This window comes from Lissotriton helveticus, chromosome 3_1, assembly GCF_964261635.1.
Source record: "Lissotriton helveticus chromosome 3_1, aLisHel1.1, whole genome shotgun sequence".
NCBI lineage: Eukaryota > Metazoa > Chordata > Amphibia > Caudata > Salamandridae > Lissotriton > Lissotriton helveticus.
The window spans coordinates 1,828,076,507-1,828,220,685 of NC_136061.1; the positions used below are offsets into that span (position 1 = coordinate 1,828,076,507).

General features: G+C 45.1%; 1 protein-coding gene across 2 annotated transcripts; it reads left to right on the plus strand.

Annotated features, from left to right (window-relative positions):
* Positions 1–8,899: 8,899 nt before the first annotated feature.
* DUSP8 (dual specificity phosphatase 8) lies at positions 8,900–101,454 on the plus strand. Of its 2 annotated transcripts, XM_078682756.1 has the most exons (7): positions 8,900–9,113; positions 26,811–27,201; positions 48,820–48,958; positions 93,654–93,820; positions 96,231–96,390; positions 97,158–97,281; positions 99,160–101,454. In XM_078682756.1, exons 2-7 carry the CDS (start codon positions 26,971–26,973, stop codon positions 100,196–100,198), a joined length of 1,860 nt encoding a protein of 619 aa, XP_078538882.1. In that variant the 5' UTR covers positions 8,900–9,113; positions 26,811–26,970; the 3' UTR covers positions 100,199–101,454. The 2 variants fall into 2 exon arrangements, with proteins under 2 accessions (XP_078538882.1, XP_078538883.1); XM_078682757.1 differs by lacking the exons at positions 8,900–9,113; positions 26,811–27,201; positions 48,820–48,958 and adding an exon at positions 84,978–85,580.
* Positions 101,455–144,179: the final 42,725 nt, after the last annotated feature.

Below are 144,179 nucleotides of genomic sequence, written 5' to 3' on the forward strand. Positions count from 1 at the left end.
TTTTTTTTAAAAAATGGGATTTAATCAATCCTGTCTGTTCAATTTCATGAGCAGATAGATAAATGAAGCAGCATTTTCATGTTCTATTATTTCCAAATTCTTCTAAAAACTCCTGATAGATAAGCGTGTTCTTATTAGAGTAGAAGTTTTCAGCTGCAAAACAGAGGGGTACAAAAAGGTGCAGGCAAACTGTTAATTAGTTTCCCTTGTATCGGTGTTTATAAGCATTTTGAGAGGGAATGGACGCTAGAGCTCTTCCTGTTCCTAAAGTCTTACCGGTTAGGATGATGACAGACTTCTGTCTCACGACGCCTCGCCTGGTGCAGAAGAAAGGGGTTTGTAAACCGCTCTCTCATTGGTATTTATACCAAACAGGATCGGTGTCATCTCTATATGTACACGCCCACATTTAAAGCTAGAGTGTATCTAAAAACAGTATGTTTTGATGGTCCTTTTTTATGTAGCTATTTTTAGAGACATAAACGTTAATAATAGTCATTCTATCCCTAAGAAAGTTCCAAGGGTTTACTGGCGATATATTATGGTGAACTTTATTTTCAATGAACAACACTATTCATTTCCTTTTTTTTTTTAAATCTCATAATTTTGTATATTCTTTCCACTTTTATATAATTGCATTCTCCCAGGGTAATTCATGGTTAAGGCCATGTTTGAATGTTCCAAGGGTAAAAATCCAATAAACCTCTTTCTTTTTTCTTATCCTGTCTCCGCCTTTACTGTTAGGTATGTGGACTTTTTCTAGTATTCGCCATTTCAGTTCCTCATGTGAGTGTTTAAACTCTGTGAAGTGGTTAACTAGAGGTGCTGTCAGTTTTCTGGTTCTTATTGCTGACCTGTGTTCAGTTAATCTTGTTTTTATTGCTCGAGAGGTCTCACCCACATAGCCAAGATGGCAGGGACATGTGATTAGGTATATTACATTTTGGGTGTTGCACGTCCATAGCTCCTTAGCTTGAATGTTGATGTTATTAAACATCAAGTTCTCTCCTGTGATGATGCTATTACATGACTTACATGAACCGCAACGAGATGTTCCTTTTGCTGTACCATTATTAGTAATTGATCTCTGTATGAAAGGAGGATTATCCGTTCTTTGAATATATCTCGAGTGTACAATTTGATCCTTGAGATTTTTATTCCGCTTGTGAGCATAGAGTGGTTTAGCTATTTTTTGTTGGTTTTCATTTAAATTCAACAGGTGCCAGTTAGAATTTATTATTTGTCTCACAGAGTCTAGGGTGGAATGTTTTGTTACACAGACTAACGTCGAGTTTGCACTTTGTTTTTGTGAATGTAAAAGTGCATCTCGATCGTAAAATCTGGCCCTTTTGTAGGCCTCTCTAACTAAACGGCGAGGTGGTCTTCCCCAGAATCATCTGATCCTCACAGCCTCAGAGTAAAGGTCCTCATCAACTCTCCTGCAACTCCCGACTGGGGTGGGCATTCATCTTCCAGATCTTCTGGTCACTCCTGAGTGACATAGACTCTGTCCCATCTGCTTGCAGGTACCTTTCAATAAGAATCCACCTTTGGATTCCAATGGACACTTTCTCCTCCTTCAGCAGCAGCACTTTCCTGAAGTCCTCCATTGGGTTTGACGGCTGTTTCTGACACCACTTCACACCTATGCACTCAGCTTCCCTGGTGTAAGTAACATGGGTACTAGGGTATCCATGGGTGGGGTGGCTCTCCAACCTCCTGCCTTCCATGGGGTTTCTTCAGGGACCACTGGGAAGGATCCTTAATCTTTAAACATCCAACCTCAACTGGCATGTAGACTTGTACGGAGCACACGGTTGTGTTCCCACACTGCACACGCTCTCCCTGGGGTTCCTAGTCAGTCCCCTTGGGTGGTTCCTTGGTTCCCAGCACTCCTACGTCCTCTCAACAGTGTCTTGACCTGAGTCGTGATTCTTATACCACTTTCTTAGTATATGGTATGGTCCCCCACTGGGGGTCCACTTCGTATTACGTGCTATTTACTGTGTTTCTTTACAAAGTATTGTGTACATTGTGCATATCTCCGGGTAGGAGATATTTGTATTTGTTAGAGAGTATCATATAATAAATACATATTTTACTAACTACTTTGTGTGGTTCTTTTTCACTCAATCTATACTATAAGATTGCATTCTAGTAAAACAAGGTGCTTTAAACTCCTTCTGGACTACGCCTGAAGGCTGCTCTCCACAGCTACCACTTAGAGAGCTTTCTAAGGTTGTCTGAGACCTCTTAATTCACCAAAAGGGTTGTCTGGGCTGGTGCAGGGTGCCCACTTACTTAAGTAGACATCATATACCTGGCCTGCTTCTCACATCCTCTTTGGGCATTTCCCGCCTAATCCAGTACTCAACTTACTCAGCTACATGTTTTGCTGCTACCACTGAGGAGAAAGAGGGTGTTGAATTTGTAGTAAGCTGTCATCTCTATCACTTTAGTTCATATTTCATGTTGCTTTAAGAATGTGTTACTGGTGCTTGGTTACCTTAGAATGTCTTATGTTCCCTCTTGAGATGATGTCTGTTGGAGCCAGCTGATCTTAGCACTGGCTCCTTTTCCATGTAATCTTAATAAATTAATCTCAAGACATTCAGCTGTTTCCAGCCCATTTACTACAGAATTGTATGAGGGTCAAACATGTAATCCCCAAGCAGATCTTTACCCTGATCCAACTCCCTTTTTTCACCTTTCTCTTTTTTAATCCCTTTCCTTCCTCTCTCTTACTTTTCTGAATCAGTAAAATCAAAAGAGCTTGAAATTACAATATCTCCAATACTGGAGGACTCTCCACAGACAATCGATCTGTGTCCATTTGCAGCCTTTAATATAGTTGTACTTTTTTCGCCTTTCTGGTTAAAGGCCCCTTTTTTCTTATTTATCTTTTCACTACGCATATGCTTGCATTTTTGGGTCACTTTCTTACCACTTCCACTAGTCATACCATTGCCTGCGACCTTCTCCACAGACCAAAATTCCTCATCTTCATTCCTATTTGCAAATCTTCCTTCCAATTTTCCCATACAGTCATCTATCTTCCTCCCTAATTATGTAGCCAACACAGATACAGCCTTACTCACACAGTTCTGTACCCTGTCCGCCACACTTCTTTCCACTGTCCTATCTGTCTCCATTTCTAGAATATCTGAATAAGCCTAAAAACTTTCTTGTAACTAATTAAAATCTCAACAAAATATCTATTCCCAATCAAAAGGAGTGAACTACAACTACCACTGTCCTCCTCTGTCACCTTCTGTCGAACTGACAGAAAAGAAACGTTTTTTTGTACTGAAAAATGTGCCCAAAATGTAATCATTTAATTTTCAGGTTTTTTCCAAATCCAAAATGGCTGCCACGTCATCTGATACTTTCTCAGCGGCTCAAACCAACTATTCCCCACTCGCTTGCACACCTCAGCATCGTCAGTAAAGGAAAGCTTCTCAATCTTTATATTTTAAGTTTCGCTGGCTCGCTAAGCTGCTTTTTATTTAAATATATGGGCTCGCACAGGTCCTATTTTATTAAAATATGTCCTTGCGGGCTAACTTATCAAAGATTTACTCTCCGTAATTGTTTATTTAAAGGCTTATAAATACAAAAAGGGGAGACCCAAGGAGCTATATGAAGGTCCAGTGTCCGTGCTCCCAAACCAATATCTCAACAACAAAGAGGACACTGTACCTAGACGTGAGATGCAAAAAGTCATCTGAAACGTCAGGGTGCAAAAAGTCACCCGTTCAGTCTAAAGTAAGAGGAAAAAGAGGGGAAGAAAAGACTAGGTGTGAAAAGAGACAATATTGTCCATAGTAGCCCTCACACACCCATAGGATGTCATGCGTCATCATCGGGCCATTTTGCTCCACGTAGGGCCGGCGCTGCAATTCCCTACGGGCCCCATACAGGGACACTTTGGCGGAGATCTTTTAGGACAGCCGGATGGTGCATGCGGGTGTGCGGGGTATAGTTGATAGAGGGAAAGTGCGTGCCAAGTGAAGGTAAGAATAGTAAAAAGGTACATATGCAACAGTTTGTCATATAGGTGTACCTATAGCTGTGATGGCTTGTTTTTGTAGGCATGTTAACCCCAAAGTATCATAGGTCGACATGTTTCACGCCTTTATCGCCAGGGTGGTCGTTGGCGTTTCATCAGGACCAAAAAGCTTAAAGCAACATGTGCACGTGAAATGTGTTAAAACCCTCTGGATTTAACATGGCGGGCAAAAAGATTATATACCTTGAAACAGGCTATATCTTCAATAAGTGTCCCGCTTCTGTAACACCTAGAAAAGAAGAAAGACACAGATATATATGTATATATGTATATGTGCACCAGTAACTACTTGATGCCATACAGTGTGCCACCTTAGCGTGCACATTATCAACACAGAAAAGATAAAACAGGAACTAAGCACGCAAGATACCACAAACACAGTTCGTATAGAGTAAAGTAAGGGCGCCCTATACTAAGGACAAAGTCTAAACGACTTGTTAGTAGAATGGCCTGTTGGGGTCCTAAATGTCAAATGCAAGTAAAATTGTCCCCTAGAGCACATAGTAGTAACAATATTCAGGGACCAGAAAAAATGCTTGTTATTCGTGGGACCAAATTGAATGCTCGCCATACTAATTGATGGTATGCTCACCTCGTTCTTGAGGGGTGTCCCTACTGGCAAGGACAATACGCGCCCACACCGTACCGAAGTTACGATCACTGAGCAAAAAAAGGGGGGGGAGAGGCAAAAGTAAGTAGCTGAGTGGAACCTGTAGCTCGCGCCGGAATAGTCCTAGAGTTACAGGACACAAAAATCCTCCATGGGGCTTAATAAACACTTACGTTTTTGAGGGTGCTTCCAAGGGAGCACCTGCACGTCCCGAGGCCAGTGAAGAATAAGCCAGGAACTCGGTGTTTGTTAAATAGGGCAGGAATGCACCCAGAATGCGGCATATTGCCAGAAAGCTTCCGGTGACTGTAAGACCAGCGTCTGCGCGAGATACATGAGTTTGGTGCGCTGGCGCACAAAGCGTATAACTAATCCTCCGCACATGCGCAGAGTGTTAGTTTCACAGGAGCAAAAATCCGGGAGACACTATGTAGGTCCCTGGGCTAGGTGGATAGCTTCCTGTTCCATACGTGCTCTCAACTAAATGGAAAATCATATGATAAACGCAGACCACGTCTTGCAGTCCAGATGAGAGCCTACAGAATACGCAGGCCCCCTAAAAATCAAAAACATGTGTAGTGTAATAAGCTGCTAGTAGACCACTCAAAATACGAAAATATTAATGTATTATAAGGAAAGGAACCATGATGGGGCAGTATTTCAAAATACCTAAAGGGTTCCTTAACGAACAGTGGTGGTATTAGAATTATAGGTACCATTCACAATGTTGGCCAAAGGCAGGTCCAATTGTGTAAAATTAAGGGGTATCTCGCGTGCCTGCTCCAGAGGAAGAAAAAAGAAAGAAGAAAGATACATAAGGGTCTACGGCTGATCCGCCGTGCAAATATGAAGGCAAAAATAAAGGCTGCCACCTGCTCAGCGAGGTTCTTTTAATTAGTCTGCCTCTCGTGTTCAATGCTAACTCGCTCGAGCGCAGAAGCGGACAACAGAAGCAGCACAGGCTTAATGCGAGGCAATCACTTGTGCCAGCCCAAAATGGACACTCAAGGTAAGTTTTCTTTTTGAAACGCGTTGAAAGCTTGACAGCGCGGTACTCGCTCGCTTGTGCTCGCAGTGAAATCTGACGGTAAAGCCTCAAGGGATTTTACTATGAATCCCATCATGAATTACACCAATTCATGACTTCTACGCGGAACTCCTCTCCGCCAAAACCACTCAAATGTATCTTACGTTTTCACACCAACACATAAGCATGGCTATTAAAGAGTCATTACTAGCTACCGCTGCAGCTTATTGTCATGTTAATATCTTATGACATTATAATCTCCCATGCCCATCCGTCAAATACGCATTAAAACAACACCTGTCATACTTATAAGACAAATTCAATATACTTATCTGGGCTGTGAGCTGCAACAAAGAAGGAAGGTGGCTTCCTGACAAGGAGTTATATACAGAATGGAATGTTAATAGATTCTTATTCTAAGTTCTTTTTAATTGTTGATGTTGCTGCTGTGAGTTTGCATTTAAAGAGGTATGCATAATATTGTGCTTTGTGCTTTGCCATAAGATTAGCACTCAAAAAACCTTAACAATTCATTGAATAAAACAAAGGTTACAGGGCAGTTATAGTTAGGAATTAGCATTTTAAAAAACGTAGAAATTCACTGAAAAAAACAAAGGTTACAGGGACATTATAGTTAGGCTCAAGTGTGACTCGTACAAACCCAGAAAAAAACAGACGTTATAGTTAATGAGCTAACTATAACTCCTGCCCCCGCAATGCACTGCTTATGACCTCACATATTTCATCACTCATGACATGGTCAGTGGCATCACTGATGACATCTCAAATTACATCACTGAAGACATCACTGATGGCATCATCCACAAAATCTCTGATGCTCCCACTCACTTCCCATATAACCTTTCAAGCACCCACACCAACTACCACAATACAATTCTGAAACCCATTTTCACACACACATACAGTACTAAAAACAGCCTCTCACTGATTCATAGATCAACACACGCAGCAGCAGCAAATGCAGGAACTTAGTTTCAGCACGCTTGGGAGCTACCGGGTGGGGGAGGCGCGAGCAGGCATGACTGACAATTTTTCAAGAACCAAGTCAGGCTAGAAGTACAGAGTAATATTATACAGAATTGATGTGTAGAGAAATATAACTTGGTTTCAAATTTAGAGATACGTTTTGACAGATTACCAGAATTCTCAGTATCTGGTAGGTACTTGCCTCCTTACGTTTCCTTTCATTGAACTTCGTCTTATAATAATTAAGATTTTAAAATATGAGTCTTCTTGTGTACTGTTTCTCATAGTTTTCAGATTGAGGTGCCTTTTAAGATTGTACCCGATAACAGTACACATAAAGGTCTAATACCCCTGCACAGTCCACTCGTGATACCTTTGGATAGTGCTACTCACATAGTGCATCATATTGACTCATTTGCTTTTGAAGGTGCAAAGCGAAAACACCACTTTCCTTGACATCACTTCCTGTCGTGACGTCACTTCCGGTGACAGCATCCCCCCACTTCTTTTTTACGACTTGTGCCCTGTGTATGTGGTTTGCAAAATTAGTAAAGTCCCAACCCACTACAGGGGCAAAAATATATATATATCCTGGTCAAATGCCCATATTATATCACAACAAAAATTCCGGGGCAAGTGCCAATATAATACCACAGCAAAGAAAACACCTTGTCTAGGCAAAATATGAATTCAGAGGCGTTTCACATATTCAAATAGCCACATGCATCCAAAAAACAATCAATTATTGCAAGCAACGAATGCAAATCTATAGATAATACATTAAATACTATATAAAGTCATGGTCACAAGGTCGGATGCAAAAAAAAGCCTAGCTACAAGCCCAACAGGAATCTAAAATTGTCAGCACCCAGTGTACAAACATAGCTGCCAAGGTGTCAGATTGCTATGTGTGACATTTTTCTAATTTCAGTGTGATTATGAGTGACATTTCAACCACAGTGAGTGACACTTGCTCAGGAGCAAAATCAAGCAATGAAGACAAGGGTAACATACAAATATCAGAAATTACACCCATTTTAGCAACAAGACACTAGGAAATCTTAAAACATCATGATCATGAGAGGGAGGAGATACATGTTCAAGGCAATATATAAACACGTGATCTAACATGTCTGATGCATAGAAAATACATCAGAAATGTGCAGGACTGTGGTTATATATATATAACAACTTTCTGCAGATCCAGCTCATCTCATACACACAAATGGCGGGTCTGGGTCTAGGAGCATGACATATGCTGGGTACAATAACGGTCTCGATCAAAATATATCAATCAGCACGTCAGTGGATCAAGTAAATAAACGATAAGATGCAGCCCAGCAGAGCACCACAAAACACCTCTTTGTACTATCCTTGGAGATTTGCCTTACCGGTGTATTATTTACACAAACAAGCTATTTCTTTTTCGTTACAATTGAGTTGTTTTCACGTTGATGTGCGTTTTTCTTCTCTTATGTGTACATTAAGATTTTTACTATATCAATGAAAAGGTTGCCTTTTTCTGAGTTGTTTTATATTGTACATTTTGCTTGACGCTCCTAATCGTTTTTAATTGTGTGCAATTTTGCTTCACACTCCTAATCGTTTATAATTGTGTGCAATCACGGTATTTGTTTCCTTTCGCTCGCTTCTTCTGTCCGAATGCCTCTTATACGCCCGATACGCACTTTCCCTACATTATCATAATTAAGATTTTCCATTTAACATATTCTTTTGACATCCTTCTTCCACACCCCATTCCCCCTTCACTTTCCTCCGCAAATCGTTTTTTTTTTACATCTCTATAATTTTCCTGTCTACTGTGGTGAAAGACACCCCCTTGTGCAGCTCACTGTCCCCCACGCAAAGCAACCCTTCTCCTAGTCACTGGTGCTTTGTGCGTTCAGCACATTTTGCTGACACGCCCCCCTATGCATCGCCCCTTTAAATGGTCTGTGGGCCCGCGCAGCGCTGGCCCTTTTAAGAGGCTTTGCTTTAATCCGCAGCTGACAGCCTTGTGCTCTGACATCCCAGCTCCCGGAGCTCGGCCTTCTGATTGGCTGGCGTTGACGTCAGTGGCTCTACTTTCCTCTGGCATTAATATTATTCCTGGGGATGACCTCACTCCTCACCCTCCCTCCCTGGGGCAGTTTTATTTTTAACAATCCCGAGCCTGGCTTCCTGGATCCCCTCCGGACTCGCAGGCCTGCGTGTCGCGAGCGCGCCTTGTCGTGTGCGCGTGCCCCCTCGGAACGGGCACCCCACGTCAGCCATTAATAGCAGAGGAGGGCACAGGCGCGTCACGGCCGGGGCAACGGACCACCCCCGCCTTCCTGCATCACGCACCTGCCCAGGCAGCCGACGCTGGGGGGGCCCGAGCAGCAGTACCCCCTAGCGACAGGGGCACGCACCGATGCCAGGTAAGCCCAAGGGCTGCTGCTGGGACCCCCGCTCCCCCCCATCTCACCCCGAGCCCGCCAGAGGCCCACCACCTACAGCCCTGGCCTTCAGCCTCACCAAGAGGCCACTCCATCAACACCAGGGCATCCGTCCGTGGGAGGTAAATTCAGTGGCACTGCTGGGACCCCACCAGACCCTGCCCTTTGTCACCTACAGCTGCTAGCCATCATCCATACTACAGACGCGCCAGGGCACGCCTGTGTGTTATGTAAGGCCGCTGTCGTCAGTGGAACACTGCCACCCACAGCTCAGAGCTTCCAACCACTAAGAGTGGCAGGGCCATGTACAGCCGACAGATAACAACCAGTCCCCCACCACCAACCCTGCTGCCCTGTGCACAAGGTAAGGAGCCCCTAACTAGTAGGGCATACCTGCCGCGTTTTTTCGCCAGGTTTGGCTTTGTCATCCCACCTGCCAAGAGTGCAAAGAAGAACGCTGCTAGATAGTGGTAAATCTATTTTTTTTTTAAAAAGGTACGGCGAAGAGCAGGCATGATGAGACTGGAGGGTCTTTCATCGCATTTTGTGAGTGGTTCGTACAACCTCGTTGTGTTGCGGTTCTAAGGGGAGACGGTCGTGACTTGTGAGAGTCACCCAGAGGCGTACACTTCTACCCAATCCATGTGAGCCCACCCAAATATAGCTGGACACATCTAGGATCTCACACACCACTGGATGGATATCAATGGGGTTCAGTGCTGTAGTAGTAATTTGAACATACAATTGAAACCCAGCCTATTGTCCAGCTGGGTGGGAGGAGGTGCTAACGTTTTCTCCGTAAACCCCCTCCCTCTTTTTAACGTCCTTCTCATCTCAACCTACAGTTATTATCAATCAGTATATTTAACATTCGTTTAGCCTCTTACTCGAATACATCGAGGAACGTTGTCCTTTAATTCACTATGTACACACAACTCAAGTGTATATCCCAGTAGTCCAAAACAATTCAGTTAAGCATAAGCCTAAACACAAAGCTTGCCCCCGTTCTGGGCCAGAGTTATCCCGAATGGGATCTTAGAGAGGTCGGATCAGGTCATGGGAGAGGAGCTGCGTGAGGTTTTTCCGGTGTGGCCACCTCTTACATACCACAAGGACCTGTAATTAACCAGTTTAGCTATTTTTTGCATTAGTTCTGCTCAGGCCAACAGTTCTTAAAACTCATATATGCCCAGGGCTCTCACGGCCTTGAAAACCCCAGGGTTGAGGATTGTGGCTATTCCATTCCAATATTCTCTCACAATGTGTCACTCATTAAGATATCAAAACACCAGGCCAAAACTTAAAGAACATTTGGTTTATTTAAAATAGGTCGTGAAACCAAAGAAAAGGCGTTGTGTTAGCACATACAGGGATAACGTTACAGCACTGGAATTTCCAGACTATCGTGATCTGTCATCCTGCTCTCCCTCCCTCACAACTGAATGTCAGAGAAAGAGAGAAAGGGCTAGGACTACCAGAATCATCATGGAGACACTTTACTTCACAGCTGGCAGATATCATAAAAGATTCATCTTATTGCATCACACATGGCCAGGGTCGGATTGGGATCAAAAGTTGATCTGGACTCTGCCAAAAAAAGTGGCCCACATTCGAGGTGAAGATGGTGTGAGTACACATCACATGGCCCCCACAGCGAGACCCATTCTTCCTCACCCACTATGCCCTGAATGAGAAGGGCTGTGGGCGAGGTGTCAAATGCTAACACTGTTTCTGGGCCGCGTGGGCCCCAGGGGGGGGAGGCAGAGGTGAAAATGGTTCAATGGCCTGAGCAAAACCTGGCCCCCAGGGAGTCTGATTGTGGCACACAATCACCCACTCCTCAGCCCACCATCAGCGTGATTGCTTGGGAAGGCAGGGCGTCAAGGGGAGGCATCAGCTGATAATCGCTGAACTGCCATATCACATGGCCGCCCAGCGAGGCTGCTTTACTCTCCCTGTCCAGTGCTCTCTTTGGACTTCGAAGGGGGAAAAAAACGGCCCACAGAGGGCACTGAGACACTGGCTCTTCGGCCAATGCACGAGTGCCCGCATTACCATTCCGTCCCTGCACATGGGTTTTTAACTGATTGCATTACACTATAAGAGTATGGTATGAGGGGACGTCACACACCAGTCTATTATGGTGAAAGTCGTGCTGCTGCACATGCGCATTGTGAACAGATGCAGATGTAAAGTTACCAATTGTGGAGTTACTGTGCACTCTAGCCGCATTGGAGGCCGGTCTCCATCTGTATGGCAAGCCTCTACCCAGGCCATCATTTCAGATAACTTGGAATATGCAATTGCCTTCATTGTGCTGATGCAATAGAATGTCCCAGACTACACACAATTGAGTCGCACTAACTGTCTAGGCTAGCAATGTGTTTTGCACTAGGAGTCACCTACTACATAGTTATGAAGTGTAGTACATAGTGTATAGTTAGCAAGTGCATATAGTCAGGTGAAGTTCATAGTGTGGTATCTTGTGTTCCCATTTCCTGTATTTCTGAGCTTCTGTCTGGAATGTTGATATTGAATGATGTAATAGAAACTTGGTGTGTTGTGGAAGCTCAGACGGCCCGTGCCCATGCCGTTGGCCGGTCCTATGTGCATTCTACATATTTTATGGCACGGAGTAACCAGAGGAGATGGCGCACCTCCGGCTGTCCTTGTGGTCAAGGCGTTGGACGGAGGTCTTGTGACAGTGTGCACCACCTGGTAAATTGGCACATTCCTCTCTGGCGTAAGTCTGCCAGCAGTGGATGAAGAGACTGTGGTGCTTGGGGGCATTGCCTCACATCTTGCTCATGAGAGAGACTTGCCAGTGGCTTATATCCATACCTGGGTGTTGGAGTGGAGCCGCTGATTATGTAGACTTTGGCATTCTGAATAAGGTTCAGCAAGCTGCTGTTTGATCTGGACAGGTCTGGAGATATTAAAGAAAGTCTACCCATTGCCTACTAAGTTAGAAAGAGGAGTAGGACTAGGCCTGGAGGCATTAAAGTATGATATCCACCAATATGGTGTTTTCAGATTACAATGTGAGCATTTTTTTTTACTCTATATATTTTCGAATCTGCAGTCTTGTTAGCTGTTTGTGGCCATCTGTGTGTTGTATAGATAGATACATGCTGATTATGCCTGTCAAAGTTTCATGGTTTCAGGGTAGAGTAGGGCCCTGTTGCGATAGATCCGGGTGTAGTAAACTGGGGAAAGAGCAGATACCCTGTCGTTAGAGCTTTTATCGGGGAGTACCTTGTGGTATGCAAAGATAGGCACATTTGCCCTGTTACGAGTAATTGAATGGGGGAGTACCCAATGATGTGTTAAGATGGGGATGATTGGTAACTAGTCATAAGAAGTTGCATGAGAGTACCCTACTGCTGTGATGTGGGAGAAGTATCATGTTGCAAGGGAAATCACCCCATGGATTAAAAATGTGGGGAAGTGTAGTGTAGATAGCCACAGGATTCACCTGAGTTGTAATTCTGTACAGATGGGAATATTTGACTGGTATTTTGAACATGAGACAAAGTAAGTTTGGGATTGTTTTACGGTGCGTTTTATTCAGTGTGTGTCTAATGGAGTCTGTCACTGTTGTGCTTGAATGGTAGTGGTCAGTGTGGATCTAGTGTGTTGTAGGCGAGTAATTCATTAGCTTCTGATGTGGTGTCAATAGTGGGATTGCTGGACAGCTCCAGGTTTGATTGTTGTGTGTGTTAATTTATTATTATTATTATTATTATTATTATAGGGGTTTGTAAAGCACCTGGTGACGCCTCCCGGCGTGTCCCCGCGCTGTGGAGAGAGAGTTTTAGGAGGGTGGAACCAAAAAGACAAGCAATTAGAGAGTGAATAGATAGGTTTTCAGCAATTTTCTAAAGGATGCCTCATTTTTATCTCGTCTGATGTTCATGGGGAGGGTATTCCAATTTTTAGCTGCAAGAGTGCGAAAGGATCTGCCTCCCATTCTAGCATTTTATCAATATGCATTTACTGGAGATTGTCATCCTTGTGTTTGGAAGACGTCTCAACTTTTCCTAGTGCAGTTTTGAGTCGGGCACCTGTTGTGCCGTCCTCAAGTGTAGTTTATAAAGCATACAATAATTGGAGTAGTGTTTGTTTGTTTGTTTTAAAATATTTATTGAGCGCAACGTACACCTGGGCGGTTTCTTGGCGCTAAAGTAGAAGGCGACTTACTGAGCGAGGACAGCAACTAAAAACAACAGCTGGGGAATAGGCAGTTTGCTAAAGAAGAGCCTGAAGAAATAAAAAGGTCTTCAGAGCTTTACGGAAGGCGGAATAGTCAGTAAGAGACCTGAGATCAAAAGGAAGGGAAGGGAGTGCATTGTGTGTACTTCTCAAGAGTAGTACACATTGCAAATGTTCATAAGGAATAGCATACAGTGTAAACAATCACCAGATGTAGTGCACTTCGAAGGTGTAGTGCATAATGTGTACTCATCATGTGTAGTTGCCACACATGGGTAAGTGCTGCAAACGAAAGGTTATGTGGTGGATACCTGTTACTTACTCGAACTTGTACAGTGTGTGTCTGATGCCAATACGGATGCCAATAAAAACCTATAATGGGAGAGACACTTTCAATATCTGTAATCAACGGACCTTAGACATCCTTGTATAAAAAGAGTTTTTGATGCATAGCATTGTTTTTTGCTTCAGAATTGAAGACGTCTATTCAGTTTCTTCGAATACATGTCGTTTAAAAACGTATTTTATTCAATTTTCCCAGGGATTTTTTTAATTAAAAAAACAGCCAACCCATTTCGCTCCTCCTCACAGAACGTCTTGAGGGCTGTTGACCACAATAATGCATAATTACAACCATTAAAAACAATCGGGCTAAACATCTCCATTAAAAAAACAAAAAACGAAGTTCATATAATAAAGAAATAAAACTTGCCATAAACAATGGCAACTGAAGAAAAGTAAACTAATACATAAAAACTGTGCAACTTTATCGTTTTGAACAAGCTGTGCGAGTTCCACCCACTAACTGAAGAAAAGTGTCAGCACCATATGGTATTGGCACTGGGCAGTTTTTACAAGTAGCTTTGAGGGAAGTGCTCCATAGCAGCCTTATGATCTTTGACATTTAAAGTTATTCTTATATAGTTAGTACATCAGTCGTTCCATCCAATTAACTATTGCTGCCCTTTCAAGAAAGGAGAAGAAACAAAAAGGAAAAGTACCAAATAAAAAAAATAACACAAAGGAAAAAGAGTGAAGAAAAGCAAAAGGGGACCTACCTAATTACAGCTGCATCTCTTCCTTGACCACCATTAGTTTGAACATCGTAAAAGTGATGAAGGATTCATTTCTATCCTGGGTAGCATAATATCTATAGTATCTATGTCTCAATGTGTATGTGTGTAAATATATATATATTACCTACTGGCGGTCGCCAGTAGGTATATATAGTTAGGATTTTATCTCTATGGGATTTTTGAAAATTCTATGTCTAATAACTTTGGCGTTTGTGGACGGAATTGGCTGAAATTTTCAGGAAAATGGAACATTTTGTTTCTGAGCAGCCTCTGAAAATTTGGGGGGGTTTTGTCAAGTGGGGGCCGAGAAAAAAGGGGGGTCCCAAAACGCGTTTTTCCCATTCATTTTTCCATAGGGCGGTTGGCCTCACTTTTAGCTCGAACGGCTGAATGGATTTCCACGAAACTTGGCAAAATTGTAGATATTGTTTGCCCGATGTGCCTTTGCTAGGTCTCAAGATATGTGCTCCTGTGAATTTTGAGTAAATTAGGTTTAAAAAAGATATATATCTAGAGCCGCGCCCAGGTGCGCGTACCGGGGAGCGCTCAGGGCGCGCCACGCGACTTGCGCACAGCAAGCTGATTGGTTCTCAGGTGTCTGTAAACATTCGAAACAGTCCGCAGCGGCCGCCATCTTGTGTCTCGGTAGGATTGAGACACAAGAGGTGGCAAAAATCAAAGGGGGAAATGAGCAAAAGGGGGCAGGGTACACCCCCCTGACCCCCTAGTTTTGATGTGGGGGCCATAAAAGGGTCCCGCGGGTAAAAAAAAAAAAAATTTTAAATTCGATTTTCGCGGGGGGAGCGCCCGGTACGTGCACCGGGGAGCGTTCGGGGGAGCGTACCATGGAGATAAAAAATGACACTTTTTTAAAAAAAAAAAAAAAAGCATTTTTTTATAAATTGGAGGTAGTTCTGAAAAGAACTTTTTTTTGTTTTTGTTGTTTTATATTTTTTTAGACTTTTTAAAACGATTTTATATTTTTTTGGGATTTTTGTCAGGGGAAAAACAAAAACAGGGATTCCAAAACTGCTCAACAGGAGCAAAAAAATGTGAAAATTTAGGGACTGGCAGGGCAGCTGTGTTGCTGTTTCTTTATGGCAATGAGTTCAACACTCTGCTCCCCATAGCAGAGCAGTTCGTCACACTCCGTGCACAGAAATTTGATGCCTGCAAACACCGGCTGAATGTTAGGGACCATTCTTCCATGGGGTGGTCCCGAAGGTGTTGCTCCACCAGTGGAGGTGCTGCCGCCATCTGTGGGTAAATTCCGTGCCAGCTCTCTGACACTCTCCCTGGCAAAGTTGTTAGGGTGTCTTCTTTTGACATGCCTGATTAAATTGGCATTCCCAAAACTATATTTTTTCAGAGGATTGCCTCTGGATAAACTACTACCACATATTTTGCAGGTTACTTTTGGAGCGTTGACTTTTTTTTGTCCTTCAGGGATGTCATAAAATTTCCAGATGAAATGTTTTTTTTTCTTCTGCTGAGGAGGGTCCTCATCTAAAAATCCATCGGAATCACTGCTGGATGACTCTCTTGCAGCCATTGCTGTAGATCAGAAAAGTAGGAGATGAACACAGTACACAGAACAGCTCTTGCTCTCTCCAAGTACAAAGCAATAGTGAGAGAAATGGGTGGGTTTCACACAATTTGGAAAAAAAAAAGTTCTGAACCAATGAAAAGTGTTATTTTAAAGTCACATGGTTTGACGCGCTTACGCTACGCGCCCCGGGGCGCGTCCCCGGGCGTGTTTCGTAAGCGCATCAGGGCGTTTACGTTGCGCGATCGTATGCGCTTCCGGGTGCGCTTACGCGGTGCGTCGTAAGACGCATCTCGCGGCTACGCGATACGTGTCTTATGACGCCAGGCGTGGCGGCTACGCAATACGTCACGATGTTGTTTTCGTTCGCGGCAATAGCGCTATCGGGACGCTCATCAGTACGCGCCCCGGGGCGCGCCGCAAGATTGCGCTTACCCGTGCGTTCACCGGTCCGCGCCCCGGGAGCACACCAAAAAGAATTAAAAAAAAATGACATAATTATACAATATAAAATTCGATTTAAAATTTATTATTTTTTAAAACTATAAAGATTTGCTATTAAAAAACCTATGAAATTCACTGAAAAAACCATAGGTTATAGACCATATATAGTTAGGAATTAGCATTTACAAAACCTTGAAAATTCACTGAAAAAACCATAGGTTATAGACCATATATAGTTAGGAATTAGCATTTACAAAACCTTATTTTACTCACACAAAACCATTGAAATTCCATATATAGTTAGTTGCACTAACTATATATCGCGCACCCGCAATCCACTGCTGATGATGTCACATATTACATCATTCATGACATGGTCAGTGACATCACTGATGACATCACTGATGACATCTCAAATGACATCACTGATGACATCACTGATGACATCTCATTTGACATTACTGATCACATCACTGATGACATCAATCATGTGATGATACGATGAACCTCTTCAGACTCTAATATAACCTTAGATACACTCATTGTAAACAGACACTCACAGACTGTCACTCATCCATGGAGTTACTCACACACCTAGTCAGTCTTGCAAAGAATCAATCACACCTCCATTTCCTCAACTATATAGTTATACACACCTTACTTATTGAAACATATAATAACACATATTTACTCTGTTATACAATCCCTGATACAAGTTCACAATACTCCATACAGCCACTCACACATTCACTGGCTCTTATGTACAGTTATTTATATATGTCAACTCTCACATGTACTGTGTTTTACATATGTACTTACTTTGACATGTAGCACTGAGATATCCATTCACTCACCAATATACTCATGCACACAGTCAACCGCCCATACAGCTGTTTCCACATGCACTTTTGAACCCATACATCTAGTGAATCAACTGCTCACACATCTATGCACAGAGTCATACACCTCCCAGACACCCACACACACACTCAGTCTCCCATACAAATACTTGGGCAACTAATCAATAACCCATATAGTTAGTCATATAGCTAATGATCAACACATGCATCAGATTACAGAACAACAGACACAATGATGCACAATTTAAAACAGTTTAGTCACTAACCCATGCACTCAGTGAGACACATCTAGGGCCAGATGTAGGTAATTTTTATTTTCCGACCTCTTAAATACCGAGTCATACCGACTCGGTATTTAAGAGGTCGGAAAATAAAAATACCGAGATGTAGGTAATTGCAGATGTACAATTACCGAATCGGAAACAGTCGGTAATTTCCGATGTGGTAAATACCGACCAGTTAATGCCCATGCATTCCTATGGGCTTTGAAGCCCATAGGATTGATTGGGCATATACCGGTCGGTATTTACCACATCGGAAAATACCGACTGTCACAAGGGTGCAGGGGGTGTCACTTTGACACCCTCTGGCACCCCCAAAAGAGGCTCGGGTGCCATGTGGCAGGCATATCTGCCCTAAGGGCAGGTCTGCCTGTCATATGGCATAGGTGTGCATGCACACATGTGCATGCACACCAGAAACGGTATTTTACCATCAAGTAGTATTTGATGGTAAAATACCGATGTGGTACTGCTTGTGGGACTCAGAAGAGTCCCACCTACATACCAATTGTCCGGAATCAGAAATGATACCGACTCGGTATTTTACATACTCGGTAAATTTACCGAGTCTGTAAATTACAGGGACCTACATGTCAAATTGCTTTTACCGGGTGGTAACGGCCGAATTCGGCCGTTACCACCCGGTAAAAGCCTACCTACATCTGGCCCCTAATCACTCACTTATACAGTCAGTCATGCACCTACTAAATCCTTCATCCAGACACTTATACATCCACTCATTCTTCAATATGTAAGACATATTTTTTTTTTATAAAATATTTGTTTATTCAGATTTTTGAGAAAGAAGAGATGAAAAAACAAGGAAGTAAAGAGATAGGGAGGAAAGAAACAGAGAGAGGCAACAATCCGCCATATTACCCCACACAGGGGGTGCTGAAAAGCATCGTATTTTAACTTTACAGAAACATACAGTCACTGGATGTTGTCATCAGTGGTCATCAGTGATGTCATTTGAGATGTCATCAGTGATGTCATCAGTGATGTCACTGACCATGTCATGAATGATGTAATATGTGACATCATCAGCAGTGGATGGCGGGTGCGCGATATATAGTTAGTGCAACTAACTATATATGGAATTTCAATGGTTTTGTGTGAGTAAAATAAGGTTTTGTAAATGCTAATTCCTAACTATATATGGTCTATAACCTATGGTTTTTTCAGTGATACATATATATATATATATATATATATATATATATATATATATATATATATATATATATATATATATATATCTCTGTGTATTTTTACCAGATTTGTAGTTGAAGAAATTGTGCTGATAGTCAAAATTTGAATGCGTCTTGTTGGTATATTGGCAAGTAAACGTCAATGGACATCCAAATACTATTTGGCACTATGTCTGAAACTGGGTAGAGACAATAAGCACAGTTGTCACTTACTCCAAGTAAAACAAAAAAAACAACCAAAGTTGTCCAATCTGTTCCCATGCACCTAATTTCACTCCAGAGTAAAATAAAAGTACCATTACACAGAGCTAGGTGTCTCCAAGAGTGAGGTCGAGGTATGTCTGAAACTGTTTGAAGCGACACACACACACACACACACACATATATATACTTATTTATGTATCTGTTACCTACTGGCATTAGGTAGGTATAGTTAGGACCATCTTTCTATAACTGCCTATAACTTTGACACCGGTTGACGAATCTTCACGCAGTGTCCCCAAAAAAGAGTGCCAGTGAATCATCTTGTTGCGCATGGAAAGTTTTGGGATGATCCGTTGAGCGGTGGCCAAGAAAAAGGGGGTTAAAGTGCGTCTTCCCATGTTAATTCTCCTAGGACTTGTCAACATGCCTACAGCCCGAACCGCTGAACGGAATTACACCAAATTTAGCAGAAAGGTAGATTTGGTTACACCGATGCTGCTTTGTCTTAATTGGTGTGAATCCGTTCAGTAGTTGAGAAATTAAAAAAAATGCAGTTAGTGGTATCTCTGGCCACGGGGACTTCACAAATAATAACGAGCTCGTGCAGGAAAATCCAGAGCTCTGATTGGCTAATTGGCTGCTAACACTCAACTAGCATATGGTGGCAGACATCTTGGAACTCTGCTCCAACTGAGTCCCCCCCAAAAAACGTAAGGGTAGGAATACCCTGACCCCTAAGCCCTGGATTTGGGGTGACCCTTGGAACCCCTCCACGGCAAAAAAACACAAAAACATTTTTTGCTGCCAAGTCACATCCACATTGTGAAAATCGTCAAAAATGAAAAAGAAAAAAAAAAGCACAGGAGCCCGCACTTCTTTGTAATTGAGCATCCTTGGTGGGCCAAATCCTAAGGGTGTGTGAGTTTTTTATAGTAGAAAAAAAGGAGAGGGGTGCACGGGGCCCCGCTCCAAGGACATATTTTAGCCCAGAGGACCCCTATCTCCCTGGGCAGGGGCAAACAAGAAGAAAATTCATGGGGGCCCACACAACCCCACCCTCTGCATCTTCGGAGACCACCACCTCCTTGGGGCAAACAATGTAAAATAAAAGCAGGGGGTTCTGCACTAGGGGATCGCCACCTCCCAGGGGCACTGTATAATATGTATGCTGGCGGGCCCACTGGGTCCGCCCACTCCCTTGGAAACCAACACCTCCTAGGCAAACAATGTAAAATTAATGCGGGGGAGCCGACACATCCCCCCTGCAGCACTGGAGACTGCACCCCCCCGGTGTACTGTATAATATGTATGCGGGTGGTCCCACCGGGCCCGCAACTTACCCGGGACAAACAATGTAAAATAAATACAGGGGCGCCCACACCCCCCACCGCCCTGGGACCGCCACCTCCCAAAGGCTCAAAGAAACTGATGAAGGGCATCCATCGCGGCCCTCCGACGCTGAGGACGACCACCTCCCCGGGGCTTGAATAAACATTGGAAGGGGGCTGAGTGGCCCCCCTCATGGAGCCATGGATGGCCCTGGGGATCACCTTCCCCCCGGGCTGGCTCCTGCTACCTCCTGAGGTGCCCACGCTTGGGAGGTAGCTGTTCGCTTGTGCTTGGTGGGAGGTGACTGCTCCCACCAAGCAAAAGCAAACATAACTCTGCCTTCTGCAAGCCTGAGCTGTCAAAAAGCTCTAGGTCGCAAAAAGCAGAGTTTTCATCTGTTTCTCTGCATGCAAATATGTGTGCAGGGAAACATATGAAAACATTACTCCCGCAAGCAGGGAGCTGCTATTTCAAGTATCTCCCTGCTTGTGGGACCAATGCTGACTCTCGCAGGAGTCTGGAGCAGGCTAGGGCCGTGGGGGTCTTGAGAGAAGAGAAGAAAAAGGCAGAATAAGGGTCATAAATGAGAAGAAAAAAGCAGATTAAAGGTCAGCAACAACCAGAAAGAGACAAGATAAAAGATGAGAAGCAGGCAGAATAAAGGTCAGAAACGAGCAGAAAGAGGCAGAATAAAGGTCAGAGACGAGCAGAAAGAGGCAGAATAAAGGTCAGCAACAAGCAGAAAGATGCAAAATAGAGATCAGAAATGAGCAGGAGGAAACACAAGGAGAATTATGAATGGAGCGCTGAAACTTTCCAGTCTTTCATCCTCAGTCACAGATCTGGATTGAGTCCATCATTATTCTGTAGCTCACTTCGCCAACCCCATTCAGACTCAGCAATATGCAATTCAGTCTTGACCCTGTTCCTCATGGCAACATTCCAGCCCGAACTGCCAAGCCATGTCTTTCCTGGACTGGAATAAAGCATCCTGGGACAGGTTTCAAATTAAAGGCCAGCAACAAGCAGAAAGAGGTGAACTAGAAGTCAGCAATGAGCAGAAAGAGGCAAAATAAACGCCAGCAATGAGCAGAAAACGGCAAAATAAAGGTCAGAAGCGAGCAGAAAGAGGCAAAATAAAGGTAAAAACGAGCAGAAAGAGGCAAAAAAGTCAGAAACGAGCAGAAAGAGCAATGAGCAGGAAGAGGCAAAATAGAGATCCGAAATGAGCAGAAGGAGGCAAAATAAAGGTCAGAAACTAGCAGAAAGAAACAAAATAAAGGCCCGCAACAAGTAGAAAGAGGCAAAGTAAAGGCGGGCAACGAGCAGAAAGAGGCCAAATAGAGATCAGTATCTGGCAGAAAAAGGTGAACTAAAGGCCGGCAGAAAGAGGCAAAACAGAGATCAGGAACGAGCAGAAAGAGGTAAAATAGAGGTCAGAAGCAAGTAGAAAGAGGCAAAATAAAAGGTAAAAGATTAGCAAAAAGGGGCAATTTAAAGGTAAGAAACGAGGAGAAAGAGACATAATGAAGGTCAGCAACGAGCAGAAAGAAGCAGAATAAAAGTCAGAAGTGAGCAGAAAAAGACAGAAAATAAGCAGAACCCACTCAGGCACTCATGCACCCACCCACAGAACAACTCAGACACTCTAACACCCACTCACAAACCCAGTTGGACATCCATGTACCCACTTACACAATCACTCATACTCTCTCTCACCCACTCCCAAATCTACTCAGACACTCATGTCCAGCTCACACACCCACTCACAGACCCATTCAAAGACTCATGCATCCACTCGCAGACCCACTCATGCACTCCCAGACTGGCTGACACATTCTAATAGGCATTCGCAAACCCACACCAATTTAGACACTGATGAATTCGCTTGCAGACTGACACACACACATGGAGGCATTCACAAACCCACTCTGACACTCTCTCACAGACCCACTCAGACACTCATGCACCAACTCAAACACCCAGTGAGACACTTACGCAGCCACTCCCAGGCCCACTCAGACACTCACACACCCACTCATATACATTGAGGCACTCACTCATACCCACTGAGATGCTCATGCACTCAGTCACAAACTCACTCTAAAAGGTTACAGTTCGAAAATAAAATTTAAAAAACCTCAGAAATTCACTTAAAAAAACTAAGATTACAGGGACTTTATAGTTAGGAAATAGAATTTTAAAAACCTTAGATACTTCGCGTAAGAAAACAAAGATTACAGGGACGTTATAGTTAGGCTAAGATTTCACTCGTACAAAATAATCAGTAAAACTCCTCAGGCATAGTTATCTGAGCTATCTATAACTTATGCCCTGCAAAGCACTGCTTATGACCTCACATATTACATCGCTCATGACATGGTCAGTGATGTAATTTGATGACATTTCAAATGACATCACTGATGACATCATCCACAGAACCCCTTACACCCCATAGAACTTTGTATACACCACTCCCAAACAACTCATCACATATTCATTCACAGACCCATAGCAGTACTCTCACAACCCATTACTCATCCATAAAGCCACTCACTCATTCAGCCACACACACCCATACAGCAACTCATGCACCAACTCACCAATATAGCCACTCACACATCCAGACATACAGACACACTCCACTCATACACCCTTACAGCTACTCACACATCCTCTCAATCACCCATACAGAAACTCACTCAGCCACTCACTTCCCCATTCAGGTACTCACACACTCACACAGCCGCTCACACCACCACTTACTCACCAATACAGCTACTCACACACCCACTCACTTATCCAAACAGCCACTGACAAAGCAACTCACTCACCTATGCAACCACTCACACACCCACAGAACCATTTACATACCCATTCACACATCCATACAACCACTTACACACCCACTCACGAACCATATACATTCCCATTCACACATCCATACAGCCACTTACACACTCACTCACCCTTACATCCACTCACACAGACATTCGCTCTCCAATACAGCCATTCACACCCACTCATTTACCTATACATGCACTCCAACAGCTACTCACCCACCCATACAGCCACCTGCACCCCATTCCTTTACCCATACAGCCACTCACAAAGCCCCTCAGTCACCCATACAGCCACTTACACACCTATGCAGCCACTCACATAGCCACTAACTCACCCATACAGCAACTCACACACTCACCAATAGTCTCTAACCCATACAGCTACTTACGTATCCACTCACTCACCCATACTGTCACTCAGACCCCACTCACACATTGATACAGACAGTCACACAGCCCCTCAGATTAGATATGTTAGAAATGGTGTAACTAATTACTAGTATAGAAAGAATAGTAATTTAGCTTATGATGTAGCTTAGTGTATATCTTTAAGTTTCAGATATGTTTACGAAGCACACACACAGGATGATGTTATCACTGATGACATCTCAAATGACATCAGTGATGTCACTGACCATGTCATGAGTGATGTAATAAGTGAGATCATAAGCAGTGCATTGCGGGGTGTAAGTTAAAGTTAGCTCATGTTACTATGCCTGCTGAATTTCTGTGGTTTTGTTTGAGTGAAATCCAAGCCTAACTATAACGTCCCTGTAACCTTTATTTTTTTCAGGGAATATATATTATATACATACACAAAAATTACAAGGTTTAGCATACCCTCATTATATTTTATTTTGAAATATATAGATACAGCAAAAAAAATCATAGGTTAGGGTAAAATGGGTAAGCTGTTCATTAATGTCTTTTTCAATCCTTAAGACACATATTTAAGCAGAGGACACATTACGGCTAGATAAGCATGTTTTATCCAATTTGCATGTGATTTGTCACCTGAGACTGAGTATGTGAAATTCCAGGGAGATACAGACTTTGCGACTGTTCGTTGTGTGTGACCAGTATTGTCTGGTGCAACCCATATCAACGCACACCGGACATTGTGCCTCATTTCCAGGGAGGTACGGAATTTGCAACTCTTTGTGTGTGTGACCAGAAAGAACAGTCTGGTGAGACCCATATCATCACGTATCAGGCGCAGTGCCTCTTGTTCAGGGAGATACTGAGAGAGTGACTCTTCATTGTGAGGAGCCAGAAGTGTCTGGTGCGACTTGTATAACCGCACACCTGACGTTGTGCCGGATGGCCTGGGCGTGACTCTGCTTTACATGTACCTGACGGGATGCATCTGTCTTCCGAGAAGCTCCATTGCTTCATTCCCCATTCATTGATTGTTGCCTTTTTGGCCCTCAGTGCAGGGAACCAATTGCCCTCTCCTTACCCGGCCCTTGACGACATCATGTTGCCAGGTTGTATTGTCCGGTTTGGGCAGTGGAAGTGATTAACTGGGCTGAACAATTGCTTATGGGAGCAATTTGAAGTGGGTCAAGAGACTGTGTGACCCGCCCCTCCCTCGCCCCCCTGCTTTGCAGAACTGGCTTGGTGTTGGCAGGCCCTTGTGGAACCTTTTTTTGAGCAACCCCTTGGGGGTGGGGGGGACTTCTGCTTTGCATCTTGCCCCCCCCGCCTTTCCTCGTTTTGTGCTTTCTCGAGTTTGTGTTGTACCTATAAGGAACATGCTAGTTCTTCTAACCAAGCATTGGCAAAGCCAATCTGTCTCGCCTACAAGACCTATCAGCTTTGCCAATGTTTTGTACCAATATTAGACAGCAGCACGTCTGCTGTGCAACATGGCTAAGAGCTATTTCAAAAAAGCAATGTGCCTCGACCACTGCTGGCTGTGACATAACACTTTATTTCATTGCTCCTGCAAGGCAACACAGAGGGAGAGAGGGTGAGAGACACGGAGGCAGATGGGGGGGAGGAACAAAAAAGAAAGTGCTATGGCTCTTCCACTGCTGGCTACACAATAGCACTTTTTTTTATTGCTACCAGAGGCAACACTGATGGAGGGAGTGAGGAAGGCAACACAGTAGGATAAAGGGAGAGACACAACATGGAGGGAAGGAAGCAAGGACATGGGCAAGGGAGCATTCTGACAACAGAAGGTGTGTGGGAGGGCTGGAGGCAAGCAGAAAGACAATGGAGGGAAGGTGGTAGGGAGGGGCTAGGGCATGCAGGCGGGCAACAAAGGGTCGCCGGGTAAGAGGGGCTGGATGAGGACCACAGAGGGGTGGAGTGGTACACTAAGGAGACAGTTGAACAACATGCATTCTTCTAGAGTGCTTAAACAAAATAAAAAATGAGTACCTGAAAAATGCACAATGGAAGGACACAAGTAATCCATGATCCAGGGAAAGGACACACATGAAGAGGAAGGAAGCTATGAGAGCTGACCAATTAGAAGCAAGCAAATCGGAATGAGAGTGAAGCCAACCAATGGAAAGCAATGGGAGGCATCTAAGCCCCTTGTAACAACAGAAGTTGGCACAAGAGACAGGGGATGTGGTGTCTTAGGTGAGATGTAAAAAGGAGCAGGATCCACAGGATTGATCATGCCTGGAACATGTTCCTCGGTTCGGAAAAGCTCAGAACTGCTACTTCCACTGACTTCTTAGTTCATAGCATTTTTTTGGAGGCATTCAGGAAATGACAATATTTAAATAGTCTCTGACATCCATTTTAATTTTTCTGACTTTTCTCATCTTAAATCGCACACCATACAATATGTTTTTGATCCCTGTCTTCAGTTGCAATCGTTAATGGCAAGTTGTATTTCTTTACGAAATGCTTTGTGTTTTTTCTTAAAAAAATTCATATGTTAAGCCTGTTTGCCTTTAAAGTTGTAAACATGTATCGTTTTGGTCAACAGCCCTGAAGAAATTCCATGAAGAGGGAAAAAATAGGTCTTTTGAAAAAATGTAATAAAATACGTTTTTAAGAAAGTCACATTTATTTGAAAAAAATGCATAAACATCTGAAAATTTAAAGGGACAACTAAGGCTATAAACAACATAAAGAATGTCTGAGCTATGTTGATTACTCTTGTTGACTCTGCCTCTCCCATTATATGTTTATTTATTATTCACGAGTTTTTGTGGTGGCTGGCTTGTTGAGGTGGGCACCAGTTGATGTACATATGGTAGAAATATGAAATGTGGTAACACAACCATAGCCATCTTTGTAAATTGTTACTATTAAACTTTAAAGTTATCATGTTTGCTGAATGGATAGAGCATTGAGGACAAATGCTAGTACGGCATCTACCATGTAACCCTGAGGGTTTCTTCAAAACGCGTTCCATGGCTTAATTATGATTATACAAGAAAAGTTTCTTAAGGGAAGATTGTGGTCAAAAAGTTGCAAGTGCCCTTGGTATTAGGACATATACTTGTAATGTGCTCTCACACGTAACTGTGCTTGCTTTGGACATACTGTTAAGCACACTAACCTTTGTCCTTACCAGCAATACTAAGGGTAGCTTGACCTTAATGTTGCCGGTAAGACTCGATCTGCACACTTGTTTAGGGTACTTGTGTGAGCAAAGAACTGTCTTCTCATCCTAAATGCACAGTATTTTTCCTTTGACTTGCAGGGCTGACATGATGACAGGTTCCGGACATTAGAAGGTGGTAGTAGATTGGACTCACAGCTGTGCGTCAGTGTAGTGCTACATCAGACTCAGTGGTGTACCTTGGTGGCGCCAGATTGGACCTGCCACGGTGTCACCCGGCGGCCCTCCGGAGGGCTCTGCCATGGCCGGGGGGCTGCTGCCACCCAAGGAAATGGAGGCCCATGCCTTGGCATGTCTCCTGCGGAGGAGCCCAGCAGCGGCCCTGGTCATCGACTGTCGTTCCTTCTCAGAGTACAACTCATGGCACGTTTCGGGCGCCATCAACATTGGCTGCTCAAAGCTGATGAAGAGGAGGCTGCAGCACGACAAGGTGGCAGTGGCAGATCTCCTGCAGGCTGGAATGCAGTGCAAGGTAAGGATGCCACCCTCTAGCTTGTGGTCAGTAATGTTATGCCTGTTCATGGTTGCCTCTTTGTGAAATAGTCCAGTATGCTTGAATCTTATCGGTTCAGTGCCTTTTCCAGGATCATACAGATTTTGTAACCAGTCTAGGGACCCCATGTCTGTCTTTGTTTAATTCTCCTGAGATCACTGACTTTATACCTGAGCTATATTTGCATCTGATTGGTATTCGTATCCCTTATCAGTTTCTTTGCCTACATTAGGTGGCCGCTGGCCCCGCATCTGTTCTTATTCGATTAATTAAAGTCTAGGATGTGCCTGTGTTGACCTGTTTAAGTAATAGTGCTGTGGTCATGGACTCTGTCATAGATGAATATTTACATGTATTGTGTATCTGAAGGTTTCTCTTTACTGCTTTCCTTTTCAACTCTATGTTCTAAAAGCATGTGTGTTTACTACATGCCTGCATTTGTGATTCTTCACTCTGAACACCTTTTCAGCTGAGGTGTCCTGGCTACTGCATTCACAAACAGCTTTGTCTCAGCAATAGGCCGTGTGGAAGGTCCAGTGGCCTATCACTTTTCTGAGAAGAGGCAAAATAGAGGCCCTTTTGTGCAATAACTCTCCATAGTCACAGACTTGTTGGTCAAATCATAAGGGTTACAAGGGTTTCCGAGAGGTTGACTGTAACTCAGTAATAAACAAACATGACAAAGCTAATAAGTGTAGAAAGCTTTTGAGCCAGTTAAGTTGCTTTGGAAAATGTTTGGGAAATGAGCGGAAAGTAGCACCTTAAAGCTGCAGCGCACTCTTTCAAAAATACATGGAACATAAAAAAGCTTGGCAGATAAAGCAAGCATTTACACTGCAATGGTCTCGGCATTGTTAAAGTTAGCGCTATTGGCATTGCTCATGACGTTATTTTTATTTATGTTTTTGTTTTTAAAACATAAATAAATGGCATTGTCATTTACAATGCCAATAGCTTAATCGCTCGCAAATGCGAGACCTATTGTATTTGCACCCACACACAGAGCCACACACAAAAAGCCACCCACACACACATACAGAGCCACCCACACAGAGCCGCACACACAGAGCCAACCACACAGAGCCACCCACACACACACAGAGCCACCTACACACACACAGAGCTACCCTCACACAGACAGAGCCAGCCACACACAGACAGAGCCACCCACACATAGATACACCTACAATAAAAGCTACCCACTCAGAGCCACACACACTGAGACAGAGCCACCACACAGACAGACAGAGCCACACACACAGACAGACAGAGCCACACACACAGACAGACAGAGCCACACACACAGACATACAGAGCCACAGACATACAGAGCCACACACACAGACACAGAGCCCAACACACACACAGAGCCCAACACACACACAGAGCCCAACACACACACAGAGCCACACACAGGGAACAGAGGGCAGAAAAACAATCACAACGAGGGAAGAGAGGGCAGAAAAACAATGACAACGAGGGAACAGAGGGCAGAAATCACAACGAGGGAACAGAGGGCAGAATCACAACGAGGGAACAGGGGGCAGAATCACAACGAGGGAACAGAGGGCAGAATCACAACGAGGGAACAGAGGGCGGAATCACAATCACAACGAGGGAACAGAGGGCAGAAAAACAATCACGAGGGAACAGAGGACAGAAAAACAATCACGAGGGAACAGAGGCAAGAAAAGCGAGCATTCAACAAAGGGGCACGGGGTGGAGGGAGAGCATACCTGCGTTATCCAAGCTGCGGGCCGGGGGTCACATAAGTTTCTCCTCCCTGGGATCTTGCGTGCGGGGCAATCACAGCGCTTGCAATCCAGGAAATGAAAAGGGAAAGCTCGGCCGAGCCAGCACCCGGGCCAGCATGTCTTTCCATTCCAGCCAATGGGAAGAGGAGAGAAAGAAAACAGAAAGAAACGAAAAAACACACCCCTCAATCCCAAAAAGACGGGGCTTAAACAGACAGACGCCCCTCTCCTCCAATTGCTGGCCTCCGTTTAGGTTCAAGCCCCACTACTCAAAAACAAAAAATCTCGCCAGCGAGACTGCGCAAGCGCAACCTTCGCTAGGCCGAGACCTAAAAAAAGGAAAACTAAAGGCCTGATCCTCCGGCCAAAGCTCATCAGCTGATGAAGTGCTCTACATTTCAAGAGGATGTGAAACAGTTGATCAGAAAACATGCCTTCACTCCCAGTGCAAACGAGACAGTGGTCGTAGAGAGCTGACCCATTGCCTCATACTATATGATGTGGTGGGTGGAAGAAAATGTGGCTAACAGGTGAACAGACCAATGGTTCAAGAAGGCTGGCCAATGACTCTTCTGTGTTTGTCTGTATGTATATTGATTACTCAAGGCTGGTGAGGCTCTAAACCAAACATCGGTAACCCTTGAAAGCACAGAATAATGCTTACCTTCCTTCTTTAGAAGGGTTAGTACAAATCCAGTAAAGCGATCACACAGCTTTACAATTGAAGAAACAAACAATATTTCAATGCAGAGCTGCAGAAATGTTGTTGCAGAATTCCACACTGAAGACACCCCATGTCACTAGGTTACATTATTGTTTCCCAGAGTATAGTCACAGTACAGGGTGTTTTTTGCATCCTTACTGAGGCTGTTTTCTAGCTTCCAGAATAGGTAGTTAGTGGTGTATGCGAAGAGAATAACTCCTCATTGGCTATTGCCCTCATTCTCATAAGGTTTCCCTCAAAATTGCTCCTTCCTTTTTTGTCACTCCATTGTTGCCACGAGAAATACCTGTTACAGCTGAGATAGCTTCATCTAGCTTGTTCTTCACTGGGCCACAAGACAGAGCTTAAAAAAATGAGTGACATTTTTAAATATTGGGCCAAATTAACAGACATAAACTATATTCAAAGGTTTAAAGGCAAGACATAGGCTGAAATCTCTCTTTTCAGCTCTGTGGGACTCTACACCCCAATTACTAATTGCTATCTTAAGACAACCACATTAGTAACAAGTACCATACAGCTTTTTTTACGAGCTCTCAATTCCGATTTTGGTGTCTGTTTCTGATGTACAGACAAAATTTTGTGAACCATTCTCGCTGACGGCAGTTAGAACATCTGTGGGCCAATCTCGAGGCTGCTATCACCATTTGAGCAGTTTCGAGATTGAGCGGAGCACGCTACTTTTGCGCTCCATAGGGGGCTGGGAGCCTGTGCGAGATGTCAGTGTGGTTGATGGTTTGGCTGTCCTAAGACGGCCGGTCAAATCGTCATGCGCACTGCCAGCAGTGCCCATCACACCTCCTCTCCGTGCTTCAGTACTGTGGCCCCGCTGACCCCCAAGACTCAGCCACCGGACTCAAAAATAAATGTATCTGCATCAAGATCATTTTAGTTTTTGTTTACCTCTGTGGCAGTGGGGCAACGCTCCTACGCCATAGCTGAGGAGCCGCCCCTGATTTACAGTGGGATGCTTTAAGTGTTTCAGGCTGTCCGTTCACCGGAGCCTGTTGTCAGCTTAACTTGAGCAAGCTAAATATCAGGTGTTTTCCTTGGAGAATGGAGGAATTAGAACACCACAACTGTCCTCCGATAAAGAAGGTGCATTGTTAGCTCCATGGGTTCATAGGTTCGGGCAATGTGAACTGCGAGGAAGAGAGTAGGGGTGCGTATGGCCAGAAATAGAATTTGTTTGCCTGCTTGTAGGACTGGTGTTGCTGAACAGGTGGATGAGGGTCCTAGAAGGGCAGAGTGGGTAACCTTTTTTCTTGTCAGCCAGTCCCCTAACCCTTCTGGAACAGTGTTATGTGACGTAACCAGGCTCTGGTCACACGAGGAAAGGAAACTGAGAGACTTTGTGGAACATGGATGTCCTTCAGTCTTATTTTCAAAATGTCCACAAGAACAAAGAAATCAGACAGTTCAAGGAGTAATGTTGCTGCAAAAATAAAAAAAAAGCCAGCCTGCAAAACCAAGCAAGAGGCGTCCAATAGTCAAGTGGAGGTTCTAGAAAACCTATGACAAACAACATAATTTCGGTACATCAGTGACGGATCTAGGCCCTACAGTCAAGGATTTCAATACCAATGGTTATTTTCTGGCCGCAGATTGTGAAACAAAGTCATCAACTAAAGGACAAGCTAAGAAAAAAAGCTATTCTGCTATAAAGTATCGCATTGGAGTATCCATGGTGGGAAGGCAGATGCCCTCTGCTTTGGGTGTTATAGATGGGCTGTCACACTGACTACATGGTTGCAAGCTGGGAAATATAGTCCACGACGCATACTAGTTCACCTCCAACTGTGCCTCTGAAGGAGGGCGGTTTCTGTGCTGTGCTTTTTTTCTAAAGCCGGATTGGGAGGAGTCGAGGATGTTGTGCTCTTCAATGAATGTTGCGAGTTGGCTGTTGATGGCTTTCTCTATGACTTTCGCTGGGATGGGGAGCAGGAAGATGGGTCTATAATTTTTGAGGTCGGTGGAGTCTGCCGAGGGTTTCTTGAGGAGGGGGTTGATCTCGGTGTGTTTACAATCGTTGGGGAATGATGCCGTTGCCAGGGAGCGGTTGATGGTGTGGCGGAGCATGGGTGCGATGGTGCCGCCGGCTCTGTTGAAAATGTAGTGGGGGCAGGTGTCCATGGGGGCCCGCAGTGGATTGAGTTCCTTGTCTTCACTGTGTCTTCGGTGGAGAGGGCTGTCCAGTTCTCGATCATTGGCTTCATGGTGTCGGGGGTGGTTGGTGAGGGTTCAGTGTGTTGGTGGTCTTCATCGAAGTTGCCGAAGATGCTCTTGATTTTGTGGTGAAAAAATTTGCTCAGTTTGTCGCAGAGGTCTTGTGAGGGTGGCATGTCGGTGGATTCGCTGACAGGTTGGGCGAACTCCTTGATGATGTTGAAGAGTTCTTTTCTGTTGTGTGCGTGGGTGGAGATTCTGTCTTCGATCGCTTTTTTCCTCGTTTTTCTGATGAGTTGGTGGTGGACTTTGGCAGCTGCTCTGAAGTTGTTGTGGGCTTCTGTGGATTTAGTGTTCCTCCAGTCCTTTTCGAGGTGGCGGCAGGTGCGTCTGGATTCTCGAAGTTCGGTGGTAAACCATCTAGCTTTCTTATATCTAATACCGACTCGCAAACCCTATTTTGCGAGTCGGTAATAGGTTACCGACTTGCAAAATAGGGTTAATACATGTCAAAAGACTAGGGGGCGTGGCTACCAGCCGAACATGGAGGACGTGAGCTGAGACTGCTCCGTTCTCACATCCTGCTAATTGGCAAAATATCCTGAAATCACCCGGTCTTATGTGGCCACCCCCGTGGAATTGATGCAACGGGAGAGTATAGCAGCTGCGGGATCGAAGCACCGAGCTGAACAAAGCTACCTACTGAGCTGCGGAGAGCGGCGCCTGCTGGGGCCTGGTCTGAAGTGGAGCCGCGGCCCACAGTGCGGATCGCATCCGGGAGGACGACTGGGGGAGAGACGGCGGCCGGGCGGTTCCCCGCTGCCTGCGCGCCACTGCCGGAGTCGCCCGCTGCGGAGAGAGGTGGGGCCCCATCCGATGCCACCCTTTGGCCTCATCGCTGGTAGACGTGGCGGACGGCGATACACCCGCTCGTGCTGAGGGACCGAGAACTGGCGTAATCGAAGGGGGTGAGCTGTGCGCCATAGCTTTGCGGCGGCCGGCGCTGGGCCCGGGGGTCTGCCTGGAGCGCCGCATTGAGGGGACACTGTGCGACGGAGCCGGGCCCGGGACGACAGATTGCTGGACACGGGTGAGCGACCCCCTTTCCCACCCCACGAACACAGAGGCAGCGAGGGCCGTAGTTACGGCCTATGAAAACGCGGGCGCAGAAGACAACATGGCGCCGTGAGGCAGGGGAGACCGACAGAACCGCGGACTGAGGGCGATAGTCCCCGGGGTAGCTTAGAACGCCGCCCCTGGACACCATCGAGGGAGGCCCTTGCTGCGGTATGTGAGAGGGAGCCACCGGTGCAGCAGGATACAGGCGAAAAGTCGTAATACAGTGCTTGTGTGGTACTGGCAGATCCTGTCCCAGAGATCAGTACCTGCAAACGAAACATACACGTGAAGCACGACGAGAGTTTTGCACTGATGCCCACGCCAGAAGCAGTGCCCGAAGCCCGCTACAAATATCCTTTGATTCCGCAGTAACGTACCAGCAGAAACGTAGGGGCAAGCAAGAGGAATAATCTGTCGGCGACGGCCTTGATCTACCTGGGAGCGCTCCGGACACGACAGCGAGAATCTATCATGGGGCGCAGATTAAAGCAGCCGGACCCGGGAGTGGGCACCCCGCTACAGTCCACGGGATCTGAGGACCCCCGTGGCGTCGTCCAATAATGAAGTGGTACCACCGACAGGCATGGGTTCGCAGGAGGCCAAACTGGACTTAATACTGACTGAAATAAGGGCGTCCAGAGAAGCGTTGGAATCAAGAATGGACGCGATGTCCACGGGTCTATCTCTGCTGAAAGCGGACCATAGTAAACTTGCGGGGAAAGTGCAGGAACATAAGCTGGCTCTTGATGACTTGATACCGCAGCAGACAGAACACTCCACGCGATTGGAGGAGATGGAACGTCAACTCAAGGAATTGCGGGACAGGGTGGACGATGTAGAAGGACGCTCGCGCCGCAATAATGTCTGCATCCTGGGAATTCCAGAAAGGCAGTGAGGGGACAAACCCTGCCCAGTTTGTGGAAGATTGGCTCAAGAACGTGGTGCGCCGACGGGCCTTACCCCCCTATATAGTGTGGAACGAGCGCATAGGGTGCCTCCAAGGCCGCCCAGACCGGGAGCACCCCCACGCCCCTTGATTGCACGACTGTTGCACTACAAGGACAGGGATACGATCCTTAAGGCCGCCCGAGAGAATGCCCCAGTGAAATTCGAAAATAGGACAATATCTCTATACCCGGATTTCACCCTCGCAGTCCAGAAAGCTAGATCGACCTTCTTGGGAGTGAAACGCACACTGCGGGATCGCAACGTAAAGTACTCCCTCCTTTTTCCAGCACGTCTAAGAATTATACACGGACACAAGGCTTATTTCTTCGATACCCCGGAGGAAGCAGCGGAATGGATGGAGGTAACACTCACACAGAGCGCCTCACAGGATCCACAGATGAAGGCAATGGAGGACCACCCACCCCAACAGGTGGTCCTGAATGATAACCAGGCGGCTCACGCCAATGGCACGACCATTGCAGACTCATCCCAGGCGCCGCCAGTGCAGAAGGCGGTCTTGGGAACATCACTCCTGACGACGTCATCTTTGGCGGCCCACGACGCTCTGGGGCGGCCAGAAACGGACAATCATTCTGGCACGCACACAGAAGTATCACACTCGGATGCTAGCTTGCAGTTGTTTCCGTGCATTTCAGCGCAAATGGCAAATGATTTTTGAATGCCCAAAATGCAACCACGGATTGGTAATGTATGTACATGTATACTCCATCAAGAGGGAATCGTCACATGCGATGCTGGGTTCCTGGAAATAGCAGGGTACAATGCAGGAACTTTAAGAGGACGATTGCCTAGTGAGTGACCCGGACTCACCCCCCCTAAGACGAAGGCACAGTTTCGATTGTTTTTCTTGTTTTTACCCACGTTGGGTAACAGATGTTTGGTCCTCATCTGGTTGTAGATGACGACCTTAAGGTTGGGAAGTTTCACACAATTAGTGCACTTAGACCACAATTCATTATGTATGATATCTTTACCGTGCTGTTTCTGACACCTACTACGTACACTACTCCCTATGATGACACCTAACACATACACCTTTTGCACCTGGAATGTGCGTGGCATGGGATTGTTACACAAGAGGAATAGAATATTGGCACAACTGAATAGGAGAAGGATAGCTATAGCCTGCTTACAAGAAACCCACTTAAATGGGTCAGAAGGCTCCAAATTGCACCAGAAATGGAAGGGCCAGTTATACGCCACCACCTATTCAGCCTTTTCTAGGGGGGCTGCCATATGGATAAGAAATTCAGTTCCCTTTAAATTGCTGGAACAGCGGTTGGATCGAGAGGGCAGATATGTCTTTGTACGTGGGACACTAAATGGCTCCTTAGTGGTGCTGGGTTGCATCTACGCCCCCAATACGGACCAGATAAAGTTCCTCAATACTCTTAGCAGGGTGCTGTCTGACTGGTCCGACTACGAATGGATAGTGGGAGGAGACTACAACGCGGTCCTGGATCTCTCCCTTGATAGGTCCCATCCACCACTGCACTCAGCTGAAAGCAGAAAGCAGGCAGAGGCGCTAGCACACTGGGCAGACAGCTGGGACATGTCGGATGCGTGTAGAGTCAAGCATGCGGGGCATAAAGAGTACACATTCTACTCTCCGCCACACAGATTACATACCAGGATAGACCTTTTTTCTGTTCCAACACATTACTGGGGTGCATTGAAACCGCTACACATATGGGAAAGACGCTGTCCGACCATAATCCAGTAGAATTAACAATGCACTGGGGGAGGATTTTGGCCCCAATACCGACCTGGCGCCTATCGCCTGGGGCACTTGAGGACCTGAAGAACTGAAATCTTCATTCTCAGGGGTCTCACTAATACAAAAGAACTTGGCACAGAAGCTGAAATATTAAAAGACATCTTTATTAAACTTAATAAGTGAGACTACGTCGCACAGGAGCCTTTAGCACCTGAATGAGGCAGTCTAAAGAATACAGAACACAGAGGTCTTTTATATGCTTAGGATTTACAAACTCAGCATAAAAGAAAGGGGCAGTCCTAGCTTCTGCAAGCATACAAAATACCTAATATGGACATATAAGATCTGCAAAATATTAGCCAATAGAAAAACATCATGTAACCAGAATGTCCCCCTTACGTCGTGTTTCTGCCCAACCCATAAGTCAATCAACTACAGCACTTATAGGTCAATCAGTAATGGCAGAACATGTCTGTATGCAGTTAGGCCAGCTAGTGTCTGAGATTGCTTTCAAAGCAAGGACAGAGGGGGGTTTTCTACACGTTGCAGTCCAAAGGGCAGAAACACTTCATGAATAGAGCAGTCTGTGTAAAGGCAACACAAATTGAAGACAAATGTAAGATGGAGTCAAAATTAAAGAACCTCAGACCCCCCTTTTGCCATTACACAGGCAAATCCTAAAATTATTTTGCAAACATTATGTATTTCAGTTACTATTGACAATGCCAATAAAACAATAGGAATCAGTCTCCAAACACTAATTCTATACAACCGCACGGGAAATACCCAGAGTCCGTCAAAGCCTCTTCTGGCAGGCTTCTATTGTCCATCAAATCCTGTTTCTGTTGTTTTCTTCCGCATGGGCCTCTACATTCAGGCCTTTTATGAAAATGATGTTACTCAGTATCCGTTGGAGTGCCTTCCTGGCAAACACTCACAGCTCACTTGAAAGTCTCAATGTCTCAATGCAGTGCACCAATATTTCCTGTGCTGCAGGCACTACAGATAGTGTGCTCTTCATTGATCAAGGGCACAGATCATCTCATGCAGACACAAGTACTATTAATCGGGGAAGAGCAACAGACTGTCACTCTCAGCAACACTTTCAGGCTCCAACACTTTCTTATTCAGTGTCAGAGGATGCTCGGGCTGCTCTTTCATGGGCACCATAATGTAGTGCCTTTTGCCAATCTCAAATCCTCCGGTGCACTGCACTTCCGTTGGAGCAAAGGAAAAGGGGTTGTGTGGCCAAAACTCAGGCCAAGGGGCTCAAGGGACTGCACACTGTCAGAGGTTAACCAGCACATGACAGGTGGGTGGAAAACTGAAGCCTCAAAAACAAGAATCCTTCTCTTTCGCTCTTTGCACTGAAATTCTGGTTCTGTGGCAAAACCAGATCCTCCTTCTTTTCTGATGTTCAACGCCTTCTGATGAAGCAAGCACAATACATTGGAGATACAGTTGATGAAACACTTTCTGGGTGTTGAGACTGTTCATCTGTTAGCTGTCACTGATGAGAATTAGAACTCATCTTTATCACCGTTCTGCAGGGTATCATTCTCCCTTTGACTCTGGAAGATCCCGCAGAACCTAGTGACGTAGAAAATGTGACACAGTTGTTTCCTTCAATTAAGTACAAAAACAGTTCATTGTACAGCAAGGGACTGCAAGCAAGTGGCCTGCAATCTTTAAAGGAGTGGCCATACGTCATGGGACATTTCTGGTCTAGAACACACTGTCATTCTCAAAGGCAATACAAAGACAAAGGCAGTAGGCAAAACAGTGCCTCTAGCCTCTTTAATTGGGTTTCCATGTGAGAGCATATCCTCTACCATCTAAGGGTAGATAGCGACATGGGAATTCTATCTGAATGGATGTTCTCACACATGGTGGCATTGTCTAATGGGGCAAACACATTTTTTTTCTAAATGATTACATATAGGTGTTCCTAAATTCCTTATCTAGAGCACCTCAAAAGAGAGATCACATAATACATTTTATCAGGGACATGTAGATACCTCCCTTTAAGAATTGTGCATCAGGTGGACTATGCAATGCAAAAGCTAATGATCAAAATGTGGAAACAAAAGACAAGAACTAGAGAGTCCTGGTATTTCCATTATTTAAAATACATCTGGTCCATCAAAAATTAAAGCAGCAGGAAAAAGGAACTAAAAACCAAATTAGAATAGGCATTGAATTTGTCATATTAAAAAAAACGTAAGGTGTCTCCTATTGAGGTAGAAAACCAGTCTGGTCATACAAAAGGGAATTATACATAATATGGGGTCTCTGGTACATTACTGCAGTCTGGAAGTGTGAACCTGAGCAATACACCAACTGGTAAAAGGAATTTGGAAAAGGGAAATGGGACTAGGTAAAAATGAAGCCTTGTTTCCTTTATGGTACAAAGCCATACACTACTTAGAAAGCAGAACAAAACTGACTAATGTGATATGGAAATTAGGTCACCATGTACAAGAGTCACAAATCTATAATTTATCCTTACGTCCAATCAGGATACATAAATTTAGGACTGCCTGTTCCTTAAAGGAAGAGGACAGTATCGTGACTAATTGCAGATGACACACTTTGATTATGTATATCTCTTTTTTATTTTCCTTCAAATACCATTAAAGCCAAATTTGACATACACTGATGAAGTGTTGTCTGTCTATCTGTGAAATTTAGTGTCAGAGCAAATCTACCCAACTGTTGTACAGGATACACATCGTCATATATATCCCTTCACAACACAGGTAAACTTGTAATATTATCAAAAAGCAGCAACATGAAACAAAAACATGCATTAAAAAAACACAAACAAAATGCACATATCAAGCCATCAGATATACTTGCGTATATCAAGCACAAAAAGCATAGACAAAACAATAGCATATGTAAATAAACGGAGACACACAACACTATTGCATGCACTTTTATGCACTGTGAACCTGCAGCTCAAAACAGAATATTCAGGCCTGCTTAATTTGTCAGGCTTAAAATCCTCACCAGGAACAATTCATAAAAGGATAAAATGCAAAAATATGTAAAACGCACGAACATTTCTGCACATAACACACAAAATATCAACTGTAACAACCATCTTTTGAAAACATGCCAAACCTTTTTAACTTTCCAAAAACTTTTTCACAGACACTCTGCGTGTCCCGTGCGCCAACACCCTTTGAGGCCCTGCTTTTCCAAGCAATAATTTCTCCATCTGTTTACACTTACTCCTAACTCCCACCTCACTCTAAGGCTGAAAAAGACAAAAAAAACTTCCCAACTCTTTATAACCTGCAATAACCAACCCTATTTAAAAACACATGATATATATATATTACTCCTGTTAGGGGCTACAATTTATTTCTATACTTAGATTATTAAAACAGTTACTGTGACTAATTCGCAGAGCATAATAACACACATACCAGTTTTTAGAACAAATGCTTGTTTGCAATGGTACTCATTTCATCTACCTTAAATGGATGAAGGCTCAGTTAGGTCCAGCAAAAGTTAAAACCTTCCACCCTGATATTAAACTCAAACATCTGCACCAGGCACATTGGCTCACTGACCTATTTAAAAGGAAACCCAAATGGGAACAACCTGCAAATTTGTAGTATACCTAAATGTATGTATTTACTGAAGCTTAAAGCACTTTAAAGCTATTGTAAATGGCAAAAATGCCCACATTTTACCCAAATTCGACTTTGATATTTGGGGCACTAAAAAATAAATAGCCTATAATAATGTTACATATTAATCATCCTCAGAATGTTCTTTACAAATTGCAGAGATTGGACATTGGACATATCTCCTGCAAATCCTGAGAAAATGAGTTTTTCACGCCTGGTCAAGTGAACTTCTATATGCTAATGTCCTTATTATGCAGTATACCATACCTTAAATTAAATTATAATGCTAGGAGGTCACAGTATAAGTATTAAGCTTCATGAATAGTAAAAAACGAATTTTGTAGCACTGATTTTATAACCCAATCAGTTTGTTAATTCCACATATTAAGGCTCTGTAATTCCTTGCATCTGACTTCATTTTCTTTTCTTTTTTTTTTTGTGCCACTTAGGCTGACGAACAAAGTGGCCTGGCCTCCCCAGGTCATGTACACATTAACCAGATTAAACTGTAAGAAACTAACTTTCGTCACCCGAAACTGACCTGCAAAGCTAATTTCCCTGATTGATCTTTATCTGAGATTGCCAATCAATGTTCAAGACATCGTTAACTTTTTAGTTTCCTTGGACTTGCCCTATCTTGTTTCACCATCTTTTACGGTTTCTTTCTTTTTAAATGTTTCTTCATTACATGGGTTAATTATTACTTAGGAACTGAGCCAAGAATATGCTTAGAGAAATGCTTAAAGAGAGGAAAACCCTTAATTAAAATGTCTTCCTATAATACAAAATAATGAACCTTAGTTTTGAAACCTTTTTAAAACAACATTCTGAAATGCAAAGTTTTCACCTGTGCAACTCAGGGGAAAATCCTGGCTAAATAAAAAATCCTGTTTATTTAGCTTGTCTCTAAGTGCTTGTAACAAGCTGGCAGTCTTTTTCAAACTAAAACATATCAATGCGTGTTCTATATTATTTTGAGTTCAGCAGGAATTTACTTCAGCTGATCTGTTTGCCTATTAATACCTAACACAATGTATCTAAGGAAAATGCTGTAAGTTTATTTATTTTTTGCAAAACACCCAATTTTGTTTTTGGGGCTTTTTATTCCTAGTGAATGTGAATTTACATTTTAGTTTTCAAACATTTAGACATCTTGCTTAATAGACTGAAAACATCAAAAAGAAACACAAACACACATTTGAGCTCATTTCAGACAAACAGAAAGGGGTCAAACACTCAGGACACACAATACGGCGCGCTTTTAGCCATGCATTTCGTGAATAGTGCCATCGCTATTCACTTACAGAAATTGCACTAATGGGAAAACCACATAGACATTTAAACACACATTTAACCCACATATCAATACTCAGGACAGAAATAAAGGACAGCCCACAGACTGAACTTAAACCAAACCATTTGTAAATACTAGTTGTAAGTCATATTTACAAGAAACGCTTCTCAATTGTGTTCCAAAAGACTGCAAAAACAGCCCAACAGACTGATGTATGTCCAAGAACCGAAAATACACTCAATTCACTAGCCTTGACTAGCAGAACACCAAAAATCGCTCTGCATATCTTCATTCATAAAATTGCACAGAACAAAGGATCCTTGTATGTATTATGTCCATATTTTAATTCCCTGGGGATACAAAATCACCAAGGAAGAAACATGTTTGTAAATCTAAACCTATTTAGATATTCCCTTTAGGGGAAGCCGGCTAATCCAAACGTATACAAAGTTGGCCAACACAAAGCTCCAAATTTGCTAAGATCAGGCATCTTATAGCTCACTAATCTAGTTTCAAACTTCAAGGGGCTATCTCTATCGATACACTTGTAAATATACAAGACCCTCGGTTTTTGAAAATTGCAATCTTCAATTAAAAACTAAGGACCAAACAAACTAAGAACCAAACTAAGGACCAAGCAAAACTAAGAACAAAGGACTGGGAGCGACCCACTTATACTTAACTCTTACTTTTACTAATCAAAAGGTTATCCAAATTCTAACTGTCAAGTTCTAAATGACCTAACGGTCTCTTTGTTTTTTTTAATACTCACGCCAAAAAGGGTTCTCAGTCAGGAGTGACATCATGTGGAGGATCAAAATCAGGAAGAGCAGAAATACAGTGGGCTGCAGAGACGAAGAATCTCCAGAATCCCTGTGCACAGAGTACCTTCTTAGTAGAATCCTGTCTTGTCCTCCTCAGTAGCTTTCTGTCTCCTGACAAGATCACTCCCACAGAAAGTCACTTCTCTGATGAAGCCCGCGTTGGCCGCGCCATCTGAAGAACTGAAATCTTCATTCTCAGGGGTCTCACTAATACAAAAGAACTTGGCACAGAAGCTGAAATATTAAAAGACATCTTTATTAAACTTAATAAGTGAGACTACGTCGCACGGGAGCCTTTAGCACCTGAATGAGGCAGTCTAAAGAATACAGAACACAGAGGTCTTTTATATGCTTAGGATTTACAAAGTCAGCATAAAAGAAAGGGGCAGTCCTAGCTTCTGCAAGCATACAAAATACCTAATATGGACATACAAGATCTGCAAAATATTAGCCAATAGAAAAATATCATGTAACCAGAATGTCCCCCTTACGTCGTGTTTCTGCCCAACCCATAAGTCAATCAACTACAGCACTTATAGGTCAATCAGTAATGGCAGAACATGTCTGTATGCAGTTAGGCCAGCTAGTGTCTGAGATTGCTTTCAAAGCAAGGACAGAGGGGGGTTTTCTACACGTTGCAGTCCAAAGGGCAGAAACACTTCATGAATAGAGCAGTCTGTGTAAAGGCAACACAAATTGAAGACAAATGTAATATGGAGTCAAAATTAAAGAACCTCAGACCCGGTTTTTAAGTCAGCGCTGTCGGACGCCATAACCCTGTTCTTTCACGAAAATGCGAATACGGCCAGTTTAAGGCAAATTGAGTGGGACGCCTTCAAGGCGTCAATACGAGGAGTGGCAATGGGCATAAAAGTAGGCATCAGGCAGACGGTGGTAGAGAAATTAACGGAGGTAGAGGGCAGCCTAGCGATGTTAGAAAGTGAGGCAGCGGGCACAAATGACCAACTTTCGCAATTACAGGAGGCCCATATTAAACACGCGGAATTACTTGAGGAATTAAGAGTAATTGACTACAGGGAATACACAACTAGACAGCATACTCAAGCAGACAGGGCAGGGCCCCTACTAGCGAGAATAATACGAAATGCTCCCCCGTGTGCCCCTATCATGGGGATAAATGATCAAGCTGGGGTAAAACAAGAGATGCAGTTAGACATCAATACCACCTTTCAGGACTATTACACACATTTATATGGCCCACACCCACCGATGGTGGACACGACTTTTGAGTCCTTCATGACAGACTTACGCATCCCCCAACTTTCTGGTGCGCAGAAGGATGATTTGGCACGACCCATCACCACTGCGGAAATCAGACAGGCGATTAAAGCGCTGCCACGGAATAAATCACCTGGTACGGACGGCCTACCAGCCGAGTTCTACGCAACTTACATTGATATACTAACCCCGCACATACACCAACTACACAAAGACTCGATGGAGTCTAACGCCCTACCCACCACAACCCTACAGGCATTGATAGTCTCCCTTTTAAAACCCGGCAGGGATGGTTTACAACTGGCTAATTATAGACCATTGTCACTCTTAAACACGGACTACAAAATCCTCAGTAAGGTTTTAGCGACGAGACTGAACCAATATATCCCAGAGCTCATACATGCGGATCAATGTGGCTTCGTACCTGGGCGGAGCACAGCGCTCAACCTGAGGAGACTGAGCCAGATAATGCTCCATGACAATACAACGACCGGGACGGAAGGGAGTATCTCTCTGGATTTAAGGCAGGTATTCGATTCCTTAAGGTGGGACTATATGTTTGCAGCCCTGACAAAATTTGGTATACCATCTACATACCTGGCATGGGTGAATCTCTTGTACCGACACCCGACGGCACGGGTGCGCACTAATAAATGTATATCGGGACAGTTTATGATAGCACGGGGCACACAGCAGGGCTGCCCATTATCACCTCTACTGTTCATACTAGCGTTGGAGCCTTTACTGTTTAAGCTCCGTGCCTTAGCCGCACCACGGGGGATACTGTGCAATTCAGTACCACATGTAGTTTCGGCCTATGCGGACGACATAATATTATATATCAGGGACATGACAGTCCGCCTAAACCCACTGCCTGAAATTTTTGAGTCCTTCCGCACGTTGTCAGGCCCAACTATAAACGAAAAAAAATCCTACGGATATTATTTTAATGATGTCTGCAGTGCTACCCAACTGCAGTTTCCCCCGCACACGTTCCAGATTGCACCCACGACTTTCAAGTACTTAGGGATACAAATGTACCGGGATATGCAAAACACCCTGGATGGTAACATGGGCAGGGCACTGTCGTCCCTAAAAACACAGATACAATTTTGGAATACGCTGCCACTATCAATAGCGGGTAGGGTAGCGATCACCAAGATGGTGGTACTGCCCAGAATGATATACTACTTCACGAACCTCCCGCTACTGGTGCCGAAAGACACCTTTAAATAACTGAACACATTATTGACCGAACTGATATGGGGATCGGGGAGGCAGCGCATAAGCCTAACCAAACTCCAATTACCAACGACTCAGGGTGGAATGGGAGTCCCGGATATGACCGCCTATGGCTACGCCTGCCAACTCCAATGGCTGGCCTATTGGCTAGCGGGACGTAATCTACATGAACTAGGTATGACCGCGACTGATAGGGGCCGCGGTATCATACATCGCCTCTTGCTACCACAGGAGAAGTTACCCAATTCGACTCCACATCTCTTGCGACTTGCACTCAAATGCTGGAGGAAAGCTGTTCTCTACACGAGTTCATCTTCCTCATATGCACCCACAATACCTTTATTAGGGCTTCCCCTCGGAACAGGGACACTGACGGACCGGGAACTTCGTACATGGCATGATGCTGGAGTTACGCAAATAGGTGATTTTTTTGCGGAGGGTGCCCTTATGCAACACGAGGCTTTCGCACGAATGCACCAGACCCCTACAGCAATGTTCCTACTACATGCAAGAGTAATACGTTACATCACTAAGAGCTGGACACGAGATGGCACGGAACCCACTGTAAACCCACTACGCACTATGCAATATTTGATGGGGAATGGTAGCCACTTAACAAAATGGCTTATGCATGGCATACGAACTGGGAGGGCAATCTCCCTACAACCCACCAAAGAGCGCTGGGTCCATGATATAGGCCGTGAGCTTAGAGATAAGGAATGGGAAACGGTTTTAAGGTTCCCCAAAAAGGTATCTCGAAACCCTAAATTTAAATTTATCCAACTTATGATTATGCATAGGGCGTACCTCACACCGCACCGACTGCACGTTATGTTCCCGGAAGCGTACGATATGTGCCCCCGATGCAGGGCAACGGATGCTAGACTCCTGCACATGTTATGGGAGTGCCCCAAATTGGGTTATTACTGGGCAACAATACACATGGCACTGGCATTTTTAGCACCCACAAGACCCTACTCCTCACCAGCGTACTGTCTGTTGGGCCTGGGACACACCAAAAAGAAGAGAAGTACCACTACACTTTTCATAGATCTGGCCCTCCTCGTAGCTAAAAGAATGATAACGATGAGATGAAGATCCATATGGCCACCTGACCCAGGGGATTGTCATGGGGAGGTGCTACGATGGGGGAGGGCAGAGGGACTTGAACTACAGAGAGAAGAACGTAGAGGTCTCCGTAAAACGCACATCTCAATGGAATGGCAGGCTATCCTAATAGAACTTGAAACATGTGATATTACTGTATTGACATAAACTGTGGCCGATAAAGTGATTGAGAAGTAATAAGAATGCAACTTTGAGCCCTTATCTACGTCCTCCTCTTTCCCCCCACCTTTCCCCCCATCCCTTCTCATTCCCCCCCTCTCCCCCTCCCCCCCCACCCCTCCACCCAACTCTTTCCCCCGCCCGGTTAAGGGGAAACGCAATGAAGGGTGCAGTAACTGAAAACACTGAAAAACTCGGAGGAGTTACTATTACAATTAGGAGTGTCAAATGTAGAGGGTATGAAGATTATTTTTGTAATGTGTAGAATTGATGCAGTATGAGGAGAATTACGCGGACAACCTGTCTAAGTGCACGGGGTTTGGGGTGGTGGGGGCCTGGGGGGGGGGGGGGGTCTTTCATTTTACGAGTTAGAGCATAAGTCATGAAAAAGAATAATGCAATGCAATGTATCCTCTGTTATATATGATTGGTACTGGAAATGTTTACTCGCTCAATATGCAGCTGACAACTGTTGTACCGTATAACGATTATATGCAAACAATAAAAACATTTTTTTTTTTAAATACATGTCAAAAGACTATTTAGCAGTCACAAACGGCTGACTCTCCTTTTGCTCTCTCTAAAACCTTCAGTTCATGTGGCCCTAAATGCAGATTAGCTTCTTAAGTTATTTAATGAGTACAATTGATCATAATATTTTGGTGAAGAAGTACAGTTATTGATCTCCAAACCTATTTCAAAATGATTATAACTATCCTTTATTAAAACGATGATACATTATTCCTCGTCTCTAAAATAATACGCTAAAGAGAAGAGAATGATAACCTTCCCTATAACTTATATATATATATATATAAACATATATATATATATATATATATATAAATATATATATATATACACATACTCATTTAAAACATGGCTGCTGTCTTCCCTCTAATCCAAATCCTATTCAGCATCCTGTCACACATGATGTTGTGCTCCCTCGTCATTTTCATCCTGGAGGTCATGCCTTCCACATTTAGTACATACCTGGTGCCATGTCCCCTCCGCCAAAACGTTCCAGGAGGACAATACCACATCGCTTCACCAAAGGAGGCCAATTAAATATCAAGAACAATCACAGCTCTGTTATTTAGCCATACCCAGCAAACTTTTCACAATGATTCCACAGTGCAAAAATGTAACATTTTAAAGGGCAAAATGTTAAGAGCAATAAAGAATAAAGTGCAGAATTTGTGAAGTCAGACAACCACAAACACACCAGTGTTATTCCTACATGAATATACTTTGTCAAGGTCAAGTGACAACCATTGTCCAATAACATTACCCATTTACCACATGAGACTGTCCACCAATCATCAATTTAAATAAAATAAACACCTGCCTTATATAAGGCCCAATGACCCGCTTGGTAAGTGGACTTCATTTCCTACTGCAACTACAGCAGACAATTCACAGTTTCCAATGTTGTTACAACATCATAGGGTAATTCCATACAATACATTTCACAGATGGAATAACATAATTTACGTTCAAAGACGGGAGAATGACTTATCTACAGACACACACATATGAGGCTTCAAATAGCAGAAATCCGTAAGAGTCAAACACACTGGACCACAATTATAAATACATACACACGATAATCAGGGACGTATGGTTAATTTGTGGTAAAAGAAATAGTAGAGATTCAGTCTTATACATGCATTTACAGCTATAAATCAACTCTCTATTTGTTTATTGAGAAAGTAAAGTAAGACAATCCCTCATCCAAGATTACAGTATTAGCTCCTATTGGTAGTGATAATGAGATTACATCTCTGCATACCATGGAGTGTCTTTTCAGCTAGCAAGTTTGAAGTTGGAGCAGTCCCTGTTGTGGTACTGTTTTATAATGTATCACTATAGAATAGTTTTGGTCTTCCCGTGTAATGGTGCTAATCTATTCCACAATACATATTCTGAGTTGAGGTAGTGTACTGCCTATGTTCAGCAGGCTACAAGGACACTAAAATGTGTAGATAATTAGGTTATATTACAATTAAAGAAATATCTAATATTGAATACGTCTCCATTATTATCATTGATTTCACTACGTTTACTCAAAAAAACAAAGTATTAATCATGCACTGCTGTTTTGCTTCAATGCAGTGCATACTTTGTGTTTTGTTGTTCTCATACACAACATATCTGTGAACTACCTCTGTTCCAAAAACTACTCGCCCCGTATCCAAAACATACTAAATATCCTAATCTAACATCATTAAAACATACGCTATGGCCAACCTATAATCCAAAACTCAGCCAGTGTCCTGCCTCCTCATCCAAAGCCTTCTAAGTAAACTCCCCCTTCATCCAAAACATACCCACTGTCCTAATCCAAGCCCATGAGTGAAATCTAAAACACAAACCGACCTACCCTTCTTCCATACTCGGAGACCGGTCCCTTTATTTAAAACATAACAAGTAACTTAGCCCTGCTCAGTAGACCTGTCACTCATTCAAAACTTGCTCAGTGACCCACCTCCTTTATCGTCTATATCCACCATCCAAGAACACACTCCCAGCCCAGCCTCTACCATCCAAAACATACCTGCTGGCCAGTACTGGATTCAAAGCATATTATGTGCCACCCCCTCATCCTTTGCATAGTCAGTGTTCCGAAACTCTCACTCAATATATTTTGCTGTGCTTCACTCTCCCACTTAATGTGACATCTGTTTTCTTACCCCTTCCCCCGCATTCCAAACCGTCTCGAGTGTGCCTGCTATTTCAATCTAAACAGATTTATTTTTGTGTTCAAGTTTCTTATATAGCAGCAAAATACAGTAGTGTACCAGCTCCATGTTGGTGCGAGTGCAATATCGTGGGTATCTGTAATCCTTGAAAAAGCGGATTGTGCAGTGCAAAGGATGCTCGATTCACTAATGATGCATGACTACTAGCCAAGTGCACAATGGAAAATTATATAGCAGACCCTTTCTCTAAAGAGCCAGAACTTGGGGCCTGATGTACAAAGATTGTTTTAACTCGTAAACAATCCGATTTGCAGAATCGGACAGTTTGCGAATGAAAAAATGCCTTTTTCACTTTACAAATGTCCAATTTGCGATTTGGTAACCTATTACAGAATCGCAAATTGGGTTTGCGATTTAGTATTTGGGGAGTTTTTATGGTGCCCCTTGCTAATACTGAATCGCAGTAGTATGTGTGAATGTTTTGCGGCCAAAATTCACCACCTACTGTAAGTAGGTGGTACTGTAAAAATATTTTTTAAGAGTACGCACCACTGCCTGCTCTAAAAAAACATGAAAGGAATCCTTTTCATTTTTCTTTTCAAAACCCTTCCAGTTTCCCTTGAAGAAAAATGGTCTGTATTTACATGGTGGTTTGCTGAGTCCAGCAGGACTCTATCGCTTTGATTTTTGGGATTCCCATTGGGTCCCGAACCAAGACTTACATCATGAATATTAATGAGGTAGGTCTATTTGCGACCCAGTGGGAATCGCTTAATGTGTCAAAGACAGATCTGTACATTGGTGTTTGCGATTACCAAATAGCGAATCGCAAAAAATCGCTATTTGATAATCACAAAACATAAACTGTATATGTCTGGCACTAGATGTCTAAAATGTCTAAATTATTGTTTGCCTATAGCTGGATTTGCAGGAAGGCTGGGATATGGTGGTGTACGATCAGAATACCCGGGATGTGAGCTGCCTGTCCTCCAACACCTTCCTCTCCATCCTTGTGGGCAAGCTGGACAGCTGCTACCAACGTGTCTACGTCCTCACAGGTAGGAAGTGCTTCTGATCATGTCTGTTCACTTTGAAATAGCGTATTGTACCATGTGTATGCTTCATGTCTGTTCACTTTGAAATAGCGTATTGTACCATGTGTATGCTTCGACCTTCCATTGCTGATCAGGACAGAATGCAGTGCCATTTCATGGTGCACGGACGTGCGAGTGTAGTTTCAGGTAGGTTAAAGGCAAGTAGCTTGGCAAGAGCAGGCAAGAACAGTTGAGTTTCCGGTATGTACTTATGGACATGATTGCCTTGTGCAGTGGTAGCGGCTCTCTATAAGAGGGGTGTTACTACGAGGGTGGAGATGAATGGGCTGCTCTTATGGCCATCGCAAGATGGGACACAGATTTCTGCGATGACTTTTCCTGCAGGAAGCAGCGACATAAGCGGGAACGCAAAGCTTTCCTCTGGTCCTCAACAAAAACTAACACCCCATCATTATTGGTTTATTTATTCACATTATTATTATGTATTTACATTATTATTCGGATTTACATGATTTTCGGATCACCTTTATTACAGGAAAATTAGTGAATAGGAGTATAATGTGTTTTCTCAACCCTGGGTGTTTTGTTTTGATTTCACATCCTAGGACAGATAATATGGTAACTTCTCTAGATCTAGGAATTGCTGCCAGATTTCGACATATAATTTTTGTATGTCTGTAAATCCCTGAGTGAACATTTGAGTTTCCTGTTCTGCCCCATTGTAGGAACTCTGAATTTCTAGATACTGGGGCACCAGCAAAAGTGTTGATATCCCACTACATGAAGCCTGTCCCATTGAATGGAAAGCACCAGCTGACATTTCTACCAGACACTATGCCAATCCAAGACTGAGGATGAAAGGAGTTAGAACGGAGATCTTCAATTTTGTAAATGGAAGCGGGAAGAAATACCAAACCATGTTGGCTGTGAAGCAAGCATCTATAATGTGCATGTTTATGTATGAAATCAGGTGCAACCTCCTGATTTACTGCACGTTTTAACATTGCCGAGGCCTTTTCACGCCAACCCATTGTCCCTCAACGCGTGTTCCAGAGGAAGAGCATGAGCTAGGCATTCATCCCTGTAATGGTGCAGAATCAACCCTCATTTCACCAATCCACGAGTCAATATTTTTAATGCTTATCAGATCATGCATATATGAATTGAATGCCTGGAAAGCCATTGATGAATCTTTGTAACAACAATGAGTAAGGAAGCATCCTGGAGATCCTTGTATGCCAGAATTTCCCTTGCGTGGGTCAGGGGGTGGATATGCGGAAATTAGCGCCACTCTAAGTGGCTAATCTCAAAGCATGTTTTCACAAGTAGAGGTCAAGTGCTAGTGTGAAGATTTCAAATACTTTCTCAACAGGTAGGTACCACAATAATATCTGTGCTCTTCTTGAGTAAAGGTGGGATTATCTCCCTTGTGCAGTGCTTTTGGAAAAAGTGTAACAAAATCTGGCTCTGGAAGAATGGAGGAGAATTTGATTATATAACCTCATACTATGTCCGATGCTCATTTGCCCAATATTGAATTCACTGTCGCCTGTAAAAAGAAATTATATTCCATATCATCAGTATGCCTGGGTTGCGTCTTATTCTGAGATGTTCTATTCTGAGATGTTCAGGACAGAGGCTGCTTCACAACAGGTGCGAAACACATTTCACTGACTAGGGCCTTCTTCAGAGCAACATTTCTGTCCTGGAACATCCCTCTTCTTGAAAAATGGGAAGAATAAGAAGGCACCTGCTGTTTTGCTGGAACATTTTATTCTTCCTCTAAACAGTAAGTTGTGCTTTTAGGCAATAAATGTCTTGGCATCAGACCTAGAAATGGAATCCTCTACTCTACTCTAGATCAGGTGCCCTCCACTAACTTATCCTTAGACGACGACAAGCCAGGACTCCTGAACCTACTTTGAGATTGGAAATGTCTATGTAGTGCTTACTTTCCACATTGGCTCAGCTGATGAACCCAAAGTCCTTAACAGGCACCTGACTGGTATAATTTTGGGGATGAATGTCCTCTCATGGTGTGCCATCCTATGCCTGTTTGTTGTTATCAGGTCTGACCTGCATTCATCTTTCAGTGTGCTCAGCAATCTATGAGCCCACTAAGGGAGCTCCATGTTTTTTTTATTTTTCACTGTCAAAGCACAACTCTCATTGCCAGCCTTACCCACAACCATACTACAGTGTGGCTAGTACCCCTTCAAAAGAAGCAATGGGGAGTTTTACTATGTGTGTGGTAGCTAACATTCTAGTGGTTGGCATATTATTTTCAACTGTGCCCAAGGCATGGATTCGGCATCCTTCATCAAAAAAATTACATCCGCTCATAACTGGTGCCTTTCATTTCCTCCTGCATAATTACGGTGGGTTGTGGCTAGGGTGTAGAGCATGTTGTATTTATTTTCAGTGATGTACATGGTGCATTTCATGGTAACAGTGAATAGACCTCAAGATGGAGGTTCCTTCCACATTGATACCTGGTCTCACATTCCCCATGTATGTTCCTCTTTGCAGTACACTGTAACCAGTGTTCCATGCTCCAGTGCCATAGGACGACTCAAGCTACATCGTATTGAAATGGCCCAAATAGGCCAAAACTGGTCTGCGGTTGTGTGTGTTCCCTTTCAGTGCGGACCTAGCCTGGCAGTTCAAGCTGGACTATTTCTGTTGAAACAGGATCGAGTCTCAGTTTCATGTGGCTAGTTTTTGTCTGTGGTGGCATGGTAGCAAAAAAGGGCTACACTGGGACGCAAGCTCAAATAATTACCAGTAGCTAAGATTAATTCAAACATTATGCCCACCACTTTTTGTGTTTTCTCCCTACCATATCTACATCATACTCCTTTTATACTTCTGGGTATGATGTTTTCTACCTTCCAGGTATAACAGAACCATGAAGACAAAGGGGCGGAGTGGTCATACCACTCTGGGTTTACATTGCCTGCAGCATGTGTTGGTGAGGGAAAGCCCTAATGGATGGGGGGATATCCTGAGGGTGCAGTTCTACCAATAAAATCTTAGATAGTCCTCTAATGTCTTGTGGCCTGCAAGTGCTGAATAGGGCACGACTTTCAAATCAATTTTTGTATCACTCTGATTATTTCAAGTGCATTGACTTTATGTGAGGAGTGCAAGTCACTGAAGAAGAGCACTCCGAGTATGACAATGCCATGCTTCACTCCTAACTGGGAGACATCCGTTACAACGTGGTCTTTACACCGCGATACGTTTACAACGTGGCCATTACAACTCAAGTTGTTACACCGACTTGCACTGGATGGCGCTATACACTAAGGAATAGTATGATTTACTTATGCAACACCTTCCCTACTGTTATTTAGGCTGGAGTTAGAATAGTAAATCATAATATTCCTAAGTCCAGCACCCTCCAGTGCAAATCGTTGTAATGACTTGCATTGTAATGGCTGCGTTGTAAATGTATCACGGTGTGAAGACTGTGATGTAACGTCGTACATTCCTCCTAGCTGTGTCTACACAATGTTGTTTTCTGCCTCTTCTTTGCTAAAACTCTTCAAGGAGTGACTATATTTTGCTCCCGGGTTGGACTTCTGCCTCCCTTGTAAAGTTAATTTTCCTCATATACTCGCGTCTAGGACTCCTCAACAGACACAGCATTTATTGTGATTAAATTGTTTTTGAGTCTATGTAGGTCGCTGCTAATCGCCTGTGAGGGTAGTAAGATGATGTGTTTGCAAAAGAAGATGTGATCCCCCATATATTACACTATGTTGTGTCCAATTAACTCAAGTGTTAATAGAAGCAAGAGCATTATGTACAGCACAGTTTTGCAGTTGAAAATCCTACGATTTGAAAAATCATTGGCTTTGCACCCACAAAACAGTAATTCGCAATGTACTAAAGGTAGTTTGAGTCTGAAATATTTCTCTAACTCACAAAATACCTATAGCTACACAAAAAGGAACGGTGTGAAAGGAACAAACCCCCTCCTTATTAAGATTCTCAATTTAAAAATATGATTTGTAACTGCTTTTGCAAAACATTGAAAATGATTGACTCCCAAGTTGGGGTAGTATCTGATTCACAAAGGGAAAGCTTCATTACTGGCTGCCCTCCCCCAGTGCCTTTCCAATTGGAACACATTTTATAGCAGCACTGGCCCTTTATTGGGTATAGGCTCTTTTAAAAAACAAAATACTGTTTGGAATGTAAATTAGCATCGGAAGTCTGCAGTCACTTGCAGGCTCCAATCCCTATGTTCTCAGGCAATCCCAGGGGATCACAAATCATGACTGCCAAATTAACATTAATTAGGTATGTGATTTTGTGATGCTCTAAACTAGTCAATTTTAGATGCAACCAAAGTACATCAGTTGCATTACAAATTTAGGGCCATATGTATGACCACATTTTCCCATAGGCACCGAATGGGTAAAACCCTTTGATACATCTGGCCCTTAATCCCTGTACGCAAACGAGTCAGTGTGCAATTTGCACATCTTGTTTTGATCGGGGATTCATAAATGAGGCCTCAATTCTCACCGGCAGCCAGACCTACAATCGAGCAGGTTTTACAAAAGGCACGAGTAAAAAAAATACGTGTAGCCTTGGACGGCAGTGGTGATTGGCTAAGTGAGTGGGTGTGGCCATGTGTGGTGAGGATCGTAAGTGGATGGTTGGGACTGCAGAGGTGAAGGCAGTGTTTGAGGATATGATTGCGGTACCTTTGTCTGGGAAGGCCTGACGGATATTGATGTGGTAATGTCATGTCATGTACCGTGCTACGTCATCTCTCCCTATCAGTTTTCCTTGATGCGAGAAAAGGTGTTTTCATGCTTTCTGTGAATCTGGTTGCCAACACCCACAAGCCTCAACGTCACTACTTCAGTCAAATTATTTGCTTCTTTACAGGCACGAAGTTCCCAGCCTTTCACTTTTCTAAATTTAGAGTCTTGGTTTGGGAAGGAATGTGTGATTGTCGTCAATGAGATTCCCTTCAGTAATACCCAACTCCCTCGGGGATTGTCATCACGCCCGACTCCCCAGTGCTGCTGAAGTTCCCAGGCTACGGAACCTCTCATTGGCTGTACCTTTGTTCTTCATATTTGTACCTTTATTTTGTATATCAGTACTTCTATTTTCCAAGTTTTATACTTTTATTTTGCATGTCTGTGCCTTTACAATCGGTTTGCCTTAATTTGCTTGTTTTTACCTATATTCTCCCTGTTTGTACCATTTTTCTACATACCGTTATGTTGTGTCTTCGTAGATTGCATTTACCTTGTTCCCAACGTGATTTAGCATCTTCATTATTTTCTCCCCTGTGATTGATAATTTATTTGACCATTTTCCTGCTTAATAGCAACTCTGTTTAACATGCGTTATTTCAGTGTTACAACCTGCATTCTCCATTCTTGCATCTGTATTATTTCTGTTCACACTGGTTTTCTGTTGTTGCATAGCATCCTTCTGCTTGTGTGTACTGACATTCACAGTGTACCTCCTTGAACTTCTGTTTTAGCTTTATTGTGTTAATTTGTATTTTTATTCAGCATTCTTACAGTTTTGTTTGTAGCTTTATTTTTCTTGTTTATGTCTGTGTTCTACTTATGCTCACCTTCATTTACATTATTTACACTATTTATTGTATATTTAAACTGCGTATCTGTTCCTCTTTGTGTGTGTGTTCATGCATCCTGGAAATCTGCCACTGGCACAATGTCCAAAATTGTCTGAGAGCCCTCTCCCTCCCCTGAATTAGCCTTAGCCCTATCTGCTTTCACAATACCCATGGAACAGAGAGAGAACCACTATTTCCTCAACCCATTTTTTCGTACCACTACTAACTTCCACCCAGGGACCACATGACCTAGCTTGAACCAATTATGAGGTTCAAAGAAAAAAACTACCCTCTCCCACCCCGTCCCTCTCCAAACCCCTACTACCATGCTGGTGATAAAGGGAGTCGGAGTTGAAAACACTTCCTGTTTCTTTTGTTTGATCTGTAGTACCACAGTAAGCCTTTGAAGCCTGTAAAGCCCCTTAGCTGGTAAGCCCAGGGAGTCCGGGCTTCTTGGGGAATGGGGTACCAGGTATCCCCTTATTTTACTCTTAATAATTGGATATTTTGCAAGGTACAGTATCAGGCATTTGAGTGGGTTGAGTTTATGCTTCCATTATTTCTGTTTTAAATATAAAGGCAGGGCCTTCAGCATTAATTAACTTGCAGGACTGCTTTTTAGGTCTCGCCTAGGCAGCGCATGCCCTGTCTCTTTCAAGACATGCTGTATCTAGAATACAGGCTTTAAGTACCGCCCATCTTTCTAATTGGCTCCTTTTACTGTCCTTCGTAAATGGTTGCTTTTATTTTGGTTAATATGCTCAGTAGTCCCTCCTTTTCTACTTTTGTAACCTCCCATGAAGACTGCCCCTGTTACATGTGCTCTTAGTCTTCGTGTTCTGTATTACTTTGTATGCACTCTTTTTAGTTTTGCTTCTTTAGGCTCAGGAACACACTTGCGCCCACGCTCACTCCCTCTCCCCGGGCTGCAGCTGCCTCCTCCCCCTCTTTCCTGCTTGTTTTTCATGTTCCCGAAGCATCTTGGGAAGCTGCCTGATGCCAGGTTACTATTACTGGTGTACTTTGTGAAATCTGAGAGCAACCAACAAAACAATTGAGTTATATTGGTAATTACTCCACTGCACCACTTGGCCAAATGATTCAATAAACTAAAGTAATTGAGTTGGACCCTTCATTTCTATGTTTAGTAAAAATAACTGCAGAGATATGACCATCCATATCATTATTTGGAAGAGGGGGAACATTCAGGCCCTTTTCCACAGGCAAATCGCGCCACTCCACAATGCAAGGACATAGACTAGCAGTTGCCCGAAGGAATTGAAATGTTGTACATGAGCCCCGGTTGCATTACAGACGGACATATTTTTCCTGGTGTTGGCCTTAGAACACCAATCCCAAAGCGATGATTTATTGCTTTTTAAAAGAGGAAGGATGCCGAAACCCTACTTTGCGTGCCGGGTATTCACCCCTCCCCCTCACCTGCCCCTCCCTTCTGCACTTTGTAATGTTACGGTGAAGTGCAGGCAGAACAGTGTCTCCAGTGCTATCACTAAATCAAGCCTATCGCCAACTGCCATCCCATGAATCTATCTGACAGCCTTTCCTCTCTCTCACAGAAGTTCAGCCTGTGTTCCTCCGAGTAGATCTTGTGCGAGGATTTAATTCTCTAGCTGCTAGCCAATGTGCACTGGCTTCAAGCAGAGCGATGTGCGTTTAGTGAAGTCTGTTATAACCCCTAACTCTCATTCAGGCCTGTTTTAAACTCTCATTCTACTCGCAGACAGCTACCTAAAATTTAGAGAAGTGCAGGGTAGGAAAGTACATGAAGGCTGGTCGATATGGAGGCCCATTGTGGTTGACTTTTCTGAAAGCGCCACTACTTTAGCAGTGTTCGTTGAAACAGTGCTGTGCCAAAGTACCACACACTTTCCGGATTTGACCATTACACTGAAAGTCAGAAGCACTGTTTTTGAGAGGCTGGGTGCACTGGATGACAGCTCGGACTTCTCTGGCTTCTGCTAACATAACGTTGATACATGCTATCTAAATGTCTCGTACGCTGCACGAATGTGTGGTCTTGTATTCGAAGTAGTCATTTCCTGACCCATTCAGAATGGTAAACGCCGCGCCAACCCTGTAAACCTGTCGATCTTAAAATATCTATTCAGAAACATTCTTAAGGTTGTTTACCCTGCTTCACAGGTCTCAGAAATGTTACTCAGGACTCTCCTGTCAGGCTGCATTTCTGAAATAATTCTGCATGCGTCTTTTTTTCATTATTATTTTTGTATGAACTGTGAATATGATATTATTGTCCCAGTTTCCCTATGATCTTGGTAGTAATCAAGTTATTACGATATTAACAATTAAACTTTGTTTTGGCTAAACCATATACGTTCAATACATATATTTTTAAAGCTGGATTATAAAAGAGAAAGCACTACAAGGACTGTTTTTTTCAGTGCAGCTCTTAAATGAGTGTTGTACACAACCTCATTAAAACAATAGCGTGTGAAACACACAAGGACTTTCTTTGTAATACTGCTTGACATTGTGAACTATTCCATGGACAAATTATTAACTAGGTGGATGGAAATTGTCAGATAATCTAGTTCCCAGACTTTGTTTTCATTATACACCACTATGAAAAGATGTCCTCTATTACTAGAAGATAGAGAACCAGGCATTTTTTGGTAATCCTTTTGCATGAGCTGCCCAGACTAACTTGCAGAATTAGTAGCAAAACAATGTCTCTGCTAGTTGCTCCCTACAGTGCAAGCCCAATTCTAAATAGGACTGAAGCATCCTTCGGTTAGGTCTCGGTTGTCAGTGAGGGTCGACTGCTAACTCTGGAGACTCATTTGTATATGCCACAAAGCAGTTCTAGTTAACAGCTCTTATTAGAAAGCTGTTTAAATAACATGTTTGATATTGGGTTTAAAAACTGACTTTTTATTTATTCCATAATGCCTCCTCTGTGTTTCTATATTGATGAGAGCTGTCAATCCCTGTCCCTTGTATGATGTCTAATTATTCCTTCTATTGTTTTGTGAAATGGCCTGCATTTTTGCTTTCAAAATCTGATCACCTTGCTGAGTGCTGGCTCTCAAGATGTTTTATGTGCTCATAACCACCAGGGCCGAGAGATATGTGGTAGGGTACCTTTTTTTTAACATTATACCATTCTTTAGAAAAGAATGCCTGTATTTTACTTTAAACAACAACGCATGGTCATTTAAATGAGAATTATATTTAACTGTTTGTGAACATCTATCCATTCATTCACTACTCATCTGTTGTCCATCATCCATCATTCTCTCATTCATCCAACTAGATTGCACTAAACCATCCCTGATACACAGCCACCCTCCCATACACACTATCCATCCACCGTGGTCTTTACCCTTCGACACTGCCTGTACTCATATCTCTTCATTATTAACAGTCACAAACGCAGAGGCCATCATACGCTAGAGTGCTGTGCAAAGGCATATATTATTGCTTAAACAACACCTCTTAAGTACTGGCAAGGACATCTCTTAAATAAACGCTTACAAGGTCCCAAAATCTAGACCTATTGGCTATGCTAATTATTTTTTGCTGGCTTTCACAAATGTATAGGCCTAAGCATGTTACTCTTGCGGGTTCCTTTCGCGCCATGAACTTTGTTCTCTGTGACCACCCGAGGGTTCGGCTTCTAGGCCGCCAGGCTGAATGTATGCATACCTTTACAACGCAGTTTTTACATCACAACATCCTTTACAACGCATACATTTACATTGCATGCCATTACAACAATTTTTTTGAAACTACATTTACAGCGCATTCCAGTACATTGCATTATACCTTTAAAACTTATACCATTACAACGCATACCATTACATTGCATTTAAGGTAAGTGTTGGATAGTGTAGGGGTAAAAATGACTATTCTAACTCCAGGGGGTGCAACAGTAGGGTAAGTGTTGGATAGTGTAGGGGTAAAAATTACTATTCTAACTCCAGGGGGTGCAACAGTAGGGTAAGTGTTGGATAGTGTATGGGTACTTTGCGTTGTAATGGTATACGTTGTAATGACATGCGATTTAATGCCTGCGTTGTAGTGACATGCGTTTTAGTTACATGCAATATAATGGCTGCGTTGTAGTGACATGCTTTGTAAGGGATGTTGTGATGTAATGACTGCATTGTAAATGTAGTGCGATGTAATGACTGCGTTGTAAAAGTTGTTTCCCCGCCAGTGTTGCTATTGCTATTTTGGTAGCACGTCTGCCCACTGCATACTGGGGGCCTGTTATCTCTGGGGTGCCCTGTTTCCTGAGCGGCTGGGTTCAGATGGTCTTGCGGTCTCTTGGTGGCCTGTGAGTGTGATCTTCTGTTTTAGGTGTCCTCTGGGAGATTGGCCTCGCTTCACAGCTTTGTTTCCTTCTTGCGGTAGAGACGTGTGCATCTCGTTTGACCATCAGGGTGGCTAGCTATCTGTTGCCTGTCTTCTTAGTCTAGTTGATTTCTATCTAGCTCCCTCTAGTGGCAATATTGGAAGCTAGATTACAGGGCAGTTAGCAAGTTTATAAAAAATATATATATATTTCCTTAAAAAAAAAATAATAGGTAAAGCGTTTATGGGGGATCTTTCTTTTTCTTTCCATACAGCAATTGGTTGGACGGACTGGGGTCCTAATGTTTCTCTCCATATAGAGTACCCTCTGTCTTTTCCCCAGATTACTCACTATGGAGCATAGAAAGCAGTGGGCCAAAAGGCATCATTGTTCCAGAGAGGAGCAGAAAGATGGAAAGAGGCACAGGCAGGAAGGGGATGCTTCTATTCGTGTGTCTGGGGGGTTTGGACTTTCTGAAGATCATTTGCAGCTCCGATTGCTTCTGTGTTAGAGGCTTTTCAAAAATCAAGGGCAAATGCCAGTTCTTGCTATTCTCTTTCTTCTCTCACTTCTTCTTTATCATCAGTAAATGTGTCACCTTCTTCAGCTTCTTCATGGGCTTCTCCTGGATATGAGGATGATGAGATTCAGGTTCCCGAGACTACTCCCAAGTCCAAGTTTATTCAGAAATCTGAACTTTTAACTATTTTTAGATACTTTAGGGATAATCTTAATATTTTGATGGAGGATAAGACACCCAACATTAGTTCTGGCCTGTTTCAATTGTGAAAAATTCGCCCCGACATGCTTGGCTATTAACAAGAAAATGTTGGATCTTCCAATTAGGAAATTAAGGAATCCAGAAAAGGTAGACCTCCCTAAATTTCTCTCCCATCGGTATCCTCTGGCAAAGGGTGATATGGAAATTCCAACGGCCATGTAAATGGACCCTGTGCTGGCTTATTTAGCTGGACGTTCAACTGTCATAGCTGAAGAAGTTCCTGTATTAGATTTTGTGGATCGTTAGATAGAGGCTTCTTTGAGGAAAGGGTTTTCAACTTTTGGCCTTGTCTGCTGTTGTGTATGCCTCTCATTCACTTGTCAAGGACTTCCAATCCTTAACTTCAGCCATTCAAGATCGACTGCAATGTTCAGAGTTGTTTTCAAATGTGCAAATGCCGGCTAAATTTCTTGTAGATGTCTTGTGCAATATTCTGAAAGATTCAGCTTCTTCTATTGCTTCTTCCGTTGCTGCCCGGCATTATATATACTTTTGAGACTGGGAGGCTTACTTCACATGCCATTCACTGCATGTAAGTTGTTTGGCGACCAATTGGAGGACATGCTTCATAAAGCTTTTAAAAATCAGAAGCATGTCCAGCTCTTTAAGTTGCAGCAAAAGGCAGAAACACTCATTGCAAGACACCTAAAACAAGACGTCAGTGAGAATTTAAGTTCCAGTTTCAGAGGAGAAACATGCCTTCTCAAACATTTCCAAATAGGCAGAATTCGAAGCCTCTGCCTCCCCCCTCCTGCAAAGCCTAAGAAGCTTTCCTGACCATGCCGAGCTTCCTGTGCGAGGACACCTTTCTGTTTTTTATTCAGAAATGTATCAGATGCTTAGGCCTTATGAATCATAGAAAGAGGCTATGCGTTGGACTTCGCAAATGTTCCTCACTCAGGTCCAGTTCATTCTTCATTTCTAGGAGATACATCCAAGAGTTCGGCCCTTGCTCAAGAGGCTGCAAAGCTGTTGCAGCAAAATACAATCACACTAATTCCAGAGGACCAAAAGGGGAAAGGCACAGTTTTTCTGGTCCAAAAGGTCTCAGGAAAATTCAGTTTGATAACCAATTTAAAGAGAATGAATGTGTTCCTCAAAAATACCTATTTCAAGATGGATATCCTTTAGAGGATAATTAGAGGATAGTTCCTCTTATATTCCCAGGAGAGTGTATGGCGGCCATGGATTTAAGGGGTGCTCATCTTCATATTCAGATGTATCCTCTGCATCAACAATATCACAGCTTCTGTATGGTAGGTCATCATTGGCAATTCAAGGTGATCCTTTCGGCTTCTCAACCTCTCTGAGAGTTTTCACCAAAGTTCTGGCCCCAGAAGTAGTCTATCTCCACAGGCTGGGTATTCTGATCCACCCTTATATGGACGGCTGGCTCCTTTATTCCCATCACAAACTGCTCTTCGAGCTCAGATAAAACTTGTCTGCCAGGTTTCAGAGAACTTTAGGATTCTCATAAATTGGGAAAAATCTAATCTCAAGCCCACTCAGGACCTGAAGTTCATTGATGCCCATTTCCAGAAAGATTTTGGAATGGTCAGTCTATCTCAATCCCAAACACAGACTTTACGGAGTCTATTGCTTTCTTTGGTTCAGCTGTCAGAAGCTTCTGCAAGAGAGTTACTACGCCTTCAGGGTCACACGGTATGATATTCTTTTTTCTATGAGAAAACAGTTCATATTGCTTTCTCTCTTTTTTATATTATACCATTCTTATATTTCTTTGCTGGCATCCTGTGTGTTCTTACTACCCTGGGCTCAACTGCAGCAAGGCCTGCTGCTTCTGCATCTTTGGTCGCATTGGAATCAGGATTTTAGACCTTGGAGCAAATGTTCCCCGTAACAACCGAGATGTGACAAATGATGCAGTGGTGGTTGAGCACTCTCCACTTAGCAGGGGGTTATCCCTTCCCTCTCCCCAGATCTGACTACCGATGGAAGCGAATTAGGGTGCTGGGGTGACTTTAGACAGTCTCTCAGTTCAGAGCAAGTGGCTTCCAGAAGAGAGGCTTAATTCCTTGAATTGTGGAGAGCTGTGTATTTGGCGCGTCGTCACTTCTTTCTTTTGCAGGTGAATCAGGTTGTCTTGGTAAGGACAGAAAACACAGTCATACAATTGTATATAAACAAATAGTCTGGGAGGGCGACCCAGCCTCTTGCCAATCTCTCCTTTTAGATAGTCAGTTGGGCACATATGCATTCATTGTCCCTCTATCCTTCCTTCGAATGTGCGTTGCAATGTTCTAGCGTGATTTGCTAACCCACTATCGAGTTTGCAAACACAGGTGAAGGTCATACAAGGGTTCAGGACCCCCTTGCTACAGGTTCACGGACCCTCAGGCAAAGTTCACAAACCTTGGGGCCTCATAGGAGTCTGCCAACTCTGCGGGTGTATACTTTTGCAAACTAAATTTAAAAAAAGTATTTGCTTGAAATTAGAACACATTTCATTCAGCTACATTTCAGTATGTTGTGTTTCTTGCTAATCTGCCAAGGAAAACATGTTAAACTTGAATTTGCAAATCCGGCTTAGAAGTGATGGTGGCTTGATGAGATTGGACAACAAAATGAGAGACGCTCGTCACTGAGATCATGGAAATGGCATTGTGTTATAGGAAGACACAATGTTCAACATGCTGAATGTGCAAATTTGCTCAAATTTGTGAATTTAGTACGAACTCAACAATTTTAAATATGCAAGTTTTACGGTTACGTTGCTGTTTACTTTGAAATTTTGTTTTTTATTTGCTTATAACTTTGATGCCATTTGATGAATCGGCATGAAATTTGGCAGACACCTCTTACTTTTATTATGTTTCGTTCAGATCCATCAATGAAGACAAGTTTGAGAAAGGGTTGGGAGCACGTGTAAGATGCCTAACTCTCTTTAAAGTGCTGTCCTTCCAGCCATCCTTTTGATCTGATTGTATCAATGGCCATCCGACCTCCCTGATTAGAAATTGCTTGTGGACAACTCCACCCTAACCCATTAGTTGCTGATGACTGTTCCCAGTGTGTTCCAGGCGGGACTGATGGTGTAATGGTGTGATGCTGTGCATGGCCTGCACCGGAGTTAAATACTGGGCTTCCAGTTACAGATCAAGTACCATGCTCCCCATGCGCTGTTAGATGTTTGGATTCTGGCGGAGAGCATGCAAGGAACACTGGTATCTTCTGGAGATGAAACTGCACACTCTGACTATCTCGCAGGGGTGCGGCTCTAAGTGTTGATCAGCGGCCTGCTCACAGCAGCCAATAGTGAAGACGCACCTCTAACCTGTGATAACTGGAACTATGCCAATAATTTTGGGACGGTGATGGACTGCAGATTGGGAGTTAAGCTGCTGGTCAATCCATCAGATAGTGATTTCGTTCCCTGACATTCTGGTAGGCCAATGGTAGTACAGCCAAAGAGGAGGATGCTTACTGACTGTGATCTCAACTGTATAGTGGTGGAGAGAATTCTATTCTATTTAACTGTGGTATGGTTTGATATTGCTTCTTTTATTTGCCCATTGGAGATACTGCTTTGACCCAAATACCCAGGGCTCCAAGAGCAGCACAGTCTGGAGTTGGCCCTCCCTTGCTTTCCTCGGTCACCAACAGTCAATCTTTCAGGCCATCTCCGAATTACTTTGGTTGTTTGCCTTGTGATGAGCAATGTTCTTCTTACCATCATTTGCACCTTTTCCAACTGCACCCTCCTGTCTGAATAATAAATAGAAACACCCATCGCTTTCATTCACGAGCTATACTCAGCAACTGTATGTTTTTATTTCCTAGTCCCCAAAAAGGTATTATTGAACTCTCTTACTGACTTAATTCTGTTTCTTCATCACAAATTGGTTGCATTTAATTGACTTTCAGTGTTTGACTTCTCACCCCCAATTGCCCAACAAGAAAACTCAAAGACGGCTGCGTTTCATGGAAGTGGTATCCAGAAAACATGGAGGGGACTAGACCCCCACATTCTTCTGTTAACGTGTTGGAATTCACTCTATACAAGGCTTCTCCAATGGGTAACTTGGGAGCTACTATTAGCTCTTCAGCTACCTGGCAGTAGCTCTCCTTGTCCAGCCCAGTCTACTAAGTTGAAAGCTTTTGTTTGGTTTAATTATTATTTGCATCCCAACATTGAAAAGAGTGTATTCAAGATAAAATTGTGTGTAGTTTCAGAACTCATAAGCTGATGTTTTAGAAAATCAGATTTCCAAAATATATGTAATGCTTATATTTGAGTGACAAATCATGCATCTTATTACCTTGGTTTCAGGGACATTCAGCTATGACTGTCATTCCAAGTTGAAAATGACTACTGGCAACCTGGCCTATTGCACTAAAATGATCACTGCTGGTTGCCTTACATACGGTGGCTGCTAATGTAATCTGGTCAGACATCCTCACCAATAAGATTAGTATTAGGACGAGTTTCATTTAACATGAATAGCTCTTATTTCTTAAAGGGTTTGAGACCCATCCCTAGACACTCTCATGAGAGAGTTGACCTCTATCAAAACAGTCCTAGGATCTGTCGGAAAAGATAGCCTGGTGCTGTGGGCCCCAATGGCCTCCTATCAATTGTAACTCGAGGCTACTGACAGATTGATGATGGCATTGAAAAGTCATGCAGAGTAGATGGGCAAAGGATTGGACTTGGTTCAGGGTACTTGGGCATCTTCATAGGAAATCAGTTGGAATTGAGGATTGCAGCAGAAGGAACAATGTTTGTTCTATGGAGGTGCCTGAAGAAAAGGAAAAATGTGATATGCTTGCCTTTCTGTAAAAATACCCATGCTGGGGCAGTGCTGTGAAATTATGCAGGGTTTAATATGGGGGCACAACTTGCAATTGAAACTTAGATGGCCTGATAAGGGTAGACCAGCTGAAATTGATGGAGGACTATCATGCTAAATTCTGTTTGCCATGGATTCAAAGTTGGATATATAGGCAATTATCACATCGTATTTCGAGTAGGTTTGTGCCCGAACCCAAAAAAAAATTCTAAAATGATGTAGGGCCAATGTTTAAAATCTGCTGACACATTAGACACATTACGCTCGGAGGTTGGTTGGTGGAATGCAATTTTCCTGTCTCTCTTCTTTCCCCTTGTAACACAGATGCTACTCTGTCTTCTTTCCCCTTCCCCGCGATTGCGATGGTTATAAGTTCCTGCTGCACTTTGTCAATGGCCATATGCAGTGGTTTATTTTCACACAAAGGCATGGTGCAGGATGAAGTTCTATCTGATGTCATCAGTGACGAAATCAGTTATGGCATTTGTGGTGTTACCCGCGACATCATGTGTGAGGTCTTGAGCAGTGCGTCGGAGGGGAAGTTATGAGCATCCCTTCCAGTGGAAAAAAAATAATAGATATAGATTATATCCCCATGCATTTTCTATATACTTCTTTTAGAAAGGCTACAGCGAATACTGCCTGGACAGAAGTGTACCGAATTTGGCAGGAAGCTAGATATTCACCTAACTATGATGTTACTTTAACTTTAGTTTTTTTCAGTGAATATTTATATATGGGTCCACATTTCTTTTGGAAATGGATTTTTGGGCGTAGTTTGAATCTTCACAAAACATTCCAAAAATAAGTCTCATCCACCTCTCTCCCTTCCTAGTAAAGTTTTGGCATGATACATCAAGCCTAGAAAAAGAATGTGTTCCCCAAAAAGCATCTACCCAATGCAATTATCCATAGGAAGATTAGGCACAGCGACAGCCAAAATGGCTAAACAGGAGAACATAAATTTGGCAGAGAGCTAGATAGTCATCCAGAAAGTGTGTCTTTTTGTGATTTGATGTAAATCCTTTCAGTAGTTGTTTGAGAAATGAATGATCGAAACATGCTTATATAGTGATGCAGATCCACTGCGGAGGATCCACAGATCCTCCCTCATCGTGATGGGTTGGCCACAATTACCTATGGTGGCTCTGGGGATTCACAAGGTCAACAGCTTGTGATTGGCTGCATGCAACCTGAAGGAACAGTCGCAACCTCTGTCTTCGGACTCAGGGATTCGGTCCCCGAGTGCTAGAAAATAAAATGAAATAAGATATAAGGGGGCAGGGTGGGGGTAACCTCAGGGTGGGGGTAACCTCTTTCCCCCGGGTCAAAATAAATGTACAATTTTTTCGCAACTCCAGGGATCCACAGATCCACCACGACGCCCAGTTCGGCCTCCTGGAGAATCACATGATCTGTCCATTTATTTAATCTTTTCCTTTATTTCACAAAGTCAAATTCTGGGAACGTTTATAAAGGATGATGTGATACACTCCTTCCTCCTCTCCACATACCCTTCGCCCTGAGAGGTCTCGGCTTATCTTAGTCGTTACATGGGTGTAGGATAAGCATTAAGGATGGGAGCTGCTTTGATCATTTACAAGTCTCTCAGAGTATACAATATAGCACTCACTGTGGTAAAACTCTGGAATAATGCACACTGTAAGCCTGACCACGGCATTATAGAAGTACAAATATACATACGGCGGACGAGGCTACTTGAGATAATATGCAGGGTGTTACCGGGCACTGAGGGCGGGAAACTCTGCCTCTCGCCGGATGAATGCGTTGGTTGTTACAGACCTCCTGTAAGGTAATGCACTTCCAGTCGCCAGGCTTTAGAGGGTTATAGCTGGGCAGCTGTTGTTGGGCGAGGCCTGCTTTGGTTATGTCTCACCTTTTGAATCGGCAGTCCAGCAAGGACTCTGATGCAAAGGCGCCCAGAGCGCGCGAGACTGCAGGTCTGTGACGGCAAGAATGTGTATTTTTAGCACAGGGGATAAATAAACTAGAGACTAATGGATTGTTTTGCTAGTAATGAAGCTGATCTGGAAAAAGGGTTTTGATGGTACGCGGTTTTTATTTAAAGTAAAGTCAGTGACGCAGGACCACACGGTTACTTGTGTGAAGTTTGCATTGTTTACGCTCGGGGAGTTGTTTGGATGTGTTTTTTTGTAGCGTGGTCTGCATTTCACTTAGTGTATTAGTTCTAAATTATCATTCTACCATCCCGTGTCCAGTAAAATCTCTTCTTTTGCTGCAGGCACGCAGGCGGAGCAGCAATGGCTTTGACAGCAGAGTTTTTAAAATGATTTTTCTCCATTGTGGCGATGGCGCTATGTATGGGAGCTTCCGATGGCCCATTCGGACGCCTCTCACTCCCCCAACAACTCAAAGGCTGCACCAGCCAATGCTGTCAGAACGTGGGTGGCCCTGGGGTAGGATGACCCGACGTCCTGGACTTCCCCGGACAGTCCCGGTTTTCAGTGGCCTGTCATGGTGTCCCGACACTTTTCTTGATTTTAAATACATGTCCCGGTTTTGGGGCCAAAGGTCGGGTCATCCTGAAAAGCAGAATTGAAAGATATGCTCCTTTTTCCCATGCGCCTCTGAAGGCTGAAAAAAAATCTAAGTAATGTATCTGTTTCTGTCAGGTTGTATAAGAGGAGGTCGGCTGCATGCCCCCAGCAGAGGGGAGACAGGGTGGGGAGGAGGAGAAGAGGGCTCAGGGTGGAGGTCCTGACATAGGTAATGTTAAGTAAATGTAGCCATGTAAACGTGTGTCTGTGTGTGTGTGTGTGTGTGTGTGTGTGTGTGTGTGTGTGTATATATATATATATACATATTTACACATATACATACATACATATATATGTATATATATATTTGTGTGTGTGTGTATATATATATATATATATATATATATATATATATATATATATATATATTACGTGTGTGCACATATTTACAAAGGTACGCAAAAAACAGAACATACCAGATATAGAAGTAATACTGAAGGCTTTAATCTTGCTTTTATGTCTGGCCTGTCCGGGGTTTTGCTTTTTAAAATCTGGTCACCGGACCCTCGGGTGCTTTTTGTGGGGATCTTTTGTCCATGCACGGGCAATACCGTTGAAAAGCTTTAGATAGGATCAGTCACACCTCAGATATGCCTGGCATCTGACTGACTCTTCCCAACTACCATCTGCCTTTAATTTGTGCCAGCCTACCTTGTGACTGACTTCAGATTGTCCTTACAGGCTGCCCCACTCCCCACCCCACACACACACACCCTTTTAAGGAATGAAGCCAGGAGAAGAGTGAGGCACAAGGGAGGTTTGAGCGAGTGGGAAATTAAGACCCCTCCCTGCACGCAGAAATATGTGAAATATGAAAGAAAACCACCAAGGCCAAATAATGAAAAGCACACACAGAGTGGGACATTCCAGCAATGTGTGGGGCGCTCGCCGCCCAGACACACAAAGCAGCCCTTCTCTCAGACCTGGGGAGGGTCTTCGAGCGCTGATCACTGGGGACATGCGGTGTACAGCACTCGCTTAGGGAAGGAGGGGAAGAGAGGGATGCAGGGTGAGCTACAAGTGATGAGTATGAGGAGCACGTGCTACGCTGGGAGTTCATGGAGAGCTGAGACACACTTTGAAGAGTGTCTGTCTGCAACTCGAGCAGATCGGAGGATCTTCCCTACTTATAGTGAGGTGTCCTGGCATCCTCTCCCAGTCAGGGGCCCGTGTTCACTTTCATAAGATGTAAAACTTGGATTTCCTTCTCATATGGGTAGGTTGAGTTGCTCGGCTCACTCGGATCACTCTCTTAGAGTGAGGTGCTCAGATCGCTCGCTTAGAATTAGATGCTCTTTCTGGGTCCCAGACAATCAAGTAATCACTCTTTTATTTATTATTAGCATGCATGTGTGCCATAACATATAAAAACCATATCAGTACAATACATTTAAAAATATTAAAAGCAGACCTAGTGTATACTTTAAAAGCAAGTACCTCTATTACAATTCGGGGGCAGGAAGGGGTATTCACTGTGATCTTCTTGTTACAAGCCAAGCTCCCATGGTATAGTTTGCCACAGTTTTGTAAATAGCGTGACACTCAGATCTAGAACAATGTGCTAGTTCTTCTACACAAGTTGTGGCCAAGAACTGCTTCAACACTGGCACAAGCCAGTTAGCACATAGGTGTTTGGTTTTTGTGCAAAATAGCATAAAATAATTTACTGTGTCCCGGCCACCAGTTTCACAGTCACAAAGAACATTTGTCTGCAACTTTGGGGAGATGCAATTTAACAGGTTAAGTGCTTAGGTAAAATGTTAAATACAAGGTGCAACATGCGTTGGGTAAAGGAATTCAGCTATTGTTCCATTAGCAGCATTAGATTAATTTGCTAGTGGTCGCAAGTCAGTTAGTTTGTAGGAGTGGGCAAGATCGATGCGTGCCTTGAGATTTGCATTTTAGAAAAGTTTCTTTGACCATGGTAGCTGTGAAGCCAGCAAAAAGAGTTGGGTCCGACAAAATAGGAACAAGGCCAATTTCCTTTAAAATGTTTCCCACATAATGTGACCAGGGATTATATTGAATTCTTCCTAGGGCTGATGCTTAGAGTATTGCTCTCAAATTTGACTCCCCATAGTAATTTCATATTAGACGTTGGCAGTACGGAACGGAGCAAGGGCAGTGGTGTCAGACATAGGGACCCGAACCAGTTCCAGAAATAGAGGGAAATGAGGTGTGCCCAGCCTACGTTCAACAATGATCTAAAAAAATATATTTTTTTATCCTTTAGAGATGTTTACAGTTACTATATCCTCATAGCTCTGCACCACAAATCGCTGCTGCCACTGCTTTTGACACGTTCATTGACTGACAGCCATTTTTAGGTCTCACCTGGCATTAACAGCGCACATGCACTCCTCTCGCCATGTGAGAGCCTTTTGGAATCAATACTGATTCTGATGGGGGCTTGATGCCCCGCCCCTTCTTTCCATTGGCTTGCGTCATGCTAAACGCAGCCTTTCTATTGTGAAGAAGGCTTTTTAATCCCTCCTTGTTGCCGTTCTATCCACTTTTAGCCTCGCCCACCGGGACTGGATGCTTTACTTGCGGTGTGAGATGGTCTCCTTCATTAGCCGGGACTCACTATATTTTTCACAGCTTGTTCCCACTGCAGGCACAAAGTGTTTTCATCACCATGCCTGCTTTCACTTTCCATCCACTTCACTTTAGCTCCCGTGCCTTCCCCCAACAACACTTCATGCCATCGTAAAATAGCTGCAGCCTTGCCCAGCTCTCATCGCTGCACCCTGCGTTGTACTCCTTAAATATAGTTGCCGGTCTTGCTTTTGTTCTGTGCATTGCGGCTCGCTTTGATCATCAGGGCGCTCATGAAACAGGCGCCACGCTTTATTTTAATTATTACAACGTGGCATGCCAAGGAGTATCTTTAAACAAAGTGTTTGTGTCTATCTTTTGTTGTGCACGGCGCACTTAAATTCATACTTTCACTTTCAGCGTGACGCTCATAAACGTGCGCCATGCTTTATCTTGTTTCTTTTTAAAGTCTGGGGTCTCCCCCACCCGCTCTAACTGGCTCCCTTGGTACTTCCCCTCGCGTCCTCTCCTTGAGCTGTGACTGCCTCATGGTTGTCCGGCTCTTCTCCTGCAGCTCATGCTGGGATTGCTTTGAACACATAGCATTAGCGCTCATACTGTGTTTCCGTGCATCCCCCGCTCTCCAACTACAGCACTTTCTGTACCTATCTGTACCTATCTCCCCCACCATTTCTGTGTGCACTTTGTCCATGCTCACTAAGTGCTCAAGCCTTACCTTTTGTTCAGGGCGCGCCGCTTCATTTTTATAATGCCACCACAGGAGCCCACCTGGTAGCATCAAAATTGGCCGCTCTCAATTTTGCTTTCACACTACCGATTTGCATTGAGCCCTCCCCACAATCTCATAGCACAAACTCAGCCTTTCCCTCCCCCACCCTTTCCACATAAATCAAGTGAGGCACCATATGTGCCATTATTTCAAAGAGGGGTACCATTTCAGCCCTTTATTACAGGTGGATCGCTGGGGCATAACTTTAACAAATGTCATCACCTTGTCGGCTCATTTTGGCTATTTTATAGGCTAGCTGAACTGGTGCTGCCCAATAGCACGTCGTTGACATCAAGCTTGTCTGTGTTGCGGTGTGTGTGTCTCGGCTTCGCCTTCTAGTGCATATAAACCTGAGCTCCATTCCGCGGCTGTCTCATGTGCTGAGCTGCTCACCGAGCAAGCATGGTGATGAGTTTCTTGGCTGGCTGTGCATGAGGTAAGGGCTTCGTTGAAGAGTTGTTTATGCATCTTACATAATACATACCGTCTCATTTTTACACAATCCTAATTATAATATTGCGAAAAAAATTTAATAGTAAGAGGCAGACTGCTGAGCTTGTTATTCATGTTTGTCCTCAGTTGCCTGTCTTGCCTGTGAGTTCTGTTTTACTAACAAAAATATATTTTTAAAGAGATGCAGGGGCAATTATATTTCCTGGAATCTAGGAGGTTTGTACATGGAGAATTCTTGTGTGAATGAATGTGAAACTATTATGTGAAAAACACAGCTTGTCCAGTAGTTCAGTCAGCCATTGATAACACCAGCGCTGCTTAATTCATGACTGGCGTGCACCATATAACTTAGTCAGCCTGGCAGTGGAACTCCGTGGCAAGCACTCCTTGTGAGGGCGGCAGCTGTCAACAGGCCCACGCCAGCCATTACCACACAGTGACAGCAGTGTGAGGTGGCGAGAGTGGTGCAATATCAGACAGAATCCATAAAAGGGATAAGAAAGGTAGTTTTTCCATCCGTTGCATGCAAAGCAAGCATTTGCAATGGAACAGGTCTCGCATTTAGGCAAGTTTGAGCTATTGACATTGCAAATACTAATGTCTTTTATTTCGGTTTTCGATTTTAAAACATAAATAAAAGGCATTGTCATTTACAATGCCAATAGCTTAAACTCGGGTAAATGCGAGACCTATTGCATTGCAAATGCTTGTGTTTATTTGACCCTCAAAATGGCATTGGCTGACCGCCGCAAAGTACCGGCTGCCCTATTGACGTAGTCTTGCCAAGTCAATTTACTACTGAAGGAAATCCCCTGTTATTCCTATTTCTTTACAGCACCTGTCTAGTGAACCTAGGTGATTTTTTCAGGGATGGGGATGTCCACATTGGCATTGTCATTTATTGAGTGTTGATACATAGTTCTTTACGGCAGAAGAAACTCTCGAAGCTTTCAAGCCTCCTGTGCAATTCGTTTTGTGTGCAAAACCGTATTACAACATTGTCTGCAAACAGAAGGATGACTATCTTTTTGATACACAGTTTTGACATGTCCGAGTTCCCCTTATAGAGAGATTCTTCAGACTCATTCAGGGAGAGGGAAAACAATAAAGGGGGTAAGAACGCATCCCTGCTGCCCCCACGAACAGATATTAAAATAAGAAGTGCATTCCCCTCTTCTTCCATAGCGGACACAGGCACACGTACTTCCGTGTAGAATTTTAACAGCTTGCAAAAGAGGCTTTTCCACTCCCAGTTCATCCAGCTATTGCCAAAGCTAGGATCATCGGGTCGAATGCTGATTTAAGGTCTATGAAGGACAAGTATAGCGGAGAATTTAGCACTTTTACATTGCTTGACACATTCCGTATATAGTGTTACTGCTTGGTCGATAGTACTAATGCCCTTACGAAAACCCATGTGTACACCTATCAGGACCATATTTTTGTCTGCCCAGGCCATCAACCCATTTAGGAAAATTCAGCCAAATATTTTCCCGGCACTGTCCTATAGAGATAGTGGCCTGTAATTGCTGGGAAGTATCTTGCTTCCTTTGTGTGCAGTGGTACTATAATGGCTGATCGCCAGGAGCGGGGGACGGGATATTTTTCCCCAAGACAGCGACCTACCACAAGCTCATAGTGGAACTCCCACGCCTTCTACCTTTTCAATGGGGGATATTCTGCCTAGAGACCGCCTCTGGCAATCCTATAATCAAGAGCGGGCACAGAGCAGGGGCCCATTAATGCATATTTGACTGGGATGCAGAAAGGATGGGTTTTGAACAGGACATTGAGCCTGGACTGCTGTGCCTTTGCTTGCGGAAGTCGTGACTGCTGCTGGCATACGGTGCCACAGAAAAGATGACGCACAGATGTTCAGCGAGAACCAAGGAAGAGCAAGGGCCTCTGCTAAGGCTTGCCTGGCAGCAATATGAGGCCTATACCCCATGGGGCAGGGCAGCCAAAGTGAGAGGATGACCCCACTGGGCCTTAGCGAGTAGGGTGAGGTTCAAGACGCTTAAGGAGGGTAAGGGGATCCCTGCTGCCTGATTCACACTGCTTTGAGCACTGCAGGATTTATAAAAAGGGGTAACCCTGTGTCCCTCAGAACCTGGGTATATGCGATTAACAAACAAAATGGTTCTGTTGGGTAGCAAAGACAATTCCTTTGGTAGAGGCTGAAGACAGCTCCAAAACAAGCAACAAGCACAAACTCTCTGATAGACAAAGTTTTTATATGTATTAAAAACAGAAAAAGAGACAATATCCTGGAATTACTTCATTCCATTACATTGCTAGTCAATACGTTAAATTCGTGAAGAGTGACAATAGTGATTAGGGTGACAAGTGCAATGTATACGGTGACAGTTATATACACAACAAATATTTACAATGAAACCATAATGAGAAATGACCAGGGGGGGGTGGAGGAGGAAAACGAGGTATTTTCTGTCGTTTATGAGGCCAGTCTTTTACGAGTAAATATTCCAAGGAAAACAAAATGGTTAATGTCCAAGTTCCTGGAGTTTTAGCTTGGCCAAGGTAATCGCGTCGACGTTTCGACCCTGATAGCGCCCCAGTTGGTGGTCGCGGCGGGTCTTTATCAAGACAAAGGGAAAGGAAATGGTCAGGTGGTGAGTTGTTCCAGAGGGTCGCCCGTTGGTCAACCCTCGAAATGGCAGCAACCGCGATCTGAATCCGCGGTGAAGTTCAAAGAATTGAACACCAAACGTCAAGAACGAGCTATCCGTGGGTAATGCTCGGATTGGCTGCACTTGCCTTTAGAGAAAAACGGGGGCTTCATGGTTTCTCCCCGCATGAAATACTACAGTTGGCGGGGTAGCGTCTGGATCTTTTTCTGACCCTCCTGTTTGGAAGTGGGGTTCCTAGTCGCTTACTGCCTCCACCAAATGCTGGAGGCGGGAGTCTCCGACCCCTCGCTTCAACTTTAGGCTGAATGAGGACACCGTCTGAGATAGCCCTGATCACACCCTTAGTAGCTTGGCACGAGCAGCCAGGCTTATCTCAAAAGCACAAGTGTACAGTGTGTGAAACCACGCTCACAGTAACCCAATGATGTCACCACAAATAGACTCCACAGAATTTTTTATAAAATGAGTATAAACTTTATATAAGAAGTTATATGATATGACCACATAATACAAAATCAACATACAAGAATGGGTAGTATTCTTTCCGGTGGGTTGGTAGGTTCCAATACCAACCACCTCTTCTAACCAATAGTTAAGTTCACTTCTAACCGTTTTCAAAAGGTTAGGCCAGTCGTATTGCTAGAATCACACATGTTGCAAAAGAAAACAAATACTGCAATGCGAAACAATATTCTCTTGTACTGTGCATCAGAGAAACAATACCATACGTAGCGCCACAGTCATGTACTGTGCAATAGAAGGACTAAGGCAATGCGTATGACTACCAGCATGCCCTGTACCAAGAAGAAACAAAGCTATGCGTCATGCTACAATCCTGTACTGTGCAAATGAAGAAATAATGCACTGCGCTATGTTATAATCAGATACTGTGCAAGGAGAAATTAATGCAATGCGCCACGTTACAATCTGCGAGGGAAAAATAACGCAGTGCGTAGCGCACCAAGCATGTAGTTCATCGGCCACAAATTATGTCAGGCGTCATACGACAGTTTGATAGTTTGTTAGCAGCAATAATTCAAAGTGTAATACGATAGTTTAGGTGCTTCGTTAACAGTGCCCCCGCTATGGATCAATATTGACACAAAAGTATGCTTCCCACTCGGCCTCAGTACTGCCCCTCCTTAGGTCAGCACGTGCCGGGATCAGATCCTCATCAACAGGCTCACGCAGCTGACAGAAGCGAGAGGCTGAGAGTGTGTTCCTCCAGGCCCGTTTGACACAAAATTACTGCTTCCCACTCCGGCCTCAGTACTGCCCCTCCTTAGGTCAGCACGGGCCGGGATCGGAGCCGAAGCAACAGGCTTGCACATCTGCCAGAAGCGAGAGGCTGAGAGTGTGTCCCTCCAGGCCCGCATCCCACCCCAGGTGGTGATCCACGTTACCTGGGGGCGCGCGACCCCACTCTCCTCTCTGACGTCAGTGACATGGGCCTGGACCCAGAACTCCGTCATGGGTTGCGGCGAGCTTGGAGCGGCGGCTCAGCTCCTCCGGACTTCCGGTCTAGGCCGCTGCTGATCTACTCCGAGGGCCCAATGACTTGGCCCTCCTACCGGCGGTCTCAGGGAATACCGAGACCCACCCTAAGCACTACAGAGACTTTACTTCTATTCGGTGCACACCCTACCCAGGCACTCCTCACCAGCGGCTCAGGTTGCCCCTAAACACGCACACTGCACGTCCGAGACTCTCCTCTTCTCCTGTGCACACAATGACCCGGCACACTTCACCAGAGCCTCTACTTGCACCTCGACACGCACCCTGCGCTTCCGAGGCTTTCCTCTTCTCCGGTCCACACAATGTCCAGGTGCTCTTCACCAATGCCGTGGCTGCACCATGACACGCACTCTGCACGTCCGAGTCTCACCTCTTCTCCCGGTGCACACGATGTCCAGGTGCTCTTCGCCAACGCCCTGGCTGCACCACGACATGCACTCTGCGCGTCTGAGTCTCACCTCTTCTCCCTCTGAACACAATGACCAGGCGCTCCTCACCAGCGCCCTGGCCTGCACCACGATACGCAGGCTGCGCGTCTGAGACTCGCTTCTTTGGGTGCATACAACAACCAGGTGCTCCTCACCAACGCCCTGGCCAGCACCACGACACGCACCCAGCGCGTCCGAGTTTCGCTTTGTCTCCCTGTGCACACCACAACCAGGTGCTCCTCACCACCGCATCGGCCTGCACCACGACATGCATGCTGCGCGGCTGGGACTCGGCTTACTCCTGCATGCCCATGATCACACGGCACAGCTTCTGAGGGTCTCAAGTTGCAAAAGCATGCGCACAACGCATTGCTTGGGACTTCTCCGGAAACTTTTATGATCCTGTATTTCCAAACAGGGAGCCAGCTCACCTCGGGCCCTTGGGGTTACAATACACAGCACAAAGCACAGTCTTCTTCAAGCAGGGGGACCCAACACCTCCAAGCACAGTCCTAACAGTCACTTCCTTTGTTAGAACAGCAAACTGCAGACCAGCCCCAGCTCACAAAGCTACGATTGGTCTTTCCACAGCAGTCTCTTCAGTTGCTTCTTCTTTAGCAGAGGTTTCTCTTGACCACAGAATGGGTCCAAGCCTTTTCAGTTTCAATCCATCTCTGTTTCATTGCAGTGTTTAGTGGTTTCAGCTCTTAGTTATGCCCCTTAATGTCTTTGAAGTTCGTTTGTGCTGAGTGAGGGGTCCCTGACCCCTCCCTAAATCAGTTCTGGGTGTCTCCCTTCCAGTGTCACCTCTCTCTCTTTGATACTGGAGGTCTGGATCCTTAATCACTCAGCAGGAGATTGGTTAATTGGTTTATAGCACCAGCCCAGGCCTTTTCACCTCCCTGGCTTCTCCTCCCCCTACTCTCTAGATGCAGGGTAGCCTGATGCCGGCTCAACCCCTCCCTTGGTCAAGACCTCTCCCAGCTCCTCTCACCTTTCAGATCCAGACAGACAATCCACATTTCAGCAGAGACACACAGAAATGCCTAAAGCACAAAACACAGCCACTTTCTAAAAGAGTGGTTTCTGAACACACAGTTACAAAACCACCTTCACAGAAAGATGTGTTATGACACTGAGTTCATACATACTAAACTTCACCTCTCCATTATAAACTGACAGGAAAATAGGCTAACAAACACAACAACCAGCCTCCCCCATTCTGTCCTATGGGCAGGATGGCCTTTCAGTAGCGAAAAACGAAATGGAGTGTTTTTCACTGTCAGGACATACCACTCCTTAGTATATGTCCTGCCTTTTACCTACACTGCACCCTGCCCAGGGATTACACCTGACCTACCACAGGGGTGCCCAATGTGTATGGAAAAAGCGTGCAGGCCCTACACTGCAGGCCTGAGGTCCCTTCTCCACGCGCCTTTGCATTACTAGCCCTGGCACACACAGTGCACATCACTAGGGACTTTACTAGTAAGGCAAACATACCAATAATGGCCAACCAATCACCATTACATTTTACATAGGGAACACTTGTACTTTGACACTGATCAGCTGTGGCAAAGTACCCAATGCATCTAAAAGCAAAGGAGGCAGAGGCAAAAAGTCAGGGGTAATCAAGCCAAGATGTGCTAGGTCTAACACTCCTCAAGAAGGGGATGGCGGGATCAAGAAGGAACCCACCTATGGCTGCCCTGCTTTCACGGACATAGTCACCCATGTGGGGGGAGAACATATGCAACCCTACCCCTACGATGGTCGCATTAGAAAAAAAAGGACGCTACCATAACCTAAATGCCCACCAGATAAGGGCTCACCTCTCAAACACTCACCAACCTGTGGGTGAAGAGGCATTGAGGTCCCCATGGGAAATGGAGACCCGATCACCAGATCGTTCTTTGAGGAGCAATGCAGGGGCAGCTGAGATGATATAACCCACTTCCAGGAGGTTGTCTTAAAAGACTTACAGAAGATTAAACTAGATGTCACAGCCTTGGACCACAGGGTAGAAACCCTGGAGGACTCCAAAGATTCCTAACAGAGTGAACTGGGGGCTCTGAGCAAACAAATAATCTTGCTGCGTGAGCAGAACCGTGATTTACAAACGCACCTGGAGGTTCTGTAAAATCGTTCCAGAAGGTAGAACATAGGGAAGGATCCGGGGGGAGGTGAGGGGGGGGCACCACAGGCAGAGTCAGACAATATTCAATTGTTCATCAAGCATCTCTTAACGCACATACTGCCAGAAGGGTACGAGTCCAACATAATTCTTTACCGGACACATATGATGGGACCTACTATTTCCCCCGGATATCCTCACTTGTCTATGTTACTACTGACAGAAAGAGACCGTTCTGACTGTGGCTTGCAAAAAAGGCCTGATACTTTTTGAAGGGAACACAGTTCATATCTACCAGAACTTATTGCTGATTATTCTTCAGTAGCAACATTTTCTACAACAGGTCACTTCCTTTCTGAGACCCAAAGACATCAAATAATGGTGAGGCTACCAATTTTGTCTCATTTTAAAATGTGAGAAATCTCCGCACTGATTGCATACCATCACAGACACTTGAGGGATTCTGGGACTGAAAAAGGAGGAGGCAGAACCGGGCTTCCCCACAGCCGCAGACCCGGGATGAGGCTGCCAGAGGCCTAGAATAAACCAATGGTGCACTTTAAAACACTGTTGCAATAGAGCCAAATCATCCGCAGATGTAATCGCCTTGGAGAGGAAGTTTTCCTGTTCACAATCATGGACACCCACTTTTGAAAACTGAGACTTTCCCTTCTCTTCCCATTGGGCAATTGGGAATCAGCAGTGAGCAGTGAGCTCCAGACGCTTCACTGGCTCCCCATTAGGAAGCGGATCCAGTTTAAATCCCTGACCCTGATGCATAAAGCTCTGCACGGATCAGGAGCGGGATATCTGCAGCGGAGATTGACTTTTTATCGTCCAGCTCGCTCCCTCCGCTCGGAAGCCCTCTTTAAAGCGGTGGTCCCACGGGTGAGGAAGGCCCGTGCGGGAGGGCGGTCTTTTAGTTGCAGAGCCCCCCAGCTTTGGAATCTGCTTCCACTTTCTCTCCGGAGTACTGCCAATCTGCTCCAGTTTAGGAGGGGCCTGAAGACCTGGCTTTTCAACTCCTAGTCTGTTTTAACTGCTTATTGTTTTTTTGTTTTGTTCTGATGTCTGTTTTTAGCTGTGTTGTGTTATTTCATTATGAGTTGATGGTGGAAAGCGTCGGGACACTCCTTTCGAGTAGCTGCACGCTATACAAAAGCTTGATAACATAACATAACATAACAGTGAAGGTGAGCTCCAAGACCAGGAGACTGGATGGAGGCCATTGTGGGCTGCCTGGGGGCCGTTTATCAATGCATGGCCTGGGATGGAGAGTGAGGGTATCATGGGTGAATATTGATTTTGGGTACTCAAGATTGACGCAGGTTGGATCAAAGGGGCCCCGGACCCTGGTCAGGGAAGGGAGGAGGTGTTCATTGTTTTGTCCAATTAACTGAAAAAAGTCAAATAATGATTTGGAATTAAACATATCATTAAACAAAGTAATAAAGCACATAATTTATCAGACTTAGAGACTCTGGCCAAATAAAGTTGATTAGCGCGAAAGAGTATTTTAAGGAAGACCCTTTTTAGTGGTTAGGTAGAAAAACCTATCCTCTCAAAAAAATATATATGGATTTAGTTTATAAATCTTAATTATTTTTGCATCAGGAATATATTAACTCAGTTTGCAAGGCATGATAAAAGAGAAATATCTAAGATTCTGATTGTTTTATATACTTATATATTTATCAAGTTTTGTATAGCGTGAACTTGACCCGAGGGTATCAGAGAGCTTTACAGAGGTAGCACAGACAGCAAGCACATGAGGTACATATGGAGTACATAAGAGGAATACAAAATACGTAGTGACAGTAGCTAAATGAGGAATAAGGTAAACAGTAGGATATGTGAATGATATAGATCAGAGGTAGATAAGGTAGCACAGCAGCAGTTTCATGAGGTGCATAAGAAGTATGCATAAAGAAATAAAATACAAAAATATAAAGTGACAGTATATAAAAGAAGAATACATTAGGCAGTAAGATATGTGTACAGTTCAGATCGGAGGTACATTTGGCAGCATGTTTTAGGCCTGGGGTGGGAGAGGGGGTGTGAAGGTACAATTTCTTTTCGAAATAGAGGTGTTAAGATTCATTGGGGGTTGTGAGAGAGGAGCAACAAGCACAGTAATTGGCTCAGGGGAGAGGGTTTAGGTATTTATTGAGAAGAAGTAGTTCACGTTTTTTCTTGAAGTGTAGGAATGAATCAATGTCACCTAAATCCTGGGGTAGCAAATTACAGATTCTCTGGCATTCCCAGAGAAGGAACAGTTGCATGATTTTTTCTCTCTTAAATTTAATTTGGTCGGAATCAGGAGTGGAGTATTCGAGCTACGAAGAGGTCTCTTTTGGCCAGCTTTTGATAGTTTGTTAGCTAAGTAGATTGTTTTTTCATTAAAGAGGACTTTGTGGGTTATGCAGGCCGTTTTGAATATACATCTTGCTTCGATGTGTTGCCAGTTGTGTCAAATCAAATCAAAGTAAGCTTTATTCGGTTTTTTGATTAAAACCATACAAGCAGCAAAAAAAAGAAATACATACATGTATAAATGACTCAACATATCATTACAAAGTAAAGACGAACCAGCTATTAAAGCAGACTAAAATCAAATTAACAGTTCAGCTGAAAGAAAAAGGGTACATGTACAACCAAGAAAAGGGTAGGAGGTTAGTATCACAAGATTCGTGAATTCTCGTTTCACCAGAAATGGTGATTCCATGTCATTTGCCTTAGGGACGAATGGAGCCGGGGGCCGGGATAAAAATCGTACAAGTCCCAGATGCAAATGAGGCCATCTCCCTCTTTGGACTGGGAAGATCGCAAATAGGGGACAATATTCGTATTCTTGAATTTAATTAAGATCAAGTCGCCCGGGATGTCTTTGGGTGACGTACCCAGCCACCCCACCCTCCTGACGCTCAAGATGCCGCCATCCAAATCAGGTGGAAGTGGTCTGTTTTGTTTTAGCCAGGAAATGGCTTTGTTGAGCAGGTCCCGGTGGGTTTCAAATTTGCCCTGACTGAGTACAGGGACCCCAGAGAGAACAGACACGTAAGGGGCGGCTTCTGGAGGTAAGTTAATCCGTGTCCTGCTTTCAAGTGCAGTTCTGCGGGCTCTATGGGGTGCAGGTGCAGAGTTATGTGTGGTATTATTTGATATGGACATGAGGGGTACAAGGGTTTGAGCTTTTGTGCGTGTCGTAGTCTTGAACTTTTCAATGTTACTATGGGGAAAAGAATGATTAATGGATATAGCTGTTGTTTCAGTTGGGGTATATTTCCTTGATATTGTGTTTTCAAGACTGGTCAGCCTGTCTCCTAGATTGTTGATTTTTGTGACCAGGGGTGAAAGTAGAGTTGATAACAGCTGCTCGATGTGGGCCAGTAAGGTCAAATGAAGAGGTGAAACTGAGTCAGGTATTCTGTTCAGAGTCTCGATCGGGAGTGATATAGGATGGTTGGAGGGAGTTAGTGAGGGGGTAGTACACAATTTACCGGCATTAGAAAGGATCTCAGTGTCATTGGCGTGTTTCTCATTAAATTCTCTACCCATTTTGCCGGGCGTAGATAGGTCCTGGACATAGTTTGTACCACACAGGGCATTCAGCTCCTCCCAGATGGACATGGTGTGAGGGAATCGGAGCCGCAGCAACAACAATATTACAGTTTCGGATCACAGATGCTATGATAACAAAATAGCTCAGTACCTCCACCTTCTTCGTAGCCAAGAGGGGTGGCCCGTCCCGGCCTCCTTGTGCCTCTGAGGGCCACAGAGGGCCCGCCCTTTGCCCGGGCTTAGCCCGGCGTCGCCCCCGCGCGTCCCGCGAGGCGGTAGCAGCAGCCGTCTGATAAGCGCCTCCGGGCGCGGGATCCTGACGCGTCAATTCGCGTCTCTGGCAGCACCAAGGGACGCTGGGTAATGTAGTTTGCCCCCACTCTCCCCGCTCTGCGTCCGCGGTGTCAGAAGCGGCTGCGGCGGAGGAGAGCCGTGAAGATTATGGGCCGTGAGTCAGGGACTGAGACCTCCCACGGTCTCCAGGAAATGCCCCCAACAAGCAGATGCCCCCGCTCGGCCGCAGCAGCAGCCGTCTGATAAGCGCCTCCGGGCGCGGGATCCTGACGCGTCAATTCGCGTCTCTGGCAGCACCAAGGGACGCTGGGTAATGTAGTTTGCCCCAACTCTCCCCGCTCTGCGGCCGCGGTGTCAGAAGCGGCTGCGGCGGAGGAGAGCCGTGAAGATTATGGGCCGTGAGTCAGGGACTGAGACCTCCCACGGTCTCCAGGAAATGCCCCCAACAAGCAGATGCCCCCGCTCGGCCGCAGCAGCAGCCGTCTGATAAGCGCCTCCGGGCGCGGGATCCTGACGCGTCAATTCGCGTCTCTGGCAGCACCAAGGGACGCTGGGTAATGTAGTTTGCCCCCACTCTCCCCGCTCTGCGGCCGCGGTGTCAGAAGCGGCTGCGGCGGAGGAGAGCCGTGAAGATTATGGGCCGTGAGTCAGGGACTGAGACCTCCCACGGTCTCCAGGAAATGCACCCAACAAGCAGATGCCCCCGCTCGGCCGCAGCAGCAGCCGTCTGATAAGCGCCTCCGGGCGCGGGATCCTGACGCGTCAATTCGCGTCTCTGGCAGCACCAAGGGACGCTGGGTAATGTAGTTTGCCCCCACTCTCCCCGCTCTGCGGCCGCGGTGTCAGAAGCGGCTGCGGCGGAGGAGAGCCGTGAAGATTATGGGCCGTGAGTCAGGGACTGAGACCTCCCACGGTCTCCAGGAAATGCCCCCAACAAGCAGATGCCCCCAGTTGTGTCTCTTGAGTGTGTGAGTGACGTGATTGAAGCGACTCTCTAAAGAAAGTAGTATGGCCACTGCATTGAGTTTAGTTTTTATAGGGATAAGGTGTAATTTAGGGGAGCCTGTGTTTGTTGTGTTACCGTTGTCCAGCTTGGAGAGGACTAAGGATTGCACCACAGTCTTTAGGTCTTCAAGGGGGATTAATGGTTTGATTTTATTATTTTTAAGGCTTTTCAATGAGTAGAGAGTACTTTTAGCAGACGCATTAAAATGTTCTTTCATGTTTAGGTTTCTGTCAACTGTGATAGCTAGGGATTTTGACAGAGTTTGAGATGGATAGTTTACAGTTTAATGCAGTGAGGTTGTCAAGTCGGATATGGTCAAGATAAGACTTTACTTTTGGTTGGAGGAAGAGGAGTTTGGTTTTGTTGGAGTTGAGCTTAAGGTGGTTGCTGATCAACTAAGCTTGTACTTTGTTTAAGTGCTGTATGTCATTAGCTAATAATTTGTATGTAGATTTGGGTGTCATCTGCATAAAGGGGGTAGGCAGTTTGGTCTTGTAAGGGTTCCATATGGAGGTTAAATAAGGCAGGAGATAGGATTGATCTTTGGGGAACTCCTTGAGATGCATTGCTGTTGAGGTGGAGTTCTCTAGTTTAATTAGTTGAGTGCGTTGGTTCTGAAAAGAAGCAAACCCCTGAAAGACTGTGCCATTAACGCCTGCACGTTGGGAGAGGGTATTTAGGAGAATATCATGGTTAACTGTATCATAGGCCACTGAGAGGCCCAGGAGGACTAGGAGGCAGGCCTGGTTATCATCTAGTGATCTGTGGAGGTTGGCTGTGATGTTCAGTATTGCAGTCTCTATACTGCAGCCTTTCCTGAACCCAGAATGAATGGTGATGTGCAGGTTGTATTTTTCCATGTGGTTGTTGAGTTGTGCAAGCACACATTTTTCTATAGTTTTGGTGCGGAGAAGGAGGTTGGCTATAAGTCTGTAGTTATTAAGGACATGGTGGTCAGCTACAGGCTTTTTGATGAGGGGGTGACTAGGCTGAGTTTCTGAGAGGCCGGCATGGAGCCACTGGATAAAGATAAGGATTATTTTAGTCCTTGCAGTAGAGATGATGTGCTTGTGATTTTTGACAAGCGCTGAGGGTAGGGGTCGGAGAAATGGGAAGCTGCAGGGCACAAGTCCTAAAAAAAGAAGTGGGGGGACGCGGTCACAGGAAGTGACGTCACAAGAGGAAGTGACGTCATGAAAGGTGGCTTGCACCATTGGGCTCAAAGCCTTCCCTCCTCACCCATTAGATGCGATTGCATCTTAGGAGTAAGGGCGAGAGCAGCGTACTGTGAGCTCCGAGCTCCTCATCCCAGAGAGGCCAAAGAGTGAAGTCCAGCTGTTTGGCAGGGGGGACAGCGTCCACCCGGTAAAATAAGTGGGGGGATGCCGTCCACCCGCATGGTACCCCGACTCGAGCCCTGGGAAGCTGGCTTCATGCAAGCAAGTATTGTGAGGACTTCTTCTTCGGGGATAATGTTGAATTTGGTCCAGTCAGCCTTGTTTTTCATTTGCAAGCAGTTGAGGTTGATGTTCTGGATTGCTGAGGAACTGAATGTAGGAGGGCCGTCATTAGTTGGCGGTGTGGCATTGGAAAGGCCCTGTTAGCGGGGGCATCTGTGGTACCGGGTGGGGAGGAGGACGGGTTTCGTGAGAAATCGATGTTAGTTATTTTTTGGAGAAGAGGGCTGTCAACTATTCGCAGCACTTAGTAGAGCTATGAATTTAAGGGGTCTTGGAGTCTGCTACAAAGGAAGAGTAAATGCTGACTGTGACTACAAAGAGTGTCGTTTATTGTGCGTTTGTCCAAACTGTTGCCTCAAAGGAGATTTTATCGGGGAGTCTTTTTAATTATGTGAATATAAGATCGATTTCAGAGATGATTATATCGTGTTTTACTATTGTAAATCATTATTCTCTTATTAAATTAACTTTTTTTGATTTAATTTATGAAATATTAAGAAACTGCAATTAATATACGTCAGTAAACTTTTTTTGTAATTCTGATTTTAGAATGTCATTATGATGGTTGCGAAACGCCTATTTTTGTTGTAATCCACGTGATTGTGACAGTACATTTTCTGTACCACTGCTACTTCTAAGAATTGAGGGTCTGGCGTTCTCAGCAGTGGTAATCTCGGTGTTGTGCATCCGGTGTAGTGCCAGATTGAGGTAGTGGTGTGAAGGTACTAGGGTGCACCGCAAGAAGGCACATTCCCTGTCTGAATTGCAGCTCGAAAGACTTCTACGCGTTTTCCCCAGTAACTGTCAGTGAATGAGAAAAATCTTTAAGAATGTTCCAGGATTAAGAGTCGCTGGTTGGTGTGTGCGCGAGAGCGGAAGGGCCTCCTTATCTGCCCGCCTTCCCTCCTGGTGCCGCGGGACTTCGGCCTCCTGTCGTCGCCGGAGACGCACTTTGTCCCTCGGGGCGGCCATGGAGAGGGGTGGTCTCTGGGAGCAGCTGGGAGGAGGGAGGGGGCGCAGGTGCCCCGGGCGGGGCCGCCTTTAAGCAGCCCGCCTGCGTCACGGGCCAGGAATGTCGCTGCGTGCCTGGCCCATGACACGAGCCTCCGAGCGCTGCTGCGCTGAGCTCATTCATGCCAGCGGCGGGCGTGGAGGCGCAGCGCAGGCAGGGGAGGAGGGGGAACAACACTGGCTGCTGGGGAGCGGAGACACGCTGCCTGCTGAACACGAGCAGCAAGGCACACGACAACAGCTCAGCAGAGGAGCAGCAGTCGGTGCGCAGGCACAGCAGCAGACCACGAGCCACACCGAAGGGACACGGCGCGGGCACTGACTAGCATTGGAAGCCGATGGGCCACGTCACAAGCGTCGGAGGCACGGCATAGGCTGTAGCCCCCGTAGCAGGCGCGGGGGGTCTAGGTGCAAGGATAACCGGTGCACAGTGAAAGATGCAGCAGCAGCTCTGACTGCGCCTAGAGCTGGATGTACCGTGTGCCCCTCTGACTTGGAGACTGCGAGTTCTTCCACCGTGGGCAGCTCCACCCACAATGCCCTCGGAGCTGGCCCTCGACCCGGCGGCTGACGCGGGGCTATGGCGCGGGGCCCACCGGGTGCCAATGAAGCTGAAGGTCCGGACACAGAGGATGAAGGCCACCAGAAGGGACATGCGAGGTTGGTAGATGCAGGAGGGGTGCTGGAGAGGGGGAGTAATGCGCTGCGGCAGCACATGAAATGTATCTCAGTTCTCGGGTGGACCCTTATTACGTGTGAAGGAAGCTAGTTATATATTCTCGGTGTGAGGGAAGATTGCATTGCTGCTGCCGTTGTTTATGTACCCGAATGTAGCATGGCTTGCACTGCTACAGTCCATGCTGTAGCTGTACCCGGTTTGGTAAGAGGTGCATACACCGATCCTGTTCAGTTGGTGTCCTGCCTGAAATAAATCTTGTCTCTACGTAGAGGTTCTGAACGAAGCTTGCTCTGCCGCCGTCACTCACAGCGGCACGTTTTTGTGAATGAAGCTTGCACTGCGGTTGCACATCTATCGTTTATACACTAGGCTTGCCTCTTTTGCCTAAACTGAGATTCTGTGAGCTTGCCCCTCCCAGTCTGTGCTTGTTTCGTATGTAAATGAAGATTTGCTAGAAACAGAAATATAGAAGTTCAGGTACCCCACGTCACTGTCCTAGATTAGCAGTTTGCTGCAGAGAAGTGCTGGTACTGTCCCTTCCATTTTGAAGAAGTGTGGGTACTGCGAACAGACAGTATCTACCCATTATAAGCACTGATTACACTGCTACACGTGCTGCGTTTGCTCTGTAAGTGAAGGAGGCTACGTTTGTGTTCCTGTTGCCTTTGTAGCACACGTTCTGTGATTGATGGAGGCGTGCTGTGCTGTACCGGTGCTGGGAAGTCTGTGATGTCAGTGGTGCTTGCTTTGCTAATGCTCGTGGTGCTTATCCTCTATGTGAGAAAGTTTGTTGTATATGAAGTTTATTTTGGGCACGGTGAAAGCTTACACTAATGTTGCCATTGATGCGGGTGTTGTGTGTATGTGTTCAGGAAGCCTGCACTGCCGGACCTATTCCTGAGTGAACCTTGCACTCAGTCGCCGAAGGTCTACCCTTTTGTGTGGGTGAGGATGGAGGAGCGTTTGCTGTGCTGCAGCTGCTCATCACTGGTGAGTGAGTTGTAGTCTGTCGCTGCTGTATCTCTTCTGTCTGAGGGAAATATCTGTGTGCTTGCAAGTGTCCATTCCTTATGTGTTCGCTGTGCTATGTGTAAACTTGCGCCGCTGTCGCGTGTAGGTGTGTGGCCAATGCATTGACTTTCTGCCTTTGGGTTTGTCGGTATACCAGCTTTCTCCACTGCTGGCACTGTGGTGCGTGTCTGTTACTGCGTCTCTGTGGGCGCGTGTGTGTGTGTGTGCCCACTCATTGGGACCGGCCGGGTCAGTCAGCGTATAGATAGTAAAACCTGACTGGGCCGGACTTACCCTGTATTGTGTCAGAACCTGGGTATTGCGGTTCGGTCTCCTACTCCTCAGTGTGTTATTAAGCTGTTCTGACGTAGATTAGAAATATGTATTTTAGTCTTCTGCCCAACACCTGCAATTTACCTGAACATCCAAGTCGACATCGAGGTAAAATAGCGAATTCACACCTCATGAGTGGCTGGGCCCAGTAAAGATCGATGTATGGATAGACTGTTTATGCCGTCGCAAGATCGATGTATGGATAGACTGTTTATGCTGTCGCAGCTTTATTTATTTGTGCGAGTGGCGCTTGCACTTAAATTCCATGCAGTACCTCTTCTGTGTATGTGAGACGCTTGCACGACTGCTCCCCATACTCTATCTGTTCTGTGAGTTCGTGAAGTGTGTGTCAGCTCGCTGTGCTTTACCTGAAGGAAGCTTGCACTGTGGTTGGAAGTGCTCGCCTACGACCCGACCTGCACTTGATATATATATATATATATATATATATATATATATATATATTATATATATATGTGTATATATATATATATATATAGTACAAATGCACTGTTCAGTGCGCTAACTTTTCTGTACAGCTGTCCATGTTTTGTACTGCACGTGCTGTACCATCTTTTATGAGTGAAGCATGCGTCACCCAGCGCCGTGTACACTGGAGCGTGGCCACAGCTCTCCGAAACGAGTGCCCTTTCAGTTTTAGCATATGAAGTCATCTTGCCCTGAGGGAAAGGGGCTCATAGGGCCTGGCTGCTGGCCTGAGTGTAGGGCGGACAGACTTTCGCAATGAGGTGTCTGCGGGGTGCTGGCGGCGAGCCTTCGTGACGCTGTGTACACAGGATGGGGTATGATGTCACCTTCACCACGAGGGGCCACCCTGTGAGTTCAGCAGTGCTCACTGACCAAGACTTCCCCTTTCCTCAAAACCGTGTGGAACTGAGGTCATGTGTGGAGCTGTGCCCGAGGTGCTCGCCCCTTCCATGAAGCACCTCTGTTATTTCACTGCTGTTGGACACACACAACTCTGACTGGCCTGTCCTACAGCTCCTTCTATTCTTTTACTAAGACAGGCACTCACTTCACCGACTGCACAGCAGTTCCGGCGTACTACGCCCTTGTCTTCCAGTATTGACAACAACACACAAATATATCTACCAGTGAACTAAACTCACCAAAAGCTCCATGTCACACGGATGTCGCGCAAACTGTTGTTCCACGTCTGTTAGTTCAGTTGGGTGAACCAGGACTACAACTTCCAGAATGCCCCATTATTAATCAGTAGCACAGGTGAATTAGTCATCTGGTAACTTTACTATATACTTTGTTCTAAGAATATGCCCGCCATTCCCTGCCAGAGAGCCTTCCCCCACGCATTTCGGCAATTTTTTGGGACTGGAAGGCGCCTCAGCACTCACATTCACCAGTTGTGGGGTTCCTGTCTGTGGCTAAGTGATGGCCTTGCTCCCCCACCCCGCATTGAGTCACCTGTGAAGGCCCCGTGACTTCATTTCCGTGTGAAGGGGGTGATGTCACGGGGAAGCACAGAGGAAGCCACTGATGAGCTGGAGTACCTCGGGCATTCCAGTGAGCTGTTAGCCCTCCCCTTCGTTTCTACCAGCGAACAGCACGTGACGCGTGCTCTAAATAGAAGCTGCAGTCAGGCAAGTCGGGGCGAGGGGAGGGGGCACGCGGTGTCACGAACATTGCATTTGAGGGAGATTAATCCAGTGCACGCAGATAAGGTATCCATTGGAATGGAAATACCGAAATGACCACACTCCTTATGCCCCTTAGCCGAATAATTCTGCAGTGCCTCATTCCACCATAAACCAGCAATAACATCCAACATGTGTTGTGAAGCAGAGTTTGCTGTAATGCCCATCGCGCGTCCAGTTTCAGCTTCCACTGAGAAATTTCTCTTCTCTAAATGCTTGTGTAAGAAAGAGTACATTCTCATGCTGTTGTGTTGTCACGGCAGGGGACTTCTGTTCTCTTGGTTCCTGAAGTGTAGGCGAGCTGTTTCTCACAGTCAGCCTCTTGTCTTCCCGTCACTACAGGGTGGTCTCTGCCGTTTCCTTTCTTACTGGTACTCCATTTATTCCTTGACTGCCATTACACCTTGTTAACCCAGTTTATCACGTCACTTTGCTATTTGCATAAACAGTCTGTGGAAGACATTTCTCATTTTGGGTAAACAAAAATACATGACGTCGGACAGCCTCCATTTTGCATAAACAAACCGCCTCACGACGGTGCAGGCTCCATTTTGAGTAAACATAGGTATAAGTTATGGGGCTGCCCCTTTTTCACCCACAGCGCGTCGAGGAGAGAAGGTGAATAAACTGCGAGGTTAACATATTTACATATCGGGTATATTGGGACAGAAATAGGTTGAATGAATGAAAATAGTATTTCGATGAAGTACTGCTCTTCTCAGAGGCTGGCCAACATCCCTTTCCTAGTGGCATGCAGAAGACCACCTTTTCTTTTTCCGTCATTCATTTCGTCCTGGTTCAGGTCGCCTCCACTGTCTGCTGATCCACAGCTGTGGGCAGATGTCGTGGCACCAGTCTTAACTGGTGACAGTTCTATATATTACACAATGTTCAAAAACTCACATTCTGTAGGTAGGAACAATTGATAACTGTTAAGCTTCAATTTCTTACTTCGCAACGAAGTATCCATCCTTTCTAAGTGTCACCCCTCTGAGTAAATGTCTGTTCTTGTTTGAATGGTTGGTTGAAAAAATCCTACCTAGAATTTGATTCTGGATAGACTTTCTGTGCCTCATTCATAATTATGGTTACCATGTGGCCATCTCACCATGACCACTATATTCGAGCTTTGTGCTTCCATGTTATGAATATTGTAATCTGCTACATTAGCCCTTGGTGTCCATTGAAAGTCCAGATGGGCTGAATCCCTCCCACATTTTCAGCAAACTACTATGCATTGGAGTTCATTGTTAATGAATTTATCTTATGTGGATATTCTGAAAGCATGCATAGATCTGATCCACCTGTGTGATTCCATTTAGTTTAATTCGGTTTAACAAATACTGCAGTTGCCACAATAGACTCATTGTTATACAAAAGGCTGGGGCCAGAACATGGTGTCCTGTGTGAAATGGAATCTTTTGGTCTGGATGCTCTTAAACAAGCTCTCATCTGCCTCACTGAACTGAACATATCCTCCCTAAAGAACCAATAAAAAAACTGTCATAGGTTCTCTCTACCTGGTTCCCCTAAATGCCCATGGCCAAGTGTGAAATAGCTATTCAACTCAGAGGGCTGAAAGGCTCACTTATCATAATGCTGAGGTGGCAAATATCTGTAGCAATGTAGAGGACTGAGCCTCGATGGTGACATGCTAAGCAAATCTTTCTCTTTAAGTGCATAGAGACCGTATGGCATTCAGAGAGTGCTACAAATCTGCACTCATTATCTACTAAGCTTTCTGCTCCCATGTCATCAGAACGATAAACTTGCCCCAAGAGACAAGACCTATTGTTATACTCCAGCGCTCACAATTTTCTCAGGTATCGTGCTCTTTTTCCAAAGTACAATTGTAGTTTACCTCGTCATAAGGCATACTTTCAGGAGAATGTGGTTCCATAATTATTTTTCCTTTTGTTTGAAACTGCTTTTGTCTGAACACCACAGAACATAAATAGGTATCATGCATTTGTTGTGGAAATGCTCCGTAAAAAGTAATAGACCAGGAGGCAGCAAGTTGTGACTCTCTTCCCCTTTTAGAATTCTACCATATACTCATTTTTGTTTGGAGAGAAATGGTGTTGTTATTTATTACCCAACAAGAATTTCCCTTAAATGCAGAAAGGAAAAATCTCTGCTGTTGGTTGTAGATAAATATTAAATCATGAGCATACCCTCTCACAATATCTTGTCATCACTTAGTCACCCTTTTAGGGGATTATTGTGGGAAATCCCCAGAGTTCAAGCGTTGGCTGAGGATCTTTTCCCATCCATTGTGCAGGCAATAGGCATGAATCCTGAGGGCTAGTACAACGATTACTTGAGGGCTAGTACAAAAAGCAATTAGTCTCAAAGACTAAACTCGGGCCCAAGCCTAAAGAACATTTGTAAGTTATTATATACTTTTTCAATTCTCCAATCTGACAGCTACAGATAAAGAACTATTTGACACCCTCTCTGACCACTGCCACAGCAAAATTGCCACCATCTTTAACTTTGATCAACAACCCCCCACTCTCAACCTCAACCTACCAGCGAACACCAGCTAGTTGATGACCACCTGCTCCTCGTTCACCACTCAGACAACCACATCCATCATGTCATCCATCCACTCTGGGGCGCACACTGACCCCGGCCCCCACCATCTGTTCAGTCTCAGAACTAACCCAATCAGCATGGAACTCAACAGCATCCTCAATACCTCCACCGCGACATTCCGAGACAGATTGAAACACGCATAGATCAGACCTCTCCTAAAGAAACCCTCTCCCGGCCCTAGCAACCTAATAAACTACTGACCGATCTCCCTGCTCCTCTTCCCCAACAAACATCTCACTGAGTACCTGGAACAAAACCACTTACTTGACATATCAGTGATCTCCTTCCTTTTAGAAGGAGCCTAAAAACACGGTATTTTCCTCAGAGTTAGGTGTCTGGCTACAGTATGGCCCAACGGATGCCTGTTATGCTGAGTTACTAGCGCCAGGATGCCTGTCAGGTGACAGTGCGCTTTAGAAATTCAATAAATAAATACATTGACGGCTCACAATCAGGATTCCAGGCCAATCACAGCACTGAGACCTCGTTGATCACCACCACAGAAGCTATCAGAACTCTCCTCAACATTAAAGAAACTGTAGCCCTGATCCTCCTCGACCTCTCTGCTCCATTTGACACTGTCTCTCACCACACTGTCATCGACAAAGTCTACAGCATTGGCGTACAGCAAAGCTCTCTCAAATGGATCACATCCTTACTCACAGGACGCACACAGAGCATCAGACTTCCCCCTTTCACCACCGCACACAAGGACATCAAGTGCAGCGTACTCCAAGGATCATCCCACAGCCCCACCCTGTTCAACATCTACATGACCCCCCTCGCAGACGTCTTCAAATTCCACAGACTCAACATAGTCTCCTGTGCAGATGACACTCAACTCATACTCTCGGTCACTGAGGACCCAGCTAATGCCAAAACCAACTTCTGCAGCTCCATGACCAGCATAGCTAACCGATGAGGGACAACTGCCTCAAACTCCGCTCCGACAAACGGAAGTACTGATCTTCGGGATGACCACCTCTGTATGGGACCACCGCTGGTAGCCGGCAGAACTCGGACCAACACCCACACCAACAGTCCGTGCATGCAACCTCAGCATCATCCTTGACAGCCAACTGACCATAAAACGACAAGTCAACGCAGGTACCTCCTCCTGCTTCTACACCCTCTGCATGCTCCACAGAATTTTCAGATGGATCGCAATCAACACCAGAAAGATTGTCACAGAGGCCCTCGTCACCAGCCACCTCGACTACGTTGACACCCTCTATGCTGGGATCCCCACCCAGCACCTCAGAAGACTACAGACCATACAGAACACCACAACCAGACCCATCCTGGACCTCCCCAAATGGACCATCATCACCCCAAAACCTCCACTGGCCCCCCATCCAGAAGAGATGCCAGTTCAAGATTCCCACGCACGCATACAAAGCTCTACACAATCAAGGACTATCCTACATCAACCATTGACCTTCACACCCCCCCTCCCCCTCATCCGCCTCAGCAGTGCAGTGGCAGCTCCTTCTCCTACATTGTTGCCAAGTCTTGGAATGACCTGCCCCTCCACCTCGTGTGGTACACTCCCTGGCAGACTTCAGAAAGAAACTCAAGACCTGGCTTTTCGATGGAGACACATCACCCTCCGCACTAGGGGTGACAGGGGGCTCTATACAAATATTGATTGATTCTCTTACTACAACTCCAGTGATAGTAACTGTTAAACATGCTTGGGGAATGGCCGAAGGAAAAAGGTACACATAATCCCTTCCCTTAGCTCCACTAGCCACTGTACACAAGCAGTTACTGAGTATGAGGTATTTGTAACCTGGAAACCACAACAAAGAGTCCCAGAGGACGTCAAGTGTCAGGTGTTTGACATCGTAGTGCTTCCAAGTCTGCTTAGAGCTAAATAGAGCATCTGACACTTAAGGTTGCAAGTGTGGTTACCCAATAGCCCTGGAATGAACAATTCATGCATTTAAATATTGCCTTGTTGACACCTCTACCTTCCCCAGCCTGTGTGTGTTGGTCTTCATGCAGGAAGCGTGCTGCCAGTACCATCAGGGTGTTTAATTCCCCTTTTATGGGCTGTTTGAACAGCACTGTTTTGGGGCTCTTAGTTTTATCCAGATTCATTTTTCCATGAAATGTACTTGCTGCTAGGGGAACCTGGTATTGGCCTCTTGCTTTTGCCTGCATCACACCATCCAACAATGACATATTCTTTAAAGTGATTTTCTGTCTACTAAAGTTTGAAAGTTTCTGTCGATTTATATTATAACATGTTTTTTTTGTTTGCTTAATGTTATTATTCATATAAAGTCACACAGTGAGGGGGTACGGTATTCTGCAGCCCTCCCACAATATGGAGATGCAAAGGAGCTCAAGGTCCCCTCCCTCATAATCTCTAATCTTTGGTGTTCCTGGTTGATGTGGAGTGTACTGACATGTATCTCTCCTTGTGCTCTACAGGTGGATTTGCTACTTTCTCATCCTGCTTTCCAGGCCTCTGTGAGGGGAAACCAGCTGCCATCTTGCCCGTCAGCATCTCGCAGCCTTGTTTGCCAGTGGCCAGCGTAGGACCCACTCGCATCTTGCCACACCTCTACCTGGGCTCCCAGAAAGACGTCCTCAATAAGGTATGGGCTTGTTGTGTTCCATGATGGAGGGAGACACATCACCACAAAGTACCAAAGGGTTGAGTCGGCTGGTGTGTCTCAGGAATCTTTGTATGTGGTTACTATTTTAGATACTGATACAATTTGGCCACCTTTTAGCAGTTCTAGATGTATACTATGAGTAATGTTGGTTCTATTGCATAGTGTGTTTCCTGTGTTCATTAGTAGTATTTGAAATAGTTCTGACGCCAGGCCGGCTCCTCAGACTTTTTTATGCTTTCATATTGCCAGGAAAGTGTACTAGGGAAAACCAAGCGCAGGTGTTATTGTGGGCTGAAGGCGAAATATGAGAAGGTACTCTGTGCAGGGAAACTGGTCTTAAAGCTTGTCCAATTCATGATTCCACCACTCATAGCTAATGCACGCTTCTTTTGTTTATAATATGGGGCCTTTTTGCCAAAATAATCATACGGGTTGAACTTTGGATACTCTGTAAAGTCTTTTGGTTTTCAACTCTTTATTTACTCCCAGTCAGTTATTGAGGCAGAGGTGGCAGACAGATTGCAATAGTGGATCAAGTTTGGTATGGCCCGTCTGCCCTAGTTTCCTAGTAACCCTAGTTGCAATAAGCAACAGTTTGGCTGATTTGCGCCTGTGTGGCCAAGTTTAATTGAACAACTCTTTGAAATGAGTACACTTTAATGCCAAACCGGGAGAGGGAACCACCAAGACCAAATATAGAAAGGATGTTTAAGGCAAGTTCACATAAAATGCTTGGGGTCCAGTTCAACTGGGCTTCTAAACTTCTGGCAGTCAGTGGTTAGGTACACATGGCACAGTCACTGGAATAGAACACTTGGGTGCAAAACTAGCTCTAATCCATTGCAGGATGACTGAATGCCAAATGTAATGGGCATCCACACCGTAACCTCCCTGGTGTACCAACTTCAGCAGCCAACCCCACGGAACAAGGGCTGGCTGTTATTACTATAGGGGCTAAGGCAGCCTGCAGAAGGGCCACATATTTTTAGAAGAGTTGCAAACTAGCTCCTGGGGATGGACTTTACCCATTATGCTGTCTGTACACAGTGTGTTGGTCAAATACACACCATCACACGTTACAACAACACACTGCATATGCAGAGTGCAAGGATCTCTTAATGGGCACTGCACACACAGTCTCTCCATAGCCTGGTATGAGGTGCTGTAGCCACCAACCAATACAATATTATCCATCATTGGTGCAGGAGGGCCAGATCCATTGCTGATTTTTTAACACAGTGTAAATGATTTCCATCTAGATTTACTGAATAGGAGTTTCACCTCATGTGGATACCTTGACGTAGGTCCAGCCCTCCTGGGTGGATACCCTTCCACTACCAGGATCATGGGAAACTTTAGATGCACCACACATTGTTTAGTCCTCTGAAGGCAAAGAAAAACACACACTAAGTCAGAAAATCGTAGATGAGGGCATGGTGGCAAACTTTTCCAAACTATAAACGGAAGAGGCATGTGAGAGCAGCAGTTTTCTACGCTGCTAGCATCATTTCCAGTCCCAAAATGTTTGTGTCCTAAGCCGTTGATTGTCATCATGGAAAAGAGCAGGCCAGTGAGGCCACATGTTCATGGGAACAAACGAGAAGCAAATAGACAATGGACCAGCTGCAAACAGGCCTTGGGTAGATCATGTCACGCCCTTTACGTAGTTAAATAGCCCTGTGGGTCCATTCTTAGGGTACGAGAAGCAGCAAGAAACTGTGCTCCAGGGATTCATGATTAGCCTTTGGGTCCCTGGCCAGTACCTCTGTGATCAGTGTTCTGATGTTTTGTGATATACAAATGTCAGTGGGAACAGTTGGCTTGGGGCAGTGTGGTGGTGGGTATTAGCACCCCTGCACCCACCACATGGAAAGTAATGATGCTAGGCGATCAGATACATTGGGCGACAGGCGATCAGATTGAGTAATCTGGATTTTGTTGAGAGAGTGGTTCTGATGTAGACTCTTTATAACTACCACTTGCCCTGCCGGTAAGGATTCCTAAAATGAGGGTTTTAGTCCAGTGATTCAGAAACATTTAATGCAATCTCTGGGTGATCATTTTTTAGAATTGCTTAAAGCAGCCAGTAGAATGCCTCTACTAAAGCTTTGAACAACACCATATATTTATTTAGGGCTTTTTTTTAAAAAACCCTGAAGATTTTGACATGTTGTGTCAGTATGGTGTACTTTAATAGTTTAGAATGAGACACGTAGAAAACCGAGCCCAGTGGGGTCTTTACCCAATCCCGAGGAACAGATATAAAGAAGGCCTGTATAACGACTTATTAGATCACAGGAAGAGGGACAAGACACGAGTGGCAGGAAGTTGGAGACTAGTTGTGTTTGGATGTGAAGAATTGTTAGTAACCTGACATTTTCCCACCCAGGACCTGATGGCTCAGAATGGCATTGCTTATGTGCTCAACGCCAGCAACAATTGCCCAAAGCCGGACTTCGTCTGTGACCGCCACTTCCTGCGCATCCCTGTTAATGACAACTACTGCGAGAAGTTGCTGCCCTGGCTGGACGAGAGTGTGGACTTCATCGGTAAGAAGGGGATGTGTATGTGGAGTGGGTCGGAAAGAGAGATCAGTGACGAGGCAGCTCAAATGCATGATACTTCTTTCCCACAGAGGCGGTCTTACCTTTATTAGGAAGTTTCCAGCAAGTAAACGGGCCTTGTGGACATTTGTGTAGCAGAACACAGCTACTCTCAGCCCCATTTTTTTGGTCTCATACAGATAAGGCTGTTCGTTTGCTTCTGTTAAAACTTCATATTCAATTTTGAATTCTGAAGAGAAGACTTCATTATCTCATTGCTTCTCATATCGAGTTCCTTGTTTCCCAGGCTCTCATTTCTCCACGAGTCTTCCGTGCAAAATCATGGGAGTTCCCTTCCCCCTCAAGAGCACTCTGACTTTTTCTTTCATTATTTCAGAACCTTGAGGTTTCCCTGTTCTTCACAGACCTTCACTTGCCTGTCTCCTTCAGAGATTGCCAGGCTGTTCTCTCCTCCCCAGAACCAGTCCTACTTTGAATTTCTTTCAGAGACTGACTAGCTGTTCCCTGCTTCCCAGAGACATACTGACTTTAACTTCTTGCTGAGAAGGCCTGTCTATTCTTCAGCTGTTTCTTTTTTTCTGCATCTGCTGCAGAGTATGACCTATTTCCAGCGGTCCATCTGGTCCTTTGTCTGTCTGTGTGTCTCCTGCAATGTGTCCTCTAGATCAGACATAGCTTTCACATGTCTGTGCGTCTGCTTCAGCAAATGTACCTCGTGGACCTCAGTACTCTGACCTTTCATTTCTTTGCAGAGAAGGCCAGGCTGTCCAGCTCTCGAGTGATTGTGCACTGCCTGGCTGGGATTTCCAGGTCTGCTACCATTGCGATTGCATACGTCATGAAGACCATGGGGATGTCCTCTGATGAGGCCTACAGGTACGTGAAGGCAACCTTGCATTTCCAGGGAACCATGAGAAAATGTGACACCGATCTTAGAGAGATCTGTGGAGCTGCAGCAAGAAGATGTACCTTCCTGTTCAGAGTTAATAGTTGAGTGAAACCTCTTAGGTAGGGCTGTCTGCTGTAAATGAGAACAGAGGGTGGGGAGGATATGGATTCCTGCAGTGATGTTGTATGAGAGATATTCTTCTTTCCACGCAGTGACATAGAGGGACAGAACACTAGAATGTTATTTATTCCTTAAAGTGATACTGTAAGCTAAAAGAATACCAGTTCCGTGAGATGTTATGTTTTTGGCATTGACACATTCAGCTCCAAACAATAGTAGTGCTGTCTATACAATGATATAATGAAATGACATAGAAGACAAAGAAACGGCTTGGGTGTTCTGTGCTTCATTCAGAGTATTGCACTATCCATGCGTCTCACTGTGATATGCTTCACATAGTCCGAAAGCGATGTTGTTTCATTCAGTGATGTATACTGCTCATATACTCTGGTTCACCCACAGCCTCAGCACCAGTTCGAAGTGTTTGATCTGCACACTTGCGTGTGAAAGTCCAGGTCACACTGATAGAGGAATTGCAGTCGTGTTTCAAGACAAAGGCACAATGACTATATATTTAAATCAATAAAATAATTTCTATTAATTATGATTAGTACTTATGAAATAATACTGACACAAATATGTACACATAGTATCAAAAATATGTTAATGAAATGGGGGTTACAATATCTGAACTAACAATAAGTTATTGCAAATCTACTGACTGCTTCCATGCAACATGTAACCGCGCAGAGTCACTCAGCTTTTAATTAATCTGGGAAGGAGCACGCTTTCTGAAGGCACAATTTTCCAAAAAGTGGGCTGGTCCCTTCGGGTCTCAAAAAGACAGAACTTCCTTTCTCATTGGTGGATATTTCTAAACATCAGAAGCAATTTCCTAGTTGCTGGTCCCTTCCAGGTTGCTGACTAGTTCACAAAAGGGTTGTGGTGATTTCATGAAAGCACTGCCCTAGGTGGCCATCTTAGCTTACACTTTTATAAATGATGAGAGATCTTTCCAGCCTCTAAACCCTTCAAGGTACTGGTACAGCGCTGAAGCTCAATGGGGTCTGCATGACCAAAGGCAGTTGCAAGTAGAGATCCACAAGCCTAGAGAATTGGGCTATGAAATTATATTGTGAAAGTGGACAGAAAGTTCTTCTGTCAACACGCTATATGCACACTGTTTCTTTTTCCTCGAGAATACTGCTGAGCTGAAAGCTCCAGGGACTACATGATCCTATAGCCCGGAAGCCCTATATGCTGCGAAAGCTCTCACCATCTACTATTAGGAGTCCGCTACACACATTGTAATACGTGGCAGCATGCCGGCACATCTAAGTCCCTGTAAGAAGTTTGGAAATGTGTACAGAATGTTCCTGAGTTGTACCAGCTCGGAGTGAAATTGTGAAACAAAACATACACTTTTACAGAAGGCATGGTCGGGGATGCCGGTGATCAGGAAACCCTAGCAGCAATCCCTACCTTGCAAAAAGACTCAGGTGTTGAATTTGCCCATGTGATAAATTTAAACAGAAGGCAGTACTCCTTGTTCTACCCATTGATCTCTGTGCTTCATACAGTGATGAAGTGAGATAGAAGCTGTTATTCCGTGCAGTGTTACAGAGCAATGGGATGAGGGCTCCCTGTTAAAGGCAGTGATACGTAGAAATTGAAAAGGTCTTCTTTGCTCTCCACAGTGATAAGGAAGATGTAATGCAGTGTTTTTTCTTTGTAATGTTTTTCCTTTATGTGCTGTTCTTTGGTTCTTCCAGTGTGTTCAATAAACTGTTTGTTTGACTTCTCAGATTCGTGAAGGAGAGACGCCCATCAATATCTCCGAACTTTAACTTCCTGGGCCAGCTTCTGGAATATGAGCAGAGTCTCAGTGTTCACAAGGCCTGGTCTGCAGGAGTACTGAAGACCTCAGGAGAGCACCTTCCTCCGCCAGACCTGGTGGAACCCCCTGATGGCACTGTTGCAACTGCAACATCTACCTCAGAAATGTCCGAGGGGGGAATTCACAGCACAAGAGCGGAGTTGGAAAGGCGGCACCCTGGAAATCCCAATCTTATTTCTCCCAGCACTCTGCAGCAAGGCCTCCGAGGCCTGCACCTGTCATCTGAGCAGGTTCTGGATACCAACCGCCTGAAGCGCTCCTTCTCCTTGGACATCAAATCAGCCTACACGCCTGGTGCGGAGGAGACCCCCAAGTTGAGCAGGTTGGAATCTGGTGGCTTGTCGCCATTCTCTCCATTGCCGGACTGCCCAGAGTGGCCTAGTGGGCCAGATCTGCTGCTGGAGGCAAATGTATGTCAGAGAAGAAAGCACCAACAACCACTGGTATCACCAGTGCATGGCCTGAATCTGAACTTTAGTGCATTGTGTGCTGGACACAAGAGTGCCAGCTCTCAGGACAACCTCACACAGAAACTTCGGCTTAGCCTGTCTGGGACACCACAGCTGGCAGTTCCCACCGAACCCTCATGCCTCGGCGGTTGGAGTGCACAAGTGGAGTCACCTAGCGAACCGTGCGCTACTGATACACCTTGGTACTTTGGCACTGAGCCTACATTGACTTCGGGGACCCTTTTCAGCACTTCCTACAGTACATTCGGCCACAGTACCCTCCAGACAAGCTGTGAGATAAGGTTGAGGGAAAAGCCTCGGCCAGAGCCCAGAGACAGTCGACGGAGCTGGCACGAGGAGGGTGCAGCTGAAATACAGTTCAAAAGGAGGAGCTGTCAGATGGAGTTTGAGGGGGGCATGTCAGAGTCCCACTCACGGGAAGATCTGGTCAAGCAGTCCAGTTTCTCTGGTAGTATGGAGGTAATTGAGGTGTCCTGACGCTGACCATATGGAGGAGGTATGGGATTCACTAGGGGGATATTATTTGTACACTTATATACCCAGAGAGCAAGATATCTAAACATGTCACCATTATATAGCAGGTGTTAATAGGGAGTCCCAAAAAAACTACAAAGCATTTGAATTCCTCCAATCTCAAAAGCCTCACCTTGGCTACTATTGCCTCAAGTGTGTTGGGGAAATGCTCCTGTCTCTCAGTCTCATTTTAATTGAGTAGAACTCCCCAAAAAGTTTGATGAGTTAGTGTTGTGGCAGTAGTGGGATCCACGTGTCAGGGGGGGTGGCTAGCGACAGTTGTGTTCAAGCTTCCACGGCTGTAAATGCACTGCAAGCTTCTCCTGGTTCAGCATGAGATGCATCAGCAGAATCTACTGTAGGCACTGGTACTAAGAAGCGGGGAAAGCTTCTGCGAGTTGAGACTGAGCTGGGCTTGACAGGGGTCTTCTTGCTAAATTTTATATGGAAGACTGGATGCAGCTCATGTGCTTCAGTAGAACTGGGATCCTGTGGTTCCTGTTCACCTCAGCTGTCAGCCCCTGGGAGAGCTGCTTGTGTAAGGAGCCTAACCTCTTCTTGACGTGGGGCAGGAAGAATCAAAGTGGTTGGAGTCAAAGGGATGATGGTATTAGTCTGGCTTTACTACTATCAGGAGCCCCAAACATGCGCCTACCCCAAATTGGCAGCAACCATTTTTTTTCATCAGGGTTAAAAATATCAAACAGAAGATGGAAAAAGTGAAGGACTATCCTGGGCGTTCCCAGAAAATGAGACTTTGTGTTCTGTTCTGTTGTGTTTAATTTGTTATTTATTGCGTGCTCTTCATTCAGGCAATGAACCGGAAGGTGGCACCGATGGGACTGTCCAGCATGTAGTGTTACCACGCTATTTATTGAGAGCTTTTTATTTTGGCAATGAACAGGAAGGTGGCACCGATCAGAGACTGTCCAACCTGCGGTGCCACCCTGCTATTTATTGAACTCTTCATTCTGGCAATGAAGATCAAGATGGCGCCGTCGAGACTGTCCAATCTGAGGAGCCACCATGCTATTTAATGAACTCTTCATCCTGGCAGCGGGCGGCTGGTCGGTGCCTGCGGTGTCACAGTGCTATTTATTAAACTCTTCATTCAGGCAATGAACGGGAGGGCCGCCCCTGCGGGATTCTCTCGATGCTGTTTGCACTGTACAGTATTTAAAGGCGGGAATGCTGCTCACTAAAGCAATACCAGACGTTAACTTGGACTTGTCTTTTGTAGCACCTGACCTGCATCAGCTCTTGTTCTTTCTCCTTTTTCTTCTTGTCTGTCTTTTTCCAGTCTCACTCTACCTTTTCCTGTGTGTGTTTCTCTTTTATTTTGTCTCACTCATCCCCCTCTTTCTTCCACTCCCTAAATGTCTTTTCCTAAGGTTTCTTTCAGCTCCAGTCCTCTCAATTATTTTTCTCAGTGTTCCGCTGTCTGTTCCTACTTCGGTTTCTCAATCGCCATAAGTGTGAGGCCATTACAAAAAGGGCAAATATTAATTTGCATTATGGCGGAGTTGGTGACCAATGATGAGGGACATTTTTGCGTCCGTGTGCTTAGAGGTGTTAGCATTCGGTTCGAATGGGCTCCCTCTCGGGAGAAATCCTCTGATTGGAGCAATGCCTCTCCCCATAATCCCAAAGGTTTCTTGTGTTGGCAGGAACTACCTGACACTAGCATCAACACCCAAATTATTATTGCTTTAATAAACCAAAAAATGGAGCTGGAGTCAGAAGTAAAGGGGACTGCTGTAACCAACAGTGTTTTTTTTTTCTCATCAAGGAGTAGAAGGGTTTGTCTTTTTGGTGATTTCCCAATCAAGCAGTTTTAGAATGAGCGGTGTCTTAAAAACAGCACTAAATGATTTTGTCAGCAGGCCCATTATCCCAGAACAGAGGGCGCACTTTTACTTAGCTGACACCACCCACTGATGTTTCTTTTTTTTTTATTTGGCCACCAAAACTACAAAATCATATGAAGTCCCAAGCCGCTGCTCTCCCTTACTACAGAGGGGAGGATTTATTTAGCCGTGTCAATGTTTTTAAAAGGGAGACATCAGAGAACAGGAGCAAACTCTCCATTCCATATTTTGTTCTTTGATGAATTTCTTTCAAGGGATTCATCACATTTTAAGGTATTACTATTCATTATTGATAGTGTGTTTGTGAATGACAGAAGTGCGTGATTTCTACCCTTTGCTGTCACAAAGAACCCTTTATGCTCCTGAGCGCTCCCAAGCCCAGTAAGCTGCAATTCCCCCTGGTTTTCGAATATCTGACCTGTTGGATTGGGGGAATGATCGCGGTTCTTATATCATTACCACTTTGGTAACTTAAAAACTAATACTGACAGTATCCTTAGAATCTAGAGGGCATGGTTGTGGAATACACTTTTCCATTCAGGAAGTGGGAGCTGTGCTGATTACAGTGAAAAGTAGCTGGGAATGACCCTGGGGAAGTCACCAAGGTGGTTGGCATGAAGAGGTGTTTGTGGTATGGTGGTCATTCTTAAAGTGTTTACAAAACAGGCGACTCTCCCTTAAAATGAAACCTTGGTGGGGATAACAGCAGAAAGCAATCACCCAAAGAGAGACGAGTCCGGCTTTCCTGGTGGCAAGAGAAGGTGCCAGTTGCCCTCATGGTCAAGCTTGCTAGAGGTTTTCGTGGGGCATAGGTGACAAACATTATGCGGGACCCTTCCCTGATTTTATGGTGACCATGTCTGCTATGGTTACCTGCCTATTAGAGAATATATTACAACAGTGGGCTACGTCGACTTTTGTAAATCCATACATAAATTTAGCAGTAGCAGCACGAGACCTCGAAAAGAGGGGCAATTATTCCGGCTGCTCCCTCCGTGTGATGGCCCTGCTCAAGGTTCAACTACGCCATGGGTGTCTAGCATAGTCCAAGAGGGTGTTTCCATGCCTGATATCCTGGATGGGTAGTAATTAAGCAAATAGTTTTCAGTATGAATCATTGTATGTAAATATATCATAAACGGCTATCCTGAAAACGTGGCATGTGTGCACCTTCCTCTCCTGGACCTGTCGTTTGCACTCATCTTATGTATTGTTAGAAGTGTAGTACATAGAATTCTCAGAATTTCAAACATTGCTACTAACCAGCCTGCCATCCCTTGTCATGATTAACTATGCATGGACATTACAGGATAAACTCATCATTTCGAATAATGAAATGTATGTGATCTACAGGATCACGTCCACCTGAAGCAGTTAACTGGGACTTCCTGCACGCTACTCTCTAGCCCAGCCACCACCTTCTCTCCGCTGATTGCCCGACATCCTAGCCAGCCTTTATATTCGCTGAGTGGGTTGAAACATAGCCTTGTAAGAAGCTCAGGACTGCTAAAAAACACAAGTGCATGTTCACTCACTGACAGAGAGGTGAAGACAGCTCGTTTCAGCACTAGAAGGCGGGAACGGTCGCCACACTCGGACCTTTGGTGCAGTGTGGTACCCTTACAAGATAGAGACTTTATCGACCCGGGTTTCACCGGATCGGGGCAGTGGAAATAAATAGTGCATGAAGAGTGCCCAGTCTCAAAAGAGATGCCTTTTGGATATGATACACAGAGTTAGGGAAGTCCCATTTTGGAGTTGAGGCTGACCTCACCTTACAGTTGGTAAAAATGAATCGTACCACGCCACTGCGTGTCTCTCTAAAATTACACCTTTCCTGTTATGGATTTTTAGAATATGTATGTCAAAAGTTGGTACTAGTTCTCCATTAAGAGCAAGACAACCCCACATTGCAGAGCTGAAACACATTTACTCCACCGATTTATGAGCGAGTGAAAATGCACTTATTTTTGTATGCCAACCACTCGCAAGATTAAAAATGAACATTGCTAATGTATGTAGCCGTACACTGATTCCGTTTTGATTTTATCACCACTCTTGAGATGTGTAGCATTATATAGACTGTCACCTACCCTACATAGCCTAAATAAGGGTAAATATAGTGAGGGAATAAGTGGACAGGAAACATTAGCGTCAGACTGGTTAGGAGGGAGCTTGACAAGGCTCTCATCCCCATTGTCATCATTGGTACCTCATACAGTTTCAGCTACCTGATGGATCCGGCTACTTCAATAAATACCCATGATATACCTTACATAATATAGGGGTGCACCCATGTTTCCAGTGGGACTCTAATTACAGTTCGACTGAACACTTCTTGGGAGTTTTCTTATCCCAACATCATCTTGTGCTAGTAAGAGCACTCAAAATATATAACAATTGGTGATCACATTTTGAGTTGTTAATATGGGTTTCACTTGTAACCTACGTCAGATTCTAGCCCTACATTCTGTTCCATCGCCCTCCCCTCCAATTTCTAGATGGATTTAGGACAGGTGGTCATCCATCGACGTCTGGGGTTTGCTCCTTAAGCAACACCACCCAACAGACGTGGGGGTATGAGATTCCAAGCAGCAAGTGGGATCGAAACAATTATTGTTTGAAGTCTTACTTTTTGAATGTTGAACAGGCAGAACACTTCCTCCTTTTGTTACCTAGTCACACTGCCCAAAACCACCCAGTCCATCTGCAGTCCATACCCAGTCATACTGCCATAAACACACAGTCACACTATGCTGACTATAGCCAGTCAGACTTTCCGAGCTTCAACCAGTCATACAGCCTCGTCGCACCCTGTCAGACTGCTTCAACTTTATCGTCATCGTAAAATAGTTTATTTTGGTCAAAAGATTCCTAAAAACAAACATACATACATAAATAGACCTAGGAAATACCTACAGCTAAATATAATAATGAAATGCAATTCATCACATAATTAGAGGGCTAGTTTCAGGCATTCTCTTATTCTGAGTTCAGCATTAACAAGAGATCTCCAAACACATAAAGACAGGAATGTAGCATTTTAGAGAAATTAATGCAGCTCAACAGTTTTGAATCTCCCCATCCTTTCATCCTGGATGTAAAAGTTTCCTTTTTGGGGATCCTATAAAAATAGCAGAGGAATGTATCATATAGCATGGACCGGCTGGGTATGTTATCGCCCAGGCATAAAGGCGCGTGCTCCTGGATGTTCTACATTTTGTGAAACCAACTTTCTAATGAAGAGGCTCAATCAAAATCTAGTCGCAGTTGCTTTATTGTAGTGATAATACACATGCATCCAATAATAGTTCTTACTACCTGTAGTAGCTAAGGATAAAAAAAGCCTTTGCTTTGGGTTTTGTGAGCTCACTTGATTCTTCAAACTTTAATACCTAAACAGGTAGCCCTCAAGATGCTTCCATTCTAAAAGTGAGGTTATCTGGGGACACTAAAATGCTTAAGCAGCCTATTTTATTAAAACAGCTAACTGGTCACACAATGGAATGGTCTACACGTAATCCAGGGCAACAACGTCCCTTTAAAAGACCTAATCAGAGTAGCAGTTGGACTACTTGAAACTGAAAGAAATAGGTAGAGGGGAGCAGTGCTGGATCTAATTTTAATGTTTGTCCCAGTTTTTGTTAGATAATATAGTTTGCAGTGGAGTACTTGACCTCTAAGATTCTCTTTAAATGTCTGGTCGCTGCCATTTGGATTCGGTCAGCTTTATTAATAACCCCAACCTCTTCGCTAGAACTTAAAATTAAAGATGTTTCCCATCGATGGTACTTTAGTTAAGCCATTCCTTTTGGGGAAGGCTAAGGTACAACCAGGGTGCAAATTTCATCGTAGCTAGATTAATATGAATCTTCCAGGACAGTTTGCAATCTGACTAGAGCCATAGATAAGTAAATGCTGACACTTTAGACTTCGTAATTATCAGACCATAATTATTTTTTTTAACTTCAGCTCTCCTATGCTCATAATTTAAGATCTATCGAAATTTGTTTTGAGACCTAATTCACTCCAAATGAGCTCAGTGCTTCAACCTATCCTGTGCCAATATCCTAACCTCATCCAGTCACATTGCCACAGCACAACTGTGTCGCACTGCACTAATTCTATTAAGTCGCTTTCCCCCCAATGTACTAGACCTCATTATGTTCTGGCTTGACAGCACAGCTGTCGCCAGACAAAAATTTGAGAACCGCAAACAGAGGGGCTTTGCCTCGACCCACATGTTGGGAGCCAGGAGTACATATTTCGATTGGGCAGAAGTTGTGTGCTTCAACATAAAAGTGCTTGCCCTCCACACAGTGATAATACTGTTTATGTATCCAGCCACATACATCTTTAACTTTCAGGGGCACACACATGCCACTGTAATGCTATTAAAGCATCTAGATGACTTGATAATTTATTATGTTTTCTCTGGCAGAGGCACAGACTGGAGGAGGCAGTTGTTAAGGTACATGGCCTTTAGGTCTGGCTTTACAGTGCAGTCATAAGCCTGACCAATTGGCATTGCCAATGCTTATTTTTGTTGTTCTTTTGGAAGGTAGCTGCCAGCCCACCCGGTCAGCAAAGGATTTGACCTCCGCTCCTTTGGCGGAGGACCACACGCCATAGAGACCCTCACCTGCACGGCTTCAGTGCTTCCACCGACAGATGCACGGCAGAGGAGAATTTTGAGCCTGCGACATGTTTCTTTGGCCTTGCTCAGCTTCAGTGTTTCTTTTTCTAAACAACCTCCGAAAGCGGACTTTGTTTCAGAAAAACAAAGCACAACCACCGTGATGTACAGGATGTTTTCTCCCAATGCTGTTTGTTTTTTATCTGCCCAGTCCGCCATGGCGGTTTCGAGCAGGGAAATCCACACTGCCTCATTGTTGTCCTATCACATGCCCGCTTGTGTTACCAGTGACACTAACTGGATAATGATGGGGATGTGCTACTGAATAGCATTTGGCACAGTGCCCTCATGACGCCTGTTACTGTGTGTGAGCATCTGGTGCAGCTTAGGTTTTTAAATTAACACATCAATTCAATAAGGGATGGCATGACCAGTTTATGGTTGAGTCCAGTAAGTTAGCAATCCAAAAATGTCTTCTGATGATCTCATAGACTGTAGTGCCTATGTTAATGTCACCCAGCAATCTGATTTGTAGAGGAGCAGTTTGAAAACCAGGATCAGCAGCTCACTGGGCTCAGGAGCGTCCCCATGATGAACATGATACCATAGCATACTCCTAGACCTCGCCCCGCAGAGCTCGGTTGAGAGGGGGCACCCCTGCGTGCAGTTGAAACCCTCGCATGTACCCCTGATACCTTACTTGTGGAGTCCGGTGACTGCAGCAGTGAAGGACAGCTCCAGCCTTTTCCCTTTAGCATCCAAGAATACGAAGCACATTTTTATGTTTTATTGTAATTCTATGAACTTTAATTATTTATTGTTAATTATTGATGCCTGTGATGTGAAATGCCTATTTGTAAGGTTTTTGTTGTTGTTTTGTTTGCTGCACGCTCCCCTCATTCCTTTGGTGATCTTTTACCCAGGCCCCTGGTGCAAACCCCTGAACCTTTGTACAGGCCGGCTGCAAGGCACTGGAGTCCTCATGGGATTGTGGACTAAAGCTCAAAGGCTGGTTCTCTGTGTGAACTATTGAACGTTAACTCTCCCTCCCTCAAAAAGAAAGACCCCTATGAAAACATCACAAGCTAATTTCAGCAAAATATGCACAGCTTGGGCAAACCTTGCAGTTCCATCACAACACGGTGGTGTTTCTAGTGCTTCTATGGCTGTAACGATGCACTGGACTAGAACACCATCAGTATCTTATGGGCACAGTAGTTTTTTTTACACGAGGAGACGTGTCCACATCCCTGGTGACGTGCTAACACACACAGAACCTGAGCCTTGCACTAAAACTGAGAAACTGCAGCCATGCTTCTTAAATGGCCCCCAATTATTGGAATGTTTATCCATGTTAGGGGAACGGCAGTGCATGATTAGAATCCCTTTCTCTGTTTGAAATGTGTTCTCGCTCCTCAGAAATCCCTACCGCAGACAGCTTCTTGCTCTAGGTCACCACTAAAATCCTGTGCCACGCGAACAACCCCTCAGTAAGGATAGTGAGTACCTGTGTTCAGGACACTCTATTTGCTCACCTCAAGTGCTGGTTCTGCCAGTCACTGTTTTTGAGAGCATACTCTTAAGTCCTTAAAAGGTGTGTTTCAGGTAACGCATCCCAAGACGGTGAATCCAGCCTCCTGCAGCCAGCCAAGCCTTGATTAACATCTTGCCCCAGTTTGTTCCTCATTATAAATTGTCTCGACCCAATCATATCAGTACTGATTTCTTACCACATCGTTATAATTCTCTCTGAACCTACGGAATCTTTAGATTTGTACCTTTCCTTACCTGTCAATATGAACCATTGGAGCTACCCGATCCTATGTAATCCATTGATTTTTATCCTTGCACCCTTCCCCCTCCAATAAAACCACCTGCATCCTATGGAATCCATAGGTTTTTAGCCTCGCTTAACCTTTCTACCTCCCTTAGAACAATTTGCTTCCTATGGAATCCATAGGCTTTTATCCTGAATTTCCTCCTTTCTCCCACTAGAACTTCCTGCATCCTATGGAATCCATAGATTTTTCTCTTTTAGCATCCTTTGTTCCAGCATTAGAACCAAATTCATCCTATGGAATCCATAGGTGTTTACCCTTGTTTAATCTCCTCCCCTTAAAATCAGCTGTATCCTATGGAATATATAGGCCTTTATCCCTTCTTTACCCTCTCCTTTTGAATTTCAGACCAAGGTGTTGTAAACAAATAAAAATGACCCGCACCAGTTTCAATGTGTGCAGTCTCTGTGTTTCCTACTTCTCTTTGAATTAACTGTGTGACTTTAATTTTCTGATCAGGGGGCTGCCTTTCAAGCCTTTTTAGACAAGCAGCACCCTGCTGTTACTGGCCAGGAATTAACACCGCCATTCTTGTAACCCTTGATGGTGTAGTTTTGAAGGGCATCTCTTCTCTTGTTTGGATCATAACTGGTTTACGGTGAGTTTACTTCCTCAAGCAGGAAAAATATTTTAGTCTACCACTCCCAATGTTACTTAGGATCCATAAATGATCACCTTCCTAGAATACATCCCTTTATGTTCCCAAGATCCTCTTGGAAAACCTATACAGAGAAACTACAGGGAAGGAGGATGTGATATATTGACTCTAATCTTCAGGTGGTACATGGAGCCCCTTGGGGCTCAACCCATTGATAATAGCATAGCAAGCATTTGCAATACAATAGGTCTCGCATTATAAAAGTTTGAGCTATTGGCATTGCTAATAATAATGCAACACCAATAGCTCAAACATTCTGTAATGCCAGACCTATTGCATAAATAGTGAGCATTCCTGTCTAAATGTATTTGTATAATATGTGTGTGTATGTGTTTTAGCTGTGTGAGCTGTATGTGTGGACTGGGCGTCTTTTTGAGTGTGATTAAATGTTATTGCATCCCTTTGCGACTGTCTGTGTTCATGTATGAATGCGTGTGGTGGAGAGGGAGGGACGGGCACCTTCCAAGTCTTTGGTGACAGTGTGTAGGTGCACTTATCATTTGTATCTGTCACTGTTTATTTGTGGGTGTGGGTGTCAAAGAGAGTGCGGTTTTAGCATGAGAGCTGAGCGTGAGACTGAGTGTGAACATGCGTGTATGAATGAGAAATGCTTGTAAGGATGTGGTACAGAGAGAGACAGCCTGTGTGCGGATGTGCACCCTGAGTGAACGTGCATTCTTTGTGTGATGTTGTGCAGAGTGCATACCCTGCACGGGCCTGAGGCTCGTGCCGAGGAGTCCAACTAGAGGTGCGTGAGCCCCGCTTTCCTGACGGCTGAGGAAATGGCTTTGACAGCCGTGCAGATGGAGTTGAGTAGCTGGGTCATCTCTCCCGTCCCCTTGGCCTTCCTGCCCTCTTGCATCACGAAGCGGGTAAAGGTCATAACGTCGGTATCGAAGGGGGCCTGGTCTGACATGGCTGCGGCTCGGTGGGGCTGTCAGAGAGAACTGTGAGGTAACGGCCCTTGACTGCACTCTGGCAGGCAGATGTGGAGCTGCGGCTCGAGCATCCAGCTTCCCCGTACGCGCACATGTGCAGTACCTGGAACTCTCCCGCCTGCATTCCAACGTATCGAGTCAGCCTGGCGGCGCGTAGCCTGCGGCTCGTGCCCAATGGCGGCGCGTGCAGACTTGAAAAGCCGCCGTACTTGAATGAGCATTGCCCGGCTCGTGCGGCCCAGGGAGGGGCCCGCCAAAGCGCCCAAGGCAAAAAAATGTAAACAAGCAGTAGAGGAAGTCTGGCGGGAGCCCACCCCGCCTTTGTGAATGCCACATGGTGCGGCCAAAGCAGGATTTCAGGCGGGGCTCCTGTGAGCAAGACGGAGCCCCGAATTTTGCTGTAGTGACCGGCTGAAGACGCGAGACTAGTCAAGGAACAGCTCAGAGTCCCTACAAGAGCCGGTCAGTGGGGTGAGGCATTCTGTATGTGTAAAGCGTGCCGCGCTTGGACAGGAGATGTGCACTCGTATGGTGCAAGCAGGAGTTGTGAGAACGCCACGACCCGTAAGCATGCACATCTCCTGTCTCTTAAAGCTTCGGCACAGTTGATGTGTACACATGCGACTTGCGGCGTTATTACAACTCCTGCTCACACCATACGCTTGCACATCTCCAGTCCAGGCCTTGACGTATGCGTGCACAGGTCCTATCCCCCTTCCGAGCCAAGTCGGTAACAACAGATCTCGCCGATAGCGGGCAGTGCTTTGCGCTGCATCGCTAGGCGAGACCTAAAAATTAAGGGTGGGCAGTTAACTGCTGTACTAGCGGAGTTCGCAGAGTTTTAGAACTTTGCACTCCATTTGGAGTTCGAAGTTTGCAAAAACTCTGCACTCGGAGCAAAGTTTACCAGTTACACAGACTAGGAGTCTAAGACGTACCTCCCAAATAGTGGCTATTCATGGCAGCGCAGCACGGCCGCCAGTCTCTACTAGCCACTACTGCCTTCCTGCTGGCTGCACACACTCCGCTGAATAGGTAGCCTGAGACTCCACGGGTCTGATTTGGATCCAAAGCGGGAGCCAGCTTGGTGCAGCAGGTAAACCCCACCTCAAAGGACAGCAAGAACTGCAGTGTGCATGTCATATTGCGTGAAGGTGAGCCTTTCCCAATAAAATCCCATGATAGGGTTAGCCATGCTTTCACGCAATACGACGTGCACTGCAGTTCTTGCTGTCCTCTGAGGGGGTTAGCTGCTGCATTAAGCTGGCTGAGGCTCCCCTATTGAATCCGAGCCACAGCAGCTGAGGCTCAGGCTTCTCCCTATATTCAGCGGAGTGTGTGCAGCCAGCAGGATCATGAAGGCAGTGGTGGCTAGAAGAGACTGACGGCCGGGCTGCACTACAGTGGATAGTCGCCAATACCCACTAAGTGAAGGAGGTAAGGTCAGCAGGCCTTACAGCACAAGGGGGTTGCACGCACAAAGAGACCAAGCAAGGAAGGTCTCAATTGGTGTAAGTTACTCTGCCAGGGCTCAGAACTCTGCGGAATTTCACGGGGGTTTCCAGTAACTCTTTGCAATGTCGGAGCATACAACTGCGAGCTCCACCCAGGCTTAATCAAAATTAATTTGTATGCCAATAACATTCAACTCTACTTGAAAGTCTCCTCTACTCCAGTCTTCCAGTGCCTCAAACACTGCCTGCTCCTCCTCCAGACCTGGATGTCCTGCACCTACCTTTCACCAAATACAAGTCACCAAGGTTCATGCTAGACACTGATATTACCCTAATGGGACACTGGTAAGCCAATCTAAATAGTCAGGCTCCACCTCTCTACAAAACAAAGTAAAACTGTTTGTCAGAAGGAAACTTCAGTACTGCTGTTTAATCGCTGGTACTGTGGATAGTGGCAACACCCTTCTCCACAACCTCCAAGATTTCACAGTGGTACTCTAAGGGCATCCTATATGCCACAGCATAATATCTTCATGGGTGTGGCGAAATATAATACACCACCACCCTGATGGAATGACACTTGTTGCACTGGACAGCCACCAAAATCATTTGCATCACCTACAAAGGCCTCACAACTGGCATACCCACTAATCTAACAAGCTAACGTGCAGCAAGGACATCATCAGACAAGAAACAAAGAACTCCAAAAAGAAACAAAACAGCTAACGCGCCTTTTTCTTTTATGTACCCAGGACACATAACCATCAGGAACACTGTATCCCGGCTTCTATTTAGGAAAGCTGAATAAACGATTTATTTTATCGTGCATCACAATTAATAGTCTATTTCCACTTTCACAGACCAGATAACCCGCCAATCAATTTTCTTTGCTTTTGCCTTTATAAACCGCTCTGCTGCATTTCCGCCCATTTTGCACTGCACAGCTACCACATACTATGCACATAGTGAGATATCCAAACTAATGGAGATTATCTATAAAAAAGACATTGACTCCCCATTAATAAGTGAACCATACTCATATGGAGCATTAATGCACCACAAGTTTAGATAATTCACTGCAGAATGAGAACTAGAATGAAAAACACACGAGACAACGTGCAACAGCAGAGAGAACCCTTGATTGAGAATGTGGTGTGTCCTGGGCATAGGGTCAAGATGGCAGGTGGGTAGTCCTGTAGATGCCTGTCATAGAATACCTTTGTACCATCATATAGGTGCTAGTTATATGAAATATATCAACCACCTGATAAACCCCAGAATAAGCCATCTTATCCCAGCTTCTTATGGTCAACGTGGCAGGATGATCTTCCTGAGTTCTGCTTCAAAATTGAAAAAAAGGATATCAGAGCACCTGAAATTCACCGCTGTAGCTTCTGTAAGCATCCTCAGAAATGTTTCTGGAGTAAAAGGATTTGGACAGAATTTGATCATAGCAGCTCCCAGCCGACATGAAATGCAAATGGCCCCTTCACAGCTATTTGTATCAAACAGGTATGCAGTTCCTTCGGACACAATTAAATGAGGAGAATATGTGACGGATCGGTCTAATATTCAGAGGATGGAACAGGAGTCGTCTCCTTTTGGAACAGGGCCCCTCACACACCCAATTAGGTGTCATGCTTCATCATTGGGCTTGCTCCTCATCGGGCCGGCACTGCATTGCCCAACGGGCATCCGTAAAGGACCTCTTTTTCTGAGATCTTTTATTTCAAAGCCATAATGTGAAGAGGGGGTGTAAGGCCGTGAGGTGTAGATGAATGTGCTGATTTACAAAGTGAGTGGGGTAGTGTAGTTCAATTTAAAAATGAAAATGGCTAACCTCTGAGACAATGCTCTCTGCTTGCCCTACAAAAAGGTCAATATGTTTCTTGCCTGATCTGTCACAAAAGTGATCAATTGGCAATTCGTCAGGACCAAAAAATGATTTTTATCATCTACACAGTGGTTGGAATGCTGATAAGTAGCAGGATTAAACCAATCACTAATAAAACCGATATGTGGTGTACCTTTAGGAATACTAACCTGTTATAAAAGTATCAGTATACATTAGTCACATTCTCAGTGTTGTCCACCATGAGATAAATTCCTCAACATGCTGTTAACAATAGTGTGCTTTTTGGTGCAGTGAAAAAGAAGAAGATGGTGACAGGCATGTGACACATCTAAGTGCATAAGCAGGCAGATACATTTCATACACTGTTGTGGGAGGGGCATGGAAAATCACCCAAGTAGGGTGGCTCTCAGGCCTCCTCAAGTAATGGCAGAGGGAATGCTAATTTAGCGCCCTAAAAAGACGAAAAAACGAATATAGTGTATGGCAAAATTTATCCAAACGTTAGAAAAAAACGATGTAATCTGAGGAGATTTAAAAAGATGTTAAATACTTACTTCGTCAACGTGACAATAACACCAAATGACCTATCCTCTCTCTGCCAACTGGGGAGAGTGGCAAAAGGGGTAAGGCGGGTTTTATGCATGCTCCTGTAGCGTCGCGCTCTAGTTGCCGCACGCTGCGTGATGACGCAGCGCGCGGCGGCCATTTTGGGTGGCACTTCACTAGCGTATTCCGAGAGCACCGGACGCCCTGTGCTCTCCTGCTGCGATAAATAAAGTTAATCCCTCGATATACCACCCCTGTCCCAGAGCATCATTTGGGGGTCAAACCAGGACATTACAGAGGCGACGAGGCTGAGGATCCCAAAAAATAAAATATATGAGAAAGAAGGACACACTGAAGCCCATAGGCAGAACAGACATTGGACCCACTACACAGCGGAAAACCAGCAGGAGAGCGTGGCAGGAGACAGCGCCAGGGCGTGCAGGCTAGCAGGAAAAGCAGAAGCTTGCCAGGTACAAGGGCTGGGCACTGCCGCAGTAGGGCAAAGAGCCAGATCCACAGGGACACTGTGTCAGGAGACAGTCGCCGGTCACTTGCACCCAGAACACGTTTAAGGCCCTGGCGGAGTCAGGACGACACGGAGATGGGGGTGCTGGGGAGCCCAACCAACCCAGATGCAAGCGCACCAGGCAGCCCAAGGGGACCAGGAACAGAGGCAGAAAGATGCGCTGAAATGAGTGCACAGACGTCCTCACTCACCACACCAATTCCGTTCTTACCTAAACCACGAGACCCCATAATGAAGTGGGAGGACTGGAGAGAATACTTCATGAATTACATAGAAGCCCTGGAAGATGAGAATGGAAAAGCTTTTCCCAGCACAAGGAAGAGGAGGATATTGCTACACAACTTAGGCCCAGAAGGGATAAGGGTCTTCCAGAACCTTGTACCCACCCCCAGACAAGCAGCAGACGATGATGTATTCCGTCATGCGATAGAGGATTTAAACAACCATTATCGACCCGCAGTGTGCACATCCATAGATAGGTACAATTTCCAACAGAGAAAGCAGGAAGCGGGCGAAATGATAGACGACTATGTAGCCGCGCTAAGGAAACTGGCAATCACGAGCAAATTTGGGGTCTTGCACGATGAATTTATAAAAGATCAAATAGTCATGCACTCGACTAACAAGACTGTCCAAGACAAACTGTGGGTCAATGGGGATGCGACGCTTAAGGAGGTGATTGCCATGGTGAAAAAAGCAGAGTTATCCAGAAGGTGCGCTGACGCAGCAAAAAGAGAAGCCGCCCTGAGGCCCATGGTTAACAAAGTCGACGAGGCTGAACCAACGGAGAAAAGGAAGAGCACTGCCGCAGAAGGAAAAGCGCCGTACAGGTGGACAGGGAAGCCTCAACAGCAAAGGAGACAGAACAAAGAGAGCACAGGCACGTGCTACTGATGTGGAAGCCAATCCCATGGCGCGCATGACAAGCGCTGCCCGGCGTTCCGCGCAAAATGCTTGCATTGTGGGATAGTAGGACATTACGAAAAGGTGTGTCGCCGCAAGATGAGGAGACCAACTGTCAAATACGTGACCAACGAACCGGAGGAGGAAGAAGGGAGTGAACACGATGAAGAAGACAACGTGCTGTGTGTTGGAGACCAAGTACTAGGCAACGACTGCAAACGCTCCAGGAAACCACAGTGTGACATGGTCATTGGAGGGATACCGATCAAAATGGTGGCGGACTCAGGCTCCCCGTACACCATCGTCCAAAGGACCGTGTGGAGCAAAAATTTTAAAGCCAGCCTTGGATCACGACTGGAACCGCCGGACATTAGGCCCGTCACGTACACAGGAGATCCCATACCGATGGTCGGGTACCGAGTCTTGAAGTTTGAGTTCAAAGGCCGAAGTGCCGAGTGCAAGTTGTACGTGGCGGAGAAGGGCCCGTCCATTCTTGGGTGGATGGAGCAAGGCGATTTAGGCATACAATTGGACCCCGGAGGGGACACACAGGTACTAATGACAAGCGCTGAGGACCAACCAAAATTCGAGAGAATGAAAAGTGAATTCCCCAATGTGTTCAGAGGAACGGTGGGAAAACTGGTGAAGTTCATGCATCGGATAGATCTCAAGGAGAACACCACGCCTGTCTCCCACAAAGTAAGGAGCATACCCATCGCAGTCAGAGAAGCAGTACAGCGGGAATTGCAAAGGTTAGAAGAGAATGGAATCATTGAACCTATAAATTGCTCCGAGTGGCTAGCGCCCCTAGTGGTGGCCATGAAACCGAATGGAAAGGTCCGCCTCTGCGTGGACCTGCGAGAATTGAAGAAATGTATAATTGTGGAAAAATTGCCATTGCCACGGATAGAAGAGATGCTAGCGAAGACAAAGGGAATAAAGTGGTTCTCCACTATTGATCTCACCTCCGCGTACCATCAGATAGACCTGCACCCCACAAGCCGGAAGCGGACATTGTTTATAACACCCTTCGGATGCTATCAGTTCCGCCGCATGCCCTTTGGCCTAGCATCAGCTGCAGCAGTCTTCCAAAAACTGATGCATAGACTGTTTAAAGACATAGAGGGAGTGCAGTACTTCCAAGATGATATATTAGTGATGGGCAGAGATCAAAATGACCACGACAAGAAACTGGACAAGGTGCTCCGGGTTTTGAAAGGCAATGGTCTCACAGCAGAGTGGGAGAAATGCCGGTTTGGAATGACATCAGTCACCTACCTGTGCCACGAAATCAGAGAACAAGGCATCACACCCAAGCAAGCCAATGTTAAGGCAATATGTGACGCCCCAGCACCAAAGAACAAAGATGAAGTGAGATCCTTCTTGGGAATGGCTGAATATTACAGCAAATTTGTACAACACTTTGCCACCAAGACGCACCACCTGAGGCAGCTCATAAGGGACAAAACGTCCTTCGCATGGACTGAAGAGACACAAAGAGACTTCGACACAATAAAAAGCGACATCAGCAAGGCTGTACCCCTTCAAGGATATGACCCCCAGGGACGGTCAGTACTGACGACGGATGCCAGTGAAAAAGGGCTGGGAGCAGTCCTCATGCAGGAACGGACAGACGGGGAAATAGCGACGCTCAGCTTTGTGTCCAGGTCATTATCCCCTAAGGAACAGAAATTCAGCGTAATAGAGCAGGGGCGTAACACAGGCCCCCGCAACTCACGCAGTGCGGGGGGCCCCGCGGGGCCCCTCCACGACCTCGCAGCCAGCAACTATTCTCAGCCATTTGGACACGGTGCAGGCCATGGCCTGCCCTCAGCAGTCTATGCATTACTGGCTGTGTCGGGAAATAAACAAACTTCACTTCATTTCATCAGATTCCTCGCTGCAGCGCCAGTGCCTCTGATGATAACCTGACGTCATGACCCCATGATCCAAGGTATTTCATGCCACAGCCAGTCAGGTGTGAACTCGAGGGGGACGTCACTCATATCCTGCTGCCGGAAATCTGGAATCTGTGAGGAAGGTTCGGTGCGGCTCTGCGCCAGCTTGTTTGAGAGCTGCCTCATTTAACAAAAGAAAGATTAAACCCGTTTGAAATAGAGTTATGAGGTTTCCCTTCATGTGAGGGAAACTGGCATTATCTAACTGGAAAAGTTGATACCAGCTCAGAATTCACTTAAGGAGGTGGAGTCCTGACAGCGTGGGCGGGAAGGCTCCGGCGCTGAAGGGTGAAATGGCAAAGATGCATTTTACAGTAAGTGTGTGTTTAAAATTACGTAAATGCTTTCTGTTTGCTACAGAATACTCGCTTTTCTTTAGTTTATTAACTGTTGCAAGTAAGTGTTAACTTAACTATCTGAACTCACAGAAGTAGCAGGCAGCCCACCGGACACCCGGGCTGCTCACTTAATTATACTGCTGTCATATTTTTGAAATAATATTTGAAATAATAGTCAGCCTGCCTGACTCTGACCTCTATGTGTGCCTCACAGGCTCTCCTAAGGCTTCACCAACAATCTCATGGTATCACACACTTCTTGCCCATGGACAGAAAACGCATTTAAATCTTTGCCAGAAGTGACATCTGGTGTGTAACTTATCACTTGGTGGATGTTTGTTACCAGCTTCATTGTTTTGCCTTTGCTAAGCTCTATAACCCGCATAACGAGGAGGGCAAGGAGGATGGCAAGGAGGCTGATGTGGTGTTCTGCTCCCAAATAAAATTATTACTATGGCAAACAGTTGTAAATTTGGGAGCTACTGTTATTTTGACATTGACATTGACCATGGTCTTTGAAAAAAGGGATTTACTTCGGGAATTGCTATTACCGCCGCACACACATTTGTGTGGCAATTCTCCATTTTCATCCGATCTCTCACCCAGAGATTAAACCACGTTTAGCGCGTAAAAATGCTGGGGGATGGGTGAACACAAACAAGATTATTCTGTGGAAGTTTAAATCCACATTCAGCCGGTAGCTTGTGATGGTTGAATCTTGATTACCACAGCAGAGAAAAACAGGAGCGTCCTTTACCCCTCCTTGCACTGACTCAGACATCAAGACAGGCACAGCGGTCCCAGCTCTGCAGCACTCCCGAGCTCTAACCCACCCAGCACCTCTCTGGTGCTGCAGCACTCCATGCTCTCACCCACCCAGCTTCTCTCTAGACCTCTGGTGCTGCAGCTCTCCGAGCCCTCGAGACGAGGCAGCACTGGTCTGACTGACGTTATGGCACCCCTAGCTCTCACCTCGGCTGTAATCTTCACCGCTGGAGCAACCTAGCAGGCCCAAAACCGGGCCCTCAACATCTCTAGTGCTGCAGCAGCCCTGATCAACACCCACCCAGGCCAGCACCTCTTGCACTGCTGCATCCTGACATCACAACTGGGCCAGCACTTCTCTAGCGCTGCAGCCCTCCTAGAAATCATCGTGTGCGACACCTCCCTGGCACTGCAGCACTCTGAACTTTCACCCAAGCCAGCACCTCCCTATATCACTATAGCAACCCTAATCATCCCCTTATCCAGGCCCTCTCTAGCACTGCAGTACCCCAAACCCTCAGCCAGGTCGGCACTTCTCAGGCACTGCAGCACCCAAACCCCTCACCTAAGCCTGCACTGCTCTACACAGTCTCAGCACTCTGAGGTCCCATCTGATCCAGCAACGCAGAATCTCTCTAGTATTGAAAAAGCCATGGTCACCTTCAAGGCTGGCACCTCTCTGGCACTGCAGTATCCTGAGCTCTCACCTTCTAGCACCCCTCTAGTACCCCAGCACCTCTGGCTACTGCCGCCCTTGGCTATTACCTGTCTGGTACTGCAGTATCCTGAGATCTCACCCAGACCAGCACCTTCGCACACTGCTGCGCCCTCACACACCACCCAACACTGCCCCTTCTTGGAGCAGGGTACCCTGACATGACCCAGCCTCCCGAGAATGAATCTTACAATAAAACAACCCCCACCGGTAAAAAAAAAAGTGACATGATGGGGAGCTAAGGCCAACTGCCAACTATGTCAAGGGAGCCACAGGTCGAAAAAGTTTGGGAACCACTGACTTAAAACTACACACATCTGTCTAAGATAGGAGTTATGTTACTTACGTAACGCTCGCCGTAGTTGCAATCGCAGCCTCATCATAAATGCAAAATCTTCACTCTTAGGGTGGAGCATAGGGTGGGGCCGGGCATTCATATGCGCATGCCACTTTGCGCAATTAAAAGTGCATGTGAGGTGAGGAGGCGGCTGAGAGGGACCTACGGGGGCTTGCATTTTGGGGGCAACAGTTTCAAAGTGAGTACAAAAAAATATTATTTCACTAGGTTTGTGAATAACCCTGTAAGTTTCCTCTGGGTGATTGTATCCTGCAGGCCCCAGGTTAGGACTTGAGACAGCTTGCTGGACTTTGGCAAGTGCCAAGCTTATCTAATGAAGGCATCCATGCACTGAGGCCCGCACTTCTCGTGGCCTCACTGCGGCGCTGCGGGAGTTGGGTGGTAGTCATCCCTCCTCCTGCGGGACTTTAAAGCAAAATGTAAGAAACAAATGTTGTTTAAAGCGTTGCCGATCTGACTGTGCGAGCTTTAAAAGCATGTGTTTAACCACACAGAAGGCAAGAAATGCAGTAGTAGCAGGTGGAGCCGATCACTGTTACACCGTCCTCTGCAGCACGGGCAGGCCCACACCCCGGCCACCACCCAAAGCCTCTTCAGCAAGGACTCTGCCTGGTGATGTAGCGCAGCACCGACGGGCTTTAGAGCGCCCTACTCTCCCCCCAACAGCCAGCAGGTCTAACTGTAGCATGCAGGCTTCTGTTAGGAGGGAACGCGACCCCACCAGGCCACCCCAGTTCCCAGTCGACACATGCACCTGAGGGATGCTGAGAGGGTGGGGGGCTTGCTGTAGTCATAGCAGAATCTTCCCTGCTCCCCAGCATCAAAATGAGCCCCCACCTTTCCAGCCTCTCTTGAAAATGCCCCGTGCCCAATAGGGCCAGTAAGGGTCTGATAACAGCTTAAAAAATTTAAAACTGATCGCATTTTCGTTTTTTCTGTGAGAAACCGTGAGTGATCTAGACTGAAGCACCCGATCCGAGGGTATGTTTCAAGGCACTCGAAAGCCAGGGTTGTTCAACTGATAAACAGTGACAAGGTAACAGACCAGGTCACCCTCAGCAAAGAGCTGTCAGCTAAAAGGCCCACCACTGTGGGTAACGACCAGAAGCAGTACATCATTTAGTGCAGCAAAGATCCTTGGGCTGGCCCTGCTTACCAGCTTCATCCTTTCAAACCTGAAAGCACTAAACTAACCTTCAATGTGCATCTCACCACAATTGGCTGAACCAGGCGAGATTAAAAACGGAAGGTTTTACCTGACCGCCCGAAAAGAACATTTATTCCACCAGCACTAGCAGATAGCTCAAGCAGATAATCTCCCTCCTGCTGTCAATGATCTAGTGATGGCCTGTTGGGTAGGGTACCATGTACCCTCCTCCCAAAGCTATGGCTGTAATGTGTTCTTGCCTGTCTGGTCGCATCATAGAAATAATGTGAAAGGGTTCTAAAACTAGAGAGAGGAATAATTAAACTTGCCTAGGTTCGGTTGGGGCGGGTTCCTCCCTTTCACTCAGGTGGATCTTGGCAGCATGTTGGGCTGTTATGCACACATGTAAATACAATACTCCTCCATGGCATCACATGCAGTTTACCTTAATGGTACCTTTCTGGTACAGTGTGCTTTAATGGTAATCTCTTGCATGTATTTAATAAGGCATGTCAGGAGCTACTGCGGGACCTGGGACAATAAAAATAATCCTTATTTGTAAAGCACAAACATATTGCCTCCTTAAGGGTTTCAAGGCAGTGGGGGGCATCAGGGAGATTAACTGAGCTATTTCCCAGAGTCACATGATGCTGAGCTGGTGCCGGTGATCCCCTTGCTCCGGAGTCCACCGCTGTGCCACACCTCTCCCTGGAATGGGGCCCAGTGGCATGAAGATCTGTTTCAATCTTTTTAAAACAAAATGTTCTGCAGGGAAAGATAAAGCATAACAGATCTAGCACCGGGTGGCATCCTCTGGTGTTACACATGGCGCCATCCTGTGGTGATAGACATGGCGCCATCCTGTGGTGATAGACATGGCGCCATCCTGTAATGATAGACATGGCGCCATCCTGTGGTGTTACACATGGCGCCATCCTGTAATGATAGACATGGTGCCATCCTGTGGTGTTAGACATGTTTGCGCCCTAAACATTAAATAGGGCAGGCTAGCTTTAAACTTTATAATTAATTGTTGCAAAAGATCATGGGGCCCTAAATTGTGGTCTAATGGATGAGGATGCCAACAGCCCCGTTATGGATGGCCTGGTATATATGTATGTATTTGCTGTTTGCATAGCACTAACCTAGCTGAAAGGAAACAGAGGTTTGTTCAGAAAGTTTTATTTTGGATATTAACAATAAAATGTCCATAAAGCCATTACTTACATATTAAGATAAATGTAATATTATCTCTTGTTACAAATTATCAGATCTCTCCAAATTATTTTAAAAACAAAATCTAATTTGAAAGAGGTACTTATTCTGGATAGCAGCTTTGCTATATTCTCGCAGCCTGAGATAAAAATCGACCCGGAAGAAGGAAAACCTATAAAAGGATTTTCCAAGATACATAAAAGAATTCAATGCAAGTGTACAAGTGCTAAATTCTGATTTTAGGTACAAATATAAGACATATTGTTGCCTAAATGCCACCTAAAAGGGATAGAAAAATAAAAGTGTATTTCTAGTTCTTAATATGAACTGATAGGGCCCACAGGTATTAATTTTTGGGGACCAGCACTTATTTTTCTCCATCAATCTTTGATCCAGAGCAAAAGAGAGAAAAACACAAAAGGGGAAAAGAAGGAGAAAGGAAAAAGACCAAAAAAAAGTGACAAAAAAGAAAGGAGATACAGAAAAAGAACCTGAAAGAGTGAGATACATGGGCAGGGAGTTTCTGGGGGTGAATGAAAGATGCATGGGGTTGGAATCAAGATTATAAAGCAGTGGAATTTACACCCGCCAAAAAAGGACTTAATGCAGGCTTCTGCGGCACAGGGTGGCCCCAAACCCTTGAAGGGCCCGTCCAGTGGCATAACATAGGACCCCGCAGCCCTCGTTGTGAGGGTGCCTCCCTCAGCACAGCACCCCCGCCGGATAGCTCCTGATTGAGTTCGGAGGGGGCCCTTCCACAAACCTTGCAGGGGGGCCCCCTCAAGTTTTGTTACGCCACTGTAATAGAGTAAGAGATGCTTGCGGTAGTGTGGGCCATGGGGAAGTTCCGCCAATTCTTGTGGGGCACGAGGTTCAAGCTCAAGACTGATCACAAACCTCTTGTCAAGGTACTCACGTCGAGTGGCCATGCCAGTGCAATCCCCCGCATCGCTAAGATGAGGTTGAAGTTACTGGACTACAGGTACAATGTGGAATACATCCCAGGAGCAAGGAATAAGGTAGCCGATTATCTCAGCAGAGCCTCAGCGATGGAGGAAGCTCCCACAGGTGCGGAGGAGAGCGAAACCTTAGTGGCCTTCACGGAGGATCCGGAGAGTGTGATAAGTGGCCAAGAATGGACGAAGGCATATGGAGAGGACCCCGACCTTGGAGATGTCAAAGATCATCTGCTGCATGGATGGCCGAAAAGAAGCATTTAAGGGTGGCGCTCAGATAATTCTATGAGGTGCGCGAGGAGCTGTCCATAGGTGATCAAGGGATATTCTTGTACCGTAGGGACAAAGTAGCTCCCCCAACAACATTGATACCTCATTTACTAGCTGTACTACACGAGGGGCATCTGGGGATTGTGAAGACGAAAATGAGAGCAAAACAAATGTACTGGTGGCCTGGAATGGACATTCACGTAGAGAGGCATGTGCGAGAGTGCGACCTGTGCCAAAGAGCGGACAAGACTTTAACTCCCCTTAGACCATCATTGGGGAAGTTTGCCAACCCTACAATTCCCTGGGAGGAAGTGTCGATAGACATCCTAGGGCCTATACTAGATACCCAGGGCACTCCAAAATACTTGTGTGTCCTTATCAACAGATATTCAAAGTGGCCCGAGGTGCACATACAGGAGGAGATGGACACAGAAACAGTCCTCCGGTTCCTCACAGCCACATTCCTCAGGGAAGGCATTCCCAGATCCATCTTGAGCGACTATGGACCACAATTCACCTCAGAAAAGTGGCACAAGTTCATGGAGCGCAATGGAATCAAAACAAAACACACTTCAATATACCACCCGGCCGGAAACGGTCTGGTGGAGAGATTTAACAGGGTCATAATGGGATCAGTACAAGCTACCATTGCTGTGGGCAAGAACTGGGAAAAAGAAGTACAGAGCATGCTGTGGGCCTATCGCATCACACCAACCAGCTGTAAGGATCCAGGAGCAGTTTCCGCAGGAGTGCCAGGAACCGAAGACAGGCCCAACCCTTCCCCCCTGCACCAGTTGTGTCTATCAAACCCTAGAACACAACGGTGGTATGGAGGGAAAGGAGGGAACAAAACAAGGGAAGGCAGGGAAAAAACAAGACTCCACGGACTGGTACCCTGAAGGTGGAAGCAGTAGCTAGAAGGAATGTGTGATGGTTAATAAACAACAATCGACAACAAATCACATTAAATGGTATAATTTCTGTATATTCACCTCAATACTTGTAAGATGTTTTTTATGAACAATGACCAACTCGATCTTAAGTGTATTTCTCCCCCCACACCGACAGCGAAAGAACCGTCACTTGCCTGGTTAGAAGGAATTGTAGATAAATCTCTAAGTTTCACTAACTTGGGGAAAAGACATTAGATTCTATTTTCTCTTACCCTGTGGTGCAAGGCTTAAACTGAGGAAAGAAACTTGTCTTATTAACGGGTCTCGGGTCTATGATATCTGAAATGCAATATCACAAGCATAAACAGATAGGTATCAAGACCAGAGATATAATTATATAAAGGTGCACAAAAAGCACTTTACCCGTTCTTCTCTTCTGAAGCACTGTGACGAATGCCAGCCTTGAAATACCAGGGAGTTCAAAGAAATGTAAAAATAGGGGAAAACAAGGAAATCCTCCAAGCGGACCACCCCGAACACCAACCCTCATGAACTACCCACACCTGCTCTCTACCAGTCCGGCCAACCGACGGAACACAAGTCCGGCCGGTGGGGCGGAACCGCGAGACGCAGGCTGAGGCTCCAGAGGGAAGGAGAGAGGAATGCCGGCAAGGGGAAATCAGGAAACTAGGTAATTTTGGGTCCGTCAAAGACTACTGATGGAGGCGAAGTGGGGGTAAAATGCCTCGCTCAGGGAATAGAGCGGAGAAACCCCAAAAGAGTTGCAGGGAACAGAAAACTCCAGGAAAAGCAGTTACTGACGCGCGGGTCCGGACGTCAGAATACAAAGGTGTGCAGTGAAGGACGACTCTGCGGAAGTGACGCGACGCAAAAGCCACGAAACACTAGAGCGCAAAGCGCCATGCAATGGGGAAGTCAGGCTTTAGACCCTGCCTGACCTCCCTCACATATGCGCATTATGGGGTGGTCATCTTTGTTGGATAGCGCGAACTGGCTGGCGAGCTGGCAGGCGTGACAGTACACCCCTCTACAGTCTCCCCCACAGGTTTGGGCTTGGTAGGGTGTTGCCTGTGGAACTTCCTGACTAATCTAGGTGCCTGTACGTGACTAGCTGGTTCCCAAATACGCTCTTCTATACCATATCCTCTCCAATGAATGAGATACTGTAGTTTCTTCCTGACTCTCCTAGAGTCAATAATAGCTTCTACTTTGTACTCCTGCTCATCATCTATGTCTATGGGTGGAGGGGATGCTGGCAATCTCGTACCAGGCTCAACAGGTTTCAGCAGAGACACATGGAACACAGGATGTATCCTCATTGAGGTAGGAAGGTCGAGTTTCATGGCTAAAGGATTCACTACTTTCAGGATCTTATAAGGACCTATATACCTGGGTTTGAATTTACAGGCTCCTTTCAGGGTAATGTTTTTAGATGACAACCATACTTAATCTCCCTGCAAATAAGGGGGCTCTTTACGTCTGTGGAGATCAGCTCCCTTCTTGTACCTGATCTTAGCCTGTTCTAAGTTGTCTTGTGTGAACTTATGAATTAGTTGTATAACTTGTATCAGTTCACTGGCTGCGGGTGCAGAGCAAAGAGAATAAGAAGTGGACTAGGAAGTGTGGCGAGGTATGAGTCTGGGATGATAACCATAAGTGCTGAAGAATGGTGTGAAATCTGTGGATGAGTGATGACTGTTGTTATACGCCATTTCTGCTATCCAGACCAACTCATCCCACTCCGTCAATGATTGTAAGGCTTGACATCTGATGTATTGCTCAAAACACTGGTTAACCCTCTCTGTCTGCCCGTCCGTCTGGGGGTGGTGACTAGATGAGAGTCTCACATCTACTGATAGGAGTGCACACAGACCTTGCCAGAACCGGGATACAAACTGGGTACCTCTATCTGTAATCAATACAGAAGGGAGTCCATGTAACCTAACCACTTGTTGTAAAAACACAGTGGCCAATGTCTTAGCGGAAGGGAGTCCTGTCAACGGTATAAAATGAGCTAACTTAGTGAATGTGTCCACTACAACTAATAACGTATTGTGTCACTTGACTGTGTGAGGCAACTCCACAATAAAGTCTAGAGAAACCGTATGCCATGGACTCGGAGGTGTGGGTAACGGATGTAACAGCCCCAAAGGGTTTTGATGGGATACCTTACTCTGGGCACAAATGTGACAAGTCTGTATGTACTTTCTGGTGTCTTTTCCCATCCCTGGCCACCCAATAAATCGTTTTAGGGGTTCCATGGTCTTTCTATACCCAGGATGCCTCGCTAACTGATGGGAATGGCACCAGTCGAGTGCTTGATGTTGTAACTCTGCGGAAGGAAGAACTAGACCACAGTTAACATAGTAATATTCTCCCACCTTGATAGCCTCCTGTGTCTGTGTGATCTGTTCCATCTTATCTGACTCTTGATCTTTCCTCACTCTCTCTAGGAATTCCTCCTCTGAACTAACCCCTCCTACAAATCTGTCTTGGGCTATAATGGGAGGTGGTTCCTGATTTTCTTCAACAGGATCATAACCCAACCGGGACAAGGCGTCAGCCTTGCCCTTCTTGTGTCCTCCCCGATACACGATATTAAAATCATATTCACCAAAAAACTGGAGTCCACCTAAGCTGTCTCATAGAGAGTGCTGTAGCGGATTTTAAGAATTGAAGGTTGCGGTGGTCAGTTAACACTGTTACCGTATGGTTGGCCCCCAACAGGTATTGCCTCCACTCTTCGAACACCTTCTTAATGGCCAGTAGCTCCTTGTCTCCTGTACAGTAATTTATTTCAGCTGGAGTAAGTTTGCGCGAAAAGAAAGCCACTGGATGATATGTTCCTGTTTCTGGATCAGCTTGAGAGAGTATGCCACCCACTGCCACTTGGGAGGCATCTGCTTCTACCAGAAAAGGATAGGCTGGATTGGGATGACGCAATATAGGGGCTTGAGTGAAAGCCGTCTTCAAAGTTTCAAAGGCGGTATTGGCTGCTTGGGACCATTGGAAAGGGACACCTTTCTTTAACAAAGCCGTAATAGGAACCACAACCCTGGAAAATCCGTTGATAAAACGGCGGTAGAAATTAGCAAAACCTAACAGGCTTTGTGCTTCCTTGACGCACCGTGGGGTAGGCCACTTATGGATTGCTTCCACCTTTTGTGGATTCATACTTAACCCCGTCGATGATACGATGAAACCTAGAAAGGCCACTTCCTGAACGTGAAACAAACATTTTCTAGTTTGCAATAGAGAAAATTATCCTTCAGCCTCTGTAATACCTTTCGAACGTGACTCTGATGCTCCATCATGGCAGAAGAGAAGATTAGTAAATCGTCAATGTATGCTATGACGCATTCTTCCAGTAAGTCTCTCAACACCTCATTAATGAAGAACTGGAATGCCGCAGGGGCATTACAGAGCCCAAACGGCATCACAAGGTACTCGTACAATCCGAACTTAGTGCAGAAGGCCGTCTTCCATTCATCTCCCTCCTTGACTCTCATAAGATGGTAAGCCCCCCTCAAATCCAATTTCGTGAATATAGTAGCGTTCTTTACTCTGTCAAGGAGGGAGGTAATCAAGGGAAGAGGGTACTTGTTTTTGATGGTTATGCCGTTTAAAGCTCTGTAATCGATGCAACACCTCAAGCCCCCTTCTGTCTTAGGGATAAAGAAGAGAGACGAAGAGGCAGGAGACCGAGAGGGACGAATGAAACCTATCTGAAGCATGTTATCTAGATAGTCACGTAAGTACAGGTTCTCCTTCTCAGTGAGTGAATACACTCTACTGCAAGGTATTTTAGCACCTGCCTGTAGATCAATACGGCAATCATATGGCCTATGAGGTGGAAGGCTCGTAGCTTGCTCTTCATCAAAGATTCCCTGAAAGTCGTGGTATTCAGAAGGCAAGGCAGGAATTTCAGAAGAGGTTTGAATTTCTTTGGTCTTCCTCTCATACACTACACCTACCACATGTTCTCTGCAAACCTCTGATCTAAACTCTAGGGTAGCATTAATCCAATCTATACTGGGGTTATGAGTGCGGAGCCATGGTAACCCGAGTAAAACAGGAAACTGTGGGGACTGTATGAGGTCAAAAGCTAACTTTTCTTGATGTCACTGTAGCAGCACTAATTGCAGGGTTACCGTTTGATGGGTGATGGGTCCTGATTTTATCACACTACCGTCAATCGTAGTGACCTTTTCCCATACCTCCTTAGGTTCCTGTTCAATAAAATGCTGACAAGCCCATTCCCTGTCCATAAAATTCCCTGTAGCCCCGGAATCCACCATGATATGAATATCCACAGTCTTGTTGTCATGTATCAAACGAGCCGGTACAGAGAAATGACTCGGATGGTTTGTCTGAACGTCAAGGGAAGAGACTATCAATCCTGAAGTACCCGAAATCCCAGTCTCACAGGATCTCGGGCTCTCTAGTTTTCCGATTTTTTGGATTGTGAGGGTTTGGTGGGGCAGGTTCTCAGAAAATGTCCAGGTTTACCACAACAGGGACACAGCTTATTATCTCTCCTCCTTTGTCTCTCCTCGGGACTCAAAGGACCTCTTAATGTCCCTATCTGCATTGGTTCTACCTCGTCTACTGTCTTCTCGGTCTCCGTCTTTTTCTGATAGACAAAGGGCTTGTGATCTGAACGTCCTCTCTCTCTCCTTCGTTCTTGTATTCTGTGATCTAGCTTTACTACTAAGTCAATGAGGTCAGGACAATCTTCAGGTGGATCTACTACTTGGGATAAAGCATCCTTAAGGTCATCACGTAATCCCTTATAAAACAAAGCACTGCGTTTTTCGTCGGGCCAACCTGCCTCTGCTACTAGTCTTTGAAATGTAGTGATATAAGCAGAAAACTCCTTTGTTCCCTGTTTCAAGGACAATAGTTCAGTATCAGCTGAATGCGTAAAAGTGTGTTTATCGAAGAGCTTCTTCAGTTCTCTCCTAAATGTCATGTAATCATGTAACAGGGGATCATTCCTCTCTATCAATGGTATGGCCCAATTGGCTGCTGACCCTCCCAAATATGATATTACAAAAGCCACTTTTGATTGGTCGGTCGGAAAACAACTGGCTTTACACATAAAGTGCAACTGACATTGACTGATAAAAGCAGCGAATTTGGTGGTGTCACCAAAAAAGCGTTCTGGTGGAGCTAAAGGGACGGTTGTGGGATTGGATATATGTATGACTGGTGATGAAGGACCGGCACCAGCTCCTCCCCCCTCAGAGTTGGCCCTTCTCTCTCTTTGTAAAGCGTCCACTCTACTAGATAAGGCTTGGGTCTCTAACTTAAAATTTCCCAACATATTAGCCAAGTCTTCCATGGTTACGGGGGTCATGGCACTCGGGCGGAAAAAACAACGTGGGCTTCGCGCTCTGTAAGGATCCAGGAGCAGTTTCCGCAGGAGTGCCAGGAACCGAAGACAGGCCCAACCCTTCCCCCCTGCACCAGTTGTGTCTATCAAACCCTAGAACACAACGGTGGTATGGAGGGAAAGGAGGGAACAAAACAAGGAAAGGCAGGGAAAAAACAAGACTCCAAGGACTGGTACCTTCAAGGTGGAAGCAGTAGCTAGAAGGAATGTGTGATGGTTAATAAACAACAATCGACAACAAATCACAATAAATGGTATAATTTCTGTATATTCACCTCAATACTTGTAAGATGTTTTTTTATGAACAATGACCAACTCGATTTTAAGTGTATTTCTCCCCCCACACCGACAGCGAAAGAACTGTCACTTGCCTGGTTAGAAGGAATTGTAGATAAATCTCTAAGTTTCACTAAGTTGGGGAAATACATTAGATTCTATTTTCTCTTACCGTGTGGTGCAAGGCTTAAACTGAGGAAAGAAACTTGTCTTATTAATGGGTCTCGGGTCTATGATATCTGAAATGCAATATCACAAGCATAAACAGATAGGTATCAAGACCAGAGATATAATTATATAAAGGTGCGCAAAAAGCACTTTAGCCGTTCTTCTCTTCTGAAGCACTGTGACGAATGCCAGCCTTGAAATACCAGGGAGTTCAAAGAAATGTAAAAATAGGGGAAAACAAGGAAATCCTCCAAGCGGACCACCCCGAACACCAACCCTCATGAACTACCCACACCTGCTCTCTACCAGTCCGGCCAACCGACGGAACACAAGTTCGGCCGGTGGGGCGGAACCGCGAGACGCAGGCTGAGGCTCCAGAGGGAAGGAGAGAGGAATGCCGGCAAGGGGAAATCAGGAAACTAGGTAATTTTGGGTCCGTCAAAGACTACTGATGGAGGCTAAGTGGGGGTAAAATGCCTCGCTCAGGGAATAGAGCGGAGAAACCCCAAAAGAGTTGCAGGGAACAGAAAACTCCAGGAAAAGCAGTTACTGACGCGCGGGTCCGGACGTCAGAATACAAAGGTGTGCAGTGAAGGACGACTCTGCGGAAGTGACGCGACGCAAAAGCCACGAAACACTAGAGCGCAAAGCGCCATGCAATGGGAAAGTCAGGCTTTATACCCTGCCTGACCTCCCTCACACATGCGCATTATGGGGCGGTCATCTTTGTTGGATAGCGCGAACTGGCTGGCGAGCTGGCAGGCGTGACAGTACACCCCTCTACAGTCTCCCCCACAGGTTTGGGCTTGGTAGGGTGTTGCCTGTGGAACTTCCTGACTAATCTAGGTGCCTGTACGTGACTAGCTGGTTCCCAAGTACGCTCTTCTATACCATATCCTCTCCAATGAATGAGATACTGTAGTTTCTTCCTGACTCTCCTAGAGTCAATAATAGCTTCTACTTTGTACTCCTGCTCATCATCTATGTCTATGGGCGGAGGGGATGCTGGAAATCTCGTACCAGGCTCAACAGGTTTCAGCAGAGACACATGGAACACAGGATGTATCCTCATTGAGGTAGGAAGGTCGAGTTTCATGGCTAAAGGATTCACTACTTTCAGGATCTTATAAGGACCTATATACCTGAGTTTGAATTTACAGGCTCCTTTCAGGGTAATGTTTTTAGATGACAACCATACTTCATCTCCCTGCAAATAAGGGGGCTCTTTACGTCTGTGGAAATCAGCTCCCTTCTTGTACCTGATCTTAGCCTGTTCTAAGTTGTCTTGTGTAAACTTATGAATTCGTTGTATATCTTGTATCAGTTCACTGGCTGCGGGTGCAGAGCAAAGAGAATAAGAAGTGGACTAGGAAGTGTGGCTAGGTATGAGTCTGGGATGATAACCATAAGTGCTGAAGAATGGTGTGAAATCTGTGGATGAGTGATGACTGTTGTTATACGCCATTTCTGCTATCCCGACCAACTCATCCCACTCCGTCAATGATTGTAAGGCTTGACATCTGATGTATTGCTCAAAACACTGGTTAACCCTCTCTGTCTGCCCGTCCGTCTGGGGGTGGTGACTAGATGAGAGTCTCACATCTACTGATAGGAGTGCACACAGACCTTGCCAGAATCGGGATACAAACTGGGTACCTCTATCTGTAATCAATACAGAAGGGAGTCCATGTAACCTAACCACTTGTTGTAAAAACACAGTGGCCAATGTCTTAGCGGAAGGGAGTCCTGTCAACGGTATAAAATGAGCAAACTTAGTGAATGTGTCCACTACAACTAATAACGTATTGTGTCCCTTGACTGTGTGAGGCAACTCCACAATAAAGTCTAGAGAAACCTATGCCATGGACTCGGAGGTGTGGGTAACGGATGTAACAGCCCCAAAGGGTTTTGATGGGATACCTTACTCTGGGCACAAATGTGACAAGTCTGTATGTACTTTCTGGTGTCTTTTCCCATCCCTGGCCACCCAAAAAATCGTTTTAGGGTTTCCATGGTCTTTCTATACCCAGGATGCCTCGCTAACTGATGGGAATGGCACCAGTCGAGTGCTTGATGTTGTAACTCTGCGGAAGGAAGAACTAGACCACAGTTAACATAGTAATATTCTCCCACCTTGATAGCCTCCTGTGTCTGTGTGATCTGTTCCTCTGTTCCATCTTATCTGACTCTTGATCTTTCCTCACTCTCTCTAGGAATTCCTCCTCTGAACTAACCCCTCCTACAAATCTGTCTTGGGCTATAATGGGAGGTGGTTCCTGATTTTCTTCAACAGGATCATAACCCAACCGGGACAAGGCGTCAGCCTTGCCGTTCTTGTGTCCTCCCCGATACACGATATTAAAATCATATTCACCAAAAAACTGGAGTCCACCTAAGCTGTCTCATAGAGAGTGCTGTAGCGGATTTTAAGAATTGAAGGTTGCGGTGGTCAGTTAACACTGTTACTGTATGGTTGGCCCCCAACAGGTATTGCCTTCACTCTTCGAACGCCTTCTTAATGGCCAGTAGCTCCTTGTCTCCTGTACAGTAATTTATTTCAGCTGGAGTAAGTTTGCGCGAAAAGAAAGCCACTGGATGATATGTTCCTGTTTCTGGATCAGCTTGAGAGAGTATGCCACCCACTGCCACTTGGGAGGCATCTGCTTCTACCAGAAAAGGATAGGCTGGAATGGGATGACGCAATATAGGGGCTTGAGTGAAAGCCGTCCTCAAAGTTTCAAAGGCGGTATTGGCTGCTTGGGACCATTGGAAAGGGACACCTTTCTTTAACAAAGCCGTAATAGGAACCACAACCCTGGAAAATCCGTTGATAAAACGGCGGTAGAAATTAGCAAAACCTAACAGGCTTTGTGCTTCCTTGCCGCACCGTGGGGTAGGCCACTTATGGATTGCTTCCACCTTTTGTGGATTCATACTTAACCCCGTCGATGATACGATGAAACCTAGAAAGGCCACTTCCTGAACGTGAAACAAACATTTTCTAGTTTGCAATAGAGAAAATTATCCTTCAGCCTCTGTAATACCTTTCGAACGTGACTCTGATGCTCCATCATGGCAGAAGAGAAGATTAGTAAATCGTCAATGTATGCTATGACGCATTCTTCCAGTAAGTCTCTCAACACCTCATTAATGAAGAACTGGAATGCCGCAGGGGCATTACAGAGCCCAAACGGCATCACGAGGTACTCGTACAATCCGAACTTAGTGCAGAAGGCCGTCTTCCATTCATCTCCCTCCTTGACTCTCACAAGATGGTAAGCCCCCCTCAAATCCAATTTCGTGAATATAGTAGCGTTGTTTACTCTGTCAAGGAGGGAGGTAATCAAGGGAAGAGGGTACTTGTTTTTGATGGTTATGCCGTTTAAAGCTCTGTAATCGATGCAACACCTCAAGCCCCCTTCTGTCTTAGGGATAAAGAAGAGAGACGAAGAGGCAGGAGACCGAGAGGGACGAATGAAACCTATCTGAAGCATGTTATCTAGATAGTCACGTAAGTACAGGTTCTCCTTCTCAGTGAGTGAATACACTCTACTGCAAGGTATTTTAGCACCTGCCTGTAGATCAATACGGCAATCATATGGCCTATGAGGTGGAAGGCTCGTAGCTTGCTCTTCATCAAAGATTCCCTGAAAGTCGTGGTATTCAGAAGGCAAGGCAGGAATTTCAGAAGAGGTTTGAATTTCTTTGGTCTTCCTCTCATACACTACCCCTACCACATGTTCTCTGCAAACCTCTGATCTAAACTCTAGGGTAGCATTAATCCAATCTATACTGGGGTTATGAGTGCGGAGCCATGGTAACCTGAGTAAAACAGGAAACTGTGGGGACTGTATGAGGTCAAAAGCTAACTTTTCTTGATGTCACTGTAGCAGCACTAATTGCAGGGTTACCGTTTGATGGGTGATGGGTCCTGATTTTATCACACTACCGTCAATCGTAGTGACCTTTTCCCATACCTCCTTAGGTTCCTGTTCAATAAAATGCTGACGAGCCCATTCCCTGTCCATAAAATTCCCTGTAGCCCCGGAATCCACCATGATATAAACATCCACAGTCTTGTTGTCATGTATCAAACGAGCCGGTACAGAGAAATGACTCGGATGGTTTGTCTGAACGTCAAGGGAAGAGACTATCAATCCTGAAGTACCCGAAATCCCAGTCTCACAGGATCTCGGGCTCTCTAGTTTTCCGATTTTTTGGATTGTGAGGGTTTGGTGGGGCAGGTTCTCAGAAAATGTCCAGGTTTACCACAACAGGGACACAGCTTATTATCTCTCCTCCTTTGTCTCTCTTCGGGACTCAAAGGACCTCTTAATGTCCCTATCTGCATTGGTTCTACCTCGTCTACTGTCTTCTCTGTCTCCGTCTTTTTCTGATAGACAAAGGGCTTGTGATCTGAACGTCCTCTCTCTCTCCTTCGTTCTTGTATTCTGTGATCTAGCTTTACTACTAAGTCAATGAGGTCAGGACAATCTTCAGGTGGATCTACTACTTGGGATAAAGCATCCTTAAGGTCATCACGTAATCCCTTATAAAACGAAGCACTGCGTTTTTCGTCGGGCCAACCTGCCTCTGCTACTAGTCTTTGAAATGTAGTGATATAAGCAGAAAACTCCTTTGTTCCCCGTTTCAAGGACAATAGTTCAGTATCAGCTGAATGCGTAAAAGTGTGTTTATCGAAGAGCTTCTTCAGTTCTCTCCTAAATGTCATGTAATCATGTAACAGGGGATCATTCCTCTCTATCAATGGTATGGCCCAATTGGCTGCTGACCCTCCCAAATATGATATTACAAAAGCCACTTTTGATTGGTCGGTCGGAAAACAACTGGCTTTACACATAAAGTGCAACTGACATTGACTGATAAAAGCAGCGAATTTGGTGGTGTCACGAAAAAAGCGTTCTGGTGGAGCTAAAGGGACGGTTGTGGGATTGGATATATGTATGACTGGTGATGAAGGACCGGCACCAGCTCCTCTCCCCTCAGAGTTGGCCCTTCTCTCTCTTTGTAAAGCGTCCACTCTACTAGATAAGGCTTGGGTCTCTAACTTAAAATTTCCCAACATATTAGCCAAGTCTTCCATGGTTACGGGGGTCATGGCACTCGGGCGGAAAAAACAACGTGGGCTTCGCGCTCTGTAAGGATCCAGGAGCAGTTTCCGCAGGAGTGCCAGGAACCGAAGACAGGCCCAACCCTTCCCCCCTGCACCAGTTGTGTCTATCAAACCCTAGAACACAACGGTGGTATGGAGGGAAAGGAGGGAACAAAACAAGGAAAGGCAGGGAAAAAACAAGACTCCAAGGACTGGTACCCTCAAGGTGGAAGCAGTAGCTAGAAGGAATGTGTGATGGTTAATAAACAACAATCGACAAGAAATCACAATAAATGGTATAATTTCTGTATATTCACCTCAATACTTGTAAGATGTTTTTTTATGAACAATGACCAACTCGATTTTAAGTGTATTTCTCCCCCCACACCGACAGCGAAAGAACTGTCACTTGCCTGGTTAGAAGGAATTGTAGATAAATCTCTAAGTTTCACTAAGTTGGGGAAATGCATTAGATTCTATTTTCTCTTACCCTGTGGTGCAAGGCTTAAACTGAGGAAAGAAACTTGTCTTATTAATGGGTCTCGGGTCTATGATATCTGAAATACAATATCACAAGCATAAACAGATAGGTATAATTATATAAAGGAGCGCAAAAAGCACTTTACCCGTTCTTCTCTTCTGAAGCACTGTGAGGAATGCCAGCCTTGAAATACCAGGGAGTTCAAAGAAATGTAAAAATAGTGGAAAACAAGGGAATCCTCCAAGCGGACCACCCCGAACACCAACCCTCATGAACTACCCACACCTGCTCTCTACAAGTCCGGCCAACCGACGGAACACAAGTCCGGCCATGGGCGGAACCGCGAGACGTAGGCTGAGGCTCCAGAGGGAAGGAGAGAGGAAAGCCGGCAAAGGGAAATCGGGAAACTAGGTAATTTCGGGTCCGTCAAAGACTACTGACGGAGGCGAAGTGGGGGTAAAATGCCTCGCTCAAGGAATAGAGCGGAGAGACCCCAAAAGAGTTGCAGGGAACAGAAAACTACAGGAAAAGCAGTTACTGACGCGCAGGTCCGGACGTCAGAATACAAAGGTGTGCAGTGAAGGACGACTCTGCGGAAGTGACACGACGCAAAAGCCACGAAACACTAGAGCGCGAAGCACCATGCTATGGGGAAGTCAGGCTTTAGACCCTGCCTGACCTCCCTCGCACATGCGCATTATGGGTCGGCCATCTTTGTCGGATAGCGCGAACTGGCTGGCGAGCTGGCAGGCGTGACACCAGCACAGGTTACAGCCCCTTCCAGATCTTGAGAGGAAGAGACCCCTTCACCAAGGACAACCTGGCGTGGAAGGAAAAGACCGTCACTAGTAAATGGTCCCCCGCAGTGGTGCAACATAACTTGGAGAAAGCCCAAAGAATATACTCGGAACACTACAATAGGAGAAGGAATGTGAAGGAGGCCTCCCTTGAAAGAGGGGAGTGGGTCAGAGTCAAATTGGTCATGCTCCGAAAGAAAGGGGACAGTAAATACAGCCAACCCTTGCAGGTGAAGGAGGTGTACGATAGAGCAGCATTGCTCAGCGATGGAAATGTCTGGTCCCAAGACCGCATGTCCAAATGCAATAAGATTTTGAAATGGGCCAACGAAGAAAGAATGAGAACAGCGCAGGACCAAATCCCACCGTAGGGTGAGGTGGCACTGGATGAAAGAGAAACGAATACTGGGGCAGGAGTGAACAACACGGTCCCCGATAATGAGGACAACCCCAAAGCAGGAAAACATCAGGAATAAGTTGGGGAGAGTCCGAGAGGCGAGAGTGCTTGGGTAAGTGAGGACAAGAAGGCAGCCACTGGGATGCCTCCACCACTCTGGTAAGACGCACACGGACAGGCAGAGCCGTGGTGTAGCCTGCCAGATTCCGAGACTTTGAACTAGGAGATGGGAGATAGTTTGTGGTGTCGTGAGACTGTTTAGGTTTCCATTTAAATGTAAAGAAGGGAGATATGTAGCGTTGAGCTCTAGTTGCCGCACGCTGCGTGATGACGCAGCGCGCGCGGCCATTTTGGGTGGCACTTCACTAGCGTATTCCAAGAGCACCGGACGCCCGGCGCTCTCCTGCTGCGATAAATAAAGTTAATCCCTCGATATACCACCCCTGTCCCAGAGCATGATTTGGGGGTGAAACCAGGACATTACAGCTCCCCTCACTGGTGTTTCAAATCCCATCTCAAGCGTGGTCAAAGTCTCAGTGAAGCCTGGGCGCCATATTGAATGTTCCTATCCAGTTAAATAACATTAAACAGTTCCATAGATCAATGGACAGCGAATTATCGAGGCAGTTTCCCCAGGGCCGGCAGAGATAAATGGGCAAATATAATGCTACTGGCAATTCACAAACCAACCAGTAATGTGGTAGCAGCGTTTCAATGTTAATGCTATCAAATGCCGTTTCGTTCAGGAGTCCGTGATACAGATGTGCATGGACGGCGCTGTAATATCGTTGCCGGATGAAGGGGGCTATGGTATGCGGGAAGAGCCGCTCAGAGAGCGGAGCACTTCCTGATACCTACCGTACACGCATTAGGTCACATGAGTCCCGGGTAGAACTACAGAATTCCCACGGGGTCATGAAAAGTGTAATTTCCAATGAAGAGTAGAGTCAGGAACTACTAAGCTCAGCAGGGACCCATGGGATATGTAGTTGCTGATGTATGCAAACTTATGGTAAACAAAGTACTGAGTTCTGCAGAGACTCATGTAACTCATGGGAGTTGTAGTTGCTGATGTGTGTAAACTTATGGTAAACAAGGCACTGTGGAAATGAAGAGACATGAGGTGTGGGTGTCTCACCTATCCCCGGATTTCCCTGGTGGGTCAAAGGTTGTGGGCTCTTAAAGTAGTGTAGCCATTATTAGAATTTGCTATATGTTCATGATGTAGATGGGCTCACATTGTTTATCTATTCAATTCATTGCATGTAATGGTTTCATTTAACCCCCATCTATGTGTGGAAAGGTGAAAAACCCAGTTTTGTGCTCTTCTAAAGAGAACATTCTTACTCGTGTGTGGGTGTGCCTTAAGGATGGTCCACAGTACATAAAACATCTGTTAAGTGTCCTTGGTTGGTAAAGTGTGTGCACATCTTAGTCTTTATTCTGTGGCAATGAATGTTTCTGCGGTGTTCCGTGATGCGTATTTTTACCGGCCTTTTGGTCATAGTGATATACCTTTTGTTGCTAGGACATGCCAATGTATATATGCAGTTGGTGGCATTACAGTTATTGTGTCTCTTCTGTATCCAGTTGAATGTGCTTGTCAGTTTGATTTCCTTTTTCAAATTAGTCAGTGCACATACAGTACAAGATCTGCAAGAGAAGTGCCCCATTACTGGAGATTGGTCCCAGAGGGATCTCTGGTCAGACTTGGATGTAAATGTGGTCTTGTATGTATGAGCATGTCTTTCATATTCATGGTACATTTAAAGGCGAACCAAGGTTGAGGTATAGCAGGTTCGGCTGTTTGTAAGATACCCAGTGCTTTTGGATAATCTTACAAATTCTGTTTGAGTGTGGTGTATATGTTGTTACGCACGTCAGTGTGTCTGCCTGCTGTCTTGTATTATGTTCCAAGAGTGCCTCTGTATTGTTGTTTTTGGCCCGTTTTTGACACTATGTGCTAGGTACTGTCATTTTTCCAGATTGTCTGATAGTTGATGTGCGTCAGTATTGTAGTCCTGTATGGTGCTACAATTACTCCATAAAAATTGTCTATATGGTAAATTGTCCCTGAGAGCTTTTGGGTGGTGACTGTTGTATAGGAGTAAACTATTACAGTCAGTTGGTTTTCTGAATATAGTAGTAGTCAACCTCCCGCCGGTCAAGGTGATCATCAGGTCCAAACAAGAAACCTTTTCATTTGAGATCGTGCTAGAAAAGCTAAGATATGGATTCAAGGTGTTGATCCACTGGTAAAAGGCCTTCACATGTCACTCTTTGGCCTTTCCAAAAAATCTAAATATCATCAATGTACCTGCGCCTTGGTGATATGTTTGAGTTATAGGAATAGGATTCTTGAAAAAGCATAATCCTTTCAAAGGCTGCCATATACAGACATGCCCGTCTAGGGGCAAATGTGCTTCCCATTGATGTTCCCTGGGCCTGGTGGTATAGCTGTTTATCAAATGGGAAAAAGTTCTCTGTGAGGTCTATAGTTGCACAATCCACAATAAGGCTGACTGGATTTGGTGAAGTCCATTCTTCAGCTAGTAGGGCACTCACCACATCAAGTGTAGCTGTTTGGGGTATTTTGGTGTAAAATGCCTCTACATTCAATGTGATCAAGTCAATCTCATGTGTCATTGATGTTCTCAATCAACTGCAGGATATCTCTAGTGTCTGGTAAATAGAACCACTGGTTGTAGTAAGATGGTCACAAAAGAGGGATACGGGCTCCAATAAGGAGTTGATACCTGATACAATTGGTCGGCCCGATGGGGGGTGATGTCCCTTAAGAATTTTCAGCAAGACATAAAAGTAGGGAATCCTGGGTTGTTTGTTTGCCAGGAAGTCATCCTCATTTCTGCTTTTCCAGCCCTGAGTTTCAGCAGCAGATACCAGTGTGGTGATCTGTGTAGTCAAATGCCCGGTAGGGTCAGTTGAAATGTGGGTGTAGTAAGTTAGATTGGCCAACTGACGTATATATTTCACATTGGAATCAGTGGTTGGCATGATCACTCTTGGTCCCCCTTTTTTTGCTTGTTTTATAGTAATCTGAGTGTCATTGGTTCATTTGAGATGTCATCAGTAATGTCACTGACCATGTCATGAGTGATGTAAAATGTGAGGTCATAAGCAGTGCATTGCGGGGGCGTAAGTTATAGTTAGCTCAGGTAAATATAACTGCTGAATTTTACTGGTTTTGTACGAGGGAAATCTGAGCCTAATTATAACATCCCTGAAACCTTTAGTTTTTTCAGTGAATTTATAAGTTTTAAAAATATGCTCTCTCCTAATTATAATGTCATTGTAACCTTTGATTTTTTCAGTGAATGTCTAAAGTTTTTCAAATCCCTGTAACCTTTTTTAAGTTTTTTAAGTGAATCTCTATGGTTTTTAGGTCTCGCCTGAGTCAGCGCATGCGCTGCTCTGTGAGACATTTAGTTAGTGGGTTTTTAAAGTGCTACCAGAGGTTTTTGCTGGCCTCAAGCTTGCGGTTACGTGCATGCGCGCAGCCGCCATCTGTCTTTCCTCGGTCATGGCTCATAAAGCCTAACAGCGCCCTCCCAAGCACCTCGCTCTGCCCCTCTCCCACCACAGAGCGCGTCCCTGTGATCACTTTTGCTTTTACGGCCTCGCGGCCGCATTACTTTCACGACCATGCGGCCAATGCTTGTTGTGATCGGGTGTGAGACACACACACCTCAAGCCATTCTCATCTGTTTCGTCCCACTGGGAAGGCTAATCTACAGCGTGGAATGGTTCCAATTCCTAACAGGCGCAGACTAATGCAGAGCCCGCCCGTCTTGCTGCCCAGCGCTCCTGCTGCAGTCATTGACGGGAAGATGCTGTTAAGTGTCCCTGCATGAATTCCCGATCCTGCAGCAAGTGCTCCCTCCCAATAACTTAGCCTCTCCTTACTGTTTGTCTTTGATAAAACGCACAATGTCTTATTCTCCCACTATCTGCAAGTACTCGACCAAAGCCGGCCGTTACCATTGAGAAAACAACAAAATAAAAGTGTGGGGAAGATGTTCTGTGACCGTATTCACGCCAATTTTTCACTTAGCCATATTTTTCTCGTAGGTCCGTTACCACTTGACACAAAAATCCCCCCCTCGCCCCTGAGGATGAGCCACCCAATTACAGTATTACAGGCTCTCTGTGATTTTTGCCTCTTTGATTCGTCCGGGGCCTTTCAGTTTATCCGTACTGGTGAGCGTGCTAACTACAGTCCTTCCTCAGTTCTGTCTAGTTATTTCCATGACCTCATTTCCCCTATTCCCTTTCAGATTTTTTGAGCATTGCACTACGTTCCCCTAGTGATGGCTGTCATTATTCTCTCCACTCTATTTATCGAGTAAGGCAAAAGTTTTGCTAATGGCTTCATGTGCGTTGTTACTTGTGTGTACCTCCTCCATTCGGGTTGGTTTTTACTTGGTTAACTTATTTACATTCATGCTGTTGCGTCTTTTCTCTTACTCTGGCATTACACTCCCTATTCTTCTCTTCTAGTAAGTTACTAATTGCGCAGTTGGATGTAGGCGTGTTGTTACTCTTCTTTACTTCCTCCATTCAGATTAGTGACACACTGTACCCGCCCATTACTATGTCACTGTGCTTTCCCTCTTACATAGATTACTCTTTCTCTCTCACATTTGAGCTTCAAATGTATCTTTTTTTCACTCTACTATGGCTCATTATACTCATTAAGCTTTCTTATTGATTCCCTGCCACTTTGTTATTGTCACCTTTTTCCCATATTTACATGCTTTCTGTCCTTTGGGATAATGCCTTTATTAATTCACTGCCGCAGATAGGTGTGATTGGTCGTGATTTACTCACGGTGTCTCTTTCATCGGTATAATTGCACGTTGGAGAATGTTTGTGTCATAGCTTTTGAGAAAGAAGAAAATCGAACGAGTGCGCGTATGGGGGGAGCTTTGTTAATAGAGGCACGGCTGGTCTCTTTATGTTCAAGAGGAGACTGTCATCTTGTCGTCCATTATTGCAGCCTTTGCGGAGTTTGATTATTTACACCTGATTATAGTTCCATAATGGAGAGAGGAACCTGGGTCTTTGTAAACTACCTTTCTTGGTTATCACTGCTAATGTACATCACAGACCCCCTGCACAATGCTGCAACCAGTGTGGCTCGAATCCTGTTTTTAACCCCGCAAGTGTATTTTTTTACTGATTGTTTTTGCTGCGTCATCCTGGTTTTCATGCCAGTAGGAAAAGTTCAATGAAACTTTAAAGCGCAACACAGGCAATTACTTAAGTGAGTGAAGCAGAATCTGTGTTTTAGCACTCTCCTGCGAAAAACAAGCCATTAAGGAAGTTGCACTCCCAAAGACAATATTGGCACGTAAAGCTTGTTTGAGGTCTTAACAGAACAGCCTGAGACCTTAGACAGACTTATCTCAGCTTCTTGTGAGTCTCAGCATTATCATGAGAGCTATACGAGATGGAAAAGAAGCATACCTCAGTGATGGAGCACATATACATGAGAGTGCACTTCGTAGAGAGGCCTCATGAGCAGTTAGCTGCCCTCTGCCGACACTCTAAGGAGTGAAAAAACCGCAGCAAGGAGAGCGGTGCATGATTGGCATAAGAAGGGAAGTGCAATTAAAGGTCCCTGGTAACATGCTGTTCAGCATCACAACTTCAAGTGTGTAACTGCAGGACTATTGCTCTAACTGTGTAACCGTGGAGATAGTAGTTTGAACCACAACACGTGCAAATTGCAGATCCATTTACCAAAGAAAAGAAGCTGTCTTTCTACCAAAAATATGTTTTCATAGAGACCCAATTAAAACTACTCCAAAGAGGGCATTTCCTAAATTCAACATGAACCTCAAACCTTTCAGTCCCTTAATGAAATTCACCATGCCTAACCCCTTCACAGGAAAGATGCCTTCAAATGCAGTGTCTTCTGCAGCAAACGCCAATATTTTCTACTCAAAACGAGGACTGGGAGCATCACACACCTTTCAGCTAGGGAATGATTTTAAGAGAGAGAGAGTATCAAAGGATGAATTGTTGCATCCTGACAGAGGGTGCCATGCATTAATGCACCGATGACGGTCAGTAATAGTTTGTGTTGGGAAAAGAATCAAAGCTATAAGGGAAACAATGCTATATACAATACACTGTGCAGGTACAGGGAAAATGTAAACACATACACAAGAAGGTGTCACAAGAGGTTGGTTAAATACGGAGCATTGTTTAAAACCATTGATGGGGCAGTTAGGCAGTGCACAGAGAGATGCTGCACATGGGTGGTCAGCTCTTGTGCTACACCAACAGCAGACGCCATTTCATCTATTTAAAAGTGTCAAAAACCTCACTGGTCACCAAACCATCGTTTTTGGCACACCCAGCTCTTTATCCAACTTCCGGTGTTTCAGCACTTCACATACTGTCACTAGCATTTCTTCTATGAATCCTGAAATCTACTCGGGTTGACTGTTGTCCATTCAAAACCTATAAAGATTGTGCCACTATTGTAGCACATATAATTGTTAACATTGTGAACTCTTCCTTCTTTCAGCCCTTATAACTGTGTGCCTTGTTAGGTGTACAAGCAACACAGATCTAGAATGCTACCCCAGCAAGATCAAAACAGTTGAGAGTCTGCTTCTGTTCTCACAGCATCTCGAGACCCATTTATCTAAGGTCACATGCTTCTGCACCTTTGTTCCCAAACACATTGCACAGCCTCTTAACCATCTAGGCATTTGCCATGGTATAGAGTCAGGGTACTTTAAAGCTTTACAAAAGGTGACACTGCTCACCCCCTGCAGTTTATACACTAAAGAGCACAAACAGCAGACAAAGGTCAAGCACATTAGTTCCGTGTATTCCCAATATCAGGTGGTGCAGCCACTTCCAACATCCGCTGTTTAAGGATGTTTAAATAGCACTAGTATACAAAAACAAAAAGGAAGGTGCACTCCAATGAAGTCAATTGAGCGAAAGATGATTTAAAAAGTCTCTTTATTAAAAAATCATAATTTTCAATCAGCAAAGGTACAGCCAGCGCGTTTCGTTCCCCTTGTGCCACAGAAACTTCGTCAGGGCAAAAATATGCATTGCAAAGTCGATCGTCAAGATTACAGGAAAAGGATCTATCCTGGTAATAGACTTCCCAATAAAGTAATGCTTTAAAAAGATCCTGAGGGTACCACGTTCAAGTTCCTCAAGAGATCCACCGTTAAACGTTCATTAGACAGTCCAATTTATTGCAGATAAGCGCCAAGATTGCTCGCTGATCTGTAGGGATGGAAAGTGCTTGCAATAGTCGAAATAATGACCAAAAAAGATATAAATTCACACCCAGGAAGAGAATAGGGAGTTATATTTCCTCCACAGTTCGAGACGCCTGGCGTCTCGAACTCACGGTGCTTTGCGACCCCGGTGCCCGACTACAGGTGCCGCATTTGCTTTTGTAATTG

Coding starts and splice junctions, on each gene's coding strand:
- DUSP8 (XM_078682756.1), top strand. CDS start 26,971: ATGGCCGGGGGGCTGCTGCCACCCAAGGAAATGGAGGCCCATGCCTTG. Junction 27,202..48,819: donor AGGCTGGAATGCAGTGCAAG/GTAAGGATGCCA, acceptor GTTTGCCTATAG/CTGGATTTGCAGGAAGGCTG. Junction 96,391..97,157: donor CGAGAGTGTGGACTTCATCG/GTAAGAAGGGGA, acceptor ATTTCTTTGCAG/AGAAGGCCAGGCTGTCCAGC.